Source organism: Scleropages formosus, chromosome 4 (genome assembly GCF_900964775.1).
Source record: "Scleropages formosus chromosome 4, fSclFor1.1, whole genome shotgun sequence".
NCBI lineage: Eukaryota > Metazoa > Chordata > Actinopteri > Osteoglossiformes > Osteoglossidae > Scleropages > Scleropages formosus.
In genome coordinates, this window is record NC_041809.1 from 33,157,121 (window position 1) to 33,300,600 (window position 143,480).

The 143,480-nt window shown below is 43.6% G+C and overlaps 6 protein-coding genes across 12 annotated transcripts; 4 read left to right on the forward strand and 2 right to left on the reverse strand.

The window, feature by feature from the left end:
- Positions 1-992: 992 nt before the first annotated feature.
- LOC108934430 (AF4/FMR2 family member 4-like) lies at positions 993-24,825 on the reverse strand. 4 transcript variants are annotated; one of them, XM_029251152.1, is made up of 20 exons: positions 24,557-24,825; positions 13,966-14,092; positions 10,835-11,614; positions 10,560-10,604; positions 10,279-10,365; positions 10,108-10,144; positions 9,701-9,773; positions 9,332-9,424; positions 8,556-8,700; positions 7,218-8,084; positions 6,948-7,030; positions 6,606-6,846; positions 6,061-6,158; positions 5,666-5,729; positions 5,087-5,223; positions 4,636-4,707; positions 4,423-4,516; positions 4,216-4,259; positions 1,324-1,541; positions 993-1,244 (listed from the first exon to the last, which is right to left on the reverse strand). In XM_029251152.1, the coding sequence occupies exons 2-20, from the start codon at positions 14,086-14,088 to the stop codon at positions 1,117-1,119; spliced, it is 3,429 nt and encodes a 1,142-aa protein (XP_029106985.1). In that variant the 5' UTR covers positions 14,089-14,092; positions 24,557-24,825; the 3' UTR covers positions 993-1,116. The 4 variants fall into 4 exon arrangements, with proteins under 4 accessions (XP_029106985.1, XP_018607757.2, XP_029106986.1 ...); XM_018752241.2 differs by lacking the exon at positions 24,557-24,825 and adding an exon at positions 17,850-18,034; XM_029251153.1 differs by lacking the exon at positions 13,966-14,092.
- Positions 24,826-25,447: 622 nt separating this feature from the next.
- On the forward strand, positions 25,448-28,939 carry zcchc10 (zinc finger, CCHC domain containing 10). 4 transcript variants are annotated; one of them, XM_018751833.2, is made up of 5 exons: positions 25,448-25,499; positions 26,592-26,733; positions 27,099-27,260; positions 27,977-28,018; positions 28,106-28,939. In XM_018751833.2, exons 2-5 carry the CDS (start codon positions 26,693-26,695, stop codon positions 28,356-28,358), a joined length of 498 nt encoding a protein of 165 aa, XP_018607349.1. In that variant the 5' UTR covers positions 25,448-25,499; positions 26,592-26,692; the 3' UTR covers positions 28,359-28,939. The 4 variants fall into 4 exon arrangements, with proteins under 4 accessions (XP_018607349.1, XP_018607346.1, XP_018607347.1 ...); XM_018751830.2 differs by lacking the exon at positions 25,448-25,499 and adding an exon at positions 25,911-26,153; XM_018751831.2 differs by lacking the exon at positions 25,448-25,499 and adding an exon at positions 26,183-26,363.
- A 2,701-nt stretch (positions 28,940-31,640) lies between these two features.
- Positions 31,641-41,345, forward strand: hspa4a (heat shock protein 4a). Its single transcript, XM_018752225.2, has 20 exons — positions 31,641-31,741; positions 31,875-32,002; positions 33,276-33,333; positions 33,721-33,861; positions 34,060-34,182; positions 34,432-34,531; positions 34,654-34,787; positions 34,886-35,130; positions 35,287-35,363; positions 35,463-35,614; positions 36,123-36,229; positions 36,344-36,477; positions 36,904-37,085; positions 37,361-37,453; positions 37,624-37,779; positions 38,473-38,598; positions 38,828-38,935; positions 39,101-39,220; positions 39,337-39,498; positions 39,722-41,345. Exons 2-20 carry the CDS (start codon positions 31,896-31,898, stop codon positions 39,932-39,934), a joined length of 2,538 nt encoding a protein of 845 aa, XP_018607741.1. The 5' UTR covers positions 31,641-31,741; positions 31,875-31,895; the 3' UTR covers positions 39,935-41,345.
- A 1,555-nt stretch (positions 41,346-42,900) lies between these two features.
- LOC108934215 (E3 ubiquitin-protein ligase RNF14) lies at positions 42,901-48,743 on the forward strand. Its single transcript, XM_018751775.2, has 8 exons — positions 42,901-42,968; positions 44,436-44,594; positions 44,723-44,853; positions 45,507-46,007; positions 46,118-46,346; positions 46,628-46,800; positions 47,646-47,776; positions 48,214-48,743. The coding sequence occupies exons 2-8, from the start codon at positions 44,444-44,446 to the stop codon at positions 48,272-48,274; spliced, it is 1,377 nt and encodes a 458-aa protein (XP_018607291.1). The 5' UTR covers positions 42,901-42,968; positions 44,436-44,443; the 3' UTR covers positions 48,275-48,743.
- A 3,708-nt stretch (positions 48,744-52,451) lies between these two features.
- LOC108934468 (NEDD4 family-interacting protein 1-like) lies at positions 52,452-62,128 on the forward strand. Its single transcript, XM_018752337.2, has 8 exons — positions 52,452-52,700; positions 55,618-55,705; positions 57,131-57,261; positions 58,024-58,111; positions 58,817-58,941; positions 60,160-60,226; positions 60,447-60,552; positions 60,855-62,128. The coding sequence occupies exons 1-7, from the start codon at positions 52,671-52,673 to the stop codon at positions 60,548-60,550; spliced, it is 633 nt and encodes a 210-aa protein (XP_018607853.1). The 5' UTR covers positions 52,452-52,670; the 3' UTR covers positions 60,551-60,552; positions 60,855-62,128.
- A 42,165-nt stretch (positions 62,129-104,293) lies between these two features.
- On the reverse strand, positions 104,294-107,529 carry LOC108934161 (protein sprouty homolog 4-like). The gene is made up of 2 exons (XM_029251337.1): positions 107,310-107,529; positions 104,294-105,287 (listed from the first exon to the last, which is right to left on the reverse strand). Exon 2 carries the CDS (start codon positions 105,255-105,257, stop codon positions 104,325-104,327), a length of 933 nt encoding a protein of 310 aa, XP_029107170.1. The 5' UTR covers positions 105,258-105,287; positions 107,310-107,529; the 3' UTR covers positions 104,294-104,324.
- Between the last annotated feature and the right edge of the window lie 35,951 nt (positions 107,530-143,480).

Below are 143,480 nucleotides of genomic sequence, written 5' to 3' on the forward strand. Positions count from 1 at the left end.
AAAGATTAGACTTGACTGCATATATTTCTGACTCAAAGATGGTTTTATACTAGCGCTTCAAATAATACTCTGCAGAAATAATGTGCAATGAGATTTGCATTTTCCATCCAGGCTGCGTTGTCAGGTAAAGACATACCATGATCCAAGCTCAGGTGAGTCTTTATAAAGTGTGTGAAAGCAGCAGTAACTAAATACTGGAAGGCCACAGACTAAAACAAAAATATGCAAAACGGTAAAAGTGAAATATACCTCAGTAAAATTTACTTAATGTCCTTGTAATGTTTAAAGACTTTTTTTGCTGAAATAAGACAGTAGTTGGGCATACGTGGCTCCACTTTTTAGCGTCCATGCGAGGTACAGCAAATTGGCTGGCCTGGCATGAGCGCGAGTTGTTGATATATCCTTTCTTCGTAATGGAAACAGGTTGCTGTTGGTGTCTGTCTCAGCAGCGCTAAAGGGCAGCGAGGTCACCGGAAAAACCAGTTAGGCGGGTAAATCAGCTTCCGGAACAACCAATCCTGCTCGTAGTACATGCACCAAGAGAAACCCTTAACTTATGAGCTTTACGCACCACTCTAGCTTCTGCTACAGCTACTGAACCTCCATAGCTCAGTATGCATGTAAAAGACCACATTTGCTCACAAAATGTAATAAAAATGCAGTACAAACTTCCTGTGTTAAATACAAGGCACAAAAAACAGCATATAAAAAGAAAAACCCTATCTTAAATTTAAAGCACCTTTGGTTAAAAAGAGGTACATCTCATTTAAAAACAAAGGTCACAAACAAAATCACTAATAGCCTATAAAAAAAAAAAAAAAAGAAAATCTTTCGGTGAAAATTATAAAGCGATGGCTTTGTTTGGACTAAACAGGAAAACCTTTTCTTTTTCCTTAAAAAGAGGATTTAAAATACCAGATAAACTGTAGATTGGGAATTCCCCAGTGTTAATATTTTAAATGGTTCAGTGGTTCTGGCAAACATACAAAAAAAAAAAAAAAAAAAAAAAAAAAGAGCACAGTGTTACAGGTGCACTTGAGGTCTGAGGCAGATACTCATATGCGTTTGGAACAAAGGAGGGTCGGCTGAAAACTGCTGGGGACTGATGCTTAGCCTCTAGGAGACGAGTTTGGCATCCAGCCGCAGCCAGTGCAGACCTTGCCGCGTGTAGCGTACCAGGTCAGTCATGCTGCTGGTGTTGAAGATCAGCGGGGTCATCGCCTTGTCTAGCTCAGCAAAGAACTCTGGAAAAGAGCAAAATCCGGAGTGTCAGCAGAAGAATGACCCAGTGTGATACGAGGGAGCGGTGAAGGGGGTGGGTACCTTTTTGTTCTCTAGCCACCTGCTCTGCCTGATCCCACACCTCGGTGGCATAGAGGAAATTGGAGGTGACCTGCACGTAGCTGGCGGCCATCTGGTGGATGCGCTGCGGAATGGCCACAGAGGTGCTGCCGCTGGCACTGGATGCCACAGAGGAGTGACCTCCCGTGCTGCCCGGAGAAAGCTTAGGCGACACAGGGGACGGCATACCTGCTGCTTTGCTGTGGGGGAGTAAAGGGAATAAGATGTCTAGACTGGCTCTGTTGAGTAATGTCTGTTCACCATCACTATATTTAGACTTAGTTCTGACAGTAAGAAGAAAGAACGAAGGAGGACATTCAATCAACATAAACATGAGGTGCATTAATAAAAGCAGTAGTAAATGTGTAAGTACAGGAAGACACCATCTGCACAAAGATTGCCAGATATGAAAAAATAAAGGAATAATAATATACTTAACAGTAAAGTCACTGTCATCATCTTCTCGGAATTTTAATTAAAAAAAACACACAGGTACTTTGTTACAAACGAGTTACAAATTTTCAGACAAACGTTTCAAAGGCATGTTGTTTCTAGCATTTTCCTACAACAGAATGAAAATGCCCACATTTGTTTGCCACCGTTAGTTAGCAGTAAAATGCACTCAGAATACATTTATTCATTTAGCTGATACTTTTCTCTAAAGCGACTTAGTGTTAAGATAAGGCAGTCCTCCGAATACAAACGTCTGACTTGCGCACAACCCGTAGTTATGAACCAACCCCAGTAAAGCCTATTATATTAAAAATTCGAGTTTCTTACAATGGTCCGTAATAACAAACAGTGCTACTTTGCAACGCGCATGAAAACATTGCGTGTCTACAGCAGTTTGTCGGCTCATGGGCCCGAGGTAGGACAAAGACTTTGTTCTTTTCAGTCGGACCATATTGCTGTTAAGTGTCCATGTGTTACTGTAGGTGGCTTTAATTTTTTTTTTGTTTTCCCTGTCTCCATCACAAATACTGTAGTTACATTTATTACTGTTAATACTGTACTATGTTAAAAATGTGTTTGTGTATCTGGAAGTGTTTCTTTAATGTTTTTATGCATAGAAAGGTAGACTATATACTAAGAAAAACATTTGATAAACTGACGTTAGACACGAACCGTACATAACTGTTCCCACTTACATACAAATCCAACTTAAGGACAGACTTCGGAAGGGACTTGTTCATAATCCAGGGACTGCCCGTACATACAATTTACCCATTTATACAGTTGGGTACATTTTACTGGAACAATTTTTTGGGTAAAGACCTTGTTCATAGGTATTACAGAGAGAGCACCTTTACAGGATCCATTCCAGTCTGCATGCATTTTTGGTTATAGCTATATTTGACAGTTTTACAGAAACTACTCAGACAATAAGTAGTGGTATGTGTCTGTTAAACATTGCACAAGATACAAATGTGCAACTTACAAAAACTCACGTTTAAGAAAGAATGCCATTTAACACCACTTTCCTATTTGTGTAAAAAAATTCTTTAGCAATTACGAAAAGCACTTGTGCTGCAATAGTGACTTCACGTGAAAAATATCCTGTTTCATCTGTCAAAGGCTCCTTTATGCTAACATATGAGGCACGCGCACCACAGCATGCCCGACGGCCGTTACCGTGAACACGTGTTTCGTCAGCATTTCCCCACTTACCCTCCCAGTTGTGCTGTTATAAGAAAGGAAACACGCACGAGCGCGCACGCATGTGCCATGCACAGATGCAAACACGTGCATCCACACACACGCCATCAACAATTAAGAGTAAACAGGTCACCTGAAACATGTTTTTTGAGGGAAAACCCCCACAAACATGCAAAGAATATGCAAACTCCCTACAGATTGAATTGAATTCAAGCAGAGCTGTGCAGCCCCTGAAGAATAATAATAATACAAGCCATACAGTATTAGAGTAGTTAAGTGATACTGCCTTGTTATGTTGTGCTATAATAACTACTAAAGTAACTGTGTCCATTTCAGTGGGATTTTTTGATATTTAGGCATAACCGAGTGTCAGTTTTAGGGTCAGGAAAAGCATAAAATCGTTTACCACTGGGAAATTTCTTAGTCATGAAAGTTTCCATTGCAAAGGGTTTTTCTGGAATGCATTGCCTTGTAAGGTGAGGAAAGACTTTATTATGCTTCTTTGATTTAGATATTATCTTTATTATCTATACAAAGTGCCCAGATGCTGAAGAATCTTACATGTGCTTGTGTCACGAATCGCTCCTATCCTTGTTGACAGTTCAGTTGTGCCCTCAGTCACAAATAAAGACATGTAGGCAGTAATTTACGTCAAAGTTTTAAATATGTTCTCCCTATACTGCCCTCCATGACACGCTTACACCATCTAATGTGGGTCAGAAACATGGCACAATTGTCTATGTATAAAAGCAGAAGACAACACAGTGAATATGAGGGTGTGGAAATGATGCTTCCCCCCCCCTAATTTTTAGTCACTTTACAGTACAGATAATTTAATGTTGCTTCAAGCCAATAAAAGAAGTTCTGCAATCTATGCTGTGCCCTGTCTCAAGCACGTTTCCATTTTAGAGGAACAAAAAGTTATGCTTCACAAGCATTTCATGAAAACAGCATAAATAAATGACTTACAATAAGTTTAATACATCATACTTAATTCATATAGTATGGTTTTATAATTAAAAAAACACAGCATAACCAATAATTAAGGGACATTTGATTAAAGCTTTTGATTGTGACTCAGTGGTTGAATTCATGAACAAGAGCTACAGTCACAATTGTGTTTTTAAGCAGTGATCCAAGTGTATAAGACAAAAACGGCACACAGTTCTACTGTATAAAGGTGATAAATCTTTGACAGTCTGTCTGTCAGTATCTTACCTTCCCATTCCAGGTGAAGGAGCTTGTGTGCTGTTTATAGAATTCTAGGAGGACAACAGCACGGAGTTAATATTCACAAGAGGAAAACATTTATTTCTAATTTGATCAGAGATGTTAATAATGGCAACTGTGTCAACATTGCATCTCCTCAAGTTTCCAGTCACTAAAGTAGCTAGAAAGTGATTTCAAATTGACAGGCAAACCCACCTTCAAGTGTTCTGTGAGAGTTTTGGAATATTTCAGTGCACTTTCTTTTCTCAGTTTGAACAACCGCAAGTAGAGGAGCGACTGACACCGAAGACTGGGAGGGAGAAAGGAACCCATAACACATATTAATGTGAATTAAAAAAGGCTCTCACCACAGCAATCAGACTTTGTCAGTAGGTTTTAGTAGCAACCGAGTAGAAAGAGGACACCAACCAGAGCACTGCTAGTCTTTTGTCTGCTGATGTAGCATCTGGAGCCATATAGCTCTTCAATTTCATTGTGTACCTGAAATTAAAAATGGAAAACAGCACTGTCACACTTTCGTCATACAGGGTGTCGACCAAAAACAGGCCTCATCTGCATATAAGAAGCTATTCATGTGCCCAGAGTTTTACAGTAGGTTATCTAGAGAACATCCGATAAGCACAATAAAATCTACTCAGAATGCAAAAACCAGTGTTTCCCAAACAGACAAAAGTCTGACATTAGGCTACTGAAGAAATTGTACTCTTCAAAATGATCCACTGGGCCAATGCTAAAGCATTGTAGTTTGGAAAACATGGCGCAGTAGTAAGCAAAACAAAAAGGAAACCATATTTTACAACGAAATGTAGAATGTAAATTATCACTGTAAATCAATAATAAATCTAGTGAAGTGACTTACTTGATGAGCTCCACGGTCTCCGCATACATCGGAAATGGGGATTTGGCCTCCTGAGCACTTCTCTCCAGTGCATTGCCACACTCGATGAAGGACACGACAGCATCCAGGTAGTACACTGCTTTTTCAAACCTGTCCATCTGCCACAAGGGGGGGTGGGGGTGGGGGGTGTGTTTAAGAAATCACAAGGACCAGTATGTCCTCATCCATGGAAGCTCCTACCAGGCTGGTTACACAAAGGTCAAACATTGGTGCAACCCAACTGATATAGTTTTGGATTGAATCATAATGGGTGGAATGTCTCACCCCATTATAAAAACAGAGAATTTAATCAATAAAACTGAATTTAACAGCTTAAATACAAGGGAGCACAACAGTCAAATCGATCTGCGTAAACATTAAAAGCCAAATTTTCCCGATTCACCAGTGATTACAGCCAAACACGGAGCAAGAGGGCCATGTCTTTAAAATCACAGAAAGATCATCTTTCCTGACCAATTCACCTCAAAGAAAATAATTTGACCTGTTTTAATGTATTATAGGCTTTGTGGTGAGACACTGATTTTCTGCATCTTGTCTTACCAGTGCATCTGCGTTGTGTTTCAGTTTCTTGGCTTCCTGTAGGTAGTAATCAGCAGAATGCACCCTGTAACACATTTTAAGATTTCAGTTCATGTTACCTCAACCCGTCTTAGCAGGAAATCGGCTATATTAAAACATCTCTAGATTTTTTCAAATGGTCATAAGATTTATAAAAACTTCAAAATAATCACCAGCACAGCATGGGACAGCTTAGGATTTATCATGGCATGATCATGGATGAGCATCCTCCTGTGTTTTCACTATTTAAATGCCATAATCTTGGCTTTGCACTTGGACACAGGCCCTGTGGCCCAGGATTTAGCTTCAAAGGCAATCTGATGAAACCAGCTTCACATGCTGTGTGGATTATTAACCCTGCTGCTCCTCCCCCACACCTGTCTTCGAAAGTGAGTTTTGATCTTTGTGACTTTGTGCTTTCCAAAGAGAGGGACTGGGCTGCGGTGTGTGCGTCGGCCGTCTTTGACACCTTGTCCTACAGAGAACAAACACGCTGGAAGTTACAGGAAGAACCATTGACCCTGAGTACTTTGAAACAAGAAAATTATTTATAATATAAAATGAAGAATATTTGTTGGGGAAAACATGTTGGAAGTCCATCAGTATGATTTACCGTTGCAGAATAACATCAGTGCTAAGTCTCATATGGTTTTGTCAACTTGAATAACATATATGATTTCAAAGAAAAATGCTCAACTAACAGTTTGAGGGACCAGCTGCAGCAAAACCCAGCACAAACAGCAGTACACTAGGGCCTGCACTGAAAGTCACTGCATTGGACTATATGAACCCAACTGTGACTCTGAAAAATCTGCTGGCAAGTTTAAAGCATGACAGTGAAAACAAGCAAGCGCTGGACTAAAGCACAGCGGAGAGAGCCGAGAATAGAATTGTGTGAGTATGCAATGCTGAGCATAAACACCTTGCATTCCTTAGCGCTCCGGGCCGGCTTGTCCTCAGCCTTCCGGTGCTTAGAGGAGCTCCCAGTCTTGGTGCTGCGGCCACTGTCCTTACCACTGCTGCCACTGCTGTATATGGAGGCAGAGGACTGGCTGGCCCTGCGCTTGCGGTTCTGATGCTCTCCATTGGGCGTCTTTTGGGAGCCCACTGGCGATGGCAACGGGACAGGCTCTTTCTCCCTTTCCCCGTCTCTCTTGGATGACCTTAGTTTGCGGACGAAAACATTGGATTGACTGTCATAATCTTGACATGATCGGCCCACACCTTTAAACTGAATAATTCAAAAATTGCTGGAAACACTTACTCTTTGCTGCTGCTTTTGTGATGAGATGAGCTCTTGTCCTCTAGTCTAGTCCTCTTGGTGACACTCTTCTCCTCATCCTCATTCTAGATTCAGCACAACACAAAGCTACATGTGGTGATGTGCAACTCTGCCACACATTCTGCTATTAAAAATGGGAAAATGGACAGTTTCACAGATTATGCACATCAGCTTTACTGTGATACTATGAAAAAGGTAACAGTCTCCTTAGAAGAATTAAAATCAACAGAAAAGCCAGACATGAATATACACCTTGTGTTTCCTTTTGCTTTTGCTGGGGACTTTCTCATTTGACTGCTTTTGGACATCTTTCCCATCCTTCTCAGTGGCAACACTACTACGGTCAATTTTAGGCTGCTCAAGCTCCTTGTAGGGCCTCCCCGGAACACGTAAAAGCAAACTGAGATCAATCTTGACCAAAAGAACCTGCCTGACAGGGAATCGGTCTTCAGGGTCACTGAGCGGAGAGAGCAATTCCTTCTCTTCCATAGGAGAGAAGATGCACATAGGAGTCCTGACACCTTCTGTATATTTGGGTGTCTGAGACAAGGAGGGGGCACTGTCATTTTCCTCTGCATCTGAGGATGACGAGTCTGTGGGCAGACACTCCTGGGACTTGTGGGAAGTTTTGCCAGGGGTCCTGCGCTTGCGCTCGTCTGCAGTTTGCCGGGGTGAGGACCTGGGCTCCTTCCTGGCACTGGACTTTCGGGGTCCCTTGGTAGCTGCCATAGGCCTAGTGGGCTGGACTTCCATAGCAGGCTCGCTTTCCACCTTCAGGCCACCTTCCACCACAGGGGGCTTTTCTGGCTTTTTAGGTTGTTTCTTGCCTATGGTACGACGCGGGGTGACTCCAGTGGCATCACTCTGAGCGGGGGATTTCTGCCGGCCCCGTCCGCTCTCTGAGGCCTTTGGGGCAGCTCGCAGGTCCCGTCCTGGGCCAGAAGCACTTGAGTCTTTGGAGCCTCCCTGGCCATTGTAGCCCCTGCCTGAGCTTGGTTCCCGACTCTCTTTCTTATATTTGGTGGGCAAATTGCTTTCGACTGGGGAAGCCGGTGAAAACTTGTTGACTTTATGAAGCCAGTTGTCCAGCTGCCACTTGTTAGCCATTGGTGGCTCAGGCTGAGAAATAAAAATAAACAACACATTTATTTGTGCACAAAAAACAAAGCTTAGGAAGACCATCTAGATATTTACCACCTATGAACTTTGTTCTGAAGCCTATGCGCCAAAAATTAAACAGCTAAAATGGTTTATACATTGCTGAAATTCACCAGTCCAACCAGAAGACGACTTAAGTCATTAAGTAATTCAGACTTTACAGTATTTAAATAAAAACATTCCCTGAAATACATTTCTACTTTCTCATGAACTCGTAAAATACAATCCGTCTTAAAAATTCTTACAAATTCATAAGTCAAAGTTTTCAAAAATTTAGCCAAAATATCAATGGAAATATTCCACAGCGAGAACCACAAACAAAATCAAGCTATAGACCCTACAAGCTACACATCTCACCACCATCTAATAGCGTAATAAATCTTAAAGACAAGACATAAACTCAGTCAAACAAAAACACCGTGATAAGCCTACCTCGGGGGATGCAGGGCGGGGGGGCTCCGTGGCCTCGCTGTCACTGGAGCTGCTCTCACTCTCACTGTCCGAGCCGGAGCTGCTCTCCGAGCCACTGTGGCTGCTTGAGTCATCGCGCGAGTGCTCTGCTGTCTCACTGTGATGGCTGTGGAATGAACGCACACAAGTCAGGGTGTAAGAACTACAAGTGGTGCGGTACAGCACATGCTGATGCTTGATTTAAGTGCTGACTATTCAGAGGAAAACATGTCACACATTGCCTTAGCTGTACTGTGGTAATTTTAATATGCACCTTTTCCCTACTGTTTAAAACTAACAGAGCAATGTATAAAGTTTACATTGAAATTCATCTAACGCTTTTCTCCAAATCAACTTGCAGTGTTAATCTACCTACAGTTTGTACAGCAGGGTAATTTTTACCGGAGCAATTTAGGGTAAGTACCTTGCTCAAGGGTACTAGAGCCAGAGGTGAGATTTGAACCTTTGACATTTGGGTCCAAAGGCACCATCTCTAACCACTACACTACCAGCTGTCCCTAAAAATATATTTGCACGCTCAGCTTAAAAGCAATCTAAGACATATATTCTAAGAGACTAATGCTGACACAGTGGAATAAAATTCAAGAGAAAATAAATGGACGAAACTAACATCTTAAACTTCATGAGTGTTTACATTTACATTTATTCATTTAACAGATGCTTTTCTCCAATGTGACATACATCTCATAGAAAATACAATGTCAAAATGTTAGAAAATCTTTAAATGTGGGAAATACCTTGCTGATGCATTTCTTGATGCAGTTTTACCGGAATCCTGTTCCCCATCGCTGTCCTCACTGCTGCTTAGTTTTAAGTCATCTTCCAGCACACTGAAACAGACAAACTGCACTTTATAAAACCTGCAGTGCCTGCTACAAAAAGTTAAAAGTTTGGTTGTAGAGCTGAAATCTCAGCAAATGTGGTGATAATCTTTTACAATAATTTATTCATTCAACATATTACCAGTTTAGAAGTGGTTTAAAACTATATTTTAAAAACATGGAAAGACAGGACTCTGAGAATCTATTAAAATGACCCTATAATAAAAAAAAACATAAAATGGAAGTGGATCTTTTCTCTGAGCTCACACAAAAAGGAGAACTTACGTAGCTTGCTCCCCGTCACAAGCTTTGGGCGGGTGACTGGCCATTGAAGATGTTTTTGCAGAACTGTACTTCTCTGAAAGGATCAAAGAAAGACAGAGGAAGGAAACTCCTGAGCAATTAATCCACAGAATGGTACAGCCAAGGGTAACACAGTGTTACTGAACAGAGCTAAAATATTTGTGAAAAGAAGAGCCACTATTCATCTGGTATGGTGAAAATGTGTTTCAACTGAAACACTGACAAGGGAAAATGTGTACTAGAAGGTAAATAACATGGAACAGGATGTAAAGGGCCATGTGATTTCTAACATGGACTTAAAGGAATCCACTTAAAAGAAGACTGCTACAAAATGTATTTTGGACCGTTTCTTGTATTATAGAATTATGCTGCTGTCAAAGGAAACTTACTGTGTCCTCCACTAGGGAAACTCAGGTGCTGTGTGTCCTAAACAAAAAAAACATAGTTAAAACATCTTGTTTATCCCACAAAATGCTGCAATGCTGGACCAATTTCAAATGTTTTACCATCACAGCTTATATTTTAAAATCACATCCCTACTGAAAGTCTTTTACACTGACCTTTGAGGGGAAAGGAAATTTTGAAGGTTCTGTTTTGCATGGGGTGTGAATGGCTGTCAAAGGAGGAGGCCACGACTGAGTCATCTCCTGCAAAAGATTAAATGTCTTAAATTAAATGAAGGTTCTACATCTATAAATGTTCAGTTTCATACAATTAATTATATAAAACAAGTTTATTCCAATTTTAATAAGAAATTTGTTTAGTAAGCAAGGCTCACCACTAAAAGTATCCAAAAAGTCAGATGAGAACGTAAAATATGCAAACCTTCGTACGACCTCACCTTTAGAATTTCATCTACGCAATTAGAATCTCCAGATATTGAAGCCTGAAACAATAAAATTAACATTTTTAAATCCCCATATTAATCAGTATACAGTTCAGTTTTTCCAGCAAACATGATTATGACAGCAGGCAAGCATATATACTCAAGATACGTCATACAGCATTTGGCTCAGTTCCTTAAAAGTATTTATAAAAATTCTGAACTGAATAAATTTAATGAATGTGTGAAAGCTGCATCAACAAAGTGCTCATGAAACAGCAGGGTAGATGTACCTCCAGAGGCTGGGAGGGGATCTTGAGTTTGGAAAGGGAGGCCTTGCCACCAGACTTCATCTCTCCTATGCCGCTGCTGTGCGACTGGCTGCTGTAACCATCCGAAGAGGCCTTCGGCTCCTGCACTTCCTGACCATCCATGGGCCGCACATAGGCAGTGGGTTTCTGCGGCATAGGGCCTGACTTGGACATGAGTGATGGTGGGAAGGCCTGGCCCGAATGCTGGCCACTGGAGAACGAGGGCTGCATGCGAGAGGGCGAGTCCCAGCTAGCTTCATGCTCCCGTGGTGACTTGGGCCGGTAGCGCTCCTTGCTCTGGTGGTCAGGCGCGTGTGATCGACTATGGCTGGAGCCCTGGGAACCTTTGGCTGGACTGGATGTGTGAGCCTTGGCATGCTCCAAAGTGTGTTTACCAGACCTCTTGCCACTGCTGCTGTGGTCTCGCTCGTGTCTTTGGTTGCTGCTGCTACTGCTACTGCTGCTGCTGCTGGCAGCGGCACTGCGCTGGCTGCTGCTACTGTGGTTACTCCCCTGCGCGCTTGAGCGCTTCTGTGGCTGTGAGGATGAGGTGCTGGGGGCAGAGCCCACTGGGGTCCATTTGCTACTCTGGTTGCCGCTGCTGCTACTAAACAGCGGCCTCTCGTCGGTAGACGAGGAGCCCTGGCCTTTAGGGATGATGCTGGGCTTGGATCGTGCAGACTCTCCAATCACTTCCTTCATCTCGTCATAATTTCCCAGCATGCTTTGAATACGACTGGAAAGTTTGTCTTCTTTGCTTGACTGCAAAGGGGTTGAAAAAGAGTAATGGAGAATTAAACAAAGATTTTTTTTCTTAAAAAAAAAAAAGAAAAAATGTTAAGGAACACAACTGCCTTACTTTGTTGCATCAAAAAAAGTTTGCCTTTGGAAGAAACCTTGTAAAAATGTTTGCTTCTGTCAGTATTACAAATATTTGCTTTCATTAAACCAAACATTCATAAATATCATGAGTGTTTCTGGACAAGGCAGGTAATCTTCAGGACCTTACAAACTTTGTACAATAAGACAGCCACTGAACTCAAATTGTTAAATTTAAAAACTCCACAATATATGCAAGCTTGAAACCAGTTTGTTCTAACAACAGGCTAACTGGTGGAAAATAACAACTATACAATTCTTGGGGTAGGATAGGTATTTTGTCGATTAGCTGCTTGTTCTGAGATCCAGAAAACTTAAAGACATGACAAATAATCAATATTAAGCATACTTGTACCTATCTTACAGACACCGTTGGGACAGAAAAACTTCTTTGTAATTTGGAAACTCAGTTTGTACCTCAACCCACTACGCCACCATCAATACAATTTTAATAACATAGTTTATTCCCTTGATTTATTCATGGGTCAGATAGTATTAAAAACATACCATCTTATTTTATCATCTTTTATTGACATGAAACATTAAAACTTGTCTTCTTTAGTATGACTGAAAATAAAAAATAAACCATCTCCACAGCCTCCTAGTCATTGTTCTGCTTTGCACATGCAAGACAGAACTGTTACTCCTGCACATGTTTTTTTTTGCCACACGGGACACAACAGAACTAGAAACAGGGAAGGGAATGATTCAGCACAAACATTTTTGCCAATATCCGGTCACTCTTGGTTTGCAATTAGAAAGTATAACAGACAGATAGTTCTAATTATTTGCTATGCAGTTTCTGTAAAAGTGTAGAATTTTTAAAAAATCCTGAAATCGGTCTCAGAAGCTGCCTGCTTCCCCATCCACGACAGTGCCGTTGGAATCTTTCTTGTAACCGAATACATTTTTTTTTTTAGCCTGTAATGGTGGAAAACAGAAACATAGGCCATTTTTCCCTCCACAACAAAGAAACCTCAGAAAACAGTAAAAAAAAAAAAAAAAAAAAACTGGAATTAAAAATAAACTTGGAAATATTTGCAGCTTATAAAATTTTAAATTCAGATGTTCGTAACATGAGTACAAGTTAAATAATCCCTTATAATGAGTTAAAGTAATAATTGTATTTCAGCAGCATCTCAAAAAGCATGAAGACAGAATCCAGTGCAAGAAGTCAGACTGAAAAGTTTTTTTTTTTTTTTTTTTTAAAACAATGTTTTGGGAAGTGCAGGAAGGGAAAAATCTGCCTCACTTCTGTTCAAGAATTTCTACAAATTTTTTTGAGAAAAAAAGTATTGCATATGTTATAGTGACGTGTTGTTAAGCACTGCTTTTATACATCCTTACATCATGTGAAAATTTTATCAGTTTGAACAATTTGACTACAACTATTCTACAGTCATTACAGAAAAACAAAAAAATGCTTAGTAAAGTCACGGTACTGATCAGCAGAGCTACATCAGTGAACTTTTAACCTTAAGAGAAATCAGGGGCAAATAAACTACCATGGGCTAGAACTGAAACTTCAACTGTCAAATGTTATTTTAGTAATGTAAACAAACTCAGCACAGCATTATCGTAACAAACTGCTCAGCTAATATAATACTAGGAAGATAACTCTAGAATCCTATAGTCTACTTCTACAAGCTGTTTGACTATTACATGTAAGACCATCAATACAAACATCAATTTACATCGGAAAATAAAAATACCACTTAACACTAAGATAATCCCAAGTACAGGTTTTTTTCATTTCTTATCCTAATAAACATACTAAGTTTTGATAATCTCAAGTGTGACAGACTAATGAAAAGTGAAAGATAAATGAGCACACGAGACGGTTCTAAGGAGATGTTCGTTTCATCTGCAACAGCTGAAAGACCCTATCAGGCCATGCTGTTGGGTCATGCGATGCTGCCATGCAGGCTGTTCAGCACACACTACTGCTCAGGCTTCAGGATGGCAAGTGTATGTGCCAGCATAGGTTGTTCACCGGGAAATCTACAGCTGCCACACTGACCTCCCAACCCCCAAAAAGTGCACTTACCTCAACTGCCCCTGATACGATCAAACAAGAACAAATGTCAAGGTGTAAACACTCACCTGCTGCAATAGTTTGTCATGAATCACCAAAGTGAGGAATACAAAGTGAGAGAAATAGCAACCAAAAAACTAAAACCAACACTAAATAATGGAACTTTTTTTAAAAAATTAAAAAACAAAAAGAAACTTACAACTTTATAAGGTTCAGGAAAGAGAGGAGAGTTAGCTGGGAAGGCCTCTCCTCCCTGCTGGATTTCTTGATTTCGCCTTTCACTTTCTTTCATACGGAGAACATTCCGGTCTTCACGGTTCATGTTGCTAACAACAGAGACACACATCACTAAGTGTGGATGGAAAAAAGAAAAAAAAAAAAAAAAAACTGGTAGCCAGTACCAAGCTTTACAATGTATAAAAATAAAATGAAAATTGAGGGGGGGAAAAAAAAAAACAAAAATTTAATAAGAATGACAAGGCAATTCAATAAACTGGAAAAGTAATTTGATAATAAATGCCATTCGATAAGTCGGGAAACTGTTGAAAAGCAATACATGTGACAGGTGGGACAAAAAGTATGCCTGTAAATCCAAAGTCACCATTACAACCAAGTTACAGTCAATTAAAGCTTAACAATACAGATGTTCGATTTATTCATAAAAGTTTTTACAGTTGGCTCTGTAAAAACTTGATAAACCCATATAATAAATACAAAAATAAAGAGTGTTAAACTCTTAATGTCAAACTACATTAAAACTATTGTTTGACCATGAATATAAATGTCTCCAGAAAATTCTGTGCAATCCCAATTGTGGACCAACTCATTCCGTACTTATCAACAACACAAGACTTGAGCTGTAATCACTGGAAATGGAGTAAATCAAGACTGTCCCACACTCCTGCTCTGTCTGAGTGCATTCTACTGTGCTCTAAAGACCGGGTGCATAAATACAAGTTCAGTTTTCCTCCACTTACACACGTCACACACAAGTGGATATTTCAATTTAACAACTCATTATAAATTATTTGCTCATGCAAATATACAACAGCATGTTTAAAGCCAAACGCGTTAACTGCCGCCATGCTGCTTGCACAGAGCTGTGAAGATATTAAAGAGCGAAAGCTAGGACTCCTGAGGTGTCCAGCTGCTGAAAGCAAGGGCGAGCTGAAGCTGCAGCTGAGACGGCCATCTGGGTATGCAGGATGTCCCCAGTCATGCTCTTAAGGCTATGAAGACATGACTCTACGAAGCAACAGGTAGGCTCCCCCCCCCCCAAAAAAAAAAAAAAAAATTTAAAGCTTCATGTTGTTAGTCTCTTATACTGCATTCTGGGAAACCATTCCTCTGTAGCCAGCCACATCCTTCTTAATGGTTCCATTGCTTTGGCATCAACATGCATAAAACTCTAGGGATTACATTACACCAAGACCTGTAAATTTAATGACTTGTTACCATTCAGACTAGTCACTCCCTTGACTGGACTGAATCAGAGCTTTAATCCGGACAAGATCACGGACATAACAATATAGTTCATATAGAGCTGTAATGTACGCACTTACAGTATATCTAAAGAACTAGAACACCACCACCTACCTGAAAAATATAAATAAGATGCCATTGCTCCCCGATCTACAAACTTCTGAGTAACGAACATTTTTCTGCTACAAACTTTTTTTGAGAAGTATTTCATATTTGTCAGAAAATGTGGGCTGGAAACCAATTAAAATCATGTGCCAAAGCTTCACCTTTACAGCCGGCAGAGGGTAGCTGTAAATAACAGGAGTTACCTTGAGTGGAAGGTTTCGGGTCGATGGAAAAGGTTTTAGCCTGTTTTGCGTCACCGGTCCGCAATACTGAACTGTTTACTAAAGCGTCAAAAACAGTCAATGACACCTTCACATGCTATAAAGCACTTTATGAAGGAAAGAAAAGGTCATCTATCCAACAGTGCATTAAACTACGTCGTAAACACTGCAGTTAAGGGACTCACAATACCCTAAAGGCAGCGATCGTCACGTTTTTGTTGACCAAGGTGAGTGCACGAGCCATCCCAGCTCACCAAGGAGAGGCACTCTCTTCCCCTTTGCTATCTACAATCTCCTGAATGGGAGATGGACAGCCTACTGTGCTGCCACCTTCCCATCAGATCACCAACATCATTGTCTCCCTCAGCGATGCTGATCTGCTCGGTTAATAAGGAAATCCATCTCAGGTGCAGGACTCCAACACTGGGTTCCTGACATTTATATTATACTTATTCATTTAGTAGACACTTTTCTTCAAAGCAACCCTCGACTTGGAGGAAACAAACATGCATTTCATCAACAGACACAAAGATACAGATGCAGTTATTATTCTCCATGTGGACTTGCTTAGTCAAATACCACAGTTTTTACCAGCTTACATTACAAGAGTAGCTATGTGGAGAGCTTGACTGCTCTGTGTCACATTCGATTTAAATTCTGAGCATCAGACCAACTCTCAGTGTCAATAATGTTTACTGACCAGGCAGCAACTGTAATGTTAATTGCTAACATAAGTCACATACTAATTTTATGGTAATTCAGCTTTAGTTTCACCTGACAATTAGTCACTTGGAACATGAATGATCCAGCCCACCTTGAGTCCCATGTTGGATTTATTTAGTGGTTGGAGCTACCACCTTCCATTTGAAGCACCCCAGGTTTGAATTCCAGCTCCTGCTGTAGTACCCTCAAGCAAGGTACTTACCCCAAATTACTTCAGTAAAAATCACCCAGATGTACAAATGAGTAAATAAAGTAGTTTAGCATGTAAACCTAAACTTCTAAGTCACTTTGAAGACAAGCATCACCAAAATAAATAAATGTAAATGTATTTTCATTCTAGCCAAACCTACTTTTAATGACTGAATCTAGCTTTCTAGTGACTTTATTTTTTGTTCTTGTTGAAAACATAACTTCAACACTTCCTGCACCTGGAGCCTTTGCAAACTAAGTTTTCCAACAGTGGTTTAAAAGGCATTCAGCACATTAAAGTTTTACTATTAACATTTGAATTCTGCTGGACATGATTCTGTTAATGAGAGAAGGTTGACTTTCGTGTATGCTAAACCTATACTGGAAAAGATGATGTCAATAAAAGTAAAGGAGCGAATGTGAGGGGAGATGAACTCACACTCAGTATTGGGGGGGAATCAAAAGTTACTATAAATGCTTAGGGCTTTGTGTGTGTGTGTGTGTATATATATATATATATATATATATATATATAAAAAACAACAACCTTTGAACTAAGCTCAACAACACATAAGCAGATGAGTGGGTAGGTGGAAGTGGCTGAATTGGAGTCATGAAAACCTGTTTAAGTAAAAAGTTTAAAACGCTCCTATTCGCAATGTTCCTTTACTTTAAAAAAGTGGTAAACGCAAGCATAATAAGACCACTTTAACACAGCAGAATAAGAAAATAATACTTCACCAATAATGGTACCTACAAAAGGATTACAAATAATATAAACATCACATTACTGAAATTGTACTTTCATTAGTACATTCTAAATTCTTTGGCTATATGTTTGACAGCTCTACATAAAACAGAGTAAGTATAAGGTAAAAAGGCCACTTAACATTTTATAAAACATTCTGAAAACAAAAAAACATCTTACTGTAATTTCCACATTTAGTACAAATAAAATGTTGCTGTTCACATAAATATTTTTGTTTTTATAACAAGACCCAAGGAGTCCATAGTCAAGTTGCTCCTTGACCCTAAATGTACTTTTACAGGCTTTTGGAGAATCCAGTTATAAGCGGTTCCCTCCAGCATCAAAACGATCTTTGCCCAAGACAAAATGCTTTGAACAAAAAGACTACTGGTATGTTCGCACAACTCACAGGCGATAAACAATACGCCTGAAAAATACAAAAAAGCCCTACATTTTTACATGAAAAGATTCTCTCAAACTCATATCAAGGTGTTCAAAATGGTGCTGGCATGAATATGGCAGCTACGAAAAATTTAAAAAAAAAAAAAAAAACAAACAAACAAAGAAAATGGTATTTCCCTTTAAAGAGTGTAGAAGGAAAGTCCTGCTCCTTACCCTATCCAAGAGGCCATTGCTCAAAGCACTTTAAACACTGGAGAGATCTGGTGAAACGCCAAGGGAGCTGCAGGTTACGGCCTCATGATGTTGTTCTTACTTTCTCATCAGATCACCTACGGATACTGACGGCTTATAAGACTGACAGGCGCACTTACTAAAGAATCAATATCAAAGTTTTATCTAAACGCTGAGAGAACAACTCCGCGAAGGGAGGATACAGCTGGGTAGAGGGAGAAACCATTAAGTCGAACACCAGAGGGTTGTTGTGACAAAGGGCTAAAGGTGAGCTGAAAGGGGGCCTCTGTGGTTAAAGAGCGGAGGAGGTGGTGACAGTTAACTAAAAAGCCTATAAAATGTCAGCTGTCTTCCTTTCATACACATCACAGTGATCGGTACAGAAGCAGCCACAAAACATTCTTTTATGCCACAAATTATGAAGGATAATAAAGGAAATTGCAGTGAGACTGATCACTGCTCTCAGAGCTGGTCTCTGCATACAACAGGTACATTTAAACAAATTACATTAAAATAATCTCCTTTAAAATTCATGTTTTACCTCTATGCATTTTTCAGGTTTCATATTTGTCAGATACCATATACCAAAAATTGCTAACTGCAAATCAGCAGTAACCCCTCTTCTACGGTAGAGCACTCCAACCTTCCATAAAAGGACATGTTATTTTACCCCACTGAGCCGCTCCTCCGTGTGACGTCAAGATTAGAAGACAGCCCTGTTAACCAGTGTCCCCCCCCAGCACACGCATGCATGCACGCACGCCACAAGTAACTTATTTAAAGGGACAGTCCTCCATTTTCAATCTATTCCCATAAAAAGTCTTAATTATAAAGCAATTAGATGATAGTTATCTACACTGACAAGAATGTTATCCTTAACCAGGTCAAAATAATTTAAGAATTGCTACAATCTGGAAAAAAAACAGCAGCAAAAAAAAAAAAAAAAAAAAAAAAAGATAGTAAATCCATAGTCACAAACATTACACTGGTATAATATCCAGCGTATAATATGTACCCATAACACCACAAAAATGTTAATAACTTCAAATGTTAAACATGATGCCAGAAAAAAGTGTGACTACATCCATGGGTTCACTTGCTCGTTACAGTAACATTACAGAAATTGTCCAACTTTTATCCAGTTATCATTGAAAAATCACCTTTTCTTGATTAACCATTTACATTTACTCATTTCATAGATGCTTTTTTCCAAAGTGATTTAGACGATACAACAGCGCATTCAAGAAAAACCGCTTCAAATACAGACCCAATCATTAGAACATACAGATTTATAGTGCTGTTTTATCTTGCTTTCCCATAAAGGTGAAATCTTACTAACTGGAAAAGGACGGTATGCTTACACACAGTTGAGCCATTCCAGGTTTCAAACTGTTCTGAAGACAAACAAATGACATTCAACACCACTTATTTCATAATGAGATGATGCAACAACTGACACTGAGAGGTGCAATACAGACATGACAAAGTACAGCTTTTGCTACCTTTAAATGTTACATTACGACTTTAAAAGCTTTGCGTCAAAAACAAACTATTTACATTACATACATCAGATCAGACTTGTTCTGTCTCAGGTTACACAAGATTGGGATTTTGCTTCATAAAGCCAATATTTCTTAGGTTCTTAAACCGAAGTGCTAACTATGTTTACCACGAAAAGAGCAAGTTCCTCTTTATTAAAAAAAACAGCTCTTTGTACTTCAGCCTTTTTGTTCTTCTGTGCTTTTAATAACAAACAGTGTCAAGCAGCTCACAGCCCAATAACATCTGAAACTGTGCCCATTTACTCCACTGCTTATCTTTCAGATGAACTTTTCCACTGTAAAACAACCTGTTGCGTCTCACTACACACACTTCCTCGAAGCGGAATGCTCAACATAGGCTCACTTTTTAAACAAGTTTTACACTCCATTACTTATAATAAAGAAAAAGAAAAAAAAACATCAGTTGCTTTCACTTCTTCACTTAAGCATTCAAAAAAATAAATACAAACAAGTTTCATGATGATCTCTGCACAACTCAAGGATTTTTCATTTGCCCAAATTGTCAACACATTTCCACTAAACAGGTGGACAGGTTATTTTTGGAACACCCTTGCTATCTGAGAGACATCAACTCTAAATAGCAACAAAAGTAATCCACCCTTTCTGCTCTAATGAGTAAACCCAGTGCTGTACATCATACATGTTGCATTTATGGCACGTGTTCACTGCTGCGGATGTAGACAAAATTCAAACCCAATATCACGACCAGTTACTAGAGAGGAATGTGAATTTCAGTTTGGACTTATGAATCTGTGTGTACAATGCAGCATTTATGAATGTTATGATTTCCTGCATCACATTCCCTTGCATTTGTATAGAACATACCTGTACATACATATAATGTCTAGTGACTATTTTTTGTATATTGTGTACTTTATATTTTTATTTTTTTTTTATCCTTTATTCACATATTCTATCTTCTCATCTGTGTCTTGTCACTGTCATCTTGTCTGTGCTGTGGAAGTTTCTGTCACCAAGACAAATTCCTTGTATGTGTGACCATACTTGGCAATAAAGCTCGTTCTGATTCTGATTCTGACATATTGCTAATGGTAATCTAGTCCCCAAGTTGGCTAAGCAACATTTGAGCACCGACACTATTACGGACTTGTAATTATCAAGAGTAGCATCATATTACACAAGACAGCAGCAGATGATAAAAGGTGTTGCATACTCTTGAACTAGGAATACACACTTCACTTCAGACATGGCTGATGTTGACCTCAACATCTTTACAGCTTCAGAAGCTTCTGCCCTCCCTGCTTAGCTGAGCACTTTGTGGTGGGCCTCCACACAAGGCTTCCTCCATCATATCCCTCCTTGACTGTCCAGTGGGACATTATAGATGGTGCTGAGGCAGTGGATGCAGCTGAGCATTTCACAGAATAGCAAGTACATGTGCATTCCACAAGGTGCTGCCTTTTATGAAACTGGTTTTTTTTTAAAAAAAAAAGAAAAAAAAAGAAAAAAAAAGTGATATGTATGTCAGAGGTACCTGGCTCATACTATACTAGGCACCATACTCAAAATGAAAAATCACACCATAGTCTAATATTTTGAGCTTAAAATGAAACAAGACTGACACCTTCTCAGGTCCTACAGTGTCATCATTGTCATGACAGCAATCAACAAGGCTTGAGCTCCCCTTTTTTAACCACAGTGGACATCTATCTCCTTTATGGGATCAACACTAACCTGTCCTTTTAAGGTCATGCAATTCCCTGGTAGAATCAAACAACAAGCTCCCCATCATAAGAGTGTTGACAATTAAAGCACTGTACACTAAAAATGTGTTGCTTTGAAACAACTAATTCTCATAAGTGGAAGCCTACAGCAGAAGTACCTCTGGACCATGTTCATCAAGCAAGTCACACTTGACGTCTTTTTCTTATGCAGCATTTCTTCAAACCTTGAAAAAGTGTGCCTGCAGTTCACATTGTGCCTGCATTACCCCCCCCATAACACACTACATTTTAACAGAGTAATGCACAGCCTGTTCAGTTTTGCTCCTTAAATATGCTGTTTCTTTTTGTTCTTTCAAGATGCTGAAGTCCAGGACAAAAGTATGATCTGTTCATCCAACCACTATAACACAGCCAACAAATTTTAACAGCCAAGAATCGAATATTTGGTCTTTATGTTTGCGTGTTTATAAAACAACATGATTCTCAGCCCTAAAAGTAGGCTACACATTCAGAGGATGTAAGATGTGCCATTTTTTTTTTTAAGTTCACGGTTGTTAAAGTGAGTTGACTGTAACAGAGAATCCATAACAAATTGAAGAAAGAACAAAACTTTACATTAAAAAAACTGATCTACATCTACACTGTGATGATACAAAATTACTGTAAAGACATTAATTCAACTATTTAAGAATATTAACCGAAGGTCCCCCACCATTAAATCATAACTCAATTTTAGCTTTTCAGAAAGACATGGAACATATGTTAATAATTCTTACATATATGGCACAAAAGTATTTTATTGTTGCTTTTAGCTTCCTCCACAAATCCGCAGTGGACTCAAGTGTTCAAATTTAATGACACTAAAAAAAGTTAATATTTGAACTGCATAACAAATGAATTCTGGAAGGTGTTAACTTCTTAGTCCTACATGGCCACCCTGGCTAAACACTAACATACATATTGCCCTTGTAGTGAACTCCGTTTTCAATTTTAAAAATTAATTTTAAAAAACCCTTAGGTAGATCCTTTAAGTAACATTTTAATAAATTGGTTCGGAAAATGTGTGTGTGTGTGTTAAATTACACATTAGTCAAAACAATGCATAAAAACAGGCAAAAAAACCTCAAAACTGAAAAAGTGAAACATTTTTCTGCCCAACACAATCCTGTCCAGTCATACCTGTCCAGTGTCATTTACAACAGATCAAGACTAACATGAAGCACACTGCCTTCTATGAAGCCATTTCTGGTAAAAATCAAGTGAAATTGCTTATCTATAAATCTATTCATGACTCTGTACAAAGCAGTTATTGAATCTTTCAGTGTCACATTTTATTATAAAATCTACAATGAATCATCATGTCATCGCCACCCTTTTCCAGTTAAGAAAGCTGGGGCCCTTATTGCCCAGCATTTCAGAAAAGAAGGCCTTAACATCATGGAGATAACGTATCCAACTGTCTGCTTAGCCCTCTGTTCAGCTGCAGCTACACCAAGGTGTCCACAAAGTACTTATTGAAAACAGGACATAATTCCTGTATTGTGGCAATTCCATTAATATTGGTTTTCATTTCCAAAGAACACAGAAAAATGTGGAACATCTCCATTCCACAGTCCACTGCCGCTCACACCCGAGCCCTCCTTTGGAATCCAGAATGCAAGGTAGGCCCTTACTGTTACGTTGCAACAAATAAACGTGAAACAAAACAAACACAGCACTTACAAGAAGCTTGAAAAACAGCTCAGATCCATTACAAGCCAGAACATATCTGATGTGCTGCTGAAAGGAATCCCTTTGTGCCTCCAGGAACCCTTACAACCCCTTGATCACTTTCTGAAGCTTATCTAACGGGGCATCACGGATTTCACCGCATGTCAAGGTCTTCAAAATGTGCTTTACTAGTACAAACATTACAAGGAACACTGAGCAAGCCATCTAAAATTCTCAGCAAAGGAATATGGGCAGCATCTTGTGTAATACTGTCGTCACCTTGCGATTTGAAGGTTTCTACTTTTTAATTGCGCTCCTGCTGTAGTACCCTTAAGGTACTTGCCTAAACTGATACAGTAAGAATGGAATGCTGTATAAATGGGTAAATCATTTTAAGACCATTTTAAATCATAATTAACACCTGAAGTTGCTTTGCCAATGGCGTAAATACTGTAATAATCCAACACCTAACCCACTGCTTGTCCGATTACAACTTTACCACGACTTCTGAAAATACCCCAGATTATATTCTGATTCAAGGTTAATGGTACTTTTTTTTGGCTGCACCTCTCCTACTGTACCTTCATCACTATTCTGTATAAAACCCCTAAGGCTTAGTTAAACCCAACATATAAAACTACACCCAACATGCTGTGCCATGATATTCATAGGTTCTGTGCCTATAACTACATACTATGGTTTTAGACAATCAGAATAACAAGAAATAAACACAAGAACCAGCGAGGGGGGGGGGGGGGGGGGACGGCACGTGTGTGTGTATATAAACAGTGTGTTGTCACAAGCTGTCCATCACAGGTCATCGCTCGTACACGTGCACACACACACACACACACACACACACACACACACACACACACACACACACACACTCGACTGTGTTTCAGCTCATAATTTTGTATTGTACATAAATCATGAAAAAGCCGTTTGGCCGAACGTAAAGACAGAAGTCGTGCTGCCCTCCGCGTCACCGAACTGACCGAGTTACCGGGCTCCGTCGTGCCGGGGACGCGAACAAAGAGTGTGACGTCACACCGCGGAAACGGGAGAGACCGGTCTGCCCGCACGCGGGAGTCTCTCCGCCACGGACTGGACGTCATCACACCTCCCCTCCGAAACACACCGTACGTTACACACACACAACTACACGGGACGGAGTGAGTTAACAACAACAACGACGGCGACAAGAGTGCGCAACGACCTTTACGTTCGTTGTATCGCCGGAAACCTTGGATTACTTTAATAAAATTTACGGCGATTAGAATTCAGGAATAGTAAATTGTAGTGGTGGGTCGAATCGAACCCAGTAACCCAGGTCAGCATGATTCGCTGGTGTTTGTTTTAACAAAAATTAATTCAGTGATTTAGTCATCTCGTGTTCGAAGGGCACAAAAACAGTCAGTGTCCGACTTAAAAAAATACTCCTCCTCTCAGGCTGGTCCTGTGCCTGAGCTCCAGCACTGCTGAGTCGCTTTATTTCCGTCGTGCATTAATTTCCACCAAGACAATATATATATCATTTATATATTATATCCGTCTCAATCAACCTGATGCTTCACCTACCAGCCAGGGTACCTAGGAACCAGCTACCTAGCTAGCTAATTCAGGTCACCAGCAAAACACGTCGTATACACTCCTTGCGTAACTTAAATAAAAAAACCTTTTTTGTTAAGTCTACTATAAGGCTTGTCTAAACGTAAAAGTTAATTCTTACCTCAGCTCTGCTCTCTAGGCCCGAACCATGTCCAGCTGGAACTGGGAAAGCGTTCCCTCAGTCTTTCTTTGTCTTGTAGTTTTGGGGGGAAACGCGGGTAACACTCTCCAGCACTTATGATTAATGAAGAAAACAGACTCATGAGAATATTTTACGTTAAAGTACGCCTCCGCTTGTGTGAAATGCCCGCGGCCAAATGCTGCCTACATCTTCCCAGCCCGCTCCTCACATCAAAAACATCCTAGGAGAAACAAGAGGAGCCGCTCGGACTTCGGGTCCTAAACTACGTCACATGATCGTGACGCTGGAACAGGCGTTCGGCATGTTCCTTCTCTCAGGCGCTGCGCGCTTACTGCGCAGAACGTTCCAAGATGTTCAATTATTAACTGTAAACTGCTTTACAATTCTTATTTAATCTAGTATGTCCGGGAGAGGTGGGTAGCCACTGGCACTTGGACCCCCAGAGGTTTTTTTCTCCCTGCACTTTCGACTGAGAGTTTTTGTTTCTTTCTTCCTTGGCCGGGATACTTAGCTTTACAAAACACTAGTCTGTATTCAGCTGTCTTTTTTGTTTCTTTGTTCTAATGTACTTTTTTGCCTTATGCCTGTGCTCAAGCGCACTGTCACTGCGTGAGAAGAGCGCTCTATATAAATAAATTGAATTGAACTGGAAATCAGTACGCTTGAACTGAAGCGGAGGAGAGGACTAAAATGGTTAATGCGGTCAGAGAGCTGTGGCCCTTTAAGAGAATGTTATGTTTTGCATTTTCATATTTAGCGCAGCGATCCAGGCGGACTCATGCAGCGTAAGGCGGATTCTTAGGCTCCTGAATGAGTAGCATTGAGGGCGAGGCTTTGCCTTCTTGGTAATAAAAAGTAGAGGCAGTACAGCTTCCGTTTTAGCTCCAGCTCGTAGTGAATCACCAGATCTCAGATATTGTTGGTAAGGTGATTCAAGCTTTATGCTTTGCCTGTGTAAGCTTTTTATAGAATTTTGCTATACAGCTGGACACATCATTAGTGATGTAACTGGGGTCACTGGGTGTTTGGGGTCTTTCATCATCAGACAGACTCTGGCCTCTTTCCAGATACTATTATGATAGTCTTTAAAATGTACTGTGTTTTAGAGTGCGCAGTTCTTTTTAGTCCTTTTATTAAGTCCAATTAAAAACAGAAGCACTTTACAGATGCATTCAACTCAACATTTGCAAATAAAACAACCAGGGGTTGCTACGCGCAAGTCTTCACTAAGCTCCAACCTCGCCAATTAAGATCTTTTAAAGTCCGGTATAATACTGCTCAATCACCGTGCTTTCCGGCTGCGTGACCTCATGTCGTCACTTCCGCTTGAAAGCTCTACGTGTTCGACAGGTGAAGCATATTCTGTGTAGTAGCTGCGCAGCCTCTTTTCCCGGAAATCAAGTAATAAAGTATTAGTGCTGGACTAAAGCTTTTCGATGGATAGTCTGAAATAAAAGAGTATTTAAGTCCAAGACAAGGCACAGTAGGTCCATAGCACGATAATTATGTAATAATTTACATTCGTAAGGAACACCGGAACTCCCGAAAACGAGACGACACACACAGTAATTGGCAGGTTTGTGTCAGGCTATCAGGTAACTTTTTCATAAGGTGAAGGTTGTTGTTGGGGAAAGTTTCAGACATATCTCATACAAGTTCTCTACTTCTTCATGGAAGTACAAAATTCTCGTGAATTTCAGTGAGGGAATTTCCCTTGAACAAAATTTCAGGGGAAAAATGGCATCCTGTGCCTGCACTGACGTCACTGTGTCAGTGCTTGTGAGCAGTGAGTACGGATCTTACAAATAAACATGACAGTATCCGTCACAAATTATTCCCGTGTAAACGTACAAAAATGATTATTAAACGCGGACAGATTTTCTACAGTTTTATTAGTGTTAGACTACATTTATCGTGACAGTATTTGCAGACTAAGCTTATGAATTCGTTGCTCTCGGAACGCTTCTCATTTTCCCGAGAACAGTACATGTCTGTTTCTGTATATACATTACAGCACAACGATAGCGGGACACACAAAGGAGCTCCACAGCGCCACCTGCGGCTGAGTCGCGCTTAATCTCTGCGTCACGGGCACTTCGTTCCTGAAGATTCAAGATGGCGACGCCCATGCACAGAATTATCGCTCGCAGGCAGGCGTAAGTTTTTGCTTTGTTTTTGTGTCTTCCCCTCAGATGTTGCGTAATTTGAATTATGAACCTGTTTAATTCGCTGCTATACTTTGTACACAGCTGAGAATGCACTATGTATGGGTCTGGGTAACGGTTTTAAAACTCACCACTACTAGCAGGCCGGCAGCGTTGTTGTGGGTGAACCTGGATGGATCAGGTCTTGTGGTTCAGGAGGTGTTAAATTTGCTGTTTAACTTGGCTGTTTATTGCTGGGGTTGCGTTCGTTTCTTCGTTGTCCATAATGAAGGCTTTCGTGAACAGCCATGGTTCTAATCTCAATTTCCTGTTTTTTATTGACTGTTCCCCCTCCCTGGCCTTGTTGCGCTCTATAGGGAAGCGAACAAGCAGCATGTTCGATGTCAGAAGTGCCTGGAGTTCGGCCATTGGACCTACGAGTGCAAGGGCAAGAGGAAATACCTGCACCGGCCCTCCAGGACCACAGAGTTGAAGAAGAAACTCAAAGAAAACGAGACCAAACTGACTCTCATCCCAGAGTAAGTCATTTCACGGCTCATGTGTAACAGTGGGGCAGCAACGACACCGTCCTTCCTCTCCTCCAAAACAACGCAATCCATCCTATTAATCCAAACAAAAATGGTGTCAAAAGCCTTCTCTGTCACACCTTTTTTTTTTCCTCAGTAACAGTTGTGTCCATTTGTCCAACAGCCTCTCTCAGTATTATCTGTTATTTGCCATATAAATCTCCACCTACCAGGGACAGCTGGTAGCGTAGTGGTTAAAGCTGCTGCCTTTGGGCCCAAAGGTTGCTGGTTGGAATCCCACCACCAGTTGTAGTACCCATGAGTAAAGTGCTTACCCCAAAATTGCTCCAGTAAAACACTACCCAGCTGTATAACTTGGGTGGGAAAAAACTAAATATCTTAATGCTAAGTTGCTTTGGAGAAACTGAAGTAATATAGAATTTCATTGAGCCTGACTTGTAGCAAAATGTGAGTATCGAGCGAGCTGTGCTTTGACAATCCTGTTTGTGTCCAGCTCTTTGTCTTTTGTGGTCTATGCTTTTGTATACCCTGCACTGTGTATGCTGCTTTGCAGGGAAAAAGTGAAAAAAGATTGGGAGGGGGAAAAAAAAAAAAAACCTAATTGGTTCTTAAATCGTTATAGCATTTAGATTCTTATTTTAAGGGATGTTGTACAGATAATACATGGATAGATACAGAAAATGAATACAATTTCCTTTTCTTCACAGATCAGGAACAGATGGCTCAAGTGAGAAGGTGAAAAAGAAGAGGTACCTATGGATTTCCCCGACACTTCCTTGTCTTCTAGTTGTGTGTGGGGTTGAAGACATCATTAATGCGACCGCTGCTTGTTTCAGATTAAAGGAGTCGGGCGGTTCAACCAGCGGCAGTAGTGATTCTGACAGCTCATCGAGTGATTCGAGCTCCGACAGCAGCAGCGACTCAAGCTCGTCGGACAGCAGTGATAGCAGCAGTGACAGTGAAGACAGCTCCAGCTCCGCCTCTTCCTCCTCCTCCTCCTCCAGCAGCTCTGACTCAGACTCCGACTCCTCTGCTAGCAGCAGTAGTTCTAATGAGGGCCCTCCGAAAAAGAAGAGAAAGAAGAAATGAACAGCAATGCCAAGACATTTAAGGACCACAGTTCTAGCTTTGTTGTGACACCTGAGCTGGATTAGGATTTGTCTTTCTCTTCTGTTATCATGTGTACTGTGTTTAATGGGCTGTGGCATTTCGGTGTCGAGTGGCGAAGGCCATTTAGATGTTGAAGTATCCTAAGGATATTGGACTTATTCTTAAAAGTGAGCCTGTTTTTTTTTTTTTTTTTTGAATGTTCATGAAAACCTTTATATTCTGAGTAGTTACATCAAGATCTCAGTGAAACTATTACTCTAACTGCAAACCAACATTAGGTATACATACTTGAAAGCCCAGACCAGACCTTGTTCTTTGGCCTCTGAGACAAATTCAAGAAAGATCAAACAAGATTAACATGCTAAGATGTAAAATAAATGAGTTCAGATTTTTTGATGTAATTTAGGGAAGTATTTTTAGTCCATTTTTCCCTTTGTAGTTGGCATTTAAAAATTCAGTTTTTATCTATACTAAATTGATCAAAATGTGTTTACCATTTTATAGTTATTTTCCTGAACATGTTTTTGATAAATGTCTTATTTTTATAACACAAAATAAAATGCAGCATAACCAAATTTAATCTCTTTGCATTATCTATGTAATATATTCTTCTATTTAAAAATGCAGCACATTATTTTATTTCACTTTTGAATATATTCTTCTATTTAAAAATGCAGCACATTATTTTATTTCACTTTTGAGTAAATATATACTGGTGCCTTGTACCCGCATTCCAGTTACCTCTTTTCAAGTAACATTTTTCAAACATTTTCCCTTTATTTTACCTGCATTTTCTTTTTGGTTTTCTGTTGTGGAGTGAAAATGACATGGATTTCTGTGCTTAGCTGTTAACTGGCAGTAAACCATTTTGGTACAGGAGTGTGGGCCCGCCTTCATTCTGTTCCACTCTTAGTGTTTACAGCATGTTTCTGGAATTCCTGATTGTCTGTGATCAATAACAGCATGAGGAACACTAGAGATGTTTGGGTGATTAATCAGTCAATTGGTATTCAGAGTTTGTGGCGACAACTTAATTTTTTATTGTAGCTCAGACTTGATAAATTGTTATAATTTCCAAAAAAATGCATTAGCTCTTTAAATAGAATATGTGAAAAGTGTGTTTTACTGATCTGTGACTGAATATCCCATATATTATGACAAGATTAACAGCTATTCCAGATGATTATACACACACACAAAATGAAACTTGTCAGAAATGGACTTGTGCTTTTCGCAATATATTCACACCTGGTTTCTCCATGCATAGCATATGTATCAAATAGCTTAGAATCACAAATTTTGGAAACCGTTTTGGAATCAAATAAACTATCAGTATATGAGCATGCATAGTTAATGGTCCTGATCATTAACCTCCATCTTCTCTACCTTACAAAACTGGATGGAATAGATTGGTATTTGAAACTGACAAAACCATGCACTGTTGACAAAGAGAAAAGTGGTCTGGTGAGATTTTATTAATTTTCAGATGACGTAAATTCTACAGAAATTGCTTGAAAAGTGATGGGTTGACCCAGGTGCTTCCGAAGTGATGTGGTATCAGTATTTTCCATTCGCGAACGATATTACAGTAAACAGGCCTGTCTGAAACAGTGCATTTAACACTTTATGGAGAAAACAGGGATGGCTGGTAGCGCAATAGTTAGAGCTGCTGCCTCTGCACCCACAGGTTTGAATCTCATCTCTGGCTACAGCACTCTTAAATAAAGTACTTACACTAAATTGTGCCACTAAAAATTACCCAGCTATGTAAATGGGTAAATAATTGTAAGCAGATTAACATTTTAAGTCACTTTGGAGTAAAGTGTCAGCTAAATGAATAAATGCAAAACAGTTGTACCAATACATCACTCAGAAGCACAATGTCCTGCTCATGACTGTCCATCAGTTATACACCCTTATCCAGTTAGAGAAGTTCAATAAAAAATCTGCATTGACTTTTGTAAATATATGGAAATGTTATAGATAAAAAAGGGGAGATATACAAGATATGCAAGATACTTATCCGGGGTGGCTCTAGTAAAAAAAAAAATAACTATGCAGGGTAAAATGTTGTATCTTAACGTAAAACGTCAGCTAAGTGAATAAATAACACAATGTAGTCAAAACTTTGTCCATTTTTTTCTGCATTTTTCATTCATTTTTTGATCAGTGTTTAAACATACTTGTGGCGTTAGTGCTTACTATATGTCATTTTTTAGAAAAATATTCCACATTCTTGAAAGTAGCTAATTTCGGCACCAAATATCCCAAAACCTTTTATGATCTGATGCTTTACAGAATGTTCCGGTGCCTTCTACAATCTTCCAGTAGTTGTAAAGTATCAAACTAAAACTGGCACTCTAGAGGAACTAGTGGTATTTTTGTAATCACTAAACTTTAATCATAATGAAGGCAAAAATTTACATAATGTAGAACTTTGAAAACTTTTGTTGTATAATAACATAGCTACTATTTCTGGTGTCCCCAAATGCAGTTTGCTATTCCACAGCAAAATATCAAGTTGTTATTATTATTAATAATAATAATAATAATAATAATAATCTTTGTTTAACTTAGTTTTAGCAGTGGTGACTCACAATGAATGGTAACTTTACAATGATTTACCCATTTATATAGCTGCTGGGCACACCTATACTACGGTTATGCTATTAATTATTATATATTTTACCATACAAATCATGTTTTTTTTTTTTAACTTTTTTTTTTACGGATCAGACTGGATCACCAGCCCACCGAGGTGTCTGGTTCCACACACTATCCAACTCGACAGGTACAAATTTCTATAGTCATCATTTCCGATTATTAAAATGTTTATTCAATAAATAAATAAATCCCAAAAACTGTCATGCCAATAATAAAATCTAAAATAAAACAATACAAATTACGTATGCGATGGCATAGCGTTCCGTTCAGGGTGTACCTCCTAGCCTGTGTTTCCGGGATAGGCTCCGGACCACCGCGACCCAAGGGCAAGCGGTTAGCGACAGTGAGTGAGTACAAATACCGTTTTTTGAAAACGTCGTAAATGAACCTGTTCTTTCTCCGTGTTTCCTACACTAATAAACGTTACCACTCCTTAAATTCCCAACTGAAGAGAACAACACAAGCGCGCACTATGATTAGCGTGAGCAGCGCTTTCTCCATTGCCCAATAGCTCTCGCTCCGATTCGAGCCCACGGTCGTGGCCGATGAATCACACACCCTTTAAACGGTTGTGGAAAAGTCGAGAGGCATCTAGAAAAGACCAGATCTCGCGAGAAGAGACTTTCCCCAATGTGGGCTAGAACTACTGGAGAGGAGCTTCACGAGCAGCCGGTTCGCACTTCTACAGCTCGCGTGCAGTAAGGCTTGGGCGATGATTTGACAGTGTTTTTTAAAAGAAAAAAAAATTATATATATATGTTTTGATTCTTAATCTATATACGCTCAGACTTCGCAGCGTCTCAGACGTTAAGTGTTCTTTGTATTTGTCAGGACGTCGTTGTGCAGTGAAACATGTCAGTGGTAGGATTTGACGTCGGCTTTCAGAGCTGCTATGTTGCTGTCGCCCGGGCCGGAGGGATAGAGACCATCGCGAACGAGTACAGCGACCGGTGTACACCGTAAGTATCGAAGGGCGAATTTTTTGACCAATTCTTCATGTATACGTTTTCAATTCCTGAGGGCAAAACTAAGTGGTGGGCCGCTGTGGGAAGTATTAGTGTTTCTCGGCCTAAGCCTTGTTGGGGGCCAGGACGGAGCGCATGAATGAAAGCCGGCGGCCCTGTCACGTTCATCGTGGGTATTAGTAATTACTAGTTCGTCGTGTGCTTACGTGAAATGTGTACGACTTGCTGCGTTTAGATGAATAGTTAAACGTGAGGATTGCGGGGGGGGTGGTCTGTCGCTGCCTCGCGCCAGGTTTCTTTGATAGATTATATATGCGTCCGGTTATTATTGTGAGGTGATGTAGTCGGCGGCGCGAGCGGGCTGTGAGCGAGGCGGCCGGTGACGTTGTCGAGCGATGCGCGGCGGTCGGCGACTCACTGCGCTCGTGCAGGGGGGCAACCCGCTCGCGCGAGGAATATTCTAGCAATTCGCATCCGGAAAACGAGCGAACGGGGCGGACTGAGGGACCTCGTTGGACCTGGTGTGGGAAAAAATGGCGCGAAGGGTCTGACTGTAAGTGTGCGAATGAGTTCTCGTAGACCTGTATTGAAAATCCATTCATATGACATATATAAAATTTCGTTACTATTGTTTCCTGGCTTGTATACTAATTAGCGTTGCACTATTCAATATTGCCCGTCTGCTTGTTTCTATATTATTTGTGGACGCAAAAGGCGTGTTACACAAGAACAGGTCAGGGGGAAAAAAGTATTTGTATGGAAAAATCCAGTGTTCAAACGCATTTAATGTTCATTTTGCGTTGCTACGACGTCTTCGGAAAATAATATAACACTTGCACTGGAGAATGAACAAAGACATATATAGCGTTCCAAATTTTTCCTGTCACTTTTAATTAACATAATGAGGGTGACACTCGGTCTTCACACTCAAGATGTGCTACTTCCAGTGTTTAAATACCAGTGTAAAAAATGTCACCCTCATTATGGGAGTCTTGACTGTGGTGAAAACAAAGTTTCTTACACCCTAACTAGTATTTACGTGTTGAAATCCTTCTCCTGCTTTTGTACACTTGAGCAAGGTGCCCTCAGTTGGTATTGTAAGAATACCCTGCTGTAATGTGTCAATCGGTGTAAAGTTGCTTGTTTTTCATTGTAAGATCCTTAGGCAAAGGTGTCAGAAAAAGTGATTATTTTACAGTGTTCAGGATTTTTTTCGGAGATCGTCCTCATGATTATCTCTCGATGTTCTATTTAATTTTCTTTTTAGAGGATGTGTATCATTTGGATCTCGGAATCGTTCAATAGGAGCGGCTGCCAAAAGCCAGGTAAGTTTTAATGCCTTAAAACACTAACTGTGTAACTGCCCCACAGCAAAACTACTGGCTTACAGTAGGGTTTGTTTTAGTAGTCTTGTTAGGCCATCGTATGTGCGGTGTTACCACTTTCCTTAAAGAGCTGGTAACCTCAGTAGCGAAAGCGAAGTTGGCTAAATTAGCAAAGTAATTAATTAGTTTATTTTTTTATATGTGTGTAGCTACATTTTCAACATATTATGTGTATGGTATACAGATTGCAAACTCCTGGCTTAGCAGTTCCTTATTAATGGGAATAGTCAACTGCCATTCAGTGCCCCTGTCCTACTGCAGTGTGAATGAAGACTTGAGCAGTGTTTAGTTTTTAACCTCTGTAGCTGAACTCAACTGTATCACCAGGTTGTCACAAACTGCAAGAACACGGTCCAAGGTTTCAAGCGATTCCATGGCAGAGCATATACAGATCCATATGTCCAGTCTATGAAATCCAGACTTGTTTATGATCTTGCCCAAATGCTGACGGGCACCACTGGCATAAAGGTAATTGAATTATTTGCCTGTTTATTCCCCATGTAAGCATGAACTTATTATATCCTAGGATAGAAGGACCTAACTCCTTCTCTGGTTAAAATAAGTTCAGATTCTCGGAGTGTGCTGTGTATACTATGTACTTAAGTAAATCACACTGATGAAATGGAAAATGACTCTCGTTCCAATTTTTTTTTTCCCCCCTCTTAGGTCATGTACATGGATGAGGAGAAGGTGTTTAGTATTGAGCAGGTTACAGGCATGCTGCTGACCAAACTGAAGGAGACTGCTGAGAGTGCCCTGAAGAAACCTGTAGTTGACTGTGTAATTTCTGTAGGTATCGTTGTCTTTACAGAAATTCAGTTGACATTTCTGTGCAAGAAGTAACACTAACTCTTAAGACCATCTTTTTGCAATTTTTTTTTTAGTAAATTCTTTCACTTATGATCAACATTCATTCATAAATGTCTGTAATGGTACTTGTTGGATCAAACAGCATTTTTTTCAGTGGAGTGCAATGAGTGGGCAATTGTTTATACGAGAGTTTAGGGGCTAATATGTTTAACAATATCCTGTCTCCAGGTTCCCAGCTTTTATACAGATGCAGAGAGGAGGTCAGTGGTAGATGCAGCTCAGATTGCAGGCCTCAACTGCTTGCGTCTCATGAATGAGACAACTGCAGGTAAGCTGGATGCATGGAAACTGAACATTAGCAAATGTGCTCTTCCAGCCTTTTGTGAATGAACACACTGCACCGCCTCATTGTTATGATGTTCATATGCCTGTATCCTTGTTTTCCTGCAGTGGCACTGGCATATGGAATTTACAAGCAGGACCTCCCTGCCCCTGAGGAGAAGCCAAGAACTGTGGTGTTTGTGGATCTTGGCCACTCCGCCTACCAAGTCTCGGCATGTGCCTTCAATAAGGGAAAGCTTAAGGTGGGTGAGCCTGACGTGTAGTCATCCTGCTGGTAATGCAACATGTTTAATGTTCCTAATAATGAGTGTAAATCAGATGTGTTTTAAACATGTTTCAGGTTCTTGCGACAGCATTTGACCCGCATTTGGGTGGGAAGGACTTTGACGAAGTGCTGGTGAACCACTTCTGTGATGAGTTCAGTAAGAAGTACAAGCTGGATGTGAAATCCAAACCCAGAGCTCTGGTCAGACTCTATCAGGAGTGCGAGAAACTCAAAAAACTAATGAGTGCCAACTCCTCTGATCTGCCACTCAACATTGAATGTTTCATGAATGACATAGATGTCTCTGGAAAACTTAACAGGTATAAAAATTTAATCAGTGTATTAAGGTCTTTCATTACAACTTTTAGAAGTTATTTTTAAAGTACTATTGGATGAAATTCTGCAAAATGTCTTTTTGGTGTAGTTCACTTCGTTAATACGTAATCGTTCATGCATTGCATTATTTATTCTTTTAGGGGTCAGTTTGAAGAAATGTGCTCAGAGATTTTGTCCAGAGTAGAGGCCCCATTGCGCAGTATCATGGACCAAGCCAGTAAGTCTCAGAAGGTCCTGGTTATGCATCTATTTGTAGTACTGTAAAGAGTAAAAATACTTGGCGGGTTCAGTGACGGTTAACTTGTTTCTTTGTCAGAGCTGAAGAAGGAAGATATTTATGCTGTTGAAATAGTGGGTGGTGCATCTAGGATCCCAGCTGTCAAAGAGAGAGTCAGCAAGTTCTTTGGGAAGGAGCTCAGCACAACTCTTAATGCAGATGAGGCTGTCGCAAGGGGATGTGCTCTGCAGGTTTGACTTGTCAATGAATATATGTTTAAATATGTGACCCTTAAGAAGCAAAAAACTTCTAGTCTTCTGGTGGTGGGGGAAAAAAGGCCACTTTAGTACTGTCACTCTGCCTTTCAAGCACTAGTCATGCCAAGGAAGAATTTTGCAGATCAAAAAATATACATTTGAATTGCTACTTCTGTGTGTAAAGAATACTCGCCAACACTGCCACACACTTCTTTAATGTTCTCTGCATGGTGGTTAAAGTATATTATTCATTTTAAACTGGGATTCCTTTCACTAAATTGCATTCATGTTGTAATATATTGTACAATTTGTGTGCTGACACTTCACACTGTCTAGTCATTCAATTCTTTTTCTAGAAAATGATTTATCTAGTTAGTAAAACATGTAAATATTAAGTATGGATTTCTGCTGTTTTTTTCCAACCTTGCTGTAATCATAGAATTGGTAAGTTCACTGTAACAATACATAGTAAGTGATATTTTTTGTTTTTGTTTCTCCTCAGTGTGCCATCTTGTCCCCTGCTTTTAAAGTGCGTGAGTTCTCCATTACAGATGTAGTTCCATACCCCATTTCACTCAAATGGAACTCTGCAGCAGAGGAAGGACTTAGGTAATGTTAAGTTGCTATATTCCCCTGGCATAGATTTTGTTACCAAGATAGCATGCTATGTATAATCTAAAGTTGTGATTAATTTTTATTTTTTTTTATGCATTCCAATTTCAGCGACTGTGAAGTTTTTCCAAAGAATCATGCAGCTCCATTTTCAAAAGTGTTGACTTTCTATCGCAAAGAGCCCTTCTCTTTGGAAGCCTACTATAGCTGCCCTAAAGAGCTGCCATACCCGGATCCCACCATAGGTACCTGAACTACTGGACTTTTACCAAAACAAAGCTCATTTTCTATCCATTAAATACCTCAGACTTTTTTTTTTTTTTTGAAACCCACAGAGCTGCAAAATTGTCTTTGCAACATACCAGGATTCTTATAAAAAATGAAATTTTATTCTCAAGTCATATTTGCCTTAATTGTTTTCTGTACTTTTATAATATGTTAGCAAACATGGGAAGGAGGCTAGTGTTCATGAGTCATACTAGGATAATACTTTTAATGACTTCTTTGGTGTGAAGAAAATTATGAGAGGTAGCTCTCTATGGGACACTAACCCACTTGATATGTCATGGAACCTTTTTCTAGCATGCAGTGAAAGTAATACAGTGGAAATTAAACATGATCTCCTGGCGCCATGGTTGTTGTAGTAAAAGTACTCTGTTGTTGATGTTCAGGTCAGTTCATGATCCAGAAAGTGGTGCCACAGGCTTCTGGTGAGAGCTCGAAGGTGAAGGTGAAGGTGCGGGTCAACATCCACGGCATCTTCAGTGTGTCCAGTGCTTCTCTAGTAGAGGTTCAAAAATCTGCAGAGGGAGAGGAGCCCATGGAAACTGAACAGGGTGTGAAAGAAGAAGAGGTATGCGATTCTCAATTTAATAAGAGAATAAGGCCACTTTTTATCATGGCTGGTTTAAATGGGGGGGGTGTACAGTGCAGCTCTTGCTCATCTGTCAGTTGTTGTCAGAAAATGGGAAGAGTCAGTGATTAAGGCCCTAAGCTTTGTGAGAAATGTGGACAAATTGAATTGTTTGCTTCTAACAGCCTTATAGTTTTTCTGCTTCTGTTTCTTACTTGGATAGTATATTTCACGAATTTCCTTAGTGACCAATGCTGAAATTACTGTCCTATTAGAACAAAATGCAGGTGGATCAAGATGAACAGAAAGCTGAAGGTGACAACCAGAAAGAAAATGCAGAGAAAAAGTCAGAGACTGAAGAAATGGAGGTACTTGAAAAATATTTTTTTTGTTAAATTCTATTAATTGTTCACTGTAGTAGAAGAGATTTTTTGTGGGGGGGGGGGTAAAAACTTGACATTCAAAATTTTCCCTGTTGCAATTGATAATTGGTAAATGGTTAGGTCTGGTGATAAGTGTGATGTCATTTTTCCTGTAGACCTCAACAGAAGATGGCAAGCAGGAAAAGAAGACTGACCAGCCACCCCAGGCAAAGAAGCCCAAAGTGAAAACAAAGACTGTTGACCTTCCCATCGAGAATAGCCTCCAGTGGCAGCTGGCCAATGACATGCTCAACCTCTTTGTGGAGAATGAGGTATTATGCCGTACAACAGAAAGTCTACACTTACCTGTTCACCTGATGCATGACACCTTTATTAGAAGTGCAGATTTGTCTGCGTTTCTGCTACGACCAGTCTTATTCGTAGTATGAGTGGTTGCATTAATGTGTATAGCTAAAATGTGTAAATGAGAACTAAGCTCTAAAATAGCCTTTGTTTTTGTTTACATTATTTACATTTATTAATTTAGCAGATACTTTTCTTCAAAGCAACATCTGAGAACAGCACAATGAGTGCACTAAATCAGTAGAAGGAGAGATTTGGATCTAGACACTTGATTCTACAGTACTGTCAATTTGTCACCTTCCACCATATGAACCAGAACATCACATGAGTACCTGCATAAAGGTTTATCTATTATTAAACCAATTGTTATAAAAAAAAACTATACTTAACAAGTAGCACGTTTTTAACTTAACTGTTATTTTAATTGGTAGTATTTGTACAAATTCAACAAAGGTAACTTGTCTAACAAACCTAAGACTTTGGCAGTGACTTTTTTTTTTTTTTTTTTTTAATTCAGTTAAAAATCTTGTTCTAAACGAATTATTTAATAGTCATATGGTTTAATTTGAAGTTCAAAAATAAACCTGAAAAGTAAATTTCATTTAAATGTTGGGATTTTAACATAGTCCTGAAATGACCCAGATATTTTTTGCTTGATTCAGGGTAAAATGATCATGCAAGACAAGCTGGAAAAGGAGCGGAATGATGCAAAGAACTTTGTGGAGGAATATGTTTATGAAATGAGGGACAAGCTGCATGGTGTGTTTGAGAAGTTTGTCAGTGAAGAAGTGAGTACTCAATTCAGTAGTTGTGTTGCACTAACACCAGATATATTTTCTTTACTGTGGGCTGCGGTGTAGTACAGAATTTCACATTGAGACTTTTCAGACTTTGTTTTGAAGTGAAATTTTGACTGAAGATGACTTCATACCCCATTACTTCTATGGCTACAGTGGAAATACAACACACGAAGTCCTGTTTTTCATAATTTTTTATATTTTCTGTAATCCAATGCAGGATCGAGATACATTTTCGCTGAAACTTGAGGACACTGAGAACTGGCTGTATGAGGATGGGGAGGACCAACAAAAGCAAGTTTACATTGATAAACTGGCTGAACTAAAGGTAGTGTTATAGATATGATTTTGTGTGTGTATATGTAATATACACTGTATATGTGTATGTGTATATATATAATATAAAAAAATATATAGCAGTATGTTTGCAGATGTTATGCACAACTATTAAAGTGAGCTTTATGAATATTGGTTGTGAATATCCTTTTTACAGAAACTTGGCCTGCCAATCCAGGAGAGGTACACAGAATCTGTGGAGCGACCAAAAGCCTTTGAAGAACTTGGAAAACAGATTCAGCAGTACATGAAAGCAGTGGAAGCCTTCAAGATGAAGGTAATTGCCTGTAAAGAGTACCAAATTTAGCTTTTTTCATTGATCACTAATAATATGTAATGTTTAATTATCCTTTATTTAAGGATATGGCTGATTCATTTAGCTTTTTTTTGTAGGAGGAGCAGTATGATCACTTGGATGAAGAAGAAGTCAGTAAAGTAGACAAAATGGTGAATGAAGCCATGATCTGGATGAACAACAAAATAAACCAGCAAAATAAACAATCTCTCACACTTGATCCAGTAATAAAATACAGTGAGATTCAGTCAAAGACAAAGGTATGAAAATGTTTTCTTCCAATATCATGACCTATCATCATATATGTACATGATAACCTCTTAACATGTGTGTGAGTTATATCTTTTGGGTGCAAGTTAACATTGAGTTAATTTGCACAGACCTTTGTTTTGGCAAATGAGGAGTTTTTTTTTTTTTTTTTCCTTCAAATAAACTAAAGATGGAAGACAGCACATGTAACCTTTTATTTTCTCACCTGAACAGGAGCTCATCTCTGCATGCAATCCCATTGTCACTAAACCAAAGCCCAAAGTAGAGCTGCCCAAAGATGAGAAAACAGCGGAGCAAGATGGACCGGTTAACGAACAAGAGGCAAAAGAGGCGGCACCAACAAGCCCTGATAAGGGGACAGTAGAGAATGGCAGCCAGTCTGCCAACTCCATGGAGAACAAGTTACCCGAGATGGACATTGACTAAATGTAGCTTGGGCGCTTAGTTTCTCATATTGCTGGGATATGTCAGTCATTAGCCTCTCATTGTTCTGGCAATTTTGACTTTTCCCAGAAATAATCAGTCTGCCTTTATTACGTGTTTTTGCTTTTGATTTTTCTTTTTCAAATAAACACGTAGGAATCGGGCAGTTTCATATTAAGATGGTAGCAGAGAATAGAAGCTTGCTCTCTGTGTGTTTGCCACATCTGGCTTTAGACCATCTTTTCTTAGCTTAGTTTTTCCACTATCTGAAACCCTGAATGTAAAGAACTAAAAATGTGTTTTTTGTTTCCCCCCGTATAAGGTGTTTCAATAATGTTTTATTTTGAAAGTCTTTCTCAAGCGTTGGAAAGTGTCATCTCACTTATTTTTAACCAGCTAAAGAATTTCAACGATGTTATCAGAAAAAAATGTCCACCTACACTTGCTCTCCCTTAACTTGTGGTTTTACTTTTAAGAGAGACCCTAAAGTGAAATTGCAAATTACTGGCTATATGTGATGTCTTAAGGGGAGAGAATGGTGTGTGAAACACTTGTTATAAAATGATGCTGCTTTGTTCAAATTAAAACACCTTTGGTTGAAGAAGCATATCTTGGGGGGAACCATTTTTTTGTAACATAATTGAACTGTATGATCAATATTGTTCACCCAAACACTGGTTTTAATGTCCACTGTAATAAAAGTGGTCTAGTTCTCATAGCGAATATTTTTGCATGGGATTGTATACACATTTATAATTTTTAAGGATTGTCCCTATCTTTACAGACACTTATGCCTCTTCCCTTTACATTTGTGAAATATTGATGTAATGGTCCATGCCATGGGTATATGAGCTTAACTTTTTCAGTGAGACTAGAAAACCCTGATAAACTAATTTAAATTTCAGTTAGGAACCTTGTAGCAAAAATCAAGAGATGTCTAGAGCTGCAGGAAAACAGTAAAGTTTAATATAGCTTGTGTATCAGATGACTACAATTACCTATTTTAGTCATGGTCAATGAAGATTATAAACCCAATAAGTGATGATGGACACTGAGATCAAGGTGAATGATTTGGATCAAAATTTTTTAGAACCGTATTGATGTTGAAGGCAACATTCCATTGTTTGGATAAACTACTGCTGTCAAGGCAACAAAGTTGATGCATTCTGGGCAGATATAACTTCTGTACAGTTTTGTTTCATTTTGGCTACCATGACTGGAGGCACTTAACATTTTGAGATTTATGAGTATGAGCCTGGAGCTAGTGTGTGTACATATTCATATTTGTATGTAAAGAGTGCATGGTGTATGTGAAATTGTAAAATTGCTGTGTGCAAAACATCTGCAACAAAGCAAAAATGCTGGTTCCTTTGACGACAAAATAAACGCTCTTCAGCGAGGTGCTTTCAGCTGGCTCGTCAGTGTAGAATGTATTATTGTTTCTGATGTCAAATAAGTAGCAAAAAAAATGTTCAGGCAACCTTGGACCTGTGTGTCAACTGACATCTGTATTTGAACCATTAATAATGTGAGTATTTAAAGGAGTCAACAGAAAAGTTAGACAATTCTTTTAATTGCTTGATCACATGAGTAAAAAGTGTTTTCAGCAGGAAGCTGTAGGTAAAATTTTCCAAACCTTGAAACTTCAAATAGAAAATAGTATGTAAAAACTGAATATCTAAGTAAATATTTCTTACAAATGAATAAAGTAGCCAAGGACAGTACATTCAAGTACTATTATAATCACAAGCAGGGTTAACGTGTATAAAATGTTTTAGGTTTTTATACAGTATTATAGAAGTTATGGCCTAAATGCATCATGCTTAACATATTAAATGGGAAGTGATGGTCCACCTGGTCAAACCTCCTATCGTGGTCCAAATTGCCCACTGTGAGAAGGCGGCATGGAGGCACAGCAGCTGGGTGGTGGTACAAAAGAACGTGGGTTCGATCCCCGTGCAGTTTGCATGTTATCTCCGTATCCTTTACATTACGTTTATTTGTTCAGCAGACGCTTTTCTCCAAAGCGACTTCCAATGAATTCTATATAGCGTTATCAGCCCATGCACCTTATTCACCGCGGTGACTTACACTGCTGGATACACTACTTACACTGGGTCACTCATCCATAAATCAGTGGAACACACTCTCTGTGTCACTGACACACTATGGGGGAACCTGAACAGCATGTCGTTGGACTGTGGGAGGAAACCAGAGCACCTAAAGACTTACACTGCTAGATACACTACTTACACTGGGTCACTCATCCATAAATCAGTGGAACACACTCTCTGTGTCACTCACACACTATGGGTAAACCTGAACAGCATGTCTTTGGACCTGAACATGTCATTGTCTTTGTCTGCATGGGTTCCCTCCCACAGTGTAAAGACATGCTATTCAGGTGGACTGGTGACTCAAATCACCCATAGTATGTGAGTGACAAACAGGAAGTGTGTTTCACTGGTGTACGGATGAGTGACTCACTGTAAGTAGTGTATTAGCAGTGTAAATTGCCTTGGATGAACATGTTACATGGTGTGGGATGAAACTACTACCGCACAGTTCAGCAGTTCTTTTGGAGACAATTATCCACTAAATGAATAAACATAAAACTTCCTATCCTGAGTCCAGGTGATCACCTTCCAGGTAAGCTGTGCCATACAGACAGCAGGTCATCTGGGCACTGAGGTACATCTGACCGTGGTGGACCAGTGTAGCCCTGGCCTTTCTTAACTGCTCATTGGGAGCTTTAAGCAACGACCTTTGAGTCAAAACTAAACAAAAGTCTTTTTATATTCGCTTAAAAAAATTACACAACTTTAGCTTTGAGGGCTTCGGCTCGCACTGCTGTTTTTTTCCACACAGGATCCCGCCGGTCTTCGCAGTAAAATATGTCGGTCGAGACTGTTATATCGTACGCCAACCAATAGGGGGCGCGCGTGTTCCCGCCGACGGCTCGCGCTCGCCTCTCCCAAAGCTCCTGTGTGCCGGCAGCTCGCCCTGCTCCTTCTTCCTCTGACTGCGGATTTCCACGGTAAATCTCACTTGTCGGCCACCTGCGCGTGTTACACACAACGTAAAACGACACACACGTGTGTTTGTCGTCACAGGAAAGTGCAGCACGGAAGGGGGTTCTGTTTTATTCTTTTTTGCTACTATATTCCATTCTGAGGCCCACACACACAGTCGTGTCGGTAGATGATGGTTCATACTACTTGCTCACCGCGTGTTGTTATCAACTTCGAAGAATAAAACGCACGTAACAGCTTATTTTTATTAGCATTTTCTTCACTTTTCGGTTTTCCTCGTTTGATTTCCGTCGGTACTTGTTACTATTGTCGAGTCGGTGTGGAGAATTCCTTGGCGGCCACAGAAATCGAGCACCTAGAAACTTCTGCCCTCCACGTACTAGTCGGACTTTTCCTGAGGGGGCGGAGGTGCCTCCAGGCGAGATCGCGAGATACGTCACGTGACACACTGATCTGTCCTTCCTTGTGGTGGTGGTGCAGAACCTATCCCGGAATCACTAGGGTTCGGGACACCCTGGACAGGACACTAGTCCATCGCAGCGTGGCCACGCATGCACACACACCATAGATAGGCAGTTAGCATTGATTTCTCCTGAAATGGATGTTTTTTGGGCTTGACTGAGCTGTATTTGAATCTATACTCACACAGCCTCTCCAAAAGCTTCAGTTATACAATGAAATACTAATGATAACGATTACATTTATTTATTTAGCAGATACTTTTCTCCAAAGCAACTTCCAATGAACTCTATGTAGTGTTTTCAGCCCACACACCTTATTTACCGCGGTGACTTACACTGCTAGTTACACTACTTACGCTGAGTCACTCATCCGTACATCAGTGGAACACACTCTCTGTGTCACTCACACACTATGGGTGAACCTGAACAGCATGTTGTTGGACTGTGGGAGGAAACCAGAGCACCCAGGGGAAACCCCTACAGACACGGGGAGAACATGCAAACTCCACACAGACTGAGCGGGGATCAAACCCATCTCCTCTCGCACCACCCAGGTGCTGTGTGACAGCAGTGCTACTCGTTGTGCCGCCATATTTGTGTGGGTTTCCTCCTGCTTAGCATAAAAACTCGACGATACGGGCAGAACATAGAAACAGAAACTCCATACACACTGAACGGGGATCGAACCCACATCTAGTCGCACAGGGAGTTTTCACACGATTACAAATTTTTGCTTACAATAGTTTCACGTTTTCACACGATTACAGTAACAATAAGTGCTTGAGTGAATGTCTGGTCTCTTGTTGAGATCTGAATTCATCAAGAACCTACTGAAATATTTGATAGAGGAATGGCAATAATAATGGTGATCAGTGAGCAGTGTTATGTGCTTCAGAAAATATCAGGGTAGTTGTTTACCCTATATGCAGCCAATTCAACAGGTACAGGACATTGGTTTTAAAACACTTAGAACAGGTGTGATGCTGATTTTAGTTTGTGTTCTTTTTTTAGGAATGTAAATGTCGAAAGATCAGGAAGCCCAGGAAGATGAGTTGCTAGCTCTAGCAAGCATTTATGATGAAACAGAGTTCTGCAGAGCAGAGTCAACTCCAGGGGGTGAGATCCAGGTCTGCCTGGAGCTCCCTAAGGACTTCAAAATATATGTTAAAGGTAGGAAGGGTGGCTATGATTTTGTTTTGGATACCTGAGTGTTTACAGTTAATTTCAGACTTCACTGTAGCTGTTGGGTAAATGTATGGCATGCAAAGGTCAATCCTTATGTTTTTGGATGTTGCCAGGAGACAAACAGAGAGAATATGGTGTGCTTTTTCTACCTCCTCTGGTGCTGAATTTCGAACTCCCTCTGGATTACCCATCAGCCTCTGCACCTATATTTACTTTGAGCTCTAAATGGCTCTCAAGGACACAGGTGAGCGAATGCAGCTACTGGTGGGTTCTTAATTGTTTTGTAATTTCAAAGATATCCTCCGATTGACTTTTTTGAAAATGACCAATCTGAGTCATTCATATTTGAATTTTCTGCAATTTAGTTCTGACTTGTACCTGAAATGATGCAAAATCATTACTTCAGTAGTTTGATTTTAAAGCCAGTACACACCAGTTTGTGCTCTGGCATTTATTTTTTTTAAGAAAGCTCATGAAGTATGAACATTTTTTTTTTTCTTAAATTAAAAGTGATAAATGCCAAAGCACCAAGCATGTGTGACATTACCTTGTAAACAGATCTATCAATTACTGTGTTTTTTTTTTTTTTTCTCCTCTTTACATCAAAGTTGGAACACATGCTTCATAAAATAATGTGACAGATGCACATTTTTGCCTTCCTTGACACTTGCCTAGCAAACTGAGGTTGTGTGAATTGGTCACTGCAAAAATGCCAATCTTACATATTGTTTGTAATTGTGTTTTGTTTGCAGGCCTGATTCTATTAAATAAAGCTTCTAAAAATATTTAGTTAAATTCTGTTTTGTTTTTAGTTTTGATATAAATGACACACAGGTAAATGAGCAGAGCCAGGGGACACACTCTTGAAAATGTTTGCATCCCACCTCTGTTTTCTAGCTAATGGTTCTGTGTAGACGCTTGGACGAGCTGTGGCTGGAAAACCAAGGCAGTGTGGTCCTCTTCTCCTGGATCCAGTTCCTGAAAGAGGATGTCCTCAATTTCCTTTCAATCCAGTCCCCACTGGAGGTTGCCAGAGCCCTTCCTGAGAGAAAGAAGGGTGAAGCCAGTATGACGAAGGAGGCGCTCACAGAAAGGGGAAAAAAGAAGCCATTAGACTCGCGGGCAATAGTTGAGGTGGACCCACGTGCTGACATTCTACCTCAGCTCCTTGACTTTGATGAGGCTCAACGACAAAAGGCCTTTGAAGGCAAAGTATTTAGCTGTGGCATCTGTTTCACAGAGAAGCTGGGCTCCAGCTGCCTTTGCTTCAAGGAATGCAGTCATGTGTACTGCAAGGCCTGCATGAGTGAGTACTTCCAGATCCAGATTCGGGATGGGAATGTCCAGTGCCTTAACTGCCCCGAACCCAAGTGCAAGTCGGTGGCCACGCCTTCACAGGTGCACACCCTTTTCTTTTGCATTGAGGTGGAATGTATGTGTGGCCAAGTCTGCGCTAAAGATTTTTGTCCTTTGTCTTCCTTCCCATGTTAACAAAATTTAATTCACAGGTCAAGCTTCTGGTTGATGAGGAGCTGTTTGCACGCTATGATCGCCTCCTGCTCCAGTCCAGCCTGGACCTCATGGCTGATGTGGTTTACTGCCCACGCAAGATGTGCCATACAGCTGTGATGGTGGAGCCAGATACTACTATGGGAATCTGCACTGCCTGCCAGTATGCCTTCTGCACCCTGTGTGAAAGGGCCTATCATGGAGTTTCTGCTTGCCAGGCTACAGCAGGTATGGGAAGATGTATGTAGACAGGAAGACACTTTCCTAATTATGTTGAATATATTAATTGCTTTCTTTCAGATGCATGTTCTAAATTGCAGCAAACAGACTTGCATTTACACCTTATAGTGTGGCACTTTTGTAATAGGACACCAGCAATATACATGATTGATTGGCTGTTCTCCTTGGAGGGTGTCATCCTTTTGCCTTTTTAGAAGTTTTAGAATTAATGTTAGTAGTTGACACATCTGAAGAGGTGTTCATGAAGATTTATTGTTATTGCACATAAGAGGAGCTGCGAGGCCTGAGGGATGAGTATATGTCGGCAAGCGATGACAAGAAGAAGTTCCTTGAGCGACGCTATGGTAAGCAGGTTATCCAGAACGCTGTGGAGGAATCTTTCAGTAGGGATTGGCTGGATGAGAACTGCAAAGCCTGCCCACGCTGCGGTGCCAACATACAGGTGAGTGAGGTGCTTGGGCAGCCACCTGTGGTAGTGCCATAGCGATATGTCCTAGGACCACAAAGGTATGTGTATGGCAGAAATGAGTAGTAGTGAGTTATATTTACACTGTTACCTGTGCTTTAGCACATTTCTGGAGAAACAGTATTATTTATTTATTTTTAACAATTACACTTTTTTGGTCAACTATATTTTTACTTGAGCAGTTTAGGGTTAGGGCATTGCTCAAAGGTTATAAAGCAGAATCTGACAACATTTAGGCTTATAACAACTAGAATAAATAATCACTTTGCTACACTACTGCTACATTACTATTGCATAAAGGGTTAGGATTTCTCTGCATTGAGACCAAAGTGGAGTTTAGTGTTGACCAGTCAGTTCAGTGTCTGCTTTGTCCTGCCTTGATTGATAACACAATTATTTTCTCAGGCAGCAGCTAACATCACTGAGGGGAAGAACTTAAATCTCTTTAAGTTTAATTTTTTTTTTTTTTTTTTTTGTATGGCATAGTTTGTATAAATTCGTGAACAGTTATTCAGCAAGTCACTGCTCTTTCTGCTTTTATAATTTTAAATCACTGCAGTAACACCGCTTTTGAGTGTTGTTTTTGACTGCCTACCCACTGTTGTGTAAACTGTTTTGTTTGTACAAAACAGAAAAAGACCTGATGATTATAAAAGGGAATTTGTGGAGACAGTGGTATTAGTCTAATATAAGGAGTAATATTGTATGAAGTGATTTGTGTCTTTCAGTGATCCATTTCACAGTGCTTCTCAGTGTTATCGTAGGTGTGGAGGCCTGCTTTTGTATGTTAACCAATCTATATGTGTGCTGTCATCATGTAGAAGATCTATGGCTGTAACAAGATGACCTGCACCTCCTGTAAGCAGTATTTCTGCTGGCTGTGTCTGAGTTTGCTCACTCGGGGAAACCCATACAGCCATTTCGACAACTCATCCTCACCGTGTTACAATCAGTGAGTATCAGCCACTTTGCCAAAGGCTCAGTAAACAGCATGATCTGAAAGTAATTGAATTGGAAGATTTCAGAAAAATTATGAACTTTTTAGTAAAAGTTTTTACTTGACAAAATATTATTCCACTTGATTCCACTTCCATCCTGTGGGGGGTTCAGTGGCGCAGCGGGTTTGGCCAGGGCCTGCTCTCTGGTGGGTCTGGGGTTCAAGTCCTGCTTGTGGTGCCTTGCGACGGACTGGTGTCCCATCCTGGGTGTGTCCCCCTCCCCCTCCAGCCCTGTGTTGCCGGGTTAGGCTCCGGCTTGCTGCGATCCTGCTTGGGCCAAGCGGTTTCAGACAATGTGTGTGTGTGAGTGTGTATACACTTCAATCCTAGTGAAGTCTGAATATTTATTCACACAAATGGCCATTCTCATGTCTTGTTTTCCTTGTTTTAGGCTGTTCCAAGGAATGGATATTGATGAAGGTGATGCCTTCTGGAGCGATGAGGATGATTGAGGCAGAGTCCCTGTACCTGTTTTACAGCTTTAAGCACTTTAATTCATGTGTATTTGACAACCTGCTCATTGGTCTAATGGGTAGAAAAACGTCATCACTTTTTTTTTTTAATTCCATCATTGCTCATCTTTATTCGCTTTGCTATGAATTCTTACTTTAAAAGAAACCAAAAATTGAAGACAGTTAAAACAGTGCTGGTAATCATTTAGAAAGGGTTTTTATTTGCAGTCAGTTTAAATCATACTTACTTTTTCAGGTTAAACCTAAGGGGACTCCCCCCCCCCCCCCCCAGCATCTTTATCATCATGTTTCCTGATTATATCTTTGCAGTGGTGTCTATAAAGTGACATTTAAAAACTAAAGTGTAGGGCTTGTGATAATCTCTAGGTGGAAATTTGTTGCAAATACACATCTAATAAACTGAAAACAAAGCATGATGTTACGAATGTAAATAAAATGATAAAAATTCTCTCTAGCTCACCATCATTTTGGCAGTTATGAAACAAAGTCTTTGCATGTTTTTGTCATCAAGTAGGTTAGGAGTGGCCTTAATATTGTGCTGTTCTCCGTCATGCTCTCGTGATGCTCCTGTCCCTCAGACCAGACTCCTCGGGATTTGAGTATGAATTTGTTACATTAAATTTACATTTATTTATCTAGCAGACGCTTTTCTCCAAAGCAGCTTCCAGTGGATACTTTGTAGTGTTATCAGCCCACACACCTTATTCACCACGGTGACTTACACTGCTAGATACACTACTTACACTGGGTCACTTATCCATACATCAGTGGAACACACACTCTCTCTGTCACTCACACACTATGGGTGAACCTGAACAGCATGTCTTTGGACCTGAACATGCCATACATTAGTGGAACACAGACACCATATGCTGTTGGAGAATCAAAGAGAAGATGGACAGTCACAGGGTTCTACAACTGGATCCAACTTTACCTTCATGAGAAGCTTGGTCTACAAAGGCTATATGAAAAAAGACAACAATAAGGACCAAACTTTAATAATAAAAATAATGCCTAAAGATACTCTACACAAGAAAGTATTATGTACTAATAAAATATAAATGGTATCTGTGACATGATTGTTCTTTCCCTGTCACACAGCCAGATGAGGCGAAACATACCCCGGCCCTCCAGTTTAATTGGAAGAACGGCATTAAACCCAAAGGCAGCATCTTAATCCTGAATTTGAGTTTGCCACCTACACCCTGTGTTTTCTCACTTCGCTCAGCGAACGTGTAAAATTCTCCTTTAGCCACTATGAAATTGAGATTGTTTGCCACCATCATAACAAGAACCACACAGGTACAATTTACCCTGCTCTCGTTAAACACCGCACCCCCGAGAAGACACTGACGCCGCAATCATTGTAACCTGTCCTGATTTTATTTTCCTGTTAGAAATACAGCAAATCATCCTAGCCTGAGTGTGCTTGTGTGCATGTATACATACTATATAAACTACTTCTTTGACTTCTTTCATTTGAATTTATTGCCTTCCTTCACTTTCAGCATGAATTAAGTACAAACCCCATTTCCAGAAAAGCTGGGACACTTTCTAAAACGCAATAAAAACAAAAATCTGCAATTTGTAAATTCTCTTGAATGTTTATTTAACTGAAAAAAGTACAAAGAAATGACTTTTAATGTTTTGGCTGACCAACTTGATTGTATTTTGTAAATATAAGCAAATTTAGAATGTGATGCTGTCGACACACTCCAAAAAAGTTGGGACAGAGGCAAAATTAGAGTGAAAGTTTATAAAATATTCAAGTAACTGCGTTTTGGAAGTTTCCACAATAAGCAGGTGAATTGGTAACTGGTGAGGGTATCATGACTGGGTCTAAAAGAAGCATCCACCAAAGACACAATCTTTGCAGACAAGGATAGGGCGTGGCTCACCACTTCGTGCCGAACATTGTGAGAGAATTGTCAATCAGTTCAAAAAGAATGTTTCTTGATGCAGGCTTGCAAAGAATTTAGGTCTTTCACCATCTACAGTACATAATATTTATGTAACCGTGAAAAGATTCGCGGAATCCGGAGAAATCTCGGTGCGTGAAGGGCAAGGCCGGAAACCACTAATGAATGTGCGTGACCTTTGAGCCCTTAGATGGCATTGCATGAGAAACCATCATGCTACTGTGATAAATACAGCCACATGGGCTCGGGAGTGCTTCGGCAAACCGCTGTCACTTAACACAGGCCGCTGCTGCGTTCAGAAATACAACCTGAAACTCTGCTATGCAAGGAGGAAGCCACACATCAGTTCTATGCAGAAACGCTGCCGAGATCTCTGGGCCTGAGCTCATCTCAGATGGTCTGAAAGGTCATGGAAACGTGTGCTGTGGTCAGATGAGTCCTCGTTTCGGCTTGTTCTCGGGAAAAACGGATGTTGACTTCTCCGTGCTGAAGACAAAAAGAACCATGCAGACTGCGAGCAGTGAAAGGTGCAAAAGCCAGCATCTGTGATGGTACGGAGGTCCATCAGTGCCCACGGCATGGGTGACTGCCATATGTGCGAAGGTACCATTTACACGGAGGCGTATATTGGGATTTTAGAGAGACATATGCTGCCATCAATGCAACATCTTTTCCAGGGAAGCCAATGGTTATTTCAGCAAGACAATGCCAGGCCTCATTCTGGACGTGCTACAACAGGGTGGCTTTGTGGACACAGAGTGCATGTGCTTGACTGGCCTGCCAGCAGTGCAGATCTGTCCTATTGACAATGTGTGGCACATCGCAAAGAAGAGAATTAGACAATGACAATCATGGACTGTTGAGCATCTGAAGTCTTGTACCAAGCAAGAATGGGCAAAAATTCTGCTTGCAAAACTGCAACAATTAGTATCCTCAGTTTCCAAATGATTAAAAAGTGTATTTAAAAAGAAAGGTGATGTAACAGAGTGGTAGACATGCCTCTGTCCCAACTTTTTTTTGAGTGTGTTGCAGGCATCAGTTTCTAAATTTGTTTATATTTTAACAAATAGAATTAAGTTCATCAGTGAAAACACTGAAAATCTTTTCTTTGTCCTTTGGTCTGTTAAGTAAGGGTTCAAGTGAATGAACAGATTACAGTTTTTAATGTTTTTTTGCATTTTTAGAAAGTGTCCCAACTTTTCTGGAAATGGGGTTTGTACTGTTTGTAATGCCTAATATAACAGATACAATGTAACATCTTAATTTCAATGTTTACAATAATACGATAGAGCTGATATATTACCCTATAAACAATTTACCCATATTGGTGACTAAATGATTGTACTAAATAATAATGGTAATACTTAATTTGTCAGTTATACATTTGTGTTAAAAAAGATCTGGAACTGATTGTAATGCCTAGAATAACACATATAATGCAACGGCTCTTGCATCTGTGTTTTTAATAATACAATAGACCTAATATGTTACCCCATCAACAATGTTATTGTTACTCATATTGATGACATTGTAAATAATAATAATGGTAATACTTAATGTATTAATTAATACTTGATGTAATACTTAATGGGTGGCATGGCGGCCTAGCGAGTAGCCCTGCTGTCTCACAGCACCTTGGTGGTGCAAGAGGATGTGGGTTTGATCCCCGCTCAGTCTGTGTGAAGTTTGCATGTTCTCCCCATGTCTGCGTGGATTTCCTCCGGGCGCTCTGGTTTCCTCCCAAAGTCCAAAGACATGCTGTTCAGGTTCACCCATAGTGTGTGAGTGACATAGAGTGTGTGTGTTCCACTGATGTATGGATGAGTGACCCAGTGTAAGTAGTGTATCTAGCAGTGTAAGTCACCGTGGTAAATAAGGTATGTGGGCTGATAACACTACATAGAGGTCATTGGAAGTCACTTTGGAGAAAAGCATCTGCTAAATAAATAAATCTAATGCACACATTTTTGTTAAAAAATTAAAAAAAAAAACAGCTGGAACTGTAATGCCTAGAATAACATGTAACCGATCTTGATTTCAGTGTTTATAATATAAACCTAATATATTACCTTATTCACAATGTTACCCATATTGATGACTAAAATGACACTACTAAATACGCTAGGTAATACTTAGTTGTAAATTTGTGGTTTTTTTTTTAAAAAGTAAAATAACAGCCGGTGAAATACAGACGTATTACATGTGTTTGGTAAGAAGACAGTGCGGAAACGAAAGAAAAAAGGAGACAGTAAGCGTAGCGCGCGCTGTGCGGGGGCAGCGGCGGTACTTGCGCTCTCGAAGCGTTTCCATTACGCGACACGGCTCCGTTCGCGGCGGCGGTGTTGTATCCCGACGAAGGGAGGAACAACATATTTTTCTTACACGGAAAGATTTTTCTTCATTTATTGTTTTGTTTCTGGCCGCGGATTTCTGAACACATTTAAGCACTTCTCCTAATGGCTGAACAAAGCAGCAGATACCAGCAGGTGAGCGAAAATGCGTTTAGCGCCGGCCGGTCCCAGTTCGTCAACCCGCCATGTCATTCGCCAGCGCGGGCGGCAGGCGGCAGGAAACAGCGGGGATGATGCGCTCGCCGAAGGCCTCGTTGTTTTGAACGTTGGATTTGTGTTTACCCGTGTTTGTCTGGGTGAAAAAAGGTCACCACGGCATCAGCTCCGAGTTTTCCGTGTAAAATGTTTTATTGTAAAGGCACACTTTTGTAACAGTGGTATATAATCGTGTCAGCAGTTTCAGTTTAACGAATCTGGACTAAGAGTGAAACCATTGTTTCTGCGTACGTAGCAGGTAAAAAAAAAAAAAAAAAAACTGTTTTGTGTCATTATGTCGTGTTCGCCGCGCACACACTTATGCTCCACTGAGGATGTAATTGTAACTAACGACGTATTTTCGAGGTAAGTGGTAGCTAGTCGTGTTCCGACGTACTTAATTTAAATCGCCTTATGCGTCGGCGCCATCATTGAGCCTCCGTCGTTGTTGTGCGGCCTCGGACGGAGACGCGCCGAAGCGGCTGAACTCAGTCTGGAGGACAGCGACGACGCGAGTAAAACACAGTACGAGTTCCGTGTACATTACTCATTCAGCTGTTTTTCTCCAAAGCGACTTAGTTACGGTGTACAGTATCTCCAATAATTTACACAGCTGGGTTATTTTCACTCGAGTAAATTAGGGTAAGTCCGTAGCTGCTTGCTCAACGCAACGGCTGCGAGGAGGGGGGATTCGAACCTGTAACCTTCTTGGGTCTGAAGGCAGTAGCCCTATCGCTCTAATGACTACTCTGCCATGATCTGCTACTGTTTGAGGGTGAGTTCTACTGGAGCAATTCAGGGTAAATACCTTCAAGGGTGCTACAGCACTAGGTGGGATTCAAGCCTGCGACCTTGGGTCCAGAGGTAACAGTTCTAACCACTACAACATCCCCTGCCCCTGTATGAGAGTTATTTTTACTGGAGCAATTCTGGGTAAATACCTTACTCAATGCCACTACAGCAGGAGGAGGGGGATTTGAACCTGTGGGTCCAAAGGCAGCAGCTCCAACCAGTACACCATAAGCTGTACCTGTTTTTTTTTTTTTTTCCTTTTTCTCTTCTCTAAAATATTTAAAATTAGATACATAGCACACGGCTCTCAAATGGATATAATTGGATATTTATTATAACTTGACTGTGGATAGTTCTCAGAGTTGGTGTCAGACATTTAGGAAGCTCAGTGTTTTGAGCTCTGTGTCCACCAGGTGGGAGTGACCCCACACTATTCTGTATTTCAGAGAGCCTCGCCTTGTTTGTAAATACAAAGTAACGATGTTCGTTTCTTTTCTCTGTAGTTATAAGGGTGGTGATCTGGGACACATCGTAACTCTAGAGACACTAGCATTGCTTAATAATGGAGAACCATATGTATAACTGTGTGTGTATATATGCGCATATATATATTATACAAACAACATAAAATGTTTGTATATATAAATATGTATGTATGTGTATATGTAATTTTGTATATATAAATTGGGCATGTGATGTATATTTGTTCATATGGTGTCATGTGACAAATTGACTGTACTCTACAATCACGTGTCTGTAGCCAAATCTGTCCTGCTGATGTAATGCATTTTTTTTCCCCCCTATTGTTGTACTTTTGTTGTATATTTGTTTGTGGCTTTGGAGAAAAGCATCTGCTAAATGAATAAATGTGTAACACTGATGCTCGGGAGACACGTTGAAAGGAAGGCGCTGGAAAAGTCGGTTCCATATCGTTTCTAGACTGCGTGCAGCTGCTCGCTGTCTGCAGGACATAGGTTCAGAACACACACGCACACACATGTGTAACCGTCTCTTGGAAAGAAGCTGTAGGCCAGGTATGGTTGCAGTAAAACTGGTTTGTAAAATGATAGAACTGGTTTTTGAAAGAGGTGAGGACAGCAGGTAACATAGTAGTGTTATAACTGCTGCCTTCGGACCTAAAGGTTGCAGGTTCAATTCCTATCTCTGGAGGTATTACTCTTATGCAAGGAATTTACTCTGATTTTCTCCAGTAGAAATTACACTTGTGTTGGGACAAGTAATGCTGTAATAGAACTGCTGCATTTGGACCCAAAGGTTGCAGGTTCAAATCCCACCTTTGGCAGTTGTACCCCTAAGCAAGGTATTTGCTCAAGTAAAATTACAAAGCTGAATAAATGGGTAAAGAATTGTAGGCAGAGTAACACAGTAAGTTGTTTTGGGGGGGGGGTGCATCAGATAAATGTAATAAGCACTTATGTATATTTAGGTGTGTGTGTATGCATGTCAAAAAAAGCTTTTTTTTTTTAAATTTTAAAAAGCTCCTGTTACCAGAATTGCAGTACTTTGGATGTAATGTGAATTTTCCATATTAAGACAGACTCCGTTTTCATAACTTCATACCTTGTTTACTGTCCTGATTTGAACTGTTGTTCAAATTCCACTACTTATAACTCTTGTCATAGATGTTTTGCATGATACTTTGTGTATATCCCTCCATTTAAGACGTTGTGTACATTGTTTGTTTTTTTTTTTGATGTTTTATTAATAATGAGTCTCTTGACTGGTATTACTGCTATGTATTAGTGTATACAGCATGTTTATTGCAGGCCTATTTGAACAGCTTTGTTTGTGTCTCCTAATCTGGATTTTCAGAGTAATAAAAATAACTGTCAGAGCTGAATGATTATTATTTATTACTCGGTTTTGTTGTTGACGTGACCACCGCTTTTTAGCTTTACTAACTAAAAACTCGCAGAATGTTTTCTGAGTTCCTCTAGCAACTCATTCTGTGTTATTGTGCTCTTACTGATTGAGAGAACAGGCCTGTTCCTCAGTGATCAGTTTAAGGGCACTGGGCTCTCTAAGCCGCTTCTTTCGCCCGCAGCTGCCCAATGAGGAAGAGCCAGGAGAGGATTCCCCGGTGTCAGCCGATGCCCCCCCGCCCTACAGTAGCATCGCAGCCGACAATGCAGGTAACATCTTCGTGCTGTGCGAGATCTCCTGTTGTCTGGTGTTACCGCAGTACAACAGCATTTTGCCTAGTCCGGCGTTTTGGTTTTCAACACAGACTTGTGTTTGTGCTGAGCAGCATTCGTAGCCAGCAATGTCTGAATTTTAAATTTTAACCTATATCACACTTTCAGCTATGTATGTAGAATTATTAGTCATTATTCAGCTCATATTTTTATTGGAGACTGCTTACAGTGTTTAGTTTGTATTAAGGTCCTTATCATTACACTGTTCTGTCTGCAGGGTATGCTTACTGTATCAGTTCTGGATAAATACATTGATCAAATGTGGCAACAGAAGCAGGGATTCCAAACCGGGACCTTATGCTCCCCACTGGCCCAATATGTATTAAAATATATATGTGCGCTGTTCCTGCTCCAGTGACTCACTCCTTCGGATCAGAACACAGGAACTGAAATTCTTTAGGGGGCCCTTCTGCTTTGTGCGTTAAGAACTACTGTATTCGTCTGTATCTCTATCTGGAGAGGGGCAAGAAGACTAGTAAAAGGAACCAGTAAGAAGTATTAGTTTTTTTTTTTTTTTTTTTTTCTTTCCTTTTTTTCTTTTAGAAAACTGTCAGATTTCTAAATGAGTTTTAATATTCCTGCGTGTGAATCGGATGTATATTGTCAATAAAGATGTGACGGAGCTGATCGAAATCCGTGTCCATCGAATTCAGTTTTGAACGTATAAATCGGTAGGGATGCAGATGCAGTTTTTAAAGAAAATTTAAAATGCAAAGTCTCGTTTTTACTAATCCGCATGCACGTATCAATTAAAAGATATTTATTTGGTGTCTGACTCCTGTGTGTAGAGCTTTTTCCCTTTCAGCAATTCAAAAAACACTAGTTTATGCTCAGATATTAGTAAGAATGTAAGCATTAATTTATATCGATGTGAGTATTTCCACTTAACTTGAAACAAGCTGGAAATATGTGGATTTAATAAATCATCTTATGCTGCAGAAAAGACCACAATGACATACATGGTATACAAAATCTTAGAGTAGGAATAATGCATTTCACTGCATAATCGATACGCGAATATACGTGCAAATCATTGAGTAGTGATTCACATATAAAGGTGTATAGCGGTACGCCTGTAGTACTGTACAACCAATTATGTCATCACCTGTGTACAGCAACACATATAAAAATAAAGCTTATGATGAACTATGTTGCTTTGATTACTCCCCCTCCCACACATCAAATTCGTATCCACTGAAAAAGCGTTGATAAAATTCTACAAACTTCGGATTTGCCAATAACGTTCGCAGTTCAACAACATTTGAATTGGAACTTTGTCACATCCCTACAAAGCGAAATGATGCGGTGTTAGGGTTTGCATGTCTGCAGCGCAGCTATTAACATGAGAAGCCCATCTTTCAGCTTATTTCGACTACAAGGAAGAAGCAGGGTTCCCCAAACCCCCTTCCTACAACGTTGCAACATCGCTTCCTTCCTACGATGAGGCCGAGAGAACCAAGGCAGAAGCCACCATCCCCCTTGTCGCTGGAAGAGTGAGTTCTCCACCTTCCTTCGCTCCTGTCCTCTTCCTTCTCTTCTGTATCTCGCCTTTTCTGAGTGGGACATTAGTCGTATGATTGATCAAATACTTGCTTGGCTTAAGGCACAAACAGTCAATGTTTTTGTTTGTGTTTCGATAACATCGATGAGCAGGTAAATACAGGCTCTGATCTGTACTGCTGATATCTTAACCAGTATACCTTTAATGTTTTGCCAATGGTAGCGTGACCATTTGTCACTTCGTAGAGCTACATTTGAATTTTGTAGCTGGAAGTTGTTCTGCTTTCTTTTTGCTCCATCTTTTTGTTTTTACTGGTTTATGTCTCTTTGCCACACAATGCTTGCGTACAGCACAGGGAACGACTGGACACTTTTGATGATGTAACACGCAGTTCTCTAGAGGTACAGTAAAAGTGGAAGTGTGGATGTGTAACTGAAACCTGTTCCAAAGGAAGGTCTTTATGTGGAAACACACTAGTACTCAAGTAATTGAGTTAAGAGAAGTAGTTAGTGGTAAACCTGCTTATGAAATCAGCTGTGGTGTTTTGTCTGTCTGTGTTTTCAGCTGTTCATCTGTACAATCTGACCTCATTATTGGTTTGATTTGATTTCTGTTGTTGCATTATTAAATCACAAAATATCATGGTAAAGGATTAACAAGCCAAATTTGCCCAGTGACTGAATATTTAGACTTTTTTGCATTTAATCTTCATTTAATAGAACTTGTATCTATGAATCCCTCTGTCTTTCTACAGGATGATGATTTTGTGGCCAGGGATGACTTTGAGGATGCTGACCAGCTGCGGATAGGCAATGATGGCATTTTTATGCTCACATTCTTCAGTAAGTGTACTGTCGTGGGTCTGATTCAACGAAGCACTGTCAAAGGAAGGTGCCCACTTGACAACCTCAATGAAATACCCATGTTCGCAACCTGTGCTTGATGTAGTAGTTGGGGGAGGAAATTAGACCGCTTGGTCCTGAGTCATGGAGATGTATGATGGCGATGCCGGATGTTTTTTCTTTGTTGCGTCATGGTGAAGTCACTTGGACTGTGTCATTGTGTATAGTGGTCATAACATAAACATGGGTTGTAACATTTTGTTCTGTTTGTGTTGAATGCAGTAAGTGTATTGAATCTGAACAAATTTACCCCGCTTAGTGAGTTTATCAAAATAAAATACAAGCCAGGTCATCCCCCCCTCCTTAAAAGGATCACCATGAAAGTACTACATTATGATCTAATTGTAGTTTATATTTATTCATTTAGCTGACAACTCTTTTCTAAGGCATCTTAGTGTTAATCTACCTACATTTAATTACCCATTTATATAGGCTGGTCATTTTACTGGAGCTTTGTGCTGTGTGTGAGCTTTGTGCCTGCCACAATACACTGCATGTTTAAATTATGGCCACTTGATGTATGCTGAATGAAGCCAGCTGTCAGGAAGGTGTTGAGTACAATGGAATTCTTGGAGACCTAGAGAATTGTGAAAGTTCTTCACAGTGGAAAGCTGCTCACTGCACATGTACTGTTTGCTCTTCCAGTGGCATTCCTCTTCAACTGGATTGGGTTCTTCCTGTCCTTCTGTCTCACCACCTCGGCAGCCGGCCGCTACGGGGCCATTTCTGGATTTGGCCTGTCGCTCATCAAGTGGATCCTCATTGTTCGCGTAAGAGCTCTTACCCCCAACACTGGAAATCTGTCTTTTGCAAACCCTCATTATTCTCACACCCTCTAACAATTTTGTGCTTAGAGCATTAACTTCTCACAACCTGTGATAATTTCAGTTGTTAGTAGTTGTTCTTTTACGTGTTTGTGTTTCAAAGACCCTTTTCTTTAAAGCGAACAACTCGGCTTGTACACGCATCCCTCATTTATTGGAGTTAATTTGTTCAGTGAAATCACTGTTAGGTAAATACTCAAAATGATGGGATAGAATTAACATGGTCTCTCACTGGAAAAAAAAAATCATCTCCCAGAAGAAAAATGTGTCACTTAGCATTAAGCAGAAAATCAATAAAAGTTTTTTTTTATGCACAATAATGGCACCAACATATTTTATGGTATTTGTAACCAAACATGTTATTTCTAGCTGGTTTTTTTGTTAATCTTTGATTCATTAGTTTATTAATGAAGTTGTCCAGTGCAGGGTTGTTGTGAAATTCAGCCTTGCAGTGGTTAAATAATAAGCAGCTGTCATTCTTGAGAAAATTACCAGATAAATTAATAAATAATAGTAATTGTAATGGTGATGATGACAAATGTACTGTTTTCAGTTGTGATATTGAATTGAGATTAATTGATAGTTTCAATTGGTTGAGATCATATTTGATAGGAAGTTGTTGTCTTGCACTAAGTATAATTTTTTTGTACATAGTTAAAAGGAATTATTGTAATTCTGTAATTTTCTTAATGGTACATTGAGTGTTTGTTCCGTGCCACTGTTGTGTTGACAAGAGGGGCGGGAGTTGTGTTGTTGTTGCAAGTTGCTGATATGGGGCAGAGTGCGCGAGGTTGTGGTTTTAGGGTCACGGAGGTACGTTTATGGCAGCGTAGTGCAACAGCAAGAATGCTGCTGTACTGAATTTATAATCCTGTTGCCTGTAAAAAGGAGCAAATGCAAATGATTTTGCACTGAAAATCTGAAAATAAATGTGTGTATTTCAATAATTCTACCACATTCTGCTGCCTACCTCACACCTCATAAAGGCATTAGTGATTAATGTGTCATTGATATGTTTAATTCATCCCTCACATAACAGGGTGTCGCGCAATTGTAAATTACTATAATGGCTTGTGAAAATATCTCCTTATATGTTATTTAAGATTTTGATACACATTTTTGTTAATGTAATGATCCCTTTTTTTTTTTATTTTTAATTTCCAGTTTTCGACTTATTTCCCGGGGTACTTTGATGGACAGTACTGGTTGTGGTGGGTGTTCCTGGTTTTGGGTGAGTATTGCAACTGAAAGTTTGTTTTTTGCTCCTAACACTGTGACAGTGTTGGCTCTTCGTATCTTAGGCTGTTGCCTTGGCATTTTGAAATCTAGCTGGCATTTATGGTTTACACGTTTTTATTTGTCCATTTTCTACAGTTGGTCTTGTTTTGCAGACTGGTATGTCAAGTCTTGGTTGAATCTGAGTAACTGAAGAGCTGTCTTCCCGTTTGTAGGATTCCTGCTCTTCCTCAGGGGGTTCATTAATTACGCCAAGGTCCGCAAAATGGCCGACTCCTTTTCCACCCTCCCTCGAACCCGAGTCCTCTTCATTTACTGAAGGTATGCCCCTGCAAATGACCTCACCTTACCATCAGATGGATGTTAAATGGCATTCGGCTGTTATACCTGTGAATGCGACTTTGTGAAGGTAGCTACTCAAACCACCACTCTCTCTGCCTGCTACCCTGAGGTTATTGATGAATATAAAAAAAATAGAGCAACAAAATGGTCACAAAACAAGAGCAAGATGATAAATGACATGAAAAGCTGCCACGTTGAAACGATTTGCTTTTTCAGTTCACTTTCCTGAATGTTTCCCAAAGACAACATGTATCAAATGACTTGTCTCCATTTCCTTGCAGGTGTATTTTGAAATCGAAACAAAAATCACTCCCCGTATTAAAGCCCCAGATGCAAAAGAAAAGAAAACAAAGCAAACTTTCGGGGAGACGTCTTCTGCACACCTGCAAGAAGTTCGGGGGGAGGTGGGGGGAGGGGGAGGAACAAGCCACAGAAGAAGAGAGAAAATTAGATTTAATTAACATTCTTCTGTTCATGAATGAGACATTAATTTTTATGTTTCTAAATGTACAACTTTACTAGTGGATGCTTACAGTTCTGTAGCCATTCAGTCATTAGTGACTAATGTTAAGTGCTATTTGCAATCAAGTTTGTGATGTATGAATAATGCCTTATACTGTCTGTCATCCGTCTGTCCTGGAGTCGCATGCTCATGGCCCTTATTAGCCAGTAGGGGGCAGTCTTGTTTCTCTTCAGTTTGATCACAATGCATTTAATTTGAAAAGGGGCTTAAGATAGCTATTCACAGAATTGTTTTAGGAGCAACATTTATAGCTCTGGCAACAAATTCCTGCACTTTTCGAAACAAAAATGGTTGCTTGACAAATTAATGTAAATTTTTTTCAAATTTTTTGAAGGAAGGAGCATTTCAGTTCCTAGATAGAGGAGCCTATGTATTGCTTGGGGCCGGATTACTTGGAAATACTCTGTGTGGATTTTGCTGCCATACCGGTACTGTATAGGAGATTCTGTTAGGTAAAGCGTACACCTTCACTATTTATGAAAAGATGGGTTTGGAAGTTGACATGTTCTTAGATCAATGAAGTAGGTTTCCGATGCATTGACTTTCGCTCGGTTTCATTGCCAGGGGGTTGAGCTCTAAACTCACTTGTTGACGGGGCTTGTTAAAGATGCGCTCTGGACCACAGTTTCCAGAGACCCAATGTGAGGTCTGCACTTTTCTGGACAGTCTTCCAGAAAATGATTCAAATATCATGCTTTACTAAGTGAGTAGCTTTACTACAAAGAATGTCCCTTTTTTTTTTTTTTTTTTTTTTCCCCCCCCCTCCCCCCCTCTTAAACTTCAGGGTCTTTAATTTAGCCTCCATAATCCTGCATTTCTGAATAACGGAGTATGTTGGTATGAAAAGCTAATAAAATGGAATATTTTATCCACATTGACTTTGAAGGTAAATTTAAACTTTTTTGGCGTATGAATTCACATATCGTCCACTTTCCTTTCTCACTGCATAATAATATTGGAGTTTTGCTTACAGAAATGTGTATTAATGTAAATATTCAAACTATGCTTAATAAATGTTGCTTCCATAGGCAGCACTTGACAGTGTGTTCCAAGTCCTTACATCACCTGTTTATTTTTTGATCAGAGAATAAAGTATATATTCAATATGGAGAGTGAAATATTACATATTTAATATTCTATGGAGAAACAAATTATTTTTATTTTTTTTTAAAAAAAAAAAAAAAAAAAAAAAAAAACCTGGACTGTGGTACTTGCTTTGTAGTGGTTGTTTCAAGCCCCATGTTCATGCCATCAAATTTTGGACGCATCTCCGGAGTTCGCCTTGGGACAGGATTTGAAGCTGTTATGCAAGAAACATGTGAGTACGTTTGCGGAGATGATTACTGTATGACATCTTTTCTTTGAGAGGTGCACGTATGAAATGTTTGCCCTGTACTCGGTGCCGACGGCGTCCGCAATTTTTTTTTTTCTTTTTCTGCTGTGCCTCAGCTGTCATCTGTTCTGTGTGTCTGATTGTCCTCTTCATGAACAATGTTTATTATTTGTTATTTAGGAAGCAGTTACTCACCTCAAACTGCGAGGCTCCTGTTGCCTCTGCGTGAACCGCAGTGTGTTCTACATCCTTTATTGCCGGGAGGGCAGGAGGTGAGGCATCGGCTCCTGAGTCGCTGTCTTGACATCCTGTCTGCTTAAGGTTTTGTGAGCATGTGGTGAAGCTGCTTCCTGTTTCCATGCCTCCTTTTGATACGTTTTGGCCGTTGAGATGCCCCAGATTGCCGGCTGGGTTGTGTGTGTCATCCAGGCTGCTGATGCTGTGCTTATTATATCTCATACCGGAGAGTACCTGGTAATGCCCGGTAAACTGGATGAGCTAGGAACCCACTTCCCTCCAGTTTGGCCACATCTGGGGTATCCCTGCGTTTCAGGGGTGCATCAAACCTCACCCCAGCACTGAGATTGAATTGTAAATCGAAATGATGATTAAGAGAACAAATTTGTATTCGCAGTTTCTGGTTCGAATCCCTGGAGGAGCCCTGCTCTGGCACTGCAACTTATTTAACCCTTGATGCTTTGGTGTTCAACTTCATTATTTATTCATTTATTTGATACTTTTCTCTAAAGCAGCTCACAGTGTTAAAATGATTTTTCCACACTTATATAGCTGTGCTCTTCTTACTGGAGCGAGTCAGAATAACTCCCATTGCTCAGAATTACTACAATGCGAACAGGGATAGAGAGGTAAAATGCGTGGATATGTGGAACAGCCAAGGAGTTCTTGATGCTCTCCAAATACGGGAAACACGTGAACAGTAGTTTAGCTTCAGCTGACACGGCAGTGTGCATTCTGTCCGTTTCATTCAACGTGCACAGTGTGACGTGTCAGATGCCGTATGCGGTGGTTACGCCGACTCTCCTCCTATGCGCGTGGCCTTTAGCAGCTGACAGGACAATGGGACCTCCTGTAGGTGCGGAAGACGTCATGCTGCATTTCCGCAGTGCATCGAGGGAAGCGGCACTTCTCTGACTCATCCTATCGGGGGGAGGGGGGCTGTAATAGTATGGTAGCCACTTGTCCCACTGTCATACACACCGGCTCGCCTAGATGCCCCCAGCCCATGCGTTTCAGAATGACTGAAAGACTGAATCCCCGGATGAGCCTTTTTTTGGATGGCCGAGTGTAGCCGTCACCGTGGGGAGGTGGGGGAGCCTCCCTGATACAGCTGGTCTGAATAGCTCTGACATGAGCTGGGTGTTGATCTCACCCTCTGTCACATCGTAGGCAGTGATGTGTGTTCCTTGTGCATCTTGACTCACTGTCTCAGGTGGCCATGTGTTTCAAATAATAAAGCTTGTGACACATTTACCTGATACTTCCCTCCTTAGCAACTTATAATGTGAAACGTACTTTACATACAATCATTTACTCATTTATACAGCAGGGTAATTTCACTGGAGCAGTTCAGGGTAAGTATGTTACTCAAGGATCCCACTGTTGGAGATGGACATGGAACCTGCTACCCCTGGGCCTAAAGGCAGCTATTATAACCACTACACTACCTGCTGTTCCCGCAGGCACGCAGGTAGTGTGTTTGTGCTGAAACAGGGTTGATCTTCAGTCTTATCTCTTCCAGGGTCCCCAGCGGTGCAGCCCAGGACCTGTTCGGCCGGACTCGTCATGCTGTAACTAGTCTTTCTTCCCTCCTCACAGTAACCAGACGGAGATCAGCGGAAACACGATCAGCATACCGAGGCGGGGGGAGGAAGAGAGGGGGTGGTGATGACTGTGGTCTCCCGGATGAGCGAGCTCTGTGGGAGGCAGGGTTGAGACTCACTCAGTTCACTTATGTAGCTGGAGCAATAGCTGGTCTACAATACCTAAGAAATTCTCTCAAAACCCAGCGCTGTGCATGATGTTTTTATTTTCATATTGTGATGGGAGGTTTTGCTCACCGGATATATTTATTCAGCAGACACTTTTCTCTAAAGCGACTTCCAATGAACTCTATGTAGTGTTATCAGCCCACACACCTTATTCACTGTGGTGACTTACATTCTAGATACACTACTTACACTGGGTCACTCATCCATACATCAGTGGAACACACACACACACACACACACACACACACACACACACTATGGGGGAACCTGAACAGCATGTCTTTGGAGTGTGGGAGGAAACCAGAGCACCTGGAGGAAGCCCACATAGACACAGGGAGACCATACAAATTCCACACAGACTGAGCAGGGATTGAACCCACATCCTCTTGTACCACCCAGGTGCTGTGAGACAGTAGTGCTGCTCGCTGTGCCACCATGCCAGCTGGAGAGGGTTCCTCTTCTACTATGTGAACAAATGCTGGAATATTATCCCTTATTCTTTCTGTAATGCTCAAAGAATATTTTTTTCCTGCATTGTAAATATAATTTAAGAGGTAATGGGCAGCCGGTAGCGTAGTGGTTAGAGTTGCTGCCTTTGGATCTAAAGGTTGCAGGTTTGAACTCCACCTCTAGTACTCTTGAGCAAGGTACTTGCCCTGAACTGCTCCAGTAAAATTACTCAGATGGGTAAATAACTGTAAATAGACTGACGTTCTCAGTTGCTTTGGAGAAAAGTCTCAGCTAAATGCGAATAATGTTACACCTATTAATGTGAAGTTTAATAAAATTATTTGCATTAATTTCACAGTCACGCTAATGTTTTGTGCTGTATAGTTATAAGCCAGGATGCCTGTTCCAGCTGGGAGAATTCGACTTTACGAGACGTTTCATTTAACGTCCCTGCGTCTGCTTACGAGGCATTTCTTTGCGGTTCAAAGGACCGAATTTGGGTTTTACATGCGTCCCGCCAGAGGTACGAGATATTTACCTTCACGTAAGAGGTATTTTCCTCTAAGGCAGGATACAGTTATTACTTAGCGGCATTTGATACTTGTGTTCAAGTGTGCTAGATACACTGCACCACACACCCTACAGTTACTCATACATCCGAACCGTGCAGAAATGACACGCGCAGTATGGGCCGTGTAGAGATACCAGTTCACCTGAAACATGTCTTTCCACTTTTTGGGGGTGAACTGCACACAGACTGAGCACCTTTCTGCTGTTGTAACCTTGGTGACCGTGGCACCCGTTTGGACTGTCCAAACAATGTCCCCTTGTTCGGTGAGCATCAGTTAATTTGCATCCTCTTCATTGGTGTCTTTTGTCTTCGCTGTTTTTTTTTTTTTGCACTAATGGTAAAATTGATAAACACTGAGTTTTGCGTGTGTGTATTTTGTTGTGTACGGTACGTAACGGCTACAAAAGAGCTGAACGAGCACAGGCACACAGCTATACAGTATTACAGGGTAATTAAGGACGGAAAACTGCCCGGTTATGTTGTATTATGGCAACTGATGCTACCTAATGAAGCAATTTTGTCCATTTTAATAGGATTGGGAGATATTATAGCGTGAAGTGTCAGTTTTGGGACTTGGGAACATTTACATCTTTGATGCAAATTCACCATACTACGGGTTTTTCTTGAATGCATTACTTCCGTAACCTGGGGAAAATATTCGTATTTATTATTGCAGAAGGTACATACAGGAGTAATTGGATGTACGTGGAAAAGGTCTGCAATTAGAGATCAATAATTGTGAAAAGAGACGGATGGTTTTCCTGTTGGCAAGAGGAACTCAAGTATTACACTGAACACGTGGTGACGGATAGGGTACATCTAGTAATATCTCACTGGCGTACATGTGAGCATTTTTACACTGAGGAGCCTCTCTAAATGTCTACGAACTGCTGAATTTTGAAAGGAAATCAACTTTCTCACAATATCCGTGTGTGAGTGAAGGGGGTTGCCCTACAGGGCAGGCGCACGTTCGTATGTTTTAAGAGTCTCTACGTTGGAGTGTGTTGACATAGGGGATGTTTCCAGGGTATGAGCAGTCAGTAACACGGTATAATGGCCTCTCGCGGCGAGGTGTCAGGGTGTCGCAGGAAGCCGTGGCTGGAGGAGGAGGAGGAGGAGGAGGAGGGTAACGGGCAGGAAGGGTGCAGAGGGTATAATTTGGAAACCATCTGTGAGGTGCCTGGAAGGCTTCCTGAACCCCCACTTCCTCCAGAGGAATGCAGGTGCTAGGGGTGGGAAGGGGTGATGGGGGTGGGGCGGGGATAGTGAATGTGCCTTTGGGGACCCTATAAGGCGGGAGGGTGTGAAAGACATTGCAGCAAAGTGGAAACTTTTGGCTGCGGAGCTTCTGCTCACGTGAACCTCTCCTATGTCTCGTAGTTGACCTGAACTGACCTCTCGCGTCATAGTAAATGGGATTTTTAAGAAAAAAAAAAAAAGGGTACATTTAAACCTGGTTAAGGACACCGGATTTACACCCAATTGTAGCAACATCAAGAAAAGTGGCATGTTTTCATAAGTTACCCCAGTCTCTCTCTTTGTTGATGGTTACAAACTGATTTTCTGTCTGTTTCACAGTGTATTTTTTCTACCGTGTCTCAGGTACGTATACAGTGCTTTAGAGTGGGACCCACACAAGTCATTACTATGCAAGTTTGCTGAGGATTCTCAGTAACTGAAGCTCATGGGACAGATACTGTTTGTTTTGCCCTTAAAATAACAGTACAGCGAGTCCCCGGATTACGAACGAGTTCCGTTCCTAAGTCTGTCTTTAAGTCTAAATTAGTCAAATGTGTCCTAGTATATGGTATTAGGTGTACCTTGCTATGTATAAAAAACATAAAAACACTTCTGGATACACTAAAACATCTTTAATATAGCAATACAATAATACAATGTAATGATAATAGCAATAATAAATGTAACTATGTGAAGTATTTATAACAGAGGAAGAGCGAGACATCGGGACAGAGCCTCTTAAATTCGCCATTATTCTTGCTTTGTTCTTTAAAATTGTCCTGACTATTGACCGACTGTAGCCTAACGCTTTCCCAACGTTCGTTGGCGTTTCACCTTTTTCCAGTTGCTTTATTATTTCCGCTTCAGTTTCACTTGTGATCGTTTTTCTTTTATATTTACATTTATTAATTTAGCAAACACTTTTCTCCAAGACGATGTACATCCCATAGAAATGCACTCGGTTACGCTTTGGTAACGAGGGTAAAAACAAAAAAAAATTAAAGCCAAATACGGTAACACACGAGACACTGTCAAGAGCAACGTGGCCTGACCGAAAAGAACCGAGTCTTTGTCCTACGTGGGCTCACGTGCCCATGAGCTGCCGAATCGCTGTAGACGTGTCATGTTTTGATGCGGGTCGCGAAGTAGCCCCCGTTTGTTATTTCGAACCATTGCATGTAACTCAAATTTTCTCTTCACGGGGGTGGTGGTTCATAACTATGAGTTGTACGTAAGTCGGATGTTCGTAACCTGGTGACTGCCTGTAATAGAAAAAAAAAAAGGGGAAAATATTTTGGATTGTGTTCATCTCCGTTTCCTCCAATACCTAGAAACTACTATAATTAGAGATGTTGAATTTTTATTAAATGTAGTCTTCTGCAGAGTTTTCACAAGGACTCAATGACCATAACTGGTCTGGATCTACGCTGTTCCCACTCAGCCAGTTAGAACGGGATGAACTGGGATTTGAAAAAAAGGGTCTCGATCTTTGTATGGCAGCTGCTTATGCAAAATTTTTCTTTCTGTTCTTATCCCTCCACCTTGTTTCTATGGTGCTGGAAGTTCTTCTCCGCCGTGTCCCCAACGTGGCTTTGAGTGGACTGTGCAGCTCAAGGTCTCACTGGTGTCCCCTATTTTACCATGGCAAAAAACAAAAAAATTTTAGGACAGACTAGTCATTATTTTTATTATAGTTGTACAATCTTGCATTACTAATATAATATTGTATGTATAGTATACTGTACATAGTAACTATAATACAGATGGTCAAATCATTATTATTATACATTAATAATAATGCAGCTATAATACATTACATCATTATAATGCTATTACTGTATATTGGTATTACATGTATTCATTTAGCTGATGCTTTTCTCCAAAGCAATTTACAGTGTTAAGGTTACAGTTATTTACTCATTTATACAGTTGGGTAACTTTTTTAATGGAGCAATTTAGAGTAAATACGTTGCTCAATAGTACTACAGCTGGAGGGGGATCAAACCTGCAACCTTTGGATCCAAAGGGAGTAGCTCTAACCACTCCGCAACCAGCTCTTATTATTATAATGCACGACATTATAATAATAATCTATTATTAATACTTATAATGAAAACAACAATAATGAGAATCGGGCTCAGTCTGTGTGGAGTAGCGTGTTTTCCCTCTATTCTCGTGGGTCCCTACTACTACCTACCATTGTTTTTTTTTTGGCTGTTTTCACCTCTTTTTCGCCATATTTAGTCCTAGCGTGTTGCTCAGGAAGGGTGAACACCGGGTGAACACACACCTCATATACCAACTGTCCAGGGTGATCACACGGTCGTCACACGGAGCGGATCCCCGTTTGTCCGGTTCCGCCGGCAGTCGGAGGTGTCGTTTGGAGCACCGGGGCACGGAGGGACTCTCATTCCGTCATAGGTACGCGGGGCAGCGAGTGGCTGCGGCGCCGTGGGAATGTCGCCAGGTGGCCCTTCGGACGGTTCTCGGCGCAGCGTGTCAAAGAACTTTCTAGGCCCGTCTTTCATACCTTCGCTGTATTTCCTGCAGGTCCCCAGAGAGGAGAGATTGCCACTTGTTTTGTCCCCGCTGTGGAAGGGTCACGCGCCCCTTGGGCCATGTAGTTCGAAGTGCGCCGAAACTGCTCCTTTCTCCCGTAAACGTGTCATTGTCACCGTGAAGTAACTTCGGCTTTGTTCCGCTATGTTCCGCTTTGGAAACGGTCCTCCATTTACATTCGGTTTACTTTTATTCATTTGGCGCACGAGTGATTCTAGAGTAGAGTCGATTTGTCGCACACCCCCAGATGACTCGGTATACATCACACGAGCAGCTGCATAAAGGTTTACTCATTATTCAACAATTAATTATTAAAAAATGATTCAGCATAAACACACGTTTATCATACGCTTACGAGATCGGGGGAGAAGCGAGTCGGAAAGATGGACGGTAGAAAAAAACGTGAGACTTTTTAACCTTTATAATGTTTGCCTCGTACGACTTTGAAAACAGTTTCATATTTTGAATCCTGCTGCTTGGAGTATGATATGTTTTTGTGTTAATTGTAAACATGAATGAATTTGGCAATAAAACCTGACAGTACAGAACTGTCTGCTTACCAACAAAAACATTAATTTGCATTGGCTTTGAAATTGAATAAGCACAGTAAGATTCATTGTGATTCCCGCAACTTGTGAAGAGTTAACACTGAAGAGTTATAACAATATCATATATTGGACCAACATGTCAGATTCATGAACCTCACTGTCGTGTTAAGTATCAGACAGCAGCTTTGCATGTTCTCATGTTTCTTAAAACGCAGGAATGTATTTTTACTGATATTAATATTTTAATCTAATTTCATCTGAATCAAAGCTGAGAAACGAACCAATATAGAAAAATTCCATTAAGAGCTTATTGGGGCAGCTGCTAGTGTAGTGGTTCAAACTGCTGTCTTTGGATGTGAAGGTTGCAGGTTTGAATCCTGTTTCCAGCTGTAGTACCCTTGAGCAAGGTACTTACGCTAAGTTGCTCCATTAAAATTATCCAGCTGTATAAATGAGTGTAAGTTGCTTTGGAGAAGAGCGTCAGATAAATGAATAAAGGAATTTAGACCAGTAAACCATTGTGCTGTGTTCTGATGAGACAACAGATTGTGTGTATTTGCCTTAAGGGGGGATAGAAACCTGTTCGAAGCAGCACTTTGAAAAGAGGGGTGTTGCCATATTTTGTAAAAAGACAAAGGTCTGGGGGGGGCACAGTGTGTTTATGAGCCCCTTCACTAATCTACAGCTTGGCACAGCGGCGATGCTTCTACAGCGAGGGTGAAATGTGAGTGTCGCACCTTAATGAGCCAACAGCTCTTGTGAAATGTCAGGAAAAGAGAGCAGAGGTCTGTATTACAGGAAGTCCCTTTCTTTCCCCCCGAAACCTTACCGCGGTACAAACGGAATCCGCTGTCTCCGGCATCCTGAGCGGAATCCCTACCCGCGGTGCTCTCTTCCACAGTACGACTTACGCTCTTCCCTATCTACCGTCTCCCTTTCCCACCTGGTCAATCCCCCGAAAGCGAGGGGAACGCAGAGGCCCAGAGAAGTAACCAAGGCAGATGTCCTTATTGCTGGACCAGGACCACAGTACACATGGTCCCACGAGTGGTCCACCTGACTGAACAGGGCCTGTTCGTTTTGCCTGCTCCCAAGGGTCTTCGCAGCGATAGCAAACCCAGGGTTGTCCTTCTGCCAGATGTTCTCTTCTAAGCTCCAAATTGCTGTTTTCTTTGACATTTAGCTGGAACTTCCCTCCAAAACAAGTTACAGTAATTTACCACTTTATACACATGGGCAATTTTCTATAAGTACCTTGCTCAAGGGTACTACAGCTGGAGATGGGCTTCAAACCCGCAACCTTTGGATCCACAGGCAGCAGCTCTAACCACTGCGCTACCGGCCATCCCTTTTTAGGGGAAGTCTGTGCGGATGAATCTGCACATAACAATATTAATGCACAAACGGGGCCTGAGCACCGGTTCCTTCGTGCCGAACGCAGAAAAAACAGGGCCTCGAACAAACTTTCCCCAGCAGAACGATTGTCCGCATTCGACACGGTAAACAGACGAACCGGAAACAGGAGAAGACCCTGCCGCCCTGCCGCCAGGTGATCCGCACTCCTGTTTGCTCTCGCGGTTCGTATCTGTCACGTAAGTGAAGCCGCTCATATAAACGGGTCCATTGTGTGATGTGCGCCACGTGATGGCGGTGAAACACACCCCGCTGCTCTTTCCCCTGGGGAAACGCACGCCTTGCGTGCCTCTTGTGCTGCGTTTTTGGATTCTGCTTAAAGCGAGACGGCGAAACGGATTACTTTTCCACCGAGTGAATTGTAACGAACGTTTATTCGCTGCTCCGACGAGCGCTGGAACGCAAACGCTGAGTGTGTCCATCCCTTCTCCTTCGGGACCGATTGTAGACGCATGACAATGCATTCCGAAAGCACCGAAAGCTGTGCCCCCCCCCCCCCCCATTTCCCTAGTGAAAAACAGAGTTATTTACACGCCAAAATAAACAACATCTTTGACTCAGTTTAAACATTTTTTGGCAGAAGTAAACAAGTGGTCCCAACTGCCTGGGGGTGAAGTCTCAGGAAGAGAAAGGCCGACAGAGGCATGTGCGGTACCATCATTGTCCCTGTTGGGGGTCGGGGGAAATGAGCCTGGGCTTCATTAACCCCCCCACCCCACCCCACCCCACCCCAGCGCTTGGCCCCCCATGTGACAAGGCGCCACACTGCTACTTGTATATAAAGGGGGGCCGTAAATTGAATCACAGGACAGGTCCGCGAAGGCCGTCGCCTCTCCTTAGGAATGACAAACAAAGCCCACGTGGGCCTTCCTGGCTCCAGCTGGGGTCCTGAGGGCCGAAGATAGTTGATCCCTCGCGGGGTCCGTCAGTGTCTTCGACGCCTCCCGGGGAGGGGGTCAGTTCAAGCTGAGCTGTAGTAATGCAGCAGGCACCCTGCGATCTGCTTTTTAAGCTGAAGAAACCAGAGCTGACTGCCCGCATTGAAACGGAACGCAGGGGATAGACAATAAAACGGGTTCTTCTCATGTGTTCCTGCCTTAAAGGTAGAGTTCGTCTGAATTTGCTAGGACTTGGTCTGCTTTTGTTCCATATGTCAGGTGTGTCACCTGTAAATCTGCGAGAAAGTAATATGTACCTGACACTTTTCTCCAAAGGAACTTATAGTTGTTTGCTTATTTATACCGCTGGGAATTTGAGTGGAGCAATTCAGGGTAAACACTTTGCTCGAGGGTATTACCTATAGCAGGAGGTGAGGTTCAAACCAACAACCGTTGGGACCAAAGGCAGCAGATCGAACTTCCACACTATCAGAAGGCTCACAAAGCTGTTCCACCCAAGGATTCATGAATTATAACAGACCGTATTACCTGTCATAGTCCCTAACCTTAAAAATCCAGGTTTGGTGAAGTTCATACAAATTTATGAGGTGCTGAAACTATTGGCACTTACTGCACGGCATGTTGGAAGCTGTTGAGCTCCGGGACGCTTGTGTATTTCCATACCTCGTATAAATCTGGCACGCAGAATATATTTGTCCGACTGAAAATTGGTCTAAAACAAGTTCAAAAGTACCTCTCCATTTATAGTCGGGTTAAGCACCATTTGCAAAACTAAGAACAAGACCCACCTCTTCTGCTACCAGTTTTTCCACAAACACCACTTTTTTGCATCTGGACCCAGAAAAGGAGTGGAACTTGCAATATTTATAGCCTGGTGTGTAACCAATATGACCACTAAATAACTCTCTCAGTCTTTTCTGCAGAATAACAGGATATCCTCAATTGTCCATATTTATTAATTTCAGCGAGGGATCGCCACGGTTATAAATAACTGTAGCCCTGTGGTACTGCATGTGGGTTGTGCAAACTTCCTTTCCTGTTTTGTTTTTCCTGCTTCTCACTGGCCTTCCTGCGTGCAGGAGTGTCGGAGCTGAATTATGTTAGGGGTCCGAGAACAGTGCCAGGTGGTACGCGCTCCATCCCACCCACCCCTCCCACGCTCTTTGAGATGTATGGTGTATGGGCTCTAACTCCCTGCAGCAGTCAGGGGTCAGGGTGTGTTAACAGATGAGCTGGGAAGTTTTTTTTCCTTTATCAGTCTCCCTAACAATAGTTTATTAAGCTAAGAATAGTTATCAAAGATCCTTTGGATTCTTGTGTATTTCTCGGCATGTGAATAAACTTTTTAGCTTGTTTTGCCACGCTGGCTAGTTAAGACGTTCTGGATCACGCATGGGTAAAATGGTGGTGCGAGGTAATAGTGGTGCCTCACCGCGCTCTGTGTGAATTTTACATGTTGTCACTGTGTTTGTGTATGTTTCTTTCACATGCTCTGGCTTCCCCCGGTTGTCAAATTACGTGTTTCCGGTGAATTGGTGACTCTAAATTGTTGTTAGTGTATGTATGTATGTATGTATGTATGCATGAATGGGTGAATTTCCCACGATGGAAGGGTGCCCTGTCCAGGAGGCACCCAGCCATGTCCCCTATTCTACCAGGAAAGGCTCTTGACCACTGTGATCTTAGACTCAACCAGCAGTTATTGATAATGGTTGGACGATGTATGAAATCCACTTCTTAACCTCCACATCTAGCCTCTCGATCAGCCACTTCTCATCCTCACTTAAGTAAATGAATGGACTTTTTGTTACCTTTTGACGAATGCTTGCATTAGGAACCCGTTACTCACGTGTGCCGGACAAATAAATGCGTGATAAGACTCCTGGTCGATTTCCTCGGTGCCGGTCTACGATAAGAGTGAAGGGTTTCCCTTGGATCCCTGGATCGATCGGTCCATCAGCTGTCATTTAGACAGCGCCGATCACAACATGCACTCCATTCGTCCCTTCTTCTTGGTGTTCTCCATATATGGCCTTCCCATCTGACGAGATTGTCTTCCCACCTCCTTGGGAGTCGTCCAGGTAGTCGTTTTCGTTCTCTTGGGTACCACTCAGCTAGGAGTGCGATCCATCGGTTCTCCTCTATCCACGCTATATGCCCTGCCCATCTCATCTTATTTTGCCTATATTCTGCCACAGCGTCCTTTACTCCGCTGCTTTCCCTTAGCGCGTCGTTGGTTACGTGATCTAGGCATGTCACGCCAACCATTCTGCGTTCCATCTCCCTTTCGGCAACTGTCAACCTTTGCCCCTCTTTGGTTCCTATTCAAAGGAAATGACATTGTCTAGATTGAAACCCTGAGTTGGTCACTAAAGACCCAGAAGTGTGCTACTCAGGAGCCCTTCATTGTCTGTTGCTCGTTCCTACGCTTGAAATATAAAACAAACGTCTGCACGCTCCTCTCACGTGGCAACTTCAATATTCGAATTGGAAAAAGTCAGACCCATTAAAAATATTCACTGTCCATTTTGTCTTAAACTTCTGGTCATCATATGTTCCTTCCGTCCCCCTTCATCATTGAATGCCATGGATGTCCAGAAGCTGTGAGTCAAAGTTCGGTGGGGCAAGTGCATCACCATGGTACTGTACCGCCAATACCCTTTGCTACCTGGAAAAGAGTTTTTATACGAACATAGGCGTCCGTGTGCGTATTTGTATGTCCGTTACGTTTGTTTCTAAGACTTCTTGAATCCAGAAGAGAATGCGTGGGTCTGTTTTGAGAGGCTCTTTTGCATATGTTCATATGGATACATTGGTGTGTGTGGGACGACAGGAAGTCTTGCTGTCCTCTTGTGCAATGGAGGGTCAGCTCCTGTCCAGTTCATGTGTTCCCCACCTCCCACTGTCATGTTAAACAAAACACACAGAGAATTAATCTTTCCTCCTCCGTACAGTGAGCAAAAAAAAAAAAAAAGTCTCTCGGCCTTGGACGTCATAACCTGTTCACCTTCGCCAAGAAACGGGTTCTTTTACCTCCGACCGAATAGCACCACGCTCTTTATTTACTCAGAAGTACGGATGTAATGGTAAAAATATGATACAACTTGTCAGTGAGGAATTCTTTTTGGAAATTAAGAACAAGCTTGACGTCATCAACCTCTCCACAAGTGCAGTCTCCTAACTAGAGCCTCGGAAGTGTTTATATAGTAGACCGAGATGGAGCCGTGGAGAGAAAAGTATGAAAGGACTATGGAAACGTGTATGATGGAAGTCACGTAAGCGTAGCTGACGGTTGGACGCTTTCTCGGCTCTTTCGGCTTTATATTCTTTTCAAGGAAATAATTTTCAGTCTTGTGCCATAAAGCGGAAATCCAATGCAGTTTGATAACGTAATTTATTCTTCCTTGTGTTTATTCTTCCTTACATTTCCCTATTTACTTTTTCCCCTACTTTACAGTTACAGTACCTTTTGAAAGTTTAAGTACACATGGACAACCTGGGCAGTACTTATACGGGACGAAGTGGTTAGAAGAGTTGAAACACAGAGGCGTCACTGGGGAGGGGCGTGAACCGCACTGGGTGACACCATCAGAGGGAGTGACACCAAATGACTCTCTATAAAATTTTTGTGCGGTGTTTCAGCAGAAATGTATTATTTTTTTAGAAAAATATCCCTGTATTTAGTTATAAGAACAAATAACATTTTTTTCGGAATAAATCACAGCTGACATGTATCAGTAATATACCTACAATGATAAAACTATGCTCACTGGGGGCAGCTGGTAGTGTAGTGGTTACAGCTACTGCCTTCGGATCGAAAGATTACAGGCTTGATTCCCCTCTGGCTGTAGTACCCTTGAGTATGGTACTTACCCTGAATTGCTCCAGTAAATTTACCCAGCTGTATAAATGGGTGAATAATTGTAACCTTAACACTCTAAGTCACTTTGGAGCAAAGTGTAAGATAAATGTAAATGTCATTGACACTTTGAACCTTCTAATGCACTCTGCTCAGAGCTCTCATTCTTACCCAGTGACGCTTCGAATCACGTGGTTTTGTCTACATGAGCTCTTCTTGTCAAACTTTCTGGTGTTTTAGCTACAATATTGTGGTAATTAGTATTTGTGAACCTATATCAATAACGTTAAAATAAACATAATTTTGATGTACTATTTTAACGTTTTTACTTTGAATTCTATTGTTTTATTACAGCATTTTCACTTTCACTTTGACTACATGGCTGTGCATAGGGTATTGTGAGAAAGCTGGTAGTGTAGTGGTTAGAGTTGCCTCCTTTGGACCCACGGGTTTGAATTTCATCTCTGACTATAGTACCCTTGAGCAAGTTACTTACCCTACATCACTACACTGAAATTAGACAGGTGTGTAAATGGGTATATAGTTGCAGCTAGATTAATGTTGTAAGTCACTTTGGAGATGTGTTGGTTAACTAAAGGTATTGTCATTTAAAGGTGTAATTAAAATTTTGCTTGTTGTTCATGGGGGGTGGTGCAGTGGCACAGCGAGCTTGGCTGGGTTCTGCTCTCTGGTGGGTTTGGGGTTTGAGTCCTGCTTAGGGTGCCTTGTGATGGACTGATGTCCTGTCCTGGGTGTGTCCACTCCCCTTCCAACCCTACACCCTGTGCTGCTGGATTAGGCTCTGGTTTGCTGCGACCCCACTCAGGGCAAGTGGCTTCAGCCAGTGAGTGTGTGTGTGTGTGTGTGTGTGTGTGTGTGTGTGTGTGGAGTTGTTCATGTCTCTACTATTGTCATTACATTCAGTGATATATGGAGAATTATGATTTACAGGTGATATTAGTACAAAAAACATCACTAAGGCTTCTGTGTGGTCTGGTACGGGAGGAGGTCCATGGGGTGGGCTTGGTGACACCAACCCTAGTGATGCCACTGGAAACACTGCAACAAATAAGTGTCCTACATGTCTGGAATCTGCTGCAGAAGAGTTGGTAAAACACATCAGCTGGTTTTCTGCATCTTTACAAAATATTTTTTAGGGAAAAAAATAGTCCATCATTATTTCACTTCCTTCCTTATGCTAAATAGTAACATTAAAACTTTGTTCATTGTTTTCCAACATGTGACATACAGCTTGCAGTTTTTATATTCCTGTAATTCCAGGTGAATCTTTTGCTCTAATAAGGGGGTGCAGTGGGTTGGACCTTGGTCTGCTCTCTGGTGGGTCTGGGGTTCGAGTCCCGCTTCGGGTGCCTTGTGATGGACTGGCGTCCTGTCCTGGGTGTGTCCCCTCTCCCTCCAGCCTTACCCCCTGTGTTGCCAGGTTAGGCTCTGGCTCCCCGCGACCCTGTATGAGACAAGCGGTTCAGACGATGTGTGCTTATTTTCCTCTACACTGTTTTTTTTTTCTTTTCTCTCTACAGTGCTAAGGATCTCGGGGCAAAGAAAAGAGTAAAGTGAGCATTTACCTTATGTTTCTGCCGCTCCCTGTTGGATTTCTTTGCAGAAATGAGCCGTAACAGATACTGTACAGATGCCATTATTTTGACACGAGTTATCTTTTTTGTTTAAATTTCATCACGTTTTACATTTCTATCACAGCTTACTTGTCCACCATATAGAGGAAGCAGAATGAATTACTGGAGGAGCAGTTATTGAGTTATTTACGCATGTTTCGCATCCAGATCCCAGTGTGATAAAACGGTTTTCCACAAAAAAGACAAAACGCAGAACGGCCAACATTTTTGTTGTGTGAAGTGCTGGATGAAGTGACTCAGTTTCTCAGAAATCCTCAGTTAACACAAGCAAGTGGTCATATGAAAGAAAAGAAAAGAAAAAAAGGCTCCGGAGGGCTTCCTAGCAGCGACAGGAAAGACGGAGCTTAGTGCCAGGTGTCAGGAAATAGTGGCAGGTGTTCTTTTTGGGCCTACGTTTTATTTGCCTGCCTTTTGGCGAGTTATTTCTTTTTCATGCCTCTGCTCCTTTGTTTGTGTCTGACAGACTTGCTAATCGCCAGCTTCCTCTGCTTTTGTTTACACTCTCAATACACAATATATGGGCTGGTTTCCCTTGTCTCCTTCGGCTCATGTTCCAGTCTTTTTCTTTTTTTTTTTTTTTTTAACGGACAGCTTGGAACGGACTTCACGGGCGTTGTAAGTGTGCGACTCCACTTTCGTGCTTCTGCAAACTGCCATCCCATAAATCAAAATCTAGAGACACAGGCAAAAAAAAAAATTCCATTACCTAATCCCATACCTGATTTATGGATGAGTGACCCAGTGTAAGTAGTGTATCTAGCAGTGTAAGTCTTTAGGTGCTCTGGTTTCCTCCCACAGTCCAACGACATGCTGTTCAGGTTCCCCCATAGTGTGTGAGTGACAGAGAGAGTGTGTGTGTGTGTTCCACTGATTTATGGATGAGTGACCCAGTGTAAGTAGTGTATCCAGCAGTGTAAGTCACCGCGGTGAATAAGGTGCATGGGCTGATAACGCTATATAGAATTCATTGGAAGTCGCTTTGGAGAAAAGCGTCTGCTGAACAAATAAACGTAATGTAAAGGATACGGAGATAACATGCAAACTGCACGGGGATCGAACCCACGTTCTTTTGTACCACCACCCAGCTGCTGTGCCTCCATGCCGCCTTCTCACAGTGGGCAATTTGGACCACGATAGGAGGTTTGACCAGGTGGACCATCACTTCCCATTTAGGCCATAACTTCTATAATATTGTATAAAAACCTAAAACATTTTATACATGTTAACCCTGCTTGTGGTTCTAAGAGGACTTGAATGTACTGTCCTTGGCTACTTTATTCATCTGTAAGAAATAGTCAGCTGTGCATATGTCACAGGTGGCTAATAATCACGTTGTCCCAATTCCACTGGACCCACTGGAGTCCGTAGCAACAGTTAAACAATGGAGCAACTGAGAGTTAAACCCTAGGAAAAGATTTTAATATTCAGTCAGTGACTATGTGAAGGGGTGTCAAGGTGCTTTGCGCTCCTGTTCCCTCCCACTTTAATGTTGGCACGACCACATGTGCCACAGCCAAGTCTGAATTCTCGGCACGCTTCTGACACCAATATTCTGGCAGAACATGGTAGGAACGAAACCCTGATCTTCTACATGAAAGGCAGGGATGCAGATTGCATCAGTGATACGCCAAGGCCTCTTAGCCGTAATTCTACAATTACCACAATACGGTATATACACACACACACACACACACACACACTGTCTGAAACAGCTTGTCCCAAGCAGGGTCACAGCAAGCTGGAGCCTAAGCCGGCAACACAGGGCACAAGGCTGGAGGGGGAGGGGACACACCCAGGACGGGACACCAGTCCATCGCAAAGTACCCCAAGCAGGACTCGAACCCCAGACCCCACCACATGGCAGCTCCTGGATAGCGTATAAGACTGACTGTAATAATATTTATTTACTTATTCTAATTGTCCAGAATCATATATGTAATGTAATGGAACCAAGTGGAAAAAATAGTGGAAACACCACACAAACACCATTTCGATACCAATCGATATCATATTTCGACTCTGAATGGCAGTTAGAAGTATCAGCATGAATAGCAAAGTATTTACTACATTTGGGGATTGGATGGGTATGAAAATCATAACACAGAACCCTATCAGCCCAGTAACACATCCGTCTGAGTGGTTCGGTCACTTTCTGTCGTCCCAAACTGGCTACTTGGGTGACTGGAGAGGAAGAATCTCGAGAGCAAAAACAATGAAATACAGTTAAAGGGAGACGCAACACGTCTAGACAAGGTACACGGGTCCCTTTCGCTGCGTTTCCTTCTTTGGACCGATGAGTGAAATAACTGAGCAGGACCGCATTTGCCGTTAATTCACAAGAACTGGGCTTGCGACCTAAACGCCGTGGATTCAACTCCAGGGGTCAGACTGTTGTACCTTTGAGTCAGCATTTTCGTGCACCCGGGTTCAGCGCATGTGTTCTCATAATCATATGTGAAACAGAACAGCAGGAAAAAGAGTTCTAACAAAGCTGCTGATCAGATGATCGTTTAATCGTGCGTCCGTATTTCCGTCATGACGTTCTGTTCTCTGTAGCTGTTTCAAAACCATGACCGCAAAGGACCGCGTTCCAGCGTTCAGCCTCCGATCCCGGCATCCTTGCGCTGCGAACGTTTTTTTTAACACAAAGGATCATTATTATTCACTTGGCTGATGCACCGTAGCTTCCATGATCGACCCTGACAGCAACGGGCAAGAAACTGTGGAATTTGTATGAGGAGGTCCATAAAACTCCTGAGTGGCTCTGTGATCTCCTCATCACAGGATGTTATTGTAGTGCCAGATCTCAGCGCTGTTGCCTGTAATCTGAGTCCGCAGCTCCAGCAAGAGTCTGGACAGCTGCAGGCGCCAGACTCCGACGTTCCAGGTTCTTCCAGGAAGCTTGTGAAGATTTTTTTTTTTTTTTTTTTTTTTTGACTCTGATTGTAGCAGAATTCGTACTTCCTTCTTCTGGATGCAGGAGGGATTGGTGCCGTAGCTTATTGCCCCGATTCCTGAGCGACTTTCGGCAAAGACGTATTTGCTTGGCGTGCTGGTGCCGCTGCCCTGCAACGATCGTGCTTCCGTAGAAAGACGATGAAGTTGAGGTGAGGTTGGGTTTGGCTGGTGCCCGCTGGGTGGTGGGTGTGGGGTTCGAGTCCCGCTTGGGGTGCCTTGTGATGGACTGGCGTCCCGTCCTGGGTGTGTCCCCTCCCTCTTCAGCCTTGTGCCCTGTGTTGCTGGGTTAGGCTCCCGAATTGCTTGGGACAAGCGGGTGTTGAGATCGTCTTAATAGCGTAGTGCCGTTGGGGAATCAGCCCAAATCAGTATCTGTTGACGATGACAAAATGCTGCGAAGCCAAAGTTCTTCCCGCCTCCAGAGCACAGGCAGGGGTTAGGCGGAGAAACTGTCTCAACTGCTAAATATAAACTCTCAAAAGTAGCACCAGCTAATGTTTACTCCTACCTGGGGGGCCTTTGCCAGCTCACCATGTTTATCCTAATCCAGAACCTGCTTCATCGCCTCCCGGGAGGACAGTCGTGTGTTTTGGAAGCTCTTGGTGAAAACCACACAAGAGAACCCTAGCAGGGGGGCAGAACGTTCCAGAAAAAGCCCGCTCCACTGAGCCAAGACACCAGCAGAAACCACACTGGATGTGGTAAAATGACAAATTGCTAAAGGAAACGGAGGGGAGACCTCAGGGAAGTGAAAAATAAGGAGGCATTTGTGACTTCGCAGCTATAACTTTTCGTGTTTGCTGTTTGGGAAGCGATGAAAGCGACAGGGGGCGGCGGGCCTTCTAACTGAGAGGGTCGTAGGAGTCGAACTGAAGGAATGATGAACCAGCAGTTGCGTGTAACCCGAATTGTTTTATGCAGAACTTCAGAAAAAAGTAATAATAATAATACAGTAAAACCCCGATTTACCCTGAATTCGGATATAATGCGATAGGTCATTGGACTGTTTCTTTTTTTGCTCTTTCTGGAACGTGAGAAACCACATTGAAAAGTTCAAAAGTTGGCAAAGTTTACAAACTTTGCCAACTGCCTTACAGCGCGAGCGGGTTAGAAATGCTGAAACGTCTGTAGCAACAACTGTTAATTTGTGGAATTCTTTAATGCAAAGGTAATTTACTTGCCACAAAGTAAACGTGCAAAAAAACGGGTCAAATAGGGCGAAAATAAGGGTGATTCAGGATGTTCGGTCAACATTTGGGGGGTGCGGTAGCGCGGTAGGTTTGGCCTGTGCCTCCTCTCTGGTGGGTCTGGGGTTCGACTCCCGCTTGGGGTGCCTTGCGATGGACTGGCGTCCCGCCCCGGGTGTGTCCCCTCCCCCCTCCAGCCCCGCGCCCTGCGCTGCCAGGTTAGGCTCCGGCTTGCCACGACTCTGCTCGGGACAAGTAGATTCAGACTGTGTGTGTGTGCGGGTTAACATTTGGTCAGTTTGAACACTGATTTTCTCGAACCCCGCTTTTTGCGCAATGGCATTTCACGGACCCTCACGATCGCATCATAACGGGGTTTCGCTCTAATGATAATAATAGTAATAGTGAATGTCACATGAGGGCATTAACAGTTAATTGCAGTGAAGAAATACTATACGCGCTGTCACTTGACCCTAAAGGGTTACGCGCAAGGCTGCCAATTTGGAGCGTGTTTTAAAAATATGTCTGCCGTGGCACTGGGCTGGCTCCACACAGACTCCGTCCTACTGGTAATAGAGGACAGAGACCACTAACAGCTTCCTCTTCCCTCCATAACAAACAGAGAGCAGCCAGACCCCGGAGGCTTCCTGCGTCCCACACGCAGCCCACAAATAAACACAATCACGGTCTTTAGCGGCCCCACATTTTCCCCTCTCCGTGCTGCGCGGAAAGAGGAAAACTCCAAGCCTCGAACCCGAGCGCCTTCCCGCTTCTCCTCCTCCCTCTTCGGGGTTTGGGTTTCTCTCCTCTCGTCCAAGGCGTCACCCGCATTTCAGGTGCGTGAACGAAGGCTCCAGAGGAGATGTTTGCTAATGTCCCAGATAAATGGTTGTGTACCTGATGGGAAACTGCGTTCGTAAGCAGAAGAAAGCAGGCGACGTGTCCCCCACCAGCCCACCAGCCCACCTTTTATCATTTATCACTCCTCCTAGTTTTTACCCCTTCTGTTTCTTGCCCCAGTAACAATTTTAGGAACGTCCTCCGCCACGTTCGCTCTTTTGTGTTTCTCTTTTCCGTTCTCGATGCGATAACAGCCACCGGTTTGATTTCACTTCCGTGAAACGCCCGTTATTTATCTTCCGGTCTTACCTAACCGACCCGTTCGCGGTGCGGGATATTTTCTGGCGGAAATCAGTCGCGACGTTTGCGTATTTGAGATCTCGACTTCCTGACCGCTTCGAAATGTCATTTGGAATCAGTTACTTTCTGATATGAGCCACTCTGGATAACCGTGTCTATAATTACCCGTTCTCAAACATTTCTGGCGAGCGCATACTTCCCCGAATTAGTTTAATGGACCTTAATCCCGATTCCGAAAGATTGCTCCGTCTGCTTCTAGATACCGTCGAAGGACTTTACCTTATCGCCCAAGATTAAATTCATAATTTTAATCGGGGAGCGGTGCCACGTTAATCAGATATGCGGCGAACGTTCATTCTTGAATTGTATGCAAATACCCGGTGGACCTTTAGACCGGCAGTGTTGTGTCTGAGTCTGAACGGTGTCTGGAACGTGAGCGGCGACGGGAGCGCTGAAAGTCACGCCGGTCTTTGAAATTTTAGAAACGGATCAGATGCCGCACAGCGTGGACCGCGTGTGAGGATAACAATGTGTTCCCTGCGTTAGATTTCAGCTGACGAGCCGAAGCACCCCGCCCGACACGCTGCCTCTGTCTTCGCTTGCCGAGACTGAGTCGGCACGTTGCGCGAATCCCTTCCCGCACCCAGCACGCTCTCATCCGGAACACGTGATTTTACCACAGGTCTCCCAGCAAGGACCTACCATGGGAAGCTCCCCAGGCCACAACGAGCTGACGGCTGGTGATGAGAAAAGGCCGGGAGGCGGTGGGTGGGGGTGGGGGTGGGGGGGGACCTGGAGCGGGACACAGTTCTGGGGAATGATGGCGTCCCCTGAGTAGTAGGTGGACATCCAGCACAGGAAAAAAAAAAAAAAAACACAATGGAACTCAGTGTGAGAGGAAAACAAATGGGCTGGGAGGGCATCCCGGGGGCTACAGCGTGCACAGTTAACCAGCTTTTTTTTTTTTTTTTTACCAGATAACTAACCCAACATCACATGCATACATTTACCTGACACTTTTGTCCAAAGCAACTTAGAGCGTTAAGCTACTTACAACTATTTACCCATTTACACAGCAGGGTAATTTTACTGGAGCAATTTTTGTTGAGTTCCTTGATCAAGGGTTCTAAAGCTAGAGGTGGGATTCGAACCCGTGCATCCAAAAGCAGCAGCTCTAACCACTAGGCTACCAGCTGCCCCGTATCAATTAAGTTAGGGAAAAAACTGATTCGGTCAAGGAGAACCTACAAAAATAGGTGGTCCCACAAGCCTAAGGGTATAGGCTTACACTGCTGTATACCCAGCTTGGTGAAGAAGCAGACACCAATTCTGATTATTTGTTTATCAGACACTTTTCTCCAAAGCTACTTACGGTGTTAAGGTACTTACAATTATTTACCCGTTTATACAACTGGGTAATTTTTTACTGGAGCAATTTAAGGTAAGTATCTACTCAAAGGTACTACAGCCAGAGATGGGATCAAACCTGTGACCTTTGGATCCAAAAGCAATAACTCTAACCACCACGCTACCCCCAAAAAACTTATTGCCAATGTCAAAATATGTATAAAACGGATTTGTCTGCAGTCGACCAGAAATACAGATATTAGTCTCTATCTAGCGATACAGAGTTTCCTTGGAACTGCCAGTATCCTTCAGAGCTGTTGCACCAAAAGGGTTTCAATGGTTGCTTCTGCTTTACTCACACTTTGCACATCAGTACTTAAGTTAAGGGGCTTGTATGTGTCCAGAAACTGTGGAACTGGAAGTTTTAATACGTCGTCCAAAGTTCCAAAGGCATCCTTAGTGATGATCTTGGGGAAGGTCCTCCTGTTCTACAGTCGCACAAGACTTCTCTGGCTTTCCTCGGCGAAGCGGGGAAACGCATCGAGATCCCCGACCGGCTCCGAATGAAGTGTCTGCGATGCGGAAGGACCCCGGAGGGGGACCCGCATCGCTCCGGCGATGTGCTGCGGGACCTTCTGATCGCAAGAACGAGGCATTCGGACCTTGGGCAGCGTGGACATTGGGAGTTGGGGATGTGCTGACAGCAGAGAGATTTTCCCCTCACTCCAAGTTGTTCGCTTCCCCTTTCACCTGGGTTTGATTTCATCAGAATCGATGTAAAACACGATGCCAGGAAGCATTTAAGGATCAGATCAGATAGTATCTGCTTCCATATTTAGTCTGTTTATGTTGCAACACCTTTATTTGTCCAAACGCAGCAGGGAACCTACTGCTACATTCAGAAATATGCCACATAAAAGCCCATGGTGGATGGCCATGTGCCTCATGTTTTCCACCTGAGGTAGTATCAAAGGGGCATCTGGGATCCATGTGGTGTAGGATTTCAGACCGAAGCGGTCGTCTGGTGGGCCCTGTTTGGGTTACGCTTACCGTGTGCTTTCCACGTCTTTCGCGTGCGGCCTCTTAGCGTCGATTGTGAAAACCCCCTTGGCGCTCGTGCCCTCGTGCGCTTCGAACCTGCGACGCAGAGGCAGCCGACCCGACCGAGCAGTCAGCTTATGCACGGATGAGCTGCAGGAAGAGAAACCCCGCCGTCTTCGGGAGGAGATGCCGCCAGAGACGTTAAGGTGAAGGACAAAGCATCTGTCTTGGCTTTCGCCTGTACCGTCTACATTGTAGATACATAATGAACCAAAGACCATGTGGACGCAAGCCGTCCCGCTTTCATTTATGATCTTTCTGCTTCTTTGCTCACGGTGTGCAAGTGGGAGTCAGGTGAGTGTGGCTTACCTGCCTCCTGGACTTAGCCAGACCTGTCGGTTTCCACAGCCTATTCAGGGATCGCCTTGCGTACTCCTGCGTTTCCCTGTCGAATGCACTTCTCATCTTGATCTTGTTAACCTGTGACCTCTCCGCTTCTAGCCGTTCAAAAAAACATCCTGTATAAATATTTGAGCAGGCTGCGTGTGTCCGCTCCGCTCCTCTTGCCCCGCTCGCCCTTCCGGGCCCGTGTCACCGGAGATTAATGGAGTCTCACTAATGTGCCTGGTGGGAGATGCCGGAGTCTCCCGGCACATTCTCGAGGAGGCCGGGGATCTGCTGCTTGGAACGTGCTCCCCTGAACCGATGCGTGTTTGGGCTCTCTGACTTAGAGAGAGAGAGAGAGAGAGAGAGAGAGAGAGAGAGAGAGAAGGAAGATGACAGATACAAGGGGGAGCTGCAAAGCAAACAGCACGGGTGACAAGTCATGGAATGAAGAGGTGAGTAAGAGAAGGAGAGAGACTGGAAAGGAGGTGGATCGTAACGCAGGATGGAGGCGCAGACCTCGGAGGAGTGGACCTTCCTTCAAGTGTTATTAGGAGATGCTGCTTTTGACACATCTTACATCCCGAGATCCTGAAAGGAGAAAAGAGGAGCGACGGGAGGAGCTCTGCTGTCGCTCCTCGTGGTCACTGTTGGCTGAGGTGCGGCGGAGGAATCGGACCGCAGACACGTCCCAGCATTCCGTGTTTTAGCAGAGCCTCACAATCTGGCATGGAGTACCCGGGATATATCCTGAAACGGAAGCGCCCTCCGGGATTTGGTCATATTGAAAACGGCCGTGCGTTTGCTCTAATTTGCCGGTAGCTAATGGGCCCGGATTGCAAAGCGTGAAATGGACTTTTGATTACCTTGATTACCCTCCAAGGGCTTCCACATTCCATCAGTGCACCCTCATTTCCACAATGTTCGACTGGGAAAAGCAACCAGAATCTCACGCGGAAAACAGAAAACTTTTTGGTATTTTCCAGTGATTTAGAACGCAAACTTTTCAGCGTTCGATCGGTAAAGTGACGTATACGTTCATTTAAAGCAATTTACATTGATTTAGCAGACGCTTTTCTCCAAAGCGATTTCCATTGAACTCTGTGTAGTGTTATCAGCCCACACACCTTATTCACCGCGGTGACTTACACTGCTAGGTTTAAAATACGCAATCACATATTCCAACGTGCTGAAAGTGAGAGCCCTGTAAAAGCCAGAGAAAACTCACTAGAAATGAGCAGACAATTTCTACGTGGTCTAAAGTGTATGCGAATGTAACTAAGCTGCGTTTAATACATTAAAAATTTTAATCGGGCTTCACCCCTGATTGAAATGAGCTTAGGTTATGCTTTTCACGAAGGGTAGCATTTTTTGTTTCACGAAAAGTATTTTCTTGCAATCTATTTACTATGATTTCCCACTGTTATACTGTAGCCCTATCAATAAGACAGACACTGTGTTTCATGTAGTATGCCATGCAGATAACTTCCTGTAGCACTGCCAGGCTGGGGGACTGATTCAGAAGTGCACCGTGTCCAGAGGAGGACAGAGGAGCCTTTGTCTGGGGTGCTGTAGTCTGGAACATATCCTGCTGTCCTGTTCTGGAAGCTCCCGTCTCAGACGTCAGACATGAAGCAGCGGCAGGACAATAATGTGAAGGCAATGAACCGGTGCTGGGTTGTTGGATGCGGATTCCGGCTCCTGGTTCCATCAATAGCGCTGTACCCAGCAACTGACAGCGAAAGATGTCACTGATTGGTCCCCCTTGTAAGGAAGAATGTTCCAGATTGATTCCTTCCAGAGATGGACAGACCTCCTCCATCAAGTCTGACACAGTGACCAAAAATGTGCAAGAACTCAAATAATATGTGAAGAGGGGGATCAGCAGCCTTCTTTCTGGACAGCTCTCTTCCTGCAGGGTTAGTTAAATCCCATTTTACTGGTGCCTGATTTAACACCGGAAACACAAGATACGATGACCTGCTATCCACACTACTTGCTCACTTTCCCTTCACCGCTTGTACAAGTCAGGGTCGTGGTGGTCTGGAGCCTCTCCCGAAAGCAAAGGCTGCAAGGTTAAGTAGAGTTCTGTGATGGCGAGCAGAGGACACGGGGGATGCTGGACCCAAGTGCAGGATCGTTTATCTAGAACTAAGGGATCAGACGTGTTCTCGTTGTCAAAGAGTCGGTCAATTGGCAAAAAGGACAGAAGCGAGGATCAGAAGTCGCGGTCGAGAGACAAGGCGGGCGGTCATTTTCCAAAGGGACGTGGAGCGGGACTGGGGAACGGCGAGGGAAAGGACTTGGGGTGGGAAAGCAAGGTGAGGAAAGTCGGAGAGCGTAGACGGGACGGTTGTCTCAACGAGATTCCGCAACTTAGAAGTGGCCAAGAGGTCTTTTTTATAGCACGGTGCTCTGATTAACATCAAGCGCTCAATCGGAGCCAGGTGCTGTGGGTTGAGGTGCGAGCGCGGTCGTGACGGGTACGCCCTGGACAGAGTGCCCGTCCATTGCAAGGTAACCACTCACTCGCTCACTGGAGGCAATTTAGTGTCACCAGTGCACATGGAACACACCTTTGTACTGTGGAGGGAAACAGACACAGGGAGAACATGGCAACTCCGCACAGAGTGAGCTGGACTGGAACCTACACCCAAACAGGTGCTGTGAAGCAGAAGGGCTACCCGATGAGATACCACGCCGCCCTATCCAAATCACCGTTTCGATAAATACAGAGATTAGAAGACAAGGAATGACAATGAACCCACACCTTGCAGTCCTTGATGATTAAGGGTTCACTGACCCTGGAGTCATTTTGGTCAAGGTTCCCTCTGGAGCTGCTGAAATAAAAGAGGAAAATAAAGATGTGGTAAAATATTAGCTAGTTTTCCGTGAAGTGATGCAATAGTTACCGTCTTATACATTTATGGTGTGGTTTTATCACAGCAATGGCTCAGAAGCCTTAACTTTACCCACCAGGATCTGACTTTATTACTACATCTGGACTTTTCACAAACACCTTTGCCTTTATGGTTGGAACGGACCTGCCCCGGGATCTCTGGGGAGCAGCAGGCCTCAGAAAAGTGGAAATGTGTTATTTTGAGCCACATACATTATTAAAAGCTGCCACTGGAGACGCAGAAGTGGAATCCTAAGACCAGAGAAGAAAAATTGTGAAACTGAGTAAAGGTACCACAACAGAGGCAGTGTAACTGTTACGCCCTACAGTCCCAGTTGGCTGAGGCTTCGTGGAAGAAGTGAACCGCAACTTTGTCCCAGAATTCCTCGTTTCAGCAGAGCTTGACAGCCTGGCATTGATCCCGAGCAATGTATCCTGAAAGCAAGGTCTCCTTCTGAGATTGGTGACAATTACGACGAACCCGATTTTATTAGCGGCCAGAAATGGGTTAATTCTACTACGGTGAAAAATGATGAATGTCAAATTGCTGATGTGCCTCTTTAGCACAAAAATCTTCCCGATGCTTTGTCCACACTCTCCGAAAGAAAAGGTATCGGACAAAGGGCTCCATTTACGGCACGGTGTTGGACAGATGTGCGAGTAAGATTTCACAAAGGTCACACGTGAGGGTGGAACTGGAGAATCCTGTCCTCGGTATCCATCGGTTCAAGCAAAAAGAAAAAAAAAAAGCGTGAAAGTATTCTAGAAAAAAGGTAGAAAGTCAAGAATGCAGCTCTTAAGTATAAAATCCTAAAATTTGTGATCGTGTCAGTTCTGGTAATATTTACAAAATGTGGAAGCAGCACATGGGAGGATGTTTGGAGAATTCTTTGGAGCTCTGTTTTTTTCATGGGTTATGAGTTCTGAGCTCAGATGTTTATTCACTATTTGCATTTATTTACCAGACGCTTTTCTCCAAAGCGACTTCCGATGAAGTCTATGTAGTGTTACCAGCCCACACAATAATCATTCCCCAAAAAACATCAGTCACACATGCACAGTCTGAAACCACTAACCCAGCAATGCAGGGCACCAGGGGGAGGGGACACACCCAGGACAGGACACTAGTCCATCACAAGGCACCCCAACCAGGACTTGAACCCCCGACCCCCTGGAGAGCAGGACCCAGTCCAACCCCCTGCACCACCACCACCACCACCACCACCATTATTAAAATACCAAGAAAGGTATTTTTATGCATGACAGTGGTAATGCCAACATCATATCCGTAACTAAAATTACATCTCACTTGTCTTTCAATGCTTCATTTTCATTCAATCATTATCTCAAACCACTTGTCCAATGCAGGGATCAGGATGGTCCAGTAGTCGACCGGAGTCTCTCCCGGAGGCATAGGGCGCGAGGGATGGCACGCCTTGGAAGGAAAAATCTTGTTTTGCACACAAATTCACATGATGTTTTAAACACGGTATGAATGCCAGCAGAAGAAACCGCTACAAAGTTCTCCCTGCAGTAACAATCGAGGAAACCTTTATCCTTTTATTATCCATCACATGTATCTTCTTGGATTGTTACGAAATCTGTTATTTCAGAACAGCTTTATTTTTAAACGGGTCTCATTTTTGGGAATTAAAATGCTATTAGAAGACTCCTTTTCAGCAGCCGGTAAGAAGGATCACATTTGTTGTACGTGGTGCTTAAATGCAACCCTTTTACTTGTTTCTGCAAAGTTTTTGAGCTCAGGGCCACTGTTACACGAGCCATCTGATCCGAGTGTGGCGTTTGTGAGCTGTGCAGCAGTACTGCTAACAAACTAAGGAGAATAAGCGCGAAGAAGCGCTAGAAGTCTCTTATGTTTTAAGGACTTTTAATTTTTCAATTTTGCATTTAAACAAACTGCCCCTCTACGGCTTTGTACGGCAGCCAGACAGCTGCAACGTCCATAGGGTGACTTATTTTCTTTGAAAATTACTGGTTAACATAACACAGTATGGACAACTGGCTTTCTTTTATTAATCAATTTTATGACATTTTCCCTCATTCAACTGCTTAGCACCAGAGTGAAAGTCCTGAAAGTCACAACTGCGCTACGCCGGGGTCGAATTTTTCTTCTTCAAAACCTGTCGTTAGCTGAAACAGCACAAAAGTAAAGGCAAGCGGAGGTCTTGTGTGAACTGCTTTTTTCACCTCTTTTTCAGTGGAAGTTAAATAACCTCATATGTGGCAAAAATGATTCTTTACAGAATATTAAGACTATTGTTTTTAAAAAAATGACATTTTCATAAGCCATTGTAGCAGCTTTTTGTAGTGCAGGACCTCATTATATGAAGACTGCCTTTACTTACACTGTAATTACACTATTGTTACATGTAATTTGCAATATTACTAGATAGAAAAAGAATTATGTACATTAACTTGTATACATGCCTTGTAGAAATTTAGGATTTTTAATAATTACAACAAATTGTAACCTTAAGATGGGGGTGCGGTGGTGCAGCGGATTGGGCTGGTGTCTTTCTGGTGGATCTGGGGTTCGAGTCCTGCCTGGGGTGCTTTGTGATGGACTGGCGTCCTGTCCTGGGTGTGTCACCCTCCAGCCTTACAGCCTGTGTTGACGGGTTAGTCTCTGGCTCACCTTGGGAGGAGTGGGTTTGGTTAATGTGTCTACCCTTAACAATGTAAGTTGCTTTGGAGAAAAGCATCAGGTTAAGTCTTAGCTTGGTTCTGGGGATTTTTTTAAGAGAATTCTAAAACAACACATTTATTTAATTGCCATTTCCGACAAGAAAAAAGGATGGGTCACAACATGGTGTAGTGGTCCGCTGCCAAATTGCGTTTGTGAGTTTCATGCACAGGAAAACTCAATTCCCACCCACTAAGTGAGAGAATCTGTCCCACTTAAAGTGACAGTATTATCTTAACATAAAATTCAATAGCAGAAGAAGTCTCAAAGCATACAACACACAAAATAAAAGAGAGAAAGGTGACAGGTTGTACTAACCTAAGGGATTACCTTGCTTGTACATTTGAGTGACCCCATCACTGTATCAGACTGTCTCTTGCCTTAATTTTTTTTGTGTTTCTTCTATAAATATATCTACACTTGTTATACGGGTTTTGCAGTCACCTTTTTAAACAACACGCTAAACCCTTGTGGGCCCACATCATCTCCATGTACTAGTTCTGCCTTGCTTAGATTTGTCACATATGGTAACAAGGGATTAGATGCATAAATCACCTCTTCTGGACACAGCTCCCCAGTATTATCTAACCAAACATTTTCAGTGACTTCCTATACATGTTGAGTTGCATTGGCTCAGAGAATATTCCACAAAGTGTATTGCTCATGGACCACCGGTCCCTTTTTTTGGCCCAGGCAAATAAGTGCAGTTTGGCCTCCTGAATATCAGGTCTTCAGACTTTTGGAGGAAACTCGCACAAGTACCATAGAAACACTACCCGATGGTACTGGGGGTGGGATTTAACCGACAGTTTTGGGGCTGCGTGGTGACAGCATTGCCTGCCGACCCGAAATGCCACATCCACGGTATCCTTCTGTCAAAATCTAGAACGCAGCGATCCGGTGCATATAATGACTTTTTCTGACAGATTTACAGTGAAGTCATAGCCGTTACATAAGGGCCTCCAGCAGCAGCTGTTGTTTATCTTGTGGCTGAAGAGCACATGCTGAAGGAGAGGCCCGACAGCACCGGCGGGTCAGTTGAGGAGGGCTAGAGAATATGAGCTTCATACATAACATGAGACACAATGGATCCAGCAAAATCCATGAGCTACATCACACAAAACACCTGCTCCTCCATCCAGAAGAGAGCATAGAAATATAACCATAATGTGTGTCCTGAATTCAGTTAATTTCAATCTGACATCAAAACCAATATGAAGCACACAAGTTCTGTGATTTTTTTTGACAGCTGATACCCTCTGGACAGCAACAGGAACACTTTTTATTGCTCATAATCCAGCTGTCCCGCAGGCTGTCCCACATGGACGCACACTGCACTTTCCCAAGCGCTCCCCAGGAACTTGGCACGAGTGGCTTCCTCTTATTGTCTCTGCCCCAAGACTTCCAGCCACAGCTCTTTCTGGATTGCCTGGGGCAGGGGGTGCAGTTGTCGAGAGCAGCTTTACAAGAAACTAATTCTCTTTTCCTTCTTGCCCTTTACTCCCAGCTCCACATGCGGAGTGCTTCCTTTATTTCCTTCACAACTTCAGTTACTTTGAAAACATCTTGTTGAAAGATGCACGGATTCCTCGGTCAGTCTGCGGTTTGTCTATTTGTACCATCCATTCTTGGACTCATTTCCTCAATTGGACATTTGAGAATTCAGTTTGACACACCTCCTCTGTCATTATCAACCTGTCACCATCAGCCTTGGTCGTTCTGGACGTTCCAGATATTCAAAACAGCCCTGATCATTTTCATTCCACGGAGCGAATTTTTTTTTTTGGCTACGGACCTGGATTTGTGTCCAGAAGTGTGGAAACGCGAAACGTACTTTTAAAAAAAATTCGAATTCAGGAGGTACTCTGGTGCCGTACCCTTGGCTTTTGTTCTAAGATGCTTCTCAAATACACAGTTGTGTGGGTGAGTTGAAGAAGACGCCACGTTAAGGACACAGAAGTTATGACGTGAAGTTTGCTGACCCCCCCCCCCCCCGTGACGGGAGCGACCCGACCGTACTGCCTTTGTACAAGGTCTGTTACCAGAACATGTGGCTCCTGCAAAATGTCCAGTTCCATGAACATGGAGAAACACTCAGTCTTCTTGGATTATGACAATGGAGTACAAATATAACCCTGTACCTGCTTAATCCGGTAATCACATAAACTCAGTAGGGTAAATATGAATGGAATGTTTTCAGGAAAATGTCAAGTGAAAGAAATTGCGAAATGTTTTATTAATATTAAGTGTACTCTGAACGAGGCAATGTTTTTCCAGTTCCATAGCAAGGTTCTTTACCCTACGGGTCTCAATCCAGAGTGGCGTGATCAGAGATCTCTACTACTGAGGTTTTAAGCCACAGCACTGACTCAGTAGGCTGGTTTGTGCTCCACAGCTGAGGTCTAGTACCTTTTTCCAGAATAGTCCTAATGCAACAATGCAACTTATAGTCAAAGTGCATCTCTGTGATTGCGGGATGAGAAAAGTGACCCTTGGCAGGAAGGGACAGGATCTCCCTTGTTGAGAAAGAACAATGTAAAGCCACCTTGGGCTATTTTGCCCAACATTACACGGACGCTTTGTGGCTTCGCTCTTGTGTTGCAGGGACAGTGGGGCGTTCACAGTGTTTCCGTTGTGAAAATGTGCACTTGACTGCTGTATGGTTGTAGGCCAAGCCTATAGATACTCATCTCTGCTCACCACACGAGGCTTTCGAGCGAAAGAAAGTATTTTCAAACAGCTGGCGATGGTACTCCAGGACTGTGAAGCAGAACTCCTGTTGGAATAAAATTGAACATTTTTTATGTACTGTAGGCTTGCTTTGTACTGGACTGCAGAGTGGACTGGTTGGAAATACACAGATCTCCTGTGTAGTTTGCTGCAGAATGGCTGTTTTAAGATGAGATAAGATGACATGAGACAGTTCACTGTCATTGTATGCAATACTACAAAACTTTGTGTGGCAGCCCTCAGAACAACAGCAGCAGAAAGAAAGAACACTTAAAAATAAATAAAGAAGTAAACAAACAAGAATTATATTTGTTGTAAGATGAATTGTTGTACAATTTACAGCTGACAGTGTAGCGGTTAGCGCTGCTGCCTTTGGGCTCAAGGGATGCAGGTTCAAATCCCACTTCCAGCTGTAATACACTTGAACAAGACATGTACCCTCAATTGCTCCAGTAGTATTACCCTGCTGTATGAATGGGTAAAACATTGTTATGTAGACTGATATTCAGGGTGGCACAGTGAGTAGTACTGCTGTCTCACAGCACCTGGATGGTATGAAAGGCTGTGGGTTTGATCCCTGCTCAGTCTGTGTGGCGTCCTCCTTGAGTCTGTGTGGATTTCCACCAGGTGCTCTGGTTTCCTCCCACACTCCACAGACATGCTGTTAAGGTTCACCCATAGTGTGTGTGTTCCACTGATGTACGGATGAGTGACCCCGTGTAAGTAGTGTATCTAGCAGGGTAAGTCACCACGATGGATAAGGTGTGTGGGCTGATAACACTACATAGAGTTCATTGGAAGTTGCTTTGAAGAAAAGCATCTGCTAAACCAGTGGATGTAAATTGAAACTTTGAAATCCTTTAATGTAAATTTTCTAATGTTAATGTTGCCTCGGCTTGTGGGGGAATGTATAGCCTACTGCACCAACTGTTGTTCACACTGATGCACAGCCCTCCTCCTCTGCTCATACCGGAGTCCCCTGTCCAATACGATTGTGATCTCGTCCATCTTGTTGGTAATGGACCTAGAGGTGGCAAGGAAGAGGCTTGGAAGCGCTGGTCTGTACGGGTTAGGCTGTGGCCAAGCACATGGCCCAGGCTCGCGTTCCCGCTTCTGTTTCCTCTCCCTCCCCCACCCGCGCTGCCTCGGTGGTGGGATGGCAATTCCGATGGACTCGGGGGGGGTGTAGGATCTCCGAAGGGATGAAAGTGGTGTCAAATCTAAGCTGTGTGATGGTCTCTGATGAAAAGTATCTGAGATCGATAATATGCACTGAAAACTGCTGCTGCGCTGAGTATGAAATGCAGTACCTTTTGTTTTTTTTTTTTTTAAATCATCTCGTCCAAAGTCCCAGTGCTAAGAATTCTTTTAAAGCGTTCAGCTGGAAAATGAAATACAGCCGCTGGCAAGGAAATTACGAGGCAACAGCTTCCCGAAGTACCGGTCTCCGACCCAACCTCTCAATGATATTATTACGATCGTTGATGATGGACACAGAACCTGAGCGCAACAGATGGCAGCTTCCCGAGCTCGGATCATTTCTTCTGCATAGAAAATCATTTTCATTAAGTTTACAGCTAAGGCCTCGTACTCCAGCCTGAGAGATAAGGAATGGAAATAAAATGTTGCGCAGAAATGTACGCGACCCAGAGCTGACCTGTGCTTTGAGCGTTTTTAGGAACGCGTTGAAACATACATGTACCGCTTTCAAAAGTTACAGTATGTAATAAATGCATTTCACAGATATAAATTATGAGCCAGGATGACAAACGCAGACTCGCCGGAAGCAAGGCGCGAAACGATTTCGCGAGGGACGAGCCGTCGTGGTTTCGCGATGAAACGAATGAGAGAAAAGGCGTTTTGCGCAAGGACGGCAACGGTTAATAAAGAAATAAAAGCTCCCGGACCTAACTAAGTGCGTTCTGACTGACCAGCGCCGATTGCACAGGGAGTTGGCAGGGGTGCAACCTTTGATACGAGGAGCCCATAAACAGAGATAAGAACGACCGGCTGAGCCACGTCGAGCGAGAGGGAGAGCGAGTCCAGACAGTGGGTCTTTGTTTCTAACCGGCGGCTGGTGAAATGCCACGGAGAGCAGGGAACAAAGGCACCGGGTCGGCGCGCGCCGAACCTTCGGACCAATCTCGGTTCCGCCCGTCCGCCTCCACCCCTCACTTCCCCCTTCCCCTCCGTCTCCGCTTCGGAGAGACTGGACGTGAACGCGCGGCTGTCCCAAAACAGCAGGGGCCAAAAGAAATCTCTCTCTTTCTCTCTCTCTCTCTCTCTCGCATGTGACGCTCCGCAATGTCTCCAAGTCTTCGTGTCCCATCGCACCGTTTTTGCGCCCGGCGGAGGCACGTTCTAAGCCCACGTGCTTTCCCGGAACGGACTCTCCCTGCAGGAGACCCCGACGTGCCGTTGACCCCGCGAGGATTCCCGAGGCCGCCCGCCCGCTTCTTTGGCGTTCCGCATCGGTGTTTTCTCCCTCCCTCCACCCCCTCGGTCTCGCTCGCTCGTGGGCTCGTGCAGTAAGTGTTGCACCAGATGTGGTCAGACTGCGGTAACACGACATCCGTACGAGGGGACTCGCGTGCGCTCAGAACGGCTCGGAGCGGGTGTACCGCCGTTCGAAAATTCCCGAATAGTCCCTGCGACCCCGCTGCGAGAGAGAGAAGCACACAGCAGGCTTCCATATTGCTCTCTGAGGCTTGAGGTTAAGGCATGAGAGGAAGGGCCTTTAGAAAATGAACCACGTTTCATTAAAGCTCTCTTCCCACGAGGAGTGTTGTCTCGCTCTCCGTGCCACGATGGATCTTCACAGAATCGCTCTGTTTGTGAGAAAGGCCGGCAAACACCATAGCCTGGTCGTTCTGGGGCGGCATTTGCAAAATGAAGCATCTTAATAATGCAGCTGCATCATAAACGTTTCGATTCGTTTCTCTAAGACAAGATGAAGTGACGGTTATTTCCTAACAAAGATATCCAGACTCTTCGGCAAGGCACGTATATATTCCGTGCCTTATCGCTGTCCGTGTTTTCGAAAGAAACGTGCTGTTCGGTGCGGATGCAACAGTGACGAAACACGTGATGAAACAAGAACTGTTTACATCTATTCTATTTTCATCACATTGACAAAATAGATGTTTCCGCTGGACTGAATTTCTTCCGAATGGATCAGTCCGGTAAAACTTTAAAGTCTTGTGGAATGGTACAGATTCTGGTATCGCTCTGGAGTATGAACATGAGATACGCTAGAGATATTTTATCAGTTCTCACAGTGGAAGCATGAAGGCAGCAAGGTGCAATCCTGCAGCAGGACAGCGATGTTGGATTTAGCATAACATTATAAAATAAATTCTTTATTCAAGTTTCTTCATTTAGCAGTTTGCATCTAGTGTATTTTGGGCATGGCGGTCCGCAAATTTTTACCGACTGGATAAATGCTCCACTGCCCTGAAAAAGTTAGACAGCCTGGCCCATAGTTGTGCATGTAATAGGTTTTATATATATAAAAGCTTTGCACCCTGTGTTGCCTGGTTAGGGTCCAGCTTGCTGGGACAAGCGGTCTCAGACAGTGTGTGTCTGTGTGTGTATAAAACCTATATATAACCTATTATACCTTATATATAACATATAATATACATATGGGGTGGCACAGTGAGTAGTGCTCCTGTCTCACAGCACTTGGGTGGTGTGAGAGGACGTGGGTTCAATCCCTGCTCAGCTGATGTGGAGTTTGCATGTTCTCCTTGTGTCTGTGTGGGTTTCCTCTGGGTGCTCTGGTTTCCTCCCACACTCCAAAGACATGCTGTTCAGGTTCACCCATAGTGTGTGAGTGATACACAGAGAGAGTGTGTGTGTTCCACTGATGTATGGATGAGTGATCCAGTGTAAGTAGTGTATCTAGCAGTGTAAGTCACCGCGGTGAATAAGGTGTGTGGGCTCATAACACTACATAGAGTTTGTTGGAAGTTGCTTTGAACAAAAGTGTCTGCTAAATAAATAAATGTAAGTATATAGGGCAAAACTATATATACACACAGACAGTATAGACCTCAGCATATATCTTATTTTGTCCTCCAGCAGGTACAATTGTCCTCAGGAGGAGTGCAGTGAAAAGTGTTTCTAGGCAGAAATCTATCTAATCTCTTAAACCTGACATGATCCACACGTCCACTCCCTCTCACACTGGTGGCCTTTGGAACGCCTAATCTGCCTTCAAGATATTCCCCAACGGCACAGGATTCGAATTACCGCTCCGGCCGAACACTATGTTCCCTAGCCTCTGCCTTTACGCTCTGGTGGCATTCACCTGCTCGGTGCGATCTTGAAATTTTCCATTCCCTCGTTGAGCTCTTTGAAGCGTTTATGTTTCTTGCCTTCTGTGACTTCCTACCACTGAAAGTTGTGTAAGTCATATTTTGTTGTCCATCACGTCTGCTCTCTGGCTTTCTTGGTAAGCTTGGGAGTTTTCTTGTACTTCTCTAAGACCAGCTCTCCAGCACTTGTTTGGCGACTCCAGCTGAATACGAAAACCCCGAGCTCCAGCCACTTTTTCATTTCCTCCACCTGTGCTTTCATGCTGCCCTCCAGCTCATGGGGTAACCAGCCAACTGGGCTTCGTGTTTTCATTGTCCTGCTCATGGTGCGTCTCTGTCACCAAAGACTACTTTTTGTGTGGTTTGAGCCCCTTGGAAGGGGCCCCAGAATCCAGTCAACCTTGAAGATTGTTATTCTCATAATTTCTTTTTATTGCTCCCAAAAAAGCAAAATAAGATTGAAAATTGCCTCCAACTGCATCAACCATTGGATAGTGATGGAAGTGAAGAAGGATCTTCTTCTTCCTCCCTTGATCCACCTCCATTAGCTGCTTCATTTTTTTCTATTAGAGTAGGATTTTCTGGCTTCTTCAGTACTGAAGATCTAGATGTTTGCAGAATCTCTCTCTGTCTCTTTGCTGGAAAACTTTCCTAAACCTCCTACAGACTCCCTCAGCTCAGCTGAGATGAAACACGACTTCTGTCTCTTCTGTAATGTAGATGAAACCCAAGGTTCCTTCCCCATCCTCACCTTTTTCTCCATTTCTCTTCTTCCGTCACATGTCCATCCACACATCGTCTTTGACTGAATGACTGACCTCAGCCTCAACCTAAAGCCTTATACGTACTTTATCTAGTGGCTGGATCATCTGCTTTGTAGGGTCTCCCAAGTTGCCAGAACATAAAGTGATATTCTAGACTCCAGACAGCAGTTAAAAAATCAATACAGCCGTGACAAGTGTTTATTTCTGCCTTCCTGAGATTCCTCCACTGATTTATATTACAATTAGACACGATACTAAATACATAAAAAGCATGGTATTTCATTCTAAATTTAATTTTTGAAAACGATTCCAGGTAATTGCTCTTAACACCTGTAAGAACGTTTTAACAACTGCAACATTGTATTTACCTAAAACTTAGCAAACGGCTTCACTGGTGTAAGAATCTTACACTTTTGGTTTACACACACTTGCTGAAGCCGCTTGTCCCAAGCGGGGTCGCGGCGAGCCGGAGCCTAACCCGGCAACACGGGGCGTAAGGCAGGAGGGGGAGGGGACGCACCCAGGACGGGACGCCAGTCCGTCACAAGGCTCCCCAAGCGGGACTCGAACCCCAGACCCGCCAGAGAGCAGGACCCGGCCAAACCCGCTGCACCACCGCACCCCCAGGTACTTTTGGTTTAATTATCAGAAAAAAATGATCGTTTTGCAACACATTACTGTTGACTTCTCTGAAAGACATTTGCGCTATTGGTTTTTGCATTCCACCAGAAAGTAATCCAAGACCAGGAAGGGCAATCGGCACAACAGCCGTGTTGAAAAACGTGTCGGTGTGCGTGAAGGAGCCAACGGCATGACAGACGTGTCTGATAATCAGACAAGATCTCTCAGATCTCACCTGCGTTCACAGGTTAGCCCCAGCGCCATAGGCAATGGCGGAAGGCCTCCCTCCCCCTTGGGAGGAAATGAGCTCACTTGCTCACTCATCGCCCGGTGTGCAAGTATGGATGGATCCAAAATGTTGGCTTGCCTGCAGGGGACAAATGCAGGTGGGCCCAGGACTCGGGGGGGGGGGGGGAGGGGAGGGGTCTGGAATGTTCTTGTGTGAGACATAAAACAAGTTCCCTTGCTCCCAAAGGCATTCAGTCTCCTTCACACTCTCGTACACACACACACACACACACACACACACACACACACACACACACACACACACACACACACACACACACAAGCGCATTCCTACCCATATATCTGTCCTCCTTTCCTTTGACTGTGTTTATCATCAGCAGAATAATCACCTGCCTCAAAAAGCCAGTTTTATACTGTTTTATATCCAAACATAGGGGGAGAATTTATTTCAAAGAGTTTTCCACTTTGCACAGCGATAACTGATGTTCCACTCCGACTTCTAAGACGAGTGTACAGTTACAGCTTGCCGGAGACTTTCTGACATCTGAGAATTTCTCGAGGAAGGAAATTTCCCACTTATTATGCGTGTTTTATCTCCATTTTGTTTCCATAAAAATGTCTGGTCAAGTCCCCTCGCTGGCTCAGAGGGAGTGCGGTGTACCATAGTTTCATGCTTAGATAATAGCGCCCAGTCAGAGATGAGGTGGCTTCAGAAATATAATTAAGTGCAATTTTGAAAACCAACAAATGTTCCTCTTTCAAGTGAAGGAAAGGTTTTGCGTATCCTCCGGCAAAGGGTCCAAGAGCGAATTTAACGAGTCCGTTAAAAAAAAAAAAATCTGTCCGCGTTACACGAACAGTAAAACACCTCGCATCCAAATCACAAGAGTCGTCACGGTAACCTCCGTCTCGCATGCTACGCGGATGAGACTGGACCGGCTCGGGTCCCGCCCCCCCGTAAGGCCGCTCCCATTCATACCTGTGTGGGGGGGGAAGAAAGGATTGCCCATCAGCGGACGATCAGTTATTCTTCAGATGGCATCGATACGGGGAGACCGTCGGCACGTTATAAGAGGCTATTTGAGGGCAACGGCCTACGTGGAGCTGAACGTGGCTGTCGGGAGGAGGACTGGTTCGGGATGTTGTGAATGTGAGAAAAAGGAGAAACTCATCCAGGGCGCTAATGTTGTCAAACTGAAAATAATTAAAGCTGCCCACATCTTTCTCCTCCATAAGCTATATGTGCATATTAAAATACATCTGGATCTAGATATGCTACTTCAATATTAAAACAGCTCTAGAATTTAATTTAGGGGGTTCGAAAGAAACATTTCTTGCCGAGACATACTTCCAGATCGCTCAAACCGAAGGGCAAAAAAGACATCACATCACATATAATATTTAATAATATATATTTCTAATTTTAATGTACATTCCTTTTGACATAAGATTTTATACTTTTCTTCACAAACAACCAAAGTAGGCATCTAAAATAAATACTATATAAAATAGAACTTCAAAATAAATATATATATATATGGAAGTGTTAAATCGAGAAAAAATATAGCATATAATTTTTGTACAATGAACTTGCAAAGGAAAAGAAAGAATATTAATACAAGCATTTGAAAAGGTCATTTTAAGCATGGTAACCGCTGATGCCAACAAGGATCTGAAAGCCCCCAATGTACCACAAAGAGGATTACTCACAGCATTTTGAACAGAGCATTAATATTTGGGAGTTAATATTTCATAAAAGGCAAATGCTTCCTCCTCGGGAAACAACAGAGATATAAATGTACAAAGGAAGCGTTTGCAGCTAAGGGCATCTCCTCTGTCACGGCGAGGGCAAAGGGTCGCTGACGGAATAGGTGAAGAGAACGGGACCGTTTCCTCCGGAGGCCCACTTTATAAGCCTTCAGCTTCAACGAATCTGCGCAACGCAGCTGTATTCCGTAAATCACGGCACGAGGGCTGGCATTTGTCAGACAACTGTGGGAAAACATGACAGCGATTACAAATCCGTTGATCCGAGTGGGCTGAAACTGTATTTTTCTAGCAGTTTCTGTGGATCTACAGTTTCAGTGGCGCGGAGGAAGCGGGAATTAGCTTCGCCTCTTTCAAGGTAATGAGGCATGAGCAACATCAACAAAGAGGTATTTTTATTACCCAGCACACACTTTCACTAAAGCGAGTGTTGTTTGTACACTACGCTCTTCCCCTCGCCAAACTTGCAGCCTTGCCAAAAATATTTTTGTACTGTAATTATACTGTGTCATGCAACTTTACAGTACATTTCAGCTATTTTGAAAATTTAGGAATGGGAAATGCAGACAAAATACGTACACCTGCATAGGTATTTTTTATGTAAATGCAGCACTTTTTTTTTTCCCCCGCAAGGTACAGTATTTCCCTCGCTGCTTTGGCTTCTACCCTAAGGATGAAATGCAAAGAGCTACTGGAAAATATTATTGCCTCGCACATTCAAGACAAAAAAGTCCCGCCACACCTTCATCTCCATCCCACGCACTTCCATGTCTTTTGCTTTGCGAAATGCCACAAATAAAAACATCGGCACAATAACCCAGTAGAGGAATTGGGGGGGGCATGAAAGCAAAAACTCAGACTAGTTGGCAGGGCTGTGGGGGGAATACAGAAAGACAGGTTTTCTTTGCAAAATTGAATCCTCGAACAAAAAAAAAAAAAAAAAAAATTAAAAAACACTGTACCTTTAAGAGAGTCTGACCAATTGCCAAGTGCATAAAAAAATCCTCATAATAAAAAAAAAAATAAAAAAAAAAAACCTTTACAAAGGGGCGCATCATATAATCCTTTGGCTGGAGCCATGGAATATACAAATCACTGAAAGACTTTCTGTGGAGGGAAAAAAAAGAAAAAAATATAAATATATATATATTTACAATAAAAGACATGGACACAGCTCAGCAGCAGCATATATATTCGGTCACGCTCAGCAAAGACAGCGATCGTGTGGTGAAGGCATAAGATGTGATTGCAATGCCTAATGTGAAGCCAACAGCTCATCCTCATACTTAATACTGTGCTTTTATCCTTTGTTAGGGTTTTCTTGCCCAATGCACGTTGCACGGGAGGGAGGGCTTACTGAAACCCCGAACCGCCGCCCCTTTCAACCGCCCATTTCCGTTTTATGAATGAACATTTTTGAAGGAGCTTGCCTCATAGCTTAAAACATCAGCTAACCCTTTGGCAACTGCTTTTATTATGTCCAGGCTGGAGGAAAGTTTGCTTGTGGCGCCAAGTGTCACGGAACGAGGGCCGAGGGCACCCTCTTCGCCACATCCGCGCTCGATCTTAAAGGGAGGATTAAATGAGATATTCCCTGAGGAGGCGTCCCTACATCATACTCACAGCTACATCCAGGTTTGCTGGATATTATGACAAGGCCATTTGTGGGAATTTATGTTCAAAATAACATGTCGGTGTCAGCTGAGGAATGGCTTTTCCTAGAGGTTCCCAACGTGTAACCGGGGTCGACGGGTTCCAGAGCACCCTTGCTGCGCACCCCTATACTTCAGGCCATAGCAATCTGAATTTTTATTTTACTACATCACATCGAACCATTCCTTCTACTTGGGTTGAGTTGAAAAGCCTTACAATCTCTGGCTGGCATCATAAAACTTTTTTTAAATGAGGTTCAGTTCTTCCCATTGTAAAAACAAACAAAAAAAAAGCTAAATTTTCTATTTATGATGGCTGCAGTGTCATCATGAGCAAGGACTGCTCTAGTTAAAGGAAGGGGTGGGAGCCACCGAATAATCAATGAGCCGCTCCTTTTCCTTTACATCACATCAGGTGATTTTGATCGACGGAGCAGCTCGGGTTTCCTTTTCATCACTCAGAAAATGTCACCCATCTATTTATAGAGACTCAGAGGAAACGTATTGGTTTAGATTACAGACGTTTTTTCCCCCCTCTGACTTATTCAAAAAAGAAGAAAAAAAAAATAATCAAGCTATGCATTCTGAACATAAATGAGGAGACAGACGTGAGACAGGAGGGCTCATGCCTGTCAGTTATAAAATACCATGGAAGAAAAAATTAACCCAGAGGATAACTTGTGCCTATAACCATTGATAGTTCTGCCTTCCACCAGTCCGTCCTTGAGCGGGTGCGATGACAACGCCACGCTAAGTAGGGGACGCAATTTAACCCTTTTTAAGTACCATTTCTTCCGATCTGTCCACAAGCATGAGAAAGAGATCCCTGCAGGTCCTCCTCCTCAAGGGAGATGGAAACCGAGAGCGAAGAACCACTCCAGAGATTGCGCACAGGTGCGACTGGGGGGTTGGGGGAGTGTCGGTGACAGCATCAGGAAGTCTGTACCCCCAGCTCACTCCCTTTTCCCTCCAAACATTTGACGGTCTGCGAGTTCTTGCAGCGACAGCCCGGACGCCGGGCGCCATCGTAGCACCTCTGGGAGAGCTTGGCACAGCCTGCGGCCGGCAGGTAGCAGAGCAGACAGGGCAGCACCAGGGAGAGGGCGCCCATGAAGGTCCAACGGGCACAGCGGTTGGACGGCCCACACGAGCAAGGCCGGTCGGCGCAAGAGCCCTCCTCGTCCTCTTCGTCGGTGCAGTGGTAAAACACACCCTTGACCAGGCACATGCAAGTAGCCGCATCCACCAAGCTCTGGGCGGAGCACAGGCACTCCTGGTTGCACACCCAGCAGGAGGGCAGCGTCCGGGGAAGGGTGCACTCCGTGCACCGGCACTTCCCGCACGTCTCGCACGGGAGCACATGCGCCTTCGCTGCAGCTGAGCACTTTGGGTCCGCAGGCTCGTAGTTGAGGATCTTGGGCTGGAAGCCAGAGGCCCCCGCGAAGCCGGAGCGCGCCTCCGCCGCTGGGGCCGGGGCGGCGTGGTCCAGCAACCTCTGCTCCGAGGAAGCGCTTCCGCTGCTGCTGCTGCCCACGGAGCCAGGACGTCCGCCAAAAGCGATCCAGGGGTGCGTGACGTCATGCGGGTGTCCCCTGGAGGGGTGAGAGGCCCCGAGAGAGGCTTCGTGGAGCCCCCTGGTGAACTTCTGGCTGGCCGGTGGCTGCAGCACTACAGCGGGGCTGTCGATGTAGTCGTTCTCCACACGGGAGGACTTCATGCGGTCGATGGGGAAGATGGCGAGGGGGTGCTGCAGCCTTCCGTAGGGGACACGGGCGTCCAGCAGGGGCTGCACCACAACAGAGGAGGACACTCCAGGAATGTGGTGGGGAACCCGAGACTCCATCGCTAGGTCTTTGTCCTTCATGTACCACAAGGAAGTTCACATCTATCAACCCTGCAGACATACAATTTAAGTGGTTACACTTGATGTTCCAGAGCCAGACCCACGGCATTGCTCAAGACTAAAGCCTGAAAACATTTCCGCAAAATTCTGCTCGTGACAGCAATAAAAAAAAAAAATATTTAAAGTAATGCCAACACATGCGTAATACACACATAAGAGTTGCACATTTTAAAAGTAATCAAAGCAAATTATTTAAAACATGAAACGACACTGAAGGTTTTCGCTTCTACGAATGTTGTCAAGTTACACAGCCAGCATTGTGTTCGCTGGAATTCTGTAGAGGGAACTGCAAAAATTACAGCTTCGCAACTGAGTATTTTTCCTCCTTTAATTATTATTTGTACCATCTTTCGCAACTTCATCACCTTCCACTATTATTCTTTTACAAATTGCTAACGATTTTTATTAATTTAACTGACACTCCAAGGCAACTTACAACGTTAAGCTATCTGCAATTTACCCATGATTTATATAGGGGGGTAATTTTACATGAGCAGTTTAGAATTAGTACCTTTCTCACCCGGACTTCAGATAGAGGTGGGATTCGAACCTATAACCGTTGGGTTCGAAAGTAGCACCTCTAATCCACTGTAGTACCAGCTGTCTTTGACATACAAAGGAACCACTTTAGAGATCAGAGGGTTTATTAGCATTTGCACCGCTAATAGTTTTGGACATCAAACAAAATGGAAAATAAATCGCAAATAGTTATTAATAACACGAATAAATACAGGCCGCTTCGTAGGGGTGAAATTAACAGCTTTTCTTTCCATTTTCGAGGCATTAATTTGGCTGATACTTTTCTCTAGCGACTTCTGTTCAGGTACCGACAACATTGTCTCTATACAGCTGGGTCATTTTTTACTGGAGTAACTCAGAGTACTATCAAATCTCAGAAAAACTAAGAGGAATGTTTTTAGGAATTGTCGATATTCTGGTAAAGTTTTTTGCAGCTACTTATTATACTTGTGTTATGTGATGAACATTGGTTCATATGGTGAAGAAAACTAACCGTACCGTACGGGTCACACGTCTGCAGCTTTGTCTTTTTCTCCTAATGATGTAATGAACAAACTGTATTTTCTGTGAGACGTACGTCGCTTTGGAGAAAAGGACCTGCTAGATGAATAAATGCATCTATAGCTGTACTACAACTCGATGATGGGAGTCGAACCTGCAGCCTTTGGGTCCAAAAGCAGCTCGATCCACTGCGCTGCCCCCCCGCTTTGATGTATTTTAAACCACGACGGAGCCTTTGAAGAGCAATCTGCGCCACATTCAGTCATTTATTACTCGGACGCTTACATTTTCCCACCTAGGAATTATTAGGAATGATGGTTGACTGTCGCTTATGCTTCGGGACGACGGAAAGCAGAGCGACGATGGTGCCGCGCGCGCGCCGCCGACGCACAGCGCGCTCCGTCCGTCAGCCGCGTCCACAGACTGAGCGCAGCTGCGTTAATCCCAACAGCACGTTTCTAAAACGCGATACTGGAATAATCTGGAATCGCAGGATGATGGGGTGGGTGGGAAGCCGAGGCATCGGTCGGCGCTGGCCGGCGGGTTACGGTTTAGGAGCTGCGCGTCCCCGGTGTAACGCGCTTTTCCTCCGCCGCTCCACCATTGCGCTGGTAATAGCGGCCACACGAGACCTTAGGCTTAGTTTCTCCTTCGTCTTCTTCTTCTTCAAAAAATCCAAACAACACCAAGACCAAACGTGGAAATGTCACTGCAGCCGTCGCCTCTCTACCCGTCTCCAGCACACGCACGCACGCACGCGCGCGCACAGTCTCGTGTGTTTAAACATTGACCAAAACACGCAGATCACCGAGGAAGAGAGCGTCGCGGAAAGACCTGTGCGGTGCTGTGCGCGCGGACACGCAAACGCGTACCCCGATTTACGAACCCGAAATAAAAGCTCAGGTGTCCGACGGCGACGTCGAATCATGTACCGCGAGGTGCTACACAAACACTGATCATCATCATGCTCTTACATATCATAGTGACACTTACTCGGTGTGTGTAGCAGCCCATGTCCCGACACGTTTACTGTGTGTGTATTCCAGAGGTGTAATCCAGGTTTATTAATAATGATTTTTTTAAAAAAAAAAAAAAAGCCCACAGGCACGAGCGTCTGAGAACTGCGCTGCACTCCGGACACTGACTGCTTAAAACGCTGCTCCAACTGCTTGGGAAAATGGCTTTTTTTATGAATGGGAGGGCGAAAGACGTACTGCGCAGATTCTCCCGACAGGCTCTTTTTTTTTTTCTTTTTTTTTTTGTGAATGGGGAGGGCGTACAGTTTCAGCGCGCAAGTGCGGGGGCCGCACTTTATGAATGGGGAGGACGCCTCTTTGCGCTGCGCATGCGCGGTGCCCCGAACTTCTGAATGGAGGAAGTGGGAGCTTTCGGTCACGGGGGACGCGGTGGGGGTGGGGGGTTCTGTGGAGGCGGGGGGGTGATATACACGAGTCAACCCACGCTACTTACTGATTTATTAATACACACGAACCATTATTTGTCCCAAGTAAGACTCCGCTGACCCGGGACTGTGCGCTAATTCCCGAGTGTGTAACGCCACGTTCATGAATTATAATAATTATGGTCAGAAAATCGGCCGTCGCCTCTTGGAGCCGGATAGAACATGATCATCATCACGTCATGTCAATAAAACATGCAGATTCTGTCGAGCCGTGTGTGTGTGTGTTCGTTCCCATGGACATAAAAGACGAAGAGTCATTTTTGCCTTAATATTTCATCGCTGAATCCAAATGAACGTGCGCGTTATACTGTGTTATATAACAGGGTGAAACGCGGTACATCTCCGCGTCATTCCACACCACGGGAACGAAATCAGTCCATTTATGGATTAACATGTGGCCTCGGGGTTTGCGAAACGTTTTCCTACATGCATAAGAAAGGGAGTCATAAGTGAAAAGATTAAAATGGTAAAACAGTCAGTTCACCGGTTTCATTAATACTGCCAATGACTTTATATAATATTATAGGATTATTATTGCAGTATGTATTGTTAGGTGTTGTAGGACGGCTGGTACCTTAGTTAGTGGTTAGAGCTTTTGCTTTTTAGCCCCAAAAGTTACAGGTTCAAATCCAATTTCTTGATCTAGTACCCTTTAGTAAGGTACTTACCCTAAATTACTCTATTTAAATGGGTAAGTCAATATAAATAGCTTAACAGTGTAAGTCACTTTGGAGGAAAGTTATTGAGTAACTGCACAAATTAATTTCTATGTGTTCCCCAGTCTACTGCAATAGTAGTCAGGCTTCTTAAAATGTACCTACTCTTCAATTTTTTTCTTGGAGATGTTAAAGAAGATCTCATCTTTGTATTGACACCTGGATTATATGGGATGATCAGTCAAAGTCCCTTTTGTGCTGTGCAGTAGAGAAAGCAAACAGGTTGAATGTCAGCAGCACTGATGGGTTTGCGAAGGGACAGGATGTAATAACCATCTGTAACACAACAACAGAGAGGAAATGATGGTGAATTTCCCTTTTTAACACGTAACAATCTGGCCACCCGCCCCCTGCTGCAATCATGGTAGGAATGCTGTCTCTATCAAGGGGCAGCGGTCGCTAACACAAAGTCGTAGTCTCATGATCCTTCTGATGTGCAAGATAAAGGCAGATTTACTCTTTGTAGGTTTACATACTTGTTACATATTACCTCTAGCTGTTTATTCATTTATGTCTACGTATATAATGACATTGAAAAAAAAATAAACCAAGTAATGAAATGATGACAGCAGGGCTTTTCATGGACACTTATTTATCCCGTTAAAATGTGCAAACCTGGTTTAAATGTAACGTCTTCTGAAAATGGCTTCATAACATCTTAGAATCTTTTTGCAAATATTTTTAAAGAGATACAGTTGTACACAAGGGGTACATCATTAGTGTGCCTTCCAAAGCCTGTGATTTTTTTTTTTTTTCATTTTATGCCCTTACCTCCAGCACGCTGTGCAGTTCATTACTTCACTTCCATACTTAACAGCGAGGCAGATTTTTATATTTTTTCAAATGTTTCGTGGTGGTTTGTCGCACTGTGTTGTTCATATCTATTCATTTAGCTAACCTTTTCCCCCAAAGTAACTTTCCAAGTTAATCTGCCTAAAATTATTTATCCATTTATACAGCTGGGTAACTTTGCTGGAGCATTTTTACCCTGAATACATTGCTCTAAAGTACTACAGCCAGAGGGGGGACTCAAACCTATGACTTCTGGGTCTAAAGGCAGTCACTCAAGATGCTATGCCATCAGCGATTTAGACTGCTGCACTTCTACTTCTGAAGTTCTTAACCTTTTCTAGGCCGCAGACCCCTTTACAAATCTGACGAAAGCTAAGGTCCATGCCAAGATAAAAAAAAACCCATAAATAAATTCAGAGGAAATATTGCCCTGAATTTACTTCAGTGAAATTCGATTACCTTCACAGAGAATTATGTCATTGTAATAGTATATGTCGTAGTAATAGCCCAGTGATATTTTTCACTTTTATTTAGTTAAGTGCTATTTTCAAAGTGAGCCTATACTTCACAGACCCCCTGGAGCCCACGCATGGACCCCTTCAAGTTAAGGACCCCTTTTCTGCTTGTATGTTATCTGCAACATCCTTGTCTTCACCAAGCTGATGTGCTTTGTCATCTGTAAGTACTACTGTATGTTCTGCAATTTGTAAGTGTCATAACTGTGTTAATGTCAGTGCTAATTTGGGGGGGGTGTCAGTCATATCCTGCACAGATCTGTCACCCTTCAGTATGAAAACCCCCAGCCTGAATCCCTGTTCACGCTGTAGTACACTTGATCAAGATACTTACCCTGAACCGATGGTAAGAAAACCATGCTGCATAAATGGGTAAACATTCCCTTTTTAATATTGTGTATCAAATTTGACAAAGGCATTAGGTAAATTAACGTTAGGAATAGTCGAAAAACAAATAGCAATCTAATAATATGTAACATATTATTGTATTCAATATGCGTGGGGTATAACATCTTGTCCTGCATGTCATGAATGTTCAATACATAATAATATGGTCTTTTGATTTAAACAGCAAGGGGGTGCGGTGGTGCAGTGGTGCAGTGGGTTGGACCGGGTCCTGCTCTTTAGTGGGTCTGGGGTTCGAGTCCTGCTTGGGGTGCCTTGCGATGGACTGGCATCCCGTCCTGGCTGTGTCCCCTCCCCCTCCCAGCCTTCCGCCCTGCGTTGCCGGGTTAGGCTCCGGTTCCCCGCGACCCCGTATGGGACAAGCGGTTCAGAAAAATTTAAACAGCTGTTTGTTGCTGCCAACTCAGTGAGAGCCTTGAATCTCGTGCGATCTTGTCATGCTATAATATGTATAAAAAGTGAGAACACTGAGTTAACTGCATAAGGGAAGAGCTTGTATTTTATTGAGGGTTAATGCTGTGCAAGTGGAAATGGGATTAGCTGTTAGGAAAACACAGGCTCCCAGGGTGGGAACCGTCCTTTAGGATAAGAGGGAGCTTTAGCTGTTGGTTTGGTTTACAGTCTGACTGGTTCCCTTCTGGCCCCCAGGTATTTTTTCGCACCATTCACAGCGACAATACGCGGCCTGCCTTTGTGCAGGCGGGCGTCACGGTGATGTTCGTATTTATGCAGCCCCCTCGCAGCTGTCTCTCTGACACGGACCAGGCCGGCGACTTTCAGCTGCACCCCGAATGGGCCGAAGCTGCTTGTTTTCCCAGTGTTGCCTTGGAAGCAAACTCATGTAAAATGGCTCGACTCCCATTCCCGTTCCAGAATGAAAAACTGCAAGGAGGACGTGCGACGATGGGGTTTCTTGATACAGATCCAGCGCAAGAAAAGCTGCACTGTGCAGAGGTGCAAACCTCGCATGCTTGAAAAATCACTATAGGGAACATGCGCTGCAAATGCGGTACCTCTTCCGACGTCATACGCGAAATCTGAACGGCGGAATACTGTAACAGAGCGTCGATGTGTATACGTGACCGTCCTGGCTTGGATAGTGATGCATGCAGCAGAAATCCCTGCTGAGTAAAGAAGATCTTAAACCGGGAGCTTGGTAGTTCTTCAAATATTGACTTCCCGGGAAGCAGAAAGAGGGGTTTTCAAAGTTTGTCCGAAGGTGTGTTTTGTGTACATTTTCTGTTCTGTTTCTGTGTAGGGTGGGTGGGGTGGGGTGGGGGGGGCATGTGTGTTTTGGGAGGCAGTGTATCGAGAGGTCTTTCTTAGTGGGGGAGGGGGGTGAATCGTGAGGAGCAACGGCGTAAACCTAAATGCGCGTTTTACGGATCGCGATACGAACGATATCCACAGTAGAAACCCGCGTCAAACCCACGCGTCACCGTGATTTATTTGGCGCGCGGCGCTGCCTTTGGAGGGAAGCGGACTCACTTTAATGAGGCCTCGTGCCTTCCCCTCAAAGCACGCGGCAATAGGAAGTCGTCGTCTTAAACGTGAGGGTTTTGCCCGTCGTTTGCATGAATGGAAACTATTGAGGCCTGTTTCTTTTTCGGTCAAAAACGGAGAGAGATCTCATCTTTCAGGAACCAGCAGTAAATTAATTCCGATTATCGGGAAGTGAGCAAGATCAGGCCGGTGGGTTCATTTTCATTCCTGATTGTTATGGTTCGGTGTTTTTAAGTCGCACAATACTCCTATTATTTCTTTCTCTTCCACTTTCCGAAAATGTTTTTTTCTTTTTTTTTTTTTTTTTACATAAACGTCTCAGCAGTGCTGATGGGTAATTAGCTAAAGCAAACACCGGCAGCAATTGTTTCCAATTCCAAAGCAAATAAACCCATCGACTATTGTTTAATTGATCGCATTTATATGGCGCCTTGGCTTTCATACTGCAGCCACGGTTTGAAGGGAACGGTTTTCTTTAATTACTGACAAACGACAGGTTTAAGCACAAAAAAAGTTCAGATGAGCCTCTTTTCTCGTACGCTGTGTTCGGAGACACGGTCTTCAACGTCGGGGCGCGTCAAGCTGAAGTTTCTCGTCTTCTCATTTACTTTTATTCATTCAGCTGATGCTTTTCTCTAAAGTGACTGATAATGTGAAGGTAATTATTAACCCAGCTGGGCAGTTTTACTGGAGCAGTTTAGGGTAAACACCGGGCAATACGACGGGAGGCGAGAACCGAACCCGCGACCTTTAGCGCCACAGTCGGCATTGCCGGCCTCTCAGGGTCCCTTTCGCAAGCGATCCGCTGCCTTGTAGGATCAAGTCTTCGGGGATTTCCTCAAAAGCGGTAACCTCCTTGATGGACGCTTCCAGAACCCCTACTGAGGGAGGAAGTCTCAAAATCCAGTCTACGGATAAAGGTGTGACCCCCTGTGACCCTCTCTCGAGGAGGCGAGACCTCAGCTGACCTCTGACCTCATGCAGGAAAGGGCTCCGCTGAGGTCCGTCCGCTGGCTGGGGATGCAGGCGGTGCGCAAACAACCCCGTGTCCTTGCGGCTCCTCCTACTTCGCCAGGTGCGCGTCGCAGGTGCCCGGGGACCCGGCCGAGCCATTTCGAGTTCGCGGCCTTCTCCCGAAGTCCCGAGCCTCACCCCCCAGGGGGGATGTGCGCGAAGGGCCGCCACACGAATCAGGACACGGCAGAGCGAGCCGCAGGCTAGCCTACGTGGCGGGTTCTGACGGGTGCATTGGCGTTCCTCCGCCGCTGTAAGTGTGTGCGTGTGTGTGGGTCTGCACTGCACTCTCCCATTGTCGCCTGGACGGGGCCCGCTGGCCTGCGTCTGGTTCCGCGGTCGGGTTTATATTTATCCTCCCGCTGTGGTTCTGCCCACTCAGAATGGAGCAGTCTTCTCCGCTTCCTGTCCCGCGGTGCTGGATATTATCGCAGCGCTACAGCGATCCAGGCCCGACCGAAGCGCCGCCGCGATTACGTGGCTGAAATTACATGTCGGCTGAAATGGTCATTATCTGTTGAAAGCGTGCTTTACGTCCAGGGTAGAGCTGCGGCTTTACATGTCGTGAGGAAATCGCTGTCCCGACTAACTGGATCGTGTTTCCTGTATGAATCCATTACGGTGTGTCGAACGAGCCCTACGACGCGGGGCTCCCGTAGTCTCCCTTGCGTAGCTCCTGCGTCCCATCCTCACTTGAAGAACACCGCTTTTCAAAATGCAGCAACGCTTCAAATATATCTTTCAAATGAATGTTGAAAATGTGTATTATTGCAAGTCTGGGTGCAGGTAGAGTAGCGTTCAAATATAAATATTAAATATTTATGTTTAATGTCTACGGTGGCACAGCAAGTAGCGCTGCCGTCTCACAGCACCTGGGTGGTGCGAGAGGATGTGGGTTTGATCCCCACTTAGTCTGTGTGGGGTTTGCATGTTCTCCCTGTGTCTGCGTGAGTTTCCTTTGGGTGCTCTGGTTTCCTCCCACGGTCCAAAGACATGCTGTTCAGGTTCACCCATATTGTATGAGTGAAAGAGGGAGTGTGTTGCACTGATGTATGGATGAGTGACCCAGTGTAAGTAGTGTATCTAGCAGTGTAAGTCACTGCGCTGAATAAGGTGTGTGGACTGATAACACTACAAAGAGTTCACTGGAAGTTTCTTTGGAGGGATATGACAGCTGGTAGTGTAGAGGTCAGCACTGTTGCCTTTAGACCCCAATGTTCCAGGTTCAAGCCCCACTTCTGGCTCTAGTACCCTTGACCAAGGTACTTACCCTCCCTTGCTCCAGTAAAAATTACTTAGCTCTGTAAATGGGTAAGTATTGTGAGCTTGTATCTGTAATAAATTTAACATTGGAAGTTGCTCTGGAGAAAAGCATCAGCTAAATGAATAAAAATGTAAAATATTTCTAAGGGTACTGGTTTGCGGTGCTGTACATTTGTACCCGTGAGAAGGTACCTACTTGTAATGCTACGGTAAAACACCCTGTTTTATAAATTAGTGCATTCAGTGCTTTGGATTAAGGGAGCAGCTCAGCAAGGAAGTAATAATAATCATCACAGCCAACATCCGCCCGGGCAAAGGAGGTCGGCACCATCTGTCTGGAGAGCACTTCTGTTGATGGGCAGAAGCTAAAATAAGCTCCATCTGGGGAACAACATGTTTCCCCTCCAGCTGCCCACTTCCTGTGAGACAGACCTTTTTTTGGAGCTCGAGGGCATCATGGGTTTCCTTTCGGGAGCAGGTGGAACTGCTGCCCAACTTTATTTATTTACTCGACAAAAATTAGTTTATTTACATGTCTGATTTTTCGCGAACAACAATTATGGTTAATAGCTCTTCTTACAGTAGGAAAAAAGCGATTGCAAATGTACCGCCGACTTATTATCGCAACAGCAGAGTTCGCGATGATCGCCGTAGTCCTCGTTCCCAATGTTTGAGGCTATTTCTGTGGAACTTAAGTGCCATTTGTGCTGATTAGAGACCCTAAGGTTGGGAACCAACGTAAATGCTGAATTAAAGCTGTGGTGAGGACGCAACATGACATCATCATATCAGGTGTCGCGTATCACGTGACTCTTTAATCGGAGGTAATGAGTGGCGGTAGGAGGATGCCCGTGGGTTGGCTCACCTGCGGTGACATGTCACTTTCGGCTTAGGGCCACATCCCCGATTCTCGTGCTACGCCCCAGCAAACCGGGCCACACCAGTCCAGGCACTTCTACGCTCCGAAGGTTCAAATGGGGACACTTTCCTTGGCTGATGGCTTTGGCATCTTTCAGCAATAGTCAGCAATAATTAAAGTACATAAAAGTCAGCAATAATTAAATCCAGGAAGCGCTTCATTGTTTGTCACAGTCTTAGTTTGCTCGTGCATTTTCGATACCGCGCACACTTTCGCTATTGGGGCCGCCGTGCCGTGTGTGGGGAACAGGAGTGCGATAAGTGAGCCCATCGCGGGTAAGGGAATGGCCCGAGGGCGTCTTAATATCGCCCGTGTTGTTCCGGTTGAGATCCAGTATATCGAAGAGTTACCATCTCTCCGTGCCTTGTCACCGTTTCTGCAAGTGAGGAATGTGGCACCAAACCCGGGCACCTGGAAGGAACTCACACCTGGTAGGCGCATTGCCATCGGTTTTGTTCCGTTCTGCATTTTTGTTTGCTGCTCTCAGTGCAAAGTTTACACTTTTCTCCGAAGCAACGGACACCATTCATGGACCTACACCAATTTACCGGTTTATCCAGGGGTTCAAACCCGGGCTCTGCGAGTGCAGGGATTAGGGGTGCGAACCCCGACTCTAAGTTCCTGACACAACACACTTCAAGCATCCCAGAGGAGCTGCAGACTGTGTTAAAATGATCAACATCGATATAGAATTCATCAGTCTCAGCGATAAGGGCACGACGATCTGGATCTTTACAGATGAAGAGCTGATAAATCACTGTCAATTTCTTTGATAGTTATTTCAAAACCTGTGAGCGATTGCGCAACCCAAGAATTAAGTTTTGCTTATTACATCGCCAGCAACAACTGTTTCTGATCAATGCAGATCTGGGAACTCAATTGGGAAAAGGGATAAACAGAAAAATAAGCTGTTCCTCTGACGTTATTCATTTGCTTAGCAGATATTCTTCTTCATTCGAACAATGCGCCCCTTCATATTTCTCGGCCTTTTGCTGAAGCGTATCTGGTGAAGTGCTTCACTCATAGTTCCAACAGATGTGCCCATCCTAGAACCTATGTTCCGGTCACAAGGCGGGGGTGACCTGAGGCATCTGCGGGTTCACCGGTAGCATCGCGCTTAAAGCCGCTTCCTTGGAACCCAACGCTCACAGCCTGGAATCCCACCTCCAGCTGCAGTACCCTTGAGCACGGTACTTGCTCTAAATTGCTTCGGTAAAATTACCCGCTTCTTTAAACGGATAAAAGTTGCTTTAGAGAAACGTGTCAGCTAAAGGATTCAATGTTAGTCCAGTTATGATTCCATGTCCTTGTGCTCTCATATGGCCATTCTTCACTGTTAAAAAAGAATCTGTTTCTAATTCCGTTCTTGTCTATTTCCAGATGTCAGCGGAAGATTAATCATCTGAGATCGTTTTTTTTCAAGTCAGTGGAAGCTCTTTTTTAATTGCGCAGAACAGCTGACCTTATGCGCAATATTTTATTCAAAAGTTACTTCGTGATAACTTGAAAGACACGCAAATCTACCTCCAAGTCTGCTCGGTAAGGTTCATTTTAAAGTGAATTTTTCTCATCCGATCGGTAATAGTCCTGCAGACTGTCTCGCTGACAGGTAGCTGCTCGCACGCATCTACTCCGGATCAGTTGGGGAAACGTGAGCAGGTGCTGGATGGCGCCCTGAGAAAGCGGGCCGGCCGGGGAAAGGAGCCCTTGCCCGTCGAAGCCTCTCGTGGGGAGCAGGGAAACCGCAGCTCGGGAGATCGTGTCTGCAATGAATGGCACCCTGAAACGGGACACGTTGTGTGGCCCGTCGCCAGCGTGAAGAAGTGCCTTTGTGGTCAACGGCTCTTCATTCGGATCTCTTCTTTGGGCCCGTCCTGCTGTCTGCGCAGCTGTGCTCAATCAGTCATTTCTGAGCTGTGGGTTTGAACCATTTCACGGGGCTGCAGGTGGAGATCGGTGTCTCTAAGAAGTTCTGGAGTTGGGCCGATACACGCAGCTATGAAATATCGAGAGTTCGGATTTTTCCGTTTCTGAATGGCGGCACCTTGTTGACTGATGCTACCCTTTCGTGTGTATGTCCCCTGTAGTGGGGTTGCCTGGTGGTAGAGCAAGCAGTGCTGCAACCTCACACACCCTGGGCCGTTCAGATGTGGGTTTGAATGCAGCTCGGTCTTTGTGGAGCTTGTATGTTCTTGTAGGTTTCCTCTCCCAGTCGAAAGACTCATCTTCTGGGTAAATTGATTTTAACAAGTAAATTCAGTAATTATCATTAAATGAATTACTTTAAATTGATATTAATTTATTACATTCAAAGTGTAGAATTTAATTACAGCTGTTGGGACAGCTGGTAGCGTAGCGGTTAGAGCTGTTGACTTTGGACCTAAATGTTGCAGGTTTGATAGCCACATCTGGCTGTAGCACCCTGAGCAAGGTCCTTACCCTTAAAAAAAAAAAAAATTAATTGCTCTAGTAACATTACCCAGCTGTATAAATGGGGAAATAATTGTAGGTAGTATAACACTGTAAGTTCCTTTGGAGAAAAGCATCAGCTAAATGAATATATATTAATTAATAGCATGAATTCTAGGGATGGGTGTCCACTGTTCAGCCTTGTGCTTCTGGTGTAGACTCAGGACTGCTGTGACCCTTACTTGTGGACAAGGGGGAAAGGAAAGTGAGTGAGTGATACCCTGTAGCTCTTCTGAGAGTAGCGCCACCTTTATAAATCTATCAATCTAAACTGGGCACAAGATTCTGACACTCAAACCAAAATGCATTTGCTAAATATCCATCTGTATCATTAAACACTGCAAAGCTGTGTCACTTTGTATAAAACATACCGTCATGAAAAGAAAGAAACAAATAATACACATTTCAGGTGCCAACAGAAGGCAAAAAAAAAAAAAACATTTTGAATGTTTATCCATGAACTCTGGAGGGTAGTGATATAGGGACAAATGAAATAATGTCTCTTCTAGACCTGTCTGAACATTCTGTAAATATCAGGTTTCCCACATATTCTCCATGCTAGGTCTTGATCCATGAAGCCATTGGGAGCTGCTGCTCAGCATTAAGGGAAGGAACATTTACATTTATTTATTTAGCAGACACTTTTCTCCAGAGTGACTTCCAATGAGCTCTATGTAGGGTTATCAGCCCACACACCTTATTCACCACGGTGACTTACATTGCAAGATACACCACTTACACTGGGTCACTCATCCATACATCAGTGGAACACACACACTCTCTCTGTGAACCTGAACAGCATGTCTTTGGACTGTGAGAGGAAACCAGAGCACCCAGAGGGATCAAACCCATGTCCTCTCGCAGCACCCAGACACTGTGAGACAGCAGCACTACTCACTGTGCCACCATGTCACCCGCATGGCTGAGAACATCCCTGCAGAGAGGGTGATATAGACAAACAGTGAATGAACACTTCAGGTTTCCCTTTGCTCACCGGGGCCCCTCCGGCTATCAATGAAGCATAAGGCAACGGGGCAAACGGTATTTCAGGAATGCTATTGGCTGTTTTATTCGCGTGACATAACGCATTTGTCAAATTTTGCAAGGCTGGAAGAAAATGTGAACAATATGTACCGTACATCAGTAACAATAATAACAATGGAGGCAGGACTTGTCTGGTATTGTACTTCAGTAGCATCCCTTTTCAAGCAGACTGTTGTGTCATTTGTTGAGTATTATATCATTCAGAAAGTCTTTCCTCAAAATGCTTTATGCTTGAAGCAGTTTGTAGTGTAGTGGTTACAGCTGCTGCCTTTGGACCCAAAGGTTGCAATTTCAAGCTGTAGTACCCTGGGGTGAGGTACTTATCCTAAACAGCTCCAATAAAATTACCTCCTTGGATAAATGGATAAGTTGCTTTGGAGAAATGAATAAAAGTAGTATTAGAAATTTGCAGAAGAATAATGTGAAAGGTGATAAAGTCATGAGAGATACTACATTTAGGAGACACTATTTTCCCACATGGGGCGTGGTGGTGCAGTGGGTTGGACCAGGTCCTGCTCTCCGGTGGGTCTGGGGTTCGAGTCCCGGTTGGGGTGCCTTGCGACGGACTGGCGTCCCGTCCTGGGTGTGTCCCCTCCCCCTCCAGTCCCACGCCCTGTGTTGCCGGGTAGGCTCCGGCTCCCCGTGACCCCGTAGGGGACAAGTGGTTTCAGATGGTGTGTGTGTGTGTGTGTGTGTGTGTGTGTGTGTGTGTATTCTCCCACACACCTTATTCACCATGGTGACTTACACTGCTAGATACACTACTTACATGGGGTCATTCATCAACAGAACACATGCTCTCTCTCTGTCACTCACACACTATGGGGGAACCCGAACAGCATGTCTTTGGACTTAGGTGGGTATTGAGGTGGGTTTTGCTGTTGGTGCTGGTTCGAATTCACCATCTCATGCCATAATGGCAAAACATGCAGCGTGGTTCTCCTGTTGGATGGAGAGGAGCATGGTGAGGGGGGTTCAGAGTCAAGCACAAGAGTCAAGTGCCAAACCCATTGAAGGAACAGAGTGAATGAAAGAGGCTTTTACAACTTTCCTTCAAAGAGCCATCGGGGATTTCAAAGTGTGGGGGTGGCGGTGGTGGGGAGGTGAGAGTTCAGAACTGCATGGAGGGAAGGAGACGAAGGAAAAGCAGTGGATGAAAAGGGAAAAGCCTTCAAAGGTGATTCCATGCTGCTCATGAAAGGCACCGCCAGACAGCGACCGGTCCCTGATAGCCTCCGCTGTGAATCTCAGACATGGGACTGGTGACAAAGACCTTCAACGGTTTGTGTATTTGACGACGCAACCCGAAAAAGAAACGCAGACTGCATCTATCCATCCAATGTCAACAACCATTTGTCCTGAGCGGGGTTGCGGTGAGCCGGAGTCTTCCTGGCAACATTGGGCACAAGGCTGAAGGGGTGGGTACACCTTGGACAGGACACCAGTCCATCACAAGGTACCAAGCAGGACTGAGACCCCAGACCCACCAAACAACTAGGAACTGGACAAACCTGCTGCACCACCACACCCATTTATGGATTGCAGTCTGTCCATCCAAACCACTCACCCCATACAGGACACAGGGAACCGGAGCCTAACCCAGCACACAGGGGGTAAGGCCAGAGGGGGAGGGGACACACCTAGGACAGGACACCAGTCCATCGCAAGGCACCCCAAGCAGGACTCGAACCCCAGACCCACCAAAGAGCAGGACCAGGTCCAACCCACTGCACCGCCACACCTCCTTTATGGATTGCAGCGGAATATAATAAATGCCCGCTGGAATACTGGAATGTAAGGAAATGTGAGTTTGGTCTTTCATTCAGCTGTGGTCAACTTCAAGTGAAATTGTGTTTTTACTCTCAATTTCAACAAATCATTTTAATACGAATATGAAAGCAGAACGATTGTTGCAATAAGGCCTTTAGGAAAAAAAAATCAGACCTTTATTTTATCGGGAAACGCACTGATTGTTGGTCAAGAGATGTCGGCTGTGTAATGTATATATGGATAAAGCCGAAAACACTGTAGAGTAGCACTTTTATTTGATGTTTTACCAGCTTCGTATTGTAAAACATTCGCTATAATACTATGAGATGTTATGTACTGGTATTTCTTCCATGATGGATGCAATATAATATGATAAACAGATATCATATTTTTTTCAGTGCTGTAACAATGGACACAATATGACTTGGTTTTGGTGGATTTAGAGAATTCAGAAAATCCTTTCCATGAGGTGCAACTTCTCGATCGTGTAAAGGATAATTATGACCCACTTCTGTGAGGTAGTTTAGATAAGTTATGTTATTCCATAACCATTAAATATAAACATAAGTTTTGGATGTGTTTTTCAAAGATATGTTTCTAGTACTGTCTTCCTTCACATAACACCACTCGCATTATGGTGCTTCTGTGTGTAACTTACGCCCTAAAATTCACATAATGAGCTATTAACTCACAAATACAAGAAAGGCGCCATGAAAACAGAAATTTCACATTAAACACAAGCCTTCGGGACACTGAGCAGCACAGAAGATGAGCAGCCTCCCAATGCGGGCTGTCTCCTTTCTTGTGCATCTCGGTGTCTCGTAGGCATGTGCTCACTCGCAGGCACTCGGAAATTTTATATAGCACCTATCAAAGCAGCTTCTCAAAGTGCTTTATAATAAAGACAAAAAGATACATGGGTTACTCTAACTCTAAAGCAAAGGCATTTAGAGAAAATAATTATTTTCCTTATCATTATTTCATTAACAAACAGTTTTGAATTAGATTTTCACACTGAAAAATAAGTGGGGAATTTTGCATATTTGGTTAAAAAAGGAGGGAACTTTGGTGGCTCAGGAACGAATTTATTTTAGTTTTGTATTCACAAGAATTCATCTTACAAGCAGATCTTTGCGCTCGTTATTGAAGGGAAGCCTTTATTTGAGAAAAAATAGCTCCTGTTTGGAAAGTAATAGACACCTGCTAATTCTCACTGTACCATCTGTAAACAGTTGTCCCAGTCAGGGTCCTGGTGGTCCGGAGCCTAGTCTGGAAGTCGCAGGGTACAACACTAGTCAGGGGTACACCCTGGATGGGATGCCAGTCCATTGCAAGTTAGCCGCACGCATAGTCACGCAACACGCGGAAGCCAAGAGTCAGCAGTCCACCCGAAACACATATCTGCAGATTGTGGGAAGAAACCAGAGCACCCAGAGGAAAAACTCAACAAAAACCGAGACGTCTGAAGAACCTAGGTACTGGGAAGCAAGTAGTTCCACCCGCTACGCCACCATGCCGCCCCCTTCTAACCCTCATTTTCAATAATCCATTTTCCTCTAAAGATCTTGGACTCAACGAAAAAAAATCCTTCACAAAAGACGCCACTTAGTTTCGTACGTATTATTCTTCCATATTTTGTGCAACGACTGACCATTTTGTTGGTTCCTCAATAGAAATAATCAATTAAAAACAACATCACGTTTGGATATACCGAATATAAATGCACGTGTGCGCACATTTTTTGATAATTGCCAACTAAGCAATGTTTAAGTTGCCTTAAGGAAGACAGATTTCTGCCATCTGACCTACTTGAAGAAAGAGCCATTGCGGGTCGTCGGCTTTCGTACCGCTGGCCGCGTTCCGCAGCAACACAATATCCTGTTACCCCGATTGTGTAAATGCTACAGAGCGATTTCCGCCTGGAGATATGTAATGCAGGTATCTCTTTACACCCCCGCCCCCACCCCACCCTGCAAACTGGCCTCAGAAATCCCTCAGCCCTTAATCCCTTTAGCAACAAGGATCTGTTTCTCTGCTTACCATGAAGTAGGCCTCTGAGACCTGCTGTATGACTTGGCCTGCAGGCCAAAAGCCTCCTGTTTACAATTTCCCTATTCCTGTTTTCAATGTTGCTCTGAGAGCCACTAGCCACGAAGGGCTAGTTTTGTCCAGCAGGAACAAGGGAGCTATTAGAGGAGAGGTGGAGGAAGGAAGGAAGGAAGGAAGGAAGGAAGGAAGGAAGGAAGGAAGGGAGATTCTGAGGGAGGCAGACTGGGGAGGATTCGTTGCCCCAGCTGTTCCCTCAAGGATGAGACTTGAGAGGCGTTTCTGTCCTGCGAGGAATGGCTTTGAAGGACATGTAGGATGAATGAAACAAAAATTAGGTGCCATTTCTGTAGGCGTGTTGCATCACTTCCTCTGCGGGTATCGCTCACCTCTCTCCGCGCTAAGCCGCTTAAGCTTTCTGCGCACCAGAATGCGCCCTGACCTGTCGAAGAGGTGTCGCATGGCACATCACGAATCTCTTAAGCGTTCGCTCTCGGGCTTCTTGGCCTGCCGTCTTTTCCGCGGCATCATGGGAACCTCTTCTAATCGATGCTACCTTGGGGAACTGGGAAATCGTCTTATCATACAACAACAATGCGATTATTAGTTGTAAATTGACTTACAAGTCTTATTTAACTTAGAATGCCCAGAACGGGTGGGCTGCCGCTGGCACTTGGACCCGCAGAGGTGTTTTTTTCCGCCTTAACTTTCAGTTGGGAGATTTTTGTTTCTTTCTTCCGCGGCCAGTAGGCATACTTCTAACTTTAATAAATGCATTGATATTGTCTGTAATGTCTCACAGCACCTGGGTGGTGTGAGAGGACGTGGGTTCAATCCCCGCTCAGTCCGTGTGGAGTTTGCACGGTCTGTGTGGGTTTTCTGCCGGTGCTCTGGTTTCCTCCCATAGTCCAAAGACATGCTATTCAGGTTCACCCATAGTGTGTGACTGACAGAGAGAGTGTGAGTGTGTTCCACTGATGTATGGATGAGTGACCCACTGTAAGTAGTGTATCTGGCAGTGTAAGTCACCGCGGTGAATAAGGTGTGTGGGCTCATAACACTACATAGAGTTCATTGGAAGTTGCTTTGGAGAAAAGCGTCTGCATAATAAATGTAAATGTATTATGCAAGTCTGTAGTCTGTAGTCTGTCACTCCGTGAGAAGAGCGCTCTATAAAAATAAATTTGACTGAATGCTGAAGAAGGTGAGCCGTCGTAGTGCAGCGCGTTACATCTCGCGAGTGTCTCGGTGTCATCACTGACTGAACTCGCACGTTCGCTCTTCTCTTTGCGGTTCCTAGCTACGTTTTTCCATCGCATTATACGGTGAGAACACAGAGTCGGCATGGTGGGGACAAACACCCAACAGGACACTCCAGAAAGAGGACTCCCGACAGTGGCCGTGTGTGTGTGTGCTGAGCAGTTTTGTTTCAGTGAAAACTCATTAACGTCTAGAAATTCCAAGAAATCAGCTCCTCTTGGGGTAGAAGAGGCTGCGATTTACAGGCCAGCGCGCACTTGCGGGATGAGATAGACAAGAGTCGGGTCAGCGTCAGGGTGGGGAGGATGGGAATCGGCTTGCTTGTTGGACACTGGTGGAAGGGTGCACCTGCGGCAGTCTTCTCCTAACCCCATCCCAGGAATTTCTGCTCTAATTGTTGTAATATCCATGCGCCTGAAGGGAGGGGATTGAAGGGGGAACAGCTGCAGGGTTTCCGGGCGTGAACCTTGCCAGAGCGGCCTACTTATGCGGAAGGTTTAGAAACAAGGATGTGCAGGGACCAGGCACACCATACCCCCCGCTAGCAGATCAGTCGAACTTCTTCACAATGGACGCTGGCACGAAATCCACTAGGTGGATGCACCGAAAAGCTTGTGATTAGAGATGACTGAAACCTCAGTGTGAGAGAAAGAGGATGCAGGGAGTTTTCCACTAACCCCCCCCCCCCCACCACCCCCCACCTCCATATGGCAACCATTTGTCTGAAGAAGGTCTTCCAGACATAAATAATACCTTAGAAAAAAAAAGCACGCACTCAGAATGCTTCCTTCCTCAGAGACCGTCTCTCCGGGGGCCCCCGTCTCCACAGTGTCAGCAAGCAAAGTGCTCCGCTGCTCGGCGTGGGGAGGGGAGAGGCCGGTGGTCCGCAGCGCAAGCGGCCCCCGGAGCTCTTCTTGGAAAGTACCGCAGATCTGAAACCCAGTTGCCCTCTTGGAGGCTGAACTGCGGAAAGTTTAAAAAAAAAAAAATGAAAAATGAAATTTTTTTTCAACATCCGTTTGGCCTTCCCGAGGCTGTTCTTTCACCCTCCGTACGTCTCTGCGCCTGTTCGAGCCGCGCCGGAGCCTGAGGTGGACCGCGGGCCGGAGCGGGCCTATTTTCCACATGTGTGCAAAAGAGATCGCGATCACCGCTCGTCCAGCTCACCAAGGGACAGGCATTCCGAGCCCTTCCTTCCTTCCTGTGGCAAGTGGAATTCTCATTAAGCCATAACTGCTTTTTCAAGGGAAGCGCTTTCCCTTCAGAGCACAGGCTGCTTCCAGGAGCCAAGCCAGGCTCTTTTAAACGGGCAGCGAACGGCAAAAAATTCTACAGGGAAGTGATTTGCGGTGATATCGAGAGACCTGGAAAAAAATCAGAGAGATTAAAAGCTGAGTGCAGAATGTGGACTGATGATATATTTCTGTGCGTTTTGACTCAGACACCTCATGAATTGCGACAGACTTAAGATCTGCAAAGCAAGATTAATTTGTTTTGAATCTCGACATGTTAATAATTTCAATAAATTTCTATTATCTCGTATTATTCGGGTTTTTTTTTTCTTTTCTCCACTTTAAAGACTTCCTCGGTAGTAATTTCCACTGTGAATTATTTACTGAACAAGCCGAGAAGGGGAAAGTTGTCACAATGCCTCATTTGTGTCTTGGTCGCTTTGGCTCGCTTTTCCTGGAAGGAATAAAAATTACGGGTCTAATTAGTTATGCTGCTGCCCCCTTCACCTCCGCTTTGTTATTTCGTCAACGTGTGCGTCGTTTCTTCTGCCTTCTGCTCACAGCTTGTAAAGTGCTTATGGCGACTTCTCTTTTTCTAACGCTCTGCTCAAAAGTTGGAGGTAATATCCAGGGGAATCATTAAGGGATCTGCAGAGAAGCTGGAGATACTTAAGTCCTTCAGCAAAATGCAGAGAACTTCTCCAGGAAAAGGGACTTTAGCTTCACGGACGCATCCATGGTGCTGTGTGGTGAGCAACCTGAACCCAACATTGCCTACGCAACTCATTTACCTGCTGGGCGTGTGATCCGAGGGATTGGTGTTGTCCTGCTGTCTATGCGTTGCGAACTGCGCAGTCTGTGGGTGTTAATACTGTAAATGAATGTGTTCAACTGGGCATTGAAGGTCCAGCAACCTTCTGGTCATTACATTATCACACACACACACATACACACACACACACATTATCAGAACCGCTTGTCCCATACGGGGTCACGGGGAACCGGAGCCTACCCGGGAACACAGGGGCGTAAGGCCGGAGGGGGAGGGGACACACCCAGGACGGGACGCCAGTTACAATTATTTATTTATCAGACACTTTTCTCCAAAGTGACTTCCAATGAACTCTATGCAGTGTTATCAGCCCACACACCTTATTCACCGCGGTGACTTACACTGCTAGATACGCTCTTTACATTCGGTCACTCATCTGTACATCAGTGGAACACACACACTCTCTCTGTCACTCACACACTATGGGTGAACCTGAACAGCATGTCTTTGGAGTGTGGGAGGAAACCAGAGCACCCGGAGGAAACCCATGCAGACATGGGGAGAACATGCAACCTCCACACAGACTGAGTGGGGATCGAACCCACGTCCTCTTGCACCAGCCAGGTGATGTGAAACAGTTAATCATTAGTGGCAAATACGACGTGTTTGAGATGGTTCGACGCCAGATGAGCTGGAGATAAGTCTGTGCCTCTGTTGCGGTGGCTGTCTATCTTCCAGTACCCCTTCCGTTGTTGTTTTTGCAGGGGTGCCCCCGGGGGTCTGAGCACTGGCAGGACATGGGGATTTTTGGAGCGGAATCCGGACACACGCTCCGGACTTGTGCGCGGGGCAGAAAACCATTGTGGCATGTTATGGTTGGCTGATCGCTCCCATTCAAGTGCGGGCCAACTCACAAAAGCCCAGGCAGAAGCTGAAATAATGGAGCGTGTTTTTACCCAGCCCTCTCCCCTGCCCGGTTGCATGCGAGCGATCATGAGGTGCTCTCTGAAGCCGGGTGCGCTGTCTGCTTCCCTTCCCCCGCTTTGTTCTCCCCGCCGGTGGTGGACACCGGACCTCAGTGACTGGCAGCTCTCCAGTTTGCGGAGTCAGTGCAGTTGAGCGAAAAAGAGGCCGTCGGGGAAGGGCTGACCGCACCTCGAATGGAAGAGATACCAGGACCCGGTCGCTTTGCCGTCCCTGGGATAGCGAAATGCAACGCTGGGCCTCTGGCCAGCGGAAAGTCAGGTAAAGGAGGGTGTTACTCATTCGAGAAACACCGGAGAGGCACCAGAGTTCTGCTCGCCGCAAAGGCAACGGAACCGAATTCCAATTCTGCTTCGACCAAATTAAAACATGCGTTGAGAACCGTACCGGTTGAAACTGCACCTTTTTAGACCCTTTTCGGAGGTCCGACCTTCCTTATCCAGACCGCAGGGAAAACTAATTACGTTACCGAGCTGAAACCGGTTGTAGGACTTCACGCTTTCCTGCTGAGTCAGGGTGGTAAGGTTGGTTCGTTCATCGTAAAACACGACACGAGCGGAACGCTCGGCCAGTCGCGCTGCTACACAAGTGCATATATCCTGATTCTCGATTTAAGGGTGTAGATCACTCTTATACCTAGTTTAGATCTCGCGTGGCCTGGCTCGAGTTGTCATGAAAGGGTGGTCGGTGCACTAAAAGACGACTCCGTTTTCGTTTCTCCGTCCCCCTTGCAGACTCGTACGGTATCTGTGACGGATCGGGACGGATCTGCAACAGGATGAAGCTGTTGCTCATTTGGCCGGGGTCCTGCCCAGCTGGGAGGCTCCTCTCCAGCCCTGCTTTTCGAGTCCCAGGGGAAGCGGATAATGCTGGACTTCGACTGGATGCGAGAGATAATGAACTCCATATGTGCGATCCTGGGCTCTCTCCATTGGCAACGTCGTGAGGCGCAGAGGCCGTTGAGAAAGCAGGCCCCCAGTGATGTTCTCAGAATACCGATTCCCCTGTTGCTCGAGCTGTTTTCACAACCGATTCCAGGTGAAGGCGATACTAGCGCAATGCAACGGTACCGCGAATGTTACACTGTCAGAAAAGGATTAAAGAGGGTCCGCTGCAGCAATGACAGCTCCGGCGAATCATGCGACACATATTTATTTCCGCCAGACGTTGTTTTGAAAATCAGTTCACGTTACAAGAAGAAGTGAATTGCTGATGACTGATTTTTTTTGTGAAATCTGAATAGAAAGCAAAGGGAAATTAAATCTGAGAGTTATGAAAAACAGTAAAGTACTGTACTTACGTTTAGCTGACACTCTTCTCCAAAGCAACTTACCGTGTTAAGGTGACAATTATTTACCCATTTATACAGCAGGGTAATTTTACTGGAGCAATTTAGGGTAAGTACCTTGCTCAAGGCTACTACAGCTGGAAGTTGAACCTGCAACTGTTGGATCCCAAGCCAGCAGCGCTAACCACTATGTTACCAGCTGTCCACGATGTCTTCATACATATAAGATCAAATGTCAACTGATTTGTTGGACATTATTCTGCACAACATAATGAAATGTCCCAGACTGGAAATGTACTTAGTTAATATGTGGAGCTCAAGAGTCAACAGAGCCACAGTACAACGTTTGATTTAGAGGAAGCAGAGGAGATTCAACAAACCTGAGGTTTGGATCACTCAGTTATTTCACCCTGTGCAAGACAGTAAGGATGATGTCATGGATTAACATTTAGCTGATGCTTTTTTTCTAAAGCAGCCCACTATAATTTACCCAAACAGCTGGATAACGTTGATGGGAGCAATTCAGGGTTAGTTGCCCATGCAAGTGCACTACAGGTGCAGGTGGGATCCAGACCTGCAACCTTCAGACACCAAGGCAGCAGGTCACACCTCTATGCTAACTGTTTCCTTAGTGCGATGCTGATGGAAAGATTGGAGTAAGAGGCTGTAGGTGAGTCAGAGCAAGTAACCGACAACAACATGAACCCGAAGCCCCATTTATCGCACGCTGAGAATAACAAATCTTTTGTTTCTGATTTTGCTCATGCCTGTTTTGTAGGTTAGCACCGTACTGAAGGCAAACTGTAGAGTTATTTATTGCCTGACTATTGTTTATTATCACATTAGAAATGTTCTGCTCCATTGACTTTACCAGGTCAAAAGTTTTTTCTTCTACTGGAACAGCCTAAAATGTTCCCTTCTGTTGGAACCATTTATGATATATTTTTGACTACCCCATCTGCACCCTTGCTGTCGTTTTATTGTGGTAAGAGTGGTGAAAGCGGGGGAGGGAGGGACGGGGGATTTAAAACCCTAATCCACATAGCCAGGTACAGCTGTGGAGACCAGGCTACAAAAAATATCATCTCTGCTCCAAATGAACACATTATAGTTTGCAAAAAGCTAAACGTTTGCCATTTTACAAAACAGCCATGGAAAAATATAAAGAAAAGCAGACGTCCTTTAGTCTGTCTTGCATGTTTGGATGTTTGACAGCTCAGTTTTGGTGCAACTGTAGCCGTTGTAAAACATGGGGCAGCTGGGAGTATAGCGGTTAGAGCTTTTGGACCCACCGGTCACAGGTTCGACTCCCTTGAGCAAGGTGCTTACATTGACGTCTACATTTGCATCTATTCGTTTAGCAGATGCTTTTCTCCAAAGTTACATACATGTCATAGAAAATTTGCTTAGCCTAAATTTCTCCACTAAAATTGCCCAGCTGTATCAATGGGTGGATAACTAAGTACCTTAATCGCTCTAAGTTGCTGTGGAGAAAACTGTCATCCAAATAAATAACGTAAACATGGAACAGAACCCAGTGAGAACATGGTTACCAGGTAGAGCAGGATTGACCTCAGTAGGGTGTGACATACTGGTAGATATGCACAACATAGATGACAACTTGTAATTAGACAGTAAAGGGGTCGAACCGAAGGGATTGTTTTGGGGAACTTCTAGAAGGTCAGTTGTAGCAAATCTTTCCGATTCAAAGGCTTTCCGAACTTGTTCATTCTTCGTCGATTCACTGAAGGCATGTCGAGCACTGAGTTACTCCGCAATATTTTGAAGTGAGATGTTCGATAGCAGGAGCCAGAAGAACTGGCCGTTTTTGGGACAGAGCTGCCACACGTGCCCTTTAAATGTCATCCGAAATGGAGAGGAACATAATAAGTGCACGACAGAAAGTGAGATTGCAGATCATCGTGTCAAGTTCCGATCTGTTCTTAGTCAGACCGACAAGCGGAAATAAAGCATCAGCGAGTCGTGCATTTGTGGTCTCGTTTCTTTCCTACGAGTGGTATGTCACTCGCCGCATTTTTGCTATCCTTGTAAAATACAAATGCTCGTGCTTGCAGATTTGCTCTGATACAGCTCAGGGGCATGCCCGCATGCGGCTTTGTGTTTCTCGTCGACATGCATGTGCGGCAAACATGCTAAGGAACGGCTGCCAACTGCGGGATCAACACGGTATGCAGGCCTTTCTTTCTGAACTCTGGCTTGAGGCATTTGCTCCGCTATTTGGCAAACGGAGCTAAATACATACTTTTATAAGCATAACAGCACTGCTGTGGCTTGGATTTGAACTGGCTGAATTTTTCCTCTTTAATGTTTTAAGTTATTAATCGGGTCAACTGATTGCTCAATCGTTTCTGGAACACGGTCCCGTGTCCTGCTGATTACCTGGGCGAGGGCTGATCGCGGCGAAATATCGACGACCTCTCGAAACTACGTGATCCGGACGCAAACACCTGATATTCACATTGGTTTTCCTCACCTCCCCCCCCCCTCGCAATGTCTTATCTGCCTTGTGAGGACTCTGTCTGATGAAAAATGCGATCCCGAAGAAGGCAACGCCGGGTCGAAGGGCCGAAAAGTACGCGCAAAGTTCCCGTGCGGCTACGGAGCACAACCGGCGGACACAGCTTCGGGCAGGATACAAAACACGTCCATCTGGACGAGCCAGAACGGTGCTCTTGCATGAAAAAAAAAAAAATATTAAACTTATTAAAGCTTGTTAAATGTTTTCTGTCACTTGGGAGATCTGGATGATGTTGTGTAGTCTAAGGTTTGTGGAAGAGCTCCTTATGTAATGGGCTGTCTGTTGCGTGTCGGTGAGCTGTTTTATATTACGTAAAACAGTGACCTAATCCAGACACTGACAGACAGATGTAGGAAAAATCTCTGGTCAAGCCAAGGCTCTCTTCAAAGAGGCTGAGGAAACTTCCAGACTCGATGCGAAGTTACCGACACAGTCCATGCAGAATGACTTATACGCCAAAGGCTGTGCGGCAGAGTCGTTCCCTGAGATACGTCCACTGGAGTTGTGAGCGTTCAGCTTTCCAAGAGTTTCGTTTAACATCCCCACTTCATCTTAGGAGACACTTCTTCACATTTATGTGGACCAAATTTGGATTTTGCATGCCCACTGACAGCTGAGAACCATAGGACACACACACACACACACACTTTCTGAACCACTTGTCCCATACAGGGTCGCAGGGAACCGGAGCCTACCCGGCAACTCAGGGCATAAGGCCGGAGGGGGAGGGGGCACACCCAGGACGGGATGCTAGTCCGCCGCAAGGCACCCTAAGGGGGACTCGAACTCCAGACCCACCAGGGAGGAGGAGGACCCGGTCCAACCCACTGCGCCACCGCACCCCCTAACCGTAGGACGTTTACGTTTATTTCGTTCGTCACAAATACGTTTACAGGTGGTCCCCGATTTACGACGGATCTACTTTACGATTTTTTCCACTTTACGATGGTGAGCTGGCGATAGACTTTCAGTAGAAACCATACTTTGAATTTTGAATTTTGATTTTCTCCCGGGCAAGCGATATGCGGCGCGATACTCTCTCGCGATGCTGGGCGGCGGCAGCGATCCGCATCTCCCAGTCCGTCACGCAGACGTGTGTATCAGGTGTATTAAATGCATTTTCGACTTCCGATATTTTCGACTTACGATGAGTTTTGCGGAACGTAACCCCATCGCAAATTAGGGACCACCTGTATTTCATTTGTCACAAATACGTTTCTATTTCCCACCAATTCTACATGCTATTCATGTAATTTTACCGTTAATGTTACTTGTTCAAAAAGATTGTAAACCAGTACAATTTATACACGGATTCTATATATGCGGCTACCGATGTAATGTATATTGATTTAAATGGATTAAACTTTGGAAATTGAGTGTCCACATGTTTGACTCTCCATCTGTTGGTGAAATGCACTTCTGCTTTTTCTGAGCGGTACACCGCTTCGGATAAAAGTGTCTTGTAAATGAATAAACGTTCATTTTCTCCAGAGCTACCTACACTGATGGTGTTAACTGGTATTAAGGTAACACCAAGGTGACATGTATTGTTAGATACACTGCTCTGAAGTCCATACAGTAATTGACACATTTATACAACAGAATGATATAACAGACACGCACACATACGCTATGGACAGTTTAGAGCCATTGATTCACTTGAAACATGTCTTTGAGAGGAAACCCACATTTTGTTAAGTTTATGGTATCTAATAGCTAAAAAAAGAGCTGAACAAGCTCAGGTAGACAGACTGCACATTTAAGGTAACTGATGAGGGTAAATTGCCCTTTAATGATAACTTTTGAAGTGGTGTCCACGTTTACCGCTGAAACAAATAGTCTTTGAGTTATGAGAATCTGTCTCATGAGGAACACGTTACCTCCGGAAGGTGTGGGAAGACTGTATATGACACAACCTACAACGCTGATGCTGGTCCTTTTCTTCAAAGCAACTTACAATGATTTACCAAGCAACCAATGTCAACAACCGCTTGTCCCGAGCGGGGTCGCAGCGAGCTGGAGCCTATCCCTGAAACACAGGGTGCAAGGCTGACGGAGGAGGGGGAACACTCTGGACGGGACACCGGTCCATCGCAAGGCAGCAAGAGCAGGATTCGAACCCTGGACCCGCCACACAGCGGGCACTGGCCAAACCTGCTGAATGATTTACTGATCTAGGTAATTTTACTGGGGTATTTTAAGGTAAGTACCTCACTCAAGGAAGGTGGTGTGGTGGCACAGTGGGTTGGTCTGGGTCTTGCTCTTTGGTGAGTCTGGGGTTCAAGTCCTGCTTGAGGTGCCTTGCAATGGACTGGTGTCCCATCCTGGGTGTGTCCCCTCCCCTTCTGGCCTTATGCCCTGTGTGCTGGGTTAGGCTCTGGCTCCCTGTGCCCCATATGGGGTGAGTGGTTTGGACAGACCTTGCTCAAGAGTACTACAGCTGCAGGTGGGATTCAAACCTGCCAAACTTGGGGCCAAAGGCAACAACTGGAACTGCTACATGACCAGCTGCCACCCTCTGTTCCAACCTGTTGAGCACATGGGCTGCTGTACACACTCCATAAATGAGTGTTTGCATTCCAGCCTCTATGTCATGCAAGGTAACAAGCACTACCTGACAGTGTTTGACAATGGCCTCCATAGATTATGCACTAATACTTGTATATTCAGCCCTCATATCACAGGGTCTCATACAATGACAAACTGTTACAACAGCTTATGACAATACACACCCCTTGTCATGCAATGGGTTTATTTCTCAATACAATGGTATTTTTGTCCCTTAGGCAATCATTTTTCCCTTTATTCTTCTATCTGACATTTTACCATGGAAATATGCACTTGGTGTCTTAAATCAAAAAGTTTTTCCCGCTCAGTGATGTTTATCTGGCTATTTTGTAGCTCTGTGCTCTTAAGCAGGGGGCTGCAGTGGCACAGTGGGTTTAGCCTGGGCCTGCTCTGCAGTGGGGTGTGGGGTTCAAGCCCTGCTTGGGGTGGACTGGCATCCCATCCAGGGTGTGTCCCTTCCCCCCCAGCCTTGCACCTTGTGTTACCATGGTAGGCTCTGGCTTGCCATTACCCCACTGGGGGCAAGCAGTTGTAGAGATTGTGTGTACTCTATTAATCTCTACATTACACTGGAAACAGTAACTGAAGGCATACAAGCAGGGTTTGTTGGGCTAATCTCTGCTAACATAGTTACATTTATTTAGCAGACACTTTTCGCCAAAGCAACTTGCAATGAACTCTATGTAGCGTTATCAACCCACACACCTTATTCACCGCAGTGACTTACAATGGGTCACTCATCCGTACATCAGTGGAACGCACTCTCTGTGTCACTCACACACTGTAGGTGAACCTGAACAGCACGTCTTTGGACCGTGGGAGGAAACCCACACAGACACAAGAAGAACATGCAAACTCCACACAGACTAAACGGGGATCAAACCCACATCCTGTCATACCACCCACGTGCTGCAAGAGAGCAGCGCTACTTGTTGTGCCACCCAAGGTGATAGAGTCATTGGATGGAGGCAGATGCTCCTTGAAGCTGTTTATTAACACAGTCATACTTCTTCTAAAGCAAAGCAACAAAACACTTCCCTCTCCCTCCCTATCACATTGACAGTCTCTGTAAGCTGCTTTGGGAAAAAGCGTCAGATAAATGTAAGCGGGTCCTTTGAGCCAGTGGATGAGTCGAAAAGCTCCACAAAGCAGGCTGCCTATAAATTTAAATTTGTCAAGTTTAGCTGTAGTATAGAGAGCCTTTTGTGACTGAAGCCCATCCCCGGCCCATCCTTGCATTCCACCATAACAACCCACATTAAAAGAGAGCACCTGCACGCCGCTCTTCATGACAGAAGCTCAGTAGGGGAGGCTATCTTCCCACCCAGCGGGAGGTGGACCTCCCATCCGCTTTGGTGTCTCGACTTGCTTTCAGAGTTTAGACTTAGTTACAAAGCTTCCCCTTGTGTCTGAACTATTGTACCCCCTTGGAAAAACCTAATCTGAAAATAGTCTTTGAGAAGATGAACATCCTATACTGCTGAAACCCCCTGCCCCAGATGGGAGTTTTTCCCACGCACTCGTACATGTACGGAACAACCCATTTCAGACGGTCCAGCCTACACTGTTCCTGTGACTCACGTCACCACCTGTGAAGGTCTTCAAGGTGGACCAGCCCATTGCAATCTACTTCCCAACAGGAAGTCCGTTGCGGTGGAGTGACCTCCCCCCTCACTCAGAACTGCTGATTCTCTGTCCAAATTTAAAAAGGCTCTTAAAACTCATCTCTTCCAGACCCACTTCACCCATCATCTCTTAAGTTCATGTAAGGTGTAAATGTTCATGCACTATGAATTTAAGATCATGCCGGATAAACCTTTACGCAGCTATTGCTGTATTGCAACGTAAATGTTTATATGTATCGCCGCAAAAAATCTACTAGGAAGGTGATCAGGAATCGTCGATATTCTGATACAGTTTCATGCAGCTACTTGTGTGAACATTGGCTCATATGGTGGAAAGAAACAAACTAACTGCACTTAAGAATCGCACGTCCGCATCTAAGTGTCTCTTTCCCCTCATGTAATGAGGACAAGTGATAGCATAGTGGTTAGAACAGCTGCCTTTAGACCCAAAAGTCATGGATTCAAGCCCCCATTTGGCTGTATTACCCTTAAGCAAGTAAAATTACCCAGCTGTATAAAGGGATAAATAATTGTAACCTTAACATTATAAGTCACTCTGGAGAAAAGCATCAGCTATATAAGTAAATGTAAGTCATTATCTATGATGATTTTGCAGAGCGGGATGAAAAAATCTCAGAATACCCCTACAGTCCTTCCTCCTTCTACTCACACTTGACATTCACATTACTGTATCTCTATGGTGTTGCTGCAGTCACCCAAACCATGCAGAACGATGAGGGTAGACGGCTTCCTCGACAGTCTCACGACATAACCAGGATCGTTAGCAACATCATGCAATTTGCCTTGTGATTATCTATAAAGAACCTTTAATATTCCTCACCGATTCTCAATGCAGTTCTTACCCGCACTGAAAAATACTATTGTGTGTCATTTTCCATAATCTTTGTAAATGGACTGCCAGACCTTCTAATACCTAAGATTAAATACAGGCTGTGTGGTATATCTGTTCAAATAAAAGGTGGCTAAACAAATAATGACAAACAATTTTATGCAATGCTTCAGGAGACCTCTAAAGGACGATAGTCTGCAAAATGAATCAAAATATGTATTTCTTCTTATATCCACATTGCAGGTGCGCTGATCTGAGACTCTTCATAATGCAGATTCATGGTACTGCTCATCTTTCTTGGCTTTTTGGTCTCCTCTGAACATCAGTTGTATATTATCAGCGAAGGAGAAGACCTCCATCTCCTCCTCCCCGATAGTGGAAGGCTGGTTATGAGTGTGAGATCATATGGAAAGGGGGATATCACACGTCAAAAACTTTTAAACCATTCCCCCGTTTGGGTTTATTGGCAGAGGAGCCATGGCTTTGGATGAGCGGCTATAAGCAAGTCATGGACTTCTGTGTGGAAAAAAAAAAAAAAAATTCAGGAGAGGCATCAAACTTTCCGTGCGCCGCTTTCGTGTCAGTGGCCATTGGTTTTCCCCTTCCCCGACCGTCTTGTCCAGCATGCGCTCGGCGACACTGTGGAGAGCACACCGAAGCCAGATGTCTTATAAATCAGATGTTGGGACTGCTGATGCTACCACCTCAGGGGAAGACTCCTCTAAGCTGTCCTGTGAGTTGACCTGTTATAATCTGTCACCCGTACCGGACAACCAGAGTGAAAGCAATGACCGTTCAAGGGAACTTGTCTCAGGGTGAAGACGCACTGAACATTCGGTCCACAGGAAGCTCCAGGGGGAAAATAGCTGCACACCCTCCAAGAGGGACAATGGTCGACTTCAAAAGCAAGGGCCTTCAGACATTCTTGTCAAAAGGAGGTGGGGATGGATAATGATAGGAACTTGCCTGGTTGCTCACGGGACAGGATGTGCCACAAAAAGGGTGAGTCCCACATCCTGAGTGTTCAAAGGAGGATGCCTCCGTTCGGAATGCGAGATGTCCAGCCCCGAACGGGGCCCTGTTCCAAACGGGCTCTTTGTTTGCTCTGGGAGATGTCCTCGTCCAGTGTCTATTTTCTGCTGGAATGCTGGCGGCCAGAATGGCAGGAAGAGGAAGGGGAAGAGACAGGAGTGAGTCAAGGAAGGCTGTCTCACTTCCCTGAAAACGTGGGTTGAAAAAGTGAGACACGTTTGGAAAGAGAGGATATCTATCTATCTATCTATCTATCTATCTATCTATCTATCTATCTATGTTTTTTCATAACATTACATTATTTTTTTAGTTTACCTAATCCTTTTATTAGGGGGGCGCGGTGGTGCAATGGGTTTGACTGGGTCCGACTGGGTCCTGCTCTTTCGTGGATCTGGGGTTCGAGTCCCGCTTAGGGGGTCTTGAGACAGATTGGGGTCCCGTCCGGAGTGTGTCCCCTTCACCTTTATGCCCTGTGTTGCCAGGTTAGGCTCCAGTTCACAGTGACCCCCCTCGGGACAAGTGGTTTCAGATTGTATGTGTGTGAGAGATCCTTTTATTGAAAGTCATTTCAGTATTCTAACATTTTACACTGGTCATACCCTCAGATATACTGATCCACGTTACAAGAAATCAGTTTCACAAGGAGTTCCGTTTAAAACCCCTTCTCTTTATTACATGCCATTTCTTTACATTTTCAAGGACTGAATTTGGCTGTCCTGTGTTTGCCTGAGATCTTTGCATTTATTCATTTAACACATGCTTCTCTCCAAAGCCAAAGCAACTCATAATTGACAATTATTCACCAATAATTAACATTATTCAGCCACAATTAACTATTATTTAGCTAACACCTTTATTCATGGTTACCTGCAGTGTGAGAATCACTGCGTCAAACTCTGTACAATCATTCACACATTTACAGAGCAGATCAGAGCAGCAGACACACACATGCAGTGGCCATTCAATCACCAGTTCACCTGAAACCCATCTTGGGACTATGGGAGGAAACCAGAGCACCTGGAGGAATCCAGTATGAACACAAGCAGAACATGTCAACTGCACACCAGGCACCTTCCACCTGTTATCATCGTACTGGTAACCATTGTACCACATCATAATCAGGTCCTTCCCCCCCCTTTTGGACTATCTAAACAATGTTAATTTCTTTGGTTACTGTCAATTTATTTGCATTGACTCCTTTTGTCTGTACTTCTCTGTTTAGTTTTCTAAAATTTAAATTTATATGTAAATTCTCAGTATTATACACACACATATATAATATAATAATATAATATGTATATATGTGTGGTTGGGGGGGGGGGTTGTGGTGGTGCAGTGGGTTAGACCAGGTCCTGCTCTCCAGTGTGTCTAGGGTTCAAGTCCCACTTGGGATGCCTTGCAATGGACTGATGTCCTGTCCTGGGTGTGTTCCCTCCCCCTCCAGCCTTGCACCCTGTGTTGCTGGGATAGGCTTCAGCTCCCTGCGCTCCCATATGTGACGAGTTGTTCGGACAATGTGTGTGTGATGTGTATATGTGGTTTATGAGTAGTTATTAAGTGTGCAGTTTTTAATGGCTGTGAAAAAGCAGAATGAGCTCCAGTACACAGTGTTATATACCATGTTCTGCTGTGGTATGTTAACTACCATAGAAACTGTGTCCATTTCAATGTGACCTGGTGGTACTTTAGCAATTTTGAGGCTTGGGAATGCATGCAAGTTTTTTACCATTGAAGTTAATAGCAATTATGCCTTTGAATTGTGAGAATTAAAGTTAAAGAAGGGGTTTCAGAAACACACACCCTTCATAAGGTGAGACATGCCCATTTATTCACTTTATTTACTCGACAGCTCGAATCCAATTTCCTTGCTATAAGGTACAACAGCAACATTACTCCTGGAGTCTGAAATGTGAGGCCATAAGTCTTCTTGGCCATGAGACAAACTCACATTTCCCTGCATTAAATGCTACCCAGTACCTTGCTGAAAAAGACATTTTTCTGCCAAAAATCAGAGGAAATCACTTCAAAAGACACGAACAGAGGTTCCTATTTTTATACGAAAAAGTAATACGCATGCTGCGTATTTCGCAATGATCACAACGCAGTTAATTAATATTAGTTAAAATATTGTGACATTTACATTATTGAAATTTTGTTTCAGAGCAGAAATAGATATTTGGCAGGAAGGCGAGTACAGTTTGTCACCTAAAGCCTGTGTCACCGATGGTCAAGAGGGTCTATATTTAGAAAAGGAAATGTGTGGTAGGTGCTGCTAAATCGGGCTCGATTGTATCCGCTGAACGCGATCATGGGAATTTGCTTATAAATAGCCTTTGCGTAAGCCATGAGATGGCATGATGTCACAGAGAATACAGGCTGCTCGTGCGCTTGCCTTTCTCCGGATATTTTTTTTGTCTCTGCTGCCGTCACCATTGTTGCCCATGCTGTGACTAAGCAGGACGCGTGAAAGCTGTCAGGCTGGAGATATTTCGCGCAAGTCAGTTTTTTACGTTTTTTTTCCTGCAGAACACTGGTGGGTATGGATATTTCAAGGGCCTGATTGGGATCTGAGTGATGCAGCGCGATCGCCTGCCTCTCTACGCCGTGCAGCCGTCGATGCGAACTTGTAGCCCGAAGGCTGCTGACTCAAATCCTAGAACCCGTGAAGAGGGTACTTTTTTTTTTTTTTTCCAATCACACTGACCCACGAAAACATCCTGTTAGATAAATGGGTGAAAGGGTTGGGTGAGCAACAATGCAATCATGTGTTTGAGGTCTACAGCGCTTTGTGAGTCGCATACAGTAATGCATTTTTACCGTGTACTCTTGGTAAAAATACATCGCCGTATGAGATGTACTGTAGTTCATTCTCAGTCATCCTCCTTTCATAATATGGCAAAAGTTGACTTAAAGATACAGTGCTGCTTGAAAGTATGTGAACCCCTCCTGTCCCTTGGTTTTACCATGAAATGGTTATTTGATGAGGGGGCACGGTGGCGCAGTGGGTTAGACCGGGTCCTGCTCTCCAGTGGGTCTGGGGTTCGAGTCCCGCTTGGGGTGCCTTGTGATGGACTGGCGTCCCATCCTGGGTGTGTCCCCTCCCCCTCCGGCCTTACGCCCTGTGTTGCCGGGTAGGCTCCGGTTCCCCGCGACCCCGTATGGGACAAGCAGTTCAGAAAGTGTGTGTGTGTGGTTATTTGATGAGAAGCAGTGTTCCTCATGTAACGTTACAGGTGTGTAGTGACCAATTCCATATGTTCCTCTAGAGGAAATCGTGTGTGTGTGTGTGTGTGGTGGGGACACACAAGTAGCGCAAATGTGAAAATATGTGAACTTGGTTAAACCAAGTAGGTATGTGGAATCAGGGGTTTAAATCACAATTGTTTTTTTCATTTTATAGTTTAAGATTTAAGATTTAGTTTATTAAATGTATATAGCATGTATGTTTATTTGAATATTTTATACAAGAATAATGACCACCCCTACAGGGCTCACATACTTTCGCGCAACACTGTAATTATTTATTTCAAATGCTTTTTCGGATGTCTAACCAGAGTAAATAATCTGTAATGTAGGAAAGTGATCATACTCTACTGGTTATCCATAACAGAGCACCCCTGGTCTATACTGGGCAAATAGGTCTACTGCTGAAAACACACATACATATGTACACCCACACACACACTTTCAGAACCGCTTATCCCATACGGGGTCACAGGGAGCTGGAGCCTAACCCGGCAACACAGGGCATAAGGCTGGAGGGGGAGGGGACACACCCAGGACGGGACGCCAGTCCGCCACACAGCACCCCAAGCAGGACTTGAACCCCAGACCCACTGGAGAGCAGGACCCAGTCCAACCAGCTGCGCCACTGTGCCAGTGCACCCCTCTACCTGGTGAAAACATTCTGGATCATATGTGCGCAAAACTCCATAATGAAGTACACACACACACACACACACACACACACACACACACACACACACACACACACAGGCCAAAACCACTTGTCCCACAGCGAGCCAGAGCCTAACCCAGCAACACAGGGCGTAAGGCTAGAGGGGGACGGGACAAACCCAGGACGGGACGCCAGCCTGTCGCAAGGCACCCCAAGCAGGACTCAAACCCCAGCTCTGCCAGAGAGCAGGACCCAGCCAAACCCGCTGCGCCACCGCGCCCCCCCATAATGAAGTAGTGTTTTCCTAGTCTGCAGTGATATCAGTATAGTGGGAGGTCATTTGCCAGTTATCTTCCTTGATGGCACAGTACAGTAGGTGTGATGAAAAAAACCCAAACTGAGCTGTATATTTGGTCCCACCTGTGCTATATTTGAGATTCTTTTCAGTGTGCATGTGGGCGTCAAAGTAAATAACACACTACCTATATGTGACATGCTGTTCGCCCACAAGAATCCTACCTGCATCCCATCTTGGTCCCTTCATTATCCCATGTCAGGGCACACAAATGTGGTAAATACGTTGAAACTGGGGACAAAAATGCTTGAGACCCAGAGTGGTTGTTATCTGTAGTTCATGTGGAACCCACATGGACATGCTGACTGAGTAATACATGCCCCTGTTCTCCGTCATCTACAAAGCCTTTCCAATTGTTGTAACTTTAAACCGAAAATGGCTACGCAACTAAACGCTGACAAATATTGAACTTAGGGAGATATTTTATTTTTATTACATAAAGAAATACTTTTCTCCAAAGCGACTTCCAACGAGCTCTATGTAGTGTTATCAGCCCACACACCTTATTCACCGCGGTGACTTACACTGCTAGACACACTACGTACACTGGGTCACTTATCCATACATCAGTGGAACACACACACACACTATGGGTGAACCTGAACAGCATGTCTTTGGAGTGTGGGAGGAAACCAGAGCACCCTGACTGAACCCCTGCAAACACAGGGAGAACATGCAAACTCCACCCAGACTGAGTGGGGATCAAACCCACATCCTCTCGCGCCACCCAGGCACTGTGGGACAGCAGCGCTACTCGCTGTGCCACCCCTTTAAGGTTTAAAATGAAAACTATTACCCTACAGGCAGATTTAAGCTGTTTAATTTTCTGCTGTCCATTCTTCGTTGGGAATGTAAGTGTGACGTTACACAGAATACTCCTGGGCTTCGTTTCACACTCTGGAAACTGTCGACGCTTCCATTGTGGTTCGAGCGGTGCCGCGCGCGCGAACCTTTTCGCCGGGACGTTACCTAGCGGGTCACTTCCACGCACATGTCCGTAGTTTAAATTTCATCCCGAGCCAAAGTTCTCTTTTCAAAATATTGCTTTTCTACCCAATTTTCTTTGCGAGGGTGAACTTTCCGCATCCCGAACGCTGTGTTTTCACCGACGACAGCAATGGGAATGTGCTCCGGAGACTTGCGGGCGAACCGGGCCGAAAGGGTCAAAGGCCACGTGGGGGTTTTCAACCCTTTGGAAAGAGTCCCGATATAAGACGCTTCAACGTTTTATCCAGGTGTATAACTGGGGGAAATGTGCGAAAACAGAACTATGTGCTTTTCTTGGGATCCATTAAACAACTAGATTCAAGATTGAAGATTTTATTTGTCACATAAACAGTTATACACACATACAACCTGTAGTGAAATGCTGATCTACTCAGCTCTGTAGACTGTGCAAATGAGACAATATATATAAAAGAGAAAAATATTTTCAAAAGACAAGAGAATATAATTAAAGTTAAATTAAAAAAAGAAAATATACAGGGAACTGAATTAAAGCCAAAATGTAAAAATCTAAAATTAAGATTCAGAGAACAAAAAATGTGCAAGCTATTGAATATGCAGTAATAAAGTGCAATGTGCAGCACTGATGAATGAATAACATTATGCCACCCGAGTCCTTAAAGTACGGGATGTGTCCATGTTGAAGAGTCTGATGGCCTGAGGGAAGAAGCTCCTCTTGAGCCTCTCAGTTCTGGCCATCAGACTAGAGTAGCATCTGCCAGATTGCAGCAGGTAGAAAAGTGAATTAGCAGGATGGCTGGGGTCATTAAGTGATGAACTAATTAACTAATTAACTAACTAATGACGTATCGTTACCGAAACGTTGCGCCGTTCGCGTCGGGAAACCCAGGATTTCACGCTTGAATGACCGTTTCTCCAAAGCCGTTATTAAACCGTGCAGACGTAGGAACGGAAAGGATACGTGCACGTTTTAAAGATCTCCGGTCGCGCTCGATCAACGACGCGGTGAGGACGTGTGAGAGAAAAAAAGGCGCCGCTGTTGTAAATTGTAGGAAAAACGTAACGGGAAGCGTGCTGGAGGAGAAACGCTGCGCAGCGGAGGGAAGAGTGCGGGGTGCGAGCAGCCTCAGGGTGCCCGCAGGACGGTTATTGAGAGAAAATCACCGTGACGTCACCAACACCCCCCCTCAGAAACACAGAAAGCGGACAAAGAGGGGCCCCCTCCCGGGAGGGTTCGACGGGCAGGAAGGAAGATGCGAGTGAGGATTTCGGGGAGGTGTCTGAGAGGCCCTTGGTGGTTATATCTCCTGCTTTCACAGGGATCTGTCGGGGGGGGAAGCTGTAGCTTGTTGTCATTTTACGGTGAATCACCCACTTCCTGCTTCTGCCTCGGACCCCCCCGGGCTGGTTGGAGAGGAGCAGGTGGTTAATGGTTCTTTAAGGAGCAGATCGTGGCACGTGAAGCTCCAGAGGTGGAGATGGCATCCAGCTGCTGACCGCTCGCTCTCTTGGTCTGGGCAGCGTTCCCGGGTTGCCACGAGGTGCACGCTTCTCGTTTAAATTAACTCCTGTTCCCGAGTGCCTCCCCAGCCCTCCACCAGACACTGCGCCTCAGAGGAAACAGGTGGCATACGGTCTGATTCTTCCAGCAGAGGAGGGTTCGATCGACGAGCGCCGGGCCTTTTCTAGCAATTATTTCCTGCTTAGAGGGTGAAAAGCTCCTCATGAGGTGATAACGTGACAAGAAGCCGGTAGAAGGGCGGCACGGTGGCACAGCTGTCTCACAGCGCCTGGGGAGCGCGAGGGGATGTGGGTTCAATCCCCGCTCGGTGTGTGTGGAGTTTGCGTGTTCTCCCCGCGTCTGCGTGGGTTTCCTC

Coding starts and splice junctions, on each gene's coding strand:
- LOC108934430 (XM_018752241.2), bottom strand. Junction 10,366..10,559: donor GCGTAGATGAAATTCTAAAG/GTGAGGTCGTAC, acceptor AATCTTTTGCAG/GAGATGACTCAGTCGTGGCC. Junction 4,260..4,422: donor CTCTCACAGAACACTTGAAG/GTGGGTTTGCCT, acceptor TTGTCCTCCTAG/AATTCTATAAACAGCACACA.
- zcchc10 (XM_018751833.2), top strand. CDS start 26,693: ATGGCGACGCCCATGCACAGAATTATCGCTCGCAGGCAGGC. Junction 26,734..27,098: donor ATTATCGCTCGCAGGCAGGC/GTAAGTTTTTGC, acceptor TGCGCTCTATAG/GGAAGCGAACAAGCAGCATG. Junction 27,261..27,976: donor AAACTGACTCTCATCCCAGA/GTAAGTCATTTC, acceptor TTTTCTTCACAG/ATCAGGAACAGATGGCTCAA.
- hspa4a (XM_018752225.2), top strand. CDS start 31,896: ATGTCAGTGGTAGGATTTGACGTCGGCTTTCAGAGCTGCTATGTTGCT. Junction 34,788..34,885: donor TCAATAAGGGAAAGCTTAAG/GTGGGTGAGCCT, acceptor AACATGTTTCAG/GTTCTTGCGACAGCATTTGA. Junction 39,221..39,336: donor TGGAAGCCTTCAAGATGAAG/GTAATTGCCTGT, acceptor TTTTTTTTGTAG/GAGGAGCAGTATGATCACTT.
- LOC108934215 (XM_018751775.2), top strand. CDS start 44,444: ATGTCGAAAGATCAGGAAGCCCAGGAAGATGAGTTGCTAGCTCTAGCA. Junction 44,854..45,506: donor AATGGCTCTCAAGGACACAG/GTGAGCGAATGC, acceptor TCTGTTTTCTAG/CTAATGGTTCTGTGTAGACG. Junction 47,777..48,213: donor TCCTCACCGTGTTACAATCA/GTGAGTATCAGC, acceptor TCCTTGTTTTAG/GCTGTTCCAAGGAATGGATA.
- LOC108934468 (XM_018752337.2), top strand. CDS start 52,671: ATGGCTGAACAAAGCAGCAGATACCAGCAG. Junction 52,701..55,617: donor AAAGCAGCAGATACCAGCAG/GTGAGCGAAAAT, acceptor TTTCGCCCGCAG/CTGCCCAATGAGGAAGAGCC. Junction 60,227..60,446: donor GTGGGTGTTCCTGGTTTTGG/GTGAGTATTGCA, acceptor TCCCGTTTGTAG/GATTCCTGCTCTTCCTCAGG.
- LOC108934161 (XM_029251337.1), bottom strand. CDS start 105,257: ATGAAGGACAAAGACCTAGCGATGGAGTCTCGGGTTCCCCACCACATT.